The 123,923-nt window shown below is 43.4% G+C and overlaps 3 protein-coding genes across 3 annotated transcripts; 1 reads left to right on the forward strand and 2 right to left on the reverse strand.

Moving 5' to 3' along the window:
• Positions 1 to 1,508: 1,508 nt before the first annotated feature.
• On the reverse strand, positions 1,509 to 77,204 carry b3glcta (beta 3-glucosyltransferase a). Its single transcript, XM_061217008.1, has 15 exons — positions 76,856 to 77,204; positions 62,719 to 62,765; positions 50,303 to 50,342; positions 37,584 to 37,693; positions 27,772 to 27,848; positions 24,995 to 25,106; positions 20,921 to 21,057; positions 20,766 to 20,829; positions 18,783 to 18,914; positions 16,516 to 16,585; positions 11,790 to 11,903; positions 4,975 to 5,074; positions 3,401 to 3,520; positions 3,090 to 3,234; positions 1,509 to 2,183 (listed from the first exon to the last, which is right to left on the reverse strand). The coding sequence occupies exons 1-15, from the start codon at positions 76,917 to 76,919 to the stop codon at positions 2,016 to 2,018; spliced, it is 1,500 nt and encodes a 499-aa protein (XP_061072992.1). The 5' UTR covers positions 76,920 to 77,204; the 3' UTR covers positions 1,509 to 2,015.
• A 421-nt stretch (positions 77,205 to 77,625) lies between these two features.
• hsph1 (heat shock 105/110 protein 1) lies at positions 77,626 to 86,906 on the forward strand. Its single transcript, XM_061217005.1, has 18 exons — positions 77,626 to 78,184; positions 78,985 to 79,042; positions 79,208 to 79,348; positions 80,265 to 80,387; positions 80,644 to 80,743; positions 80,849 to 80,982; positions 81,062 to 81,306; positions 81,634 to 81,862; positions 82,176 to 82,282; positions 82,472 to 82,605; positions 82,736 to 82,944; positions 83,053 to 83,157; positions 83,277 to 83,423; positions 83,772 to 83,897; positions 84,255 to 84,362; positions 84,934 to 85,053; positions 85,512 to 85,673; positions 86,134 to 86,906. The coding sequence occupies exons 1-18, from the start codon at positions 78,078 to 78,080 to the stop codon at positions 86,314 to 86,316; spliced, it is 2,538 nt and encodes an 845-aa protein (XP_061072989.1). The 5' UTR covers positions 77,626 to 78,077; the 3' UTR covers positions 86,317 to 86,906.
• Positions 86,907 to 87,168: 262 nt separating this feature from the next.
• wdr95 (WD40 repeat domain 95) lies at positions 87,169 to 112,517 on the reverse strand. The gene is made up of 30 exons (XM_061217011.1): positions 112,382 to 112,517; positions 110,255 to 110,528; positions 101,995 to 102,048; positions 101,638 to 101,721; positions 101,003 to 101,068; positions 100,099 to 100,329; positions 99,806 to 99,891; positions 99,025 to 99,117; positions 98,403 to 98,448; positions 98,254 to 98,300; positions 97,449 to 97,566; positions 97,046 to 97,115; positions 96,359 to 96,602; positions 95,641 to 95,746; positions 94,404 to 94,555; positions 93,292 to 93,394; positions 92,951 to 93,057; positions 92,756 to 92,835; positions 92,525 to 92,579; positions 92,360 to 92,405; positions 91,378 to 91,437; positions 90,939 to 91,101; positions 90,323 to 90,421; positions 90,101 to 90,159; positions 89,542 to 89,680; positions 89,393 to 89,432; positions 89,199 to 89,287; positions 88,124 to 88,302; positions 87,922 to 88,031; positions 87,169 to 87,798 (listed from the first exon to the last, which is right to left on the reverse strand). Exons 1-30 carry the CDS (start codon positions 112,447 to 112,449, stop codon positions 87,612 to 87,614), a joined length of 3,255 nt encoding a protein of 1,084 aa, XP_061072995.1. The 5' UTR covers positions 112,450 to 112,517; the 3' UTR covers positions 87,169 to 87,611.
• Between the last annotated feature and the right edge of the window lie 11,406 nt (positions 112,518 to 123,923).

Consider the following 123,923-nt stretch of genomic DNA (forward strand, 5'->3'; position numbering starts at 1 on the left):
TGTAATGAATTCCTATTTTTGATACGAGGCTATAAAACAGGCCATATTTCCTGCTTTCCGGGTTTCTATGAAACAAATGTACCATGAGTAGAGGGACTGTGACTGACAACTGCACCGTCGAATATTTCCACATCTGCTCAGACGAGCTTTAATGAGTCCTGCATTACCATCCTGTTCAGTTCAGTGGCTTTATGGGTATTTCTCATCTGACCCAGAAAGAGGCCATAACCCAAGACTTTCCAAAATAACCACTCTTCTTAGCGCTCTGTATGACTGGATGGATTCTAAGACGGAGGCGGCTCATGGTGCAGTGGATAGGACTGTCACCCGCTGGGTTTGAATCCCGACCAGGGCCTTTCTGTGTGGAGATTGCATTCCCTGGTTATGGGTATGTACTCTGCACTTTGATGTACGTCGCTCTGGATAAGAGCGCCTGCCAAATGTCAATAATGAAAATGGAATGCATTCCCTCCCCATGTCTGTGTGGGTTTCCTCCCACAGTCAAAAGACATGTAGGGAGACTAATTGGAGACTAAATTGACTGTAGATATGAGTGTGTGCGTGCATCCAGTGATGGATTGGCAGCCCCTGTCCCTGGTATACTCCTGCCTCTCACCCCAATGCATGCTGGGTGAAACCCCCTATGACCCTAGCCAGGAATAAGTGGGTTGGATAATGGATGGATCCAGAGTATAGGGCTGTTCTGCTGCCCCTTCCTTAAGATGTAGGGTCACACATTACTGATACGAGTGGAATGAGGCTTTCAGGGCTGGTCTCTTGGAAGTCTAGGGACTGAATCTGGGCCAGTACTGCTATTCATCCTCCCTGACCTCATGGAGTGTGTGAATTTACAGTGCGCGTTAATATTCAGCCCACGTCCACTGGAGACATAGCAGGGGAGTAAGGCTACCAGGTCACGTGACCTCGTTGCTAATGGTGCTTCAGCGCTCTGAATAAAGGCGTATGATAGCTGGGCGCAGCTCCTTCAGGAAGTCATCGTGGGAAAGGACAGGGAAGCGGTGATTACCTTGTGCTCCACGCAGTTTTGAGTGGACTTCAGCTGCAGGATAATTGAAACGTGAGGTTCTACCCTGCTCTCTCGCAACTCTCCTCCTTTTTAACTTTTTTTTGGGCTGAGGTTTTGGGTTTATGAAATGACTTTCTGTATGTCGTTTATTTTTCCAGAGAGAGAATTCTACAGGGGGAAAAATATGAAATCAGAAATCCAGCAGACTACCAACTTCTGATTTAAATAAATGTAATCCCCTGGTTATTTGCGACACTCCCTAGAACTCCCTGAAAAAGTGTCTGGAGCTCAATTGCACATTCTAATTAAAATACTGTGTAAATCTTACTGAAGATTGAATTAATCTTATTGAATGTTATTGAATCTTATAAATGATAACATACACATATTTCCCAATTACAATGAGGGCAACACCTCCCTTTCCTTTCCTTTACCGAATCAGAAATGGAAGAAAGAAGGCAAGTCAATTTCTACAGCAGTACTTTTTATATCAAAATAGATCACGTTGTACAGCATTCATTGCACTGTAGAAATGCTTCATTAACAAAAAAAACTTCTAATCCTTTATAAGGAATTGCATACATTATTATATAAATATCACATGATAAAAGAACCATGTTCTTTTAAACACACAGATAACTCAAGTTCAGTCTCGTTTGATAAAAAGGCCTCGTACACAGTCATGGACAGAGGGTAGCATGCACCTCCAGTGTAAAAGGCTGTGCAAGATTCACACTCATGAAAACATTTACTCCAGCCAAGCGTAAATACTGACAACAGTTCTGCTCGCCCATGACTACAAAATCAGTACACCTGAACAGTCATGTTAACGAAGATGCGCACACACATACTCTCTCTCTCACACACACACAAACTCTCTCTTTCTCTCAAGGCAAAACGCTTGACACATTACACAAACAGCACGTTTCGCGCGTATCACATCACACCTTAGGCAATGCAGGCCAGTCCGAGCGCTCCAGCTCAGTGACTATAACTCCTCTCTGGCGTTTCTGTGCGGCCTGTCGGAGTCCGTGTCCTCCGTGTCGTCCACCAGCCACTTGTTGAAGACGGCGATCGGGTCGATGTTCCAGTGTTTGTGGAAGGAGATGGGAATCTGATGAGCCAGGAAATCCGGGGAATAATCCTCTGGCCTTGCCTGGCAGGTGGGGTGGGGGGGATAACAGTCACAAAAACATGCTTTTAGCTGAAACGGTGCTATTTAACGGGACTGTGAGCTCTGAGCACAAAAGCCACATGTGAGGCTCAAATGGACCCAACAGCAGGCACAAGAGAAAAAAAAAAAAAAAAAAAAAAAAAGAAATGTGAAAATGAGATAAGTGAATGAATAAATATAAATGCAGTATAAATAATAGACTATGATAGCCCATGAATGATCAAAAACAGAACAAACTTCTCTTGGCTGCTTACTGAGTGGGAGTGTAGCATCTGGTACTATGTAGAGGGCATTCCTTCTGTGAAAAGCAGGGAGGGGTCTTGTGAGCTGAGGTTATATTTTAGGCAACAGAGGCTGACACTGTAGGACACTGTGAACACTGGGTGATACACAGTGATGGTAGGACAGGGTTATGCTACCTGGAAGAGCACACAGTAGCATATCCCTGGGGGAGGGGGGAGGGGGAAGGTTTTGTGCCGTAGAGCCCTGTCCTTTTGCAAATAAAGGCTGTTTTATTTTAGAACAGGGGGCCTCAATGGAAAAGGGTATGCTACCTGTAAGTGGAAAATGTTAATTTTGTCTGGCCAAAAAAAGGGGGGAAGGGGTGTCATGGGGGGAGGAGGAGGCACTCTGTGGCTTTTACAGTATATTTCTCTCACACTCAAAAGTGCTCATGCAGTGATGAGAGCTCATGGCAACCATTTTGCGCCAGAAATCTCACCACACATCAGCTGAGGTAAAGAGGGAGAGAACAACTTGGTGGAAAATATGGCGTTTCCTAAAATTACCAGCTGCCTTGTGGAAAAAGAGGATGTGTCCTGGCCAAGAAAAGGGGTTATATCACCTGTCGGAAATGGGAGAGTCGCCCGGTAGAAACGAATCCGTTACCTGGTGGAAAAGGGGGCTGTGGGTGACCGGGAGCCCCAGGGCGTTGAGACACATCCCCAGGACCATGTCGTCAGGGGCGTCGTTACTGTAACATTTACAGCCACTTCCCAGCAGCCTTTGCACCGCGGCTCTGCTGAACAGCATCCTGGGGGAACGCAGAGGGGAACACCGCTTAGGCCAGAGTGCGTTCCTCATGAATATCAGAGTATCGCTTCACGTCGGTCCGACTAACATTGGAAAAAAAAAAACTGAGGACAAATTAAAAATAAACAAACTGGTGTTAGGAGAAGAAATGCGCCAGTGAAACTTGCCCTCCTCCACCCGTGATGTAGCTGTAGCCACCTTGGCCCAGGCCATAGCCGTATCTCTCACCCAGGCATAGTGGCTCACCGGGCCTGTAACAGCCCAACAGGGCCTGCAGTCTGGGAAGGCTGGGGGGGGGGGGGGGGTGGAGAAAGAGGGGTGAGGACGGGGGTGGAGAGAGAGGGGGAGAAGGAGAGGGTTGGGAGGGAGGGGGAGAACGACAGACGCAGACAGAGACCGTTACAACCACGCCATTCTCACATTCACTTCTTTGCTAATGATGGTTTTTGCTGCCAGCATACTGCTTTACAAACTTGGTCCTGGGGGGGTCCCCTGTGCATGCTGGTTTTTGTTCCAACTGTAACAGCAATCCCAAATAAACAATTCTAACAAGCTGTTAATTCTTCCTAATTATGTTTTCATGTTTTGAGGGATTGTTTTTACCCCCTCAGGTGTCATTACGTCAGGGATTTGCAGCTGCACTTGGAACAAAATCCAGCACACACACACAGCGGCCCCCCAGGACCGAATGTGAGAACCACAGCGCCAGGTCATTAGACCATGAGAACACTCTGTCAGACCTGTTTCAGAGCAATACACTGCAAAATGGCTATTTTAAGTCTTTTAGTCCTGGGATGAGACTTTCTTATCAATCAAATTTTAAGTTACCGTTCGCTTGACACGTTTTTCTTATCTCATTGAAACACCGTGAAATAATGTCTCACCTCATTGGCAATATTTTTGATTTGCAAAATAAGAAATATGATTTTAAGTGCAAATATACAGTAAGATTAAAATACTTGTCCAGATTGGCTTTGGTTTTTTCGGTGTTGTAAGTTTGGGACCTTTCATTATCTGTTGTTATAAACAATGTTGTACTACAATTACAGATGATAAAAATAATGATACTACATCACCATGAAGCTAAGGTTAATACATTAATTCCTGGGAAGAGACATTACTATCCCCATTGTGGAATGCCGTTATGCATTAATTCTACTAAAATGCATAAATAAATAACTGAGTGAATAAATAAGATTAATAACTGACAATAAAACCGTGACATACAGGCAGTAATACAAACAAATGACATTGGACAACCGCAAAGAAACAAAAAAACATAGAAAATATGTAACAAGCAGTGAAAAGCACATAAAACTAGCAAGGCCTGGAAATCAGTGGACACACAGAACAGCCTTATTTTTACCGAGAGATGAGCCGAAAGAGAGGCTGACATTCTGCATCTGTTGTTCTTTTTTGCACTGTTGGGACATGAAAGTGCCTCCATGTTCTCCCAACTCCCCGAAGAGAGGATTATCAACATCTGCCAGTATATTTCCCCAGTCATTTTCCTGCAGCGCTGTGAGACCAATCCGCTGTCCCCCCATTGATTTCGCAGCTTGTTGTTGCCGATTTTCCCCGCTAGTATTTTTGCTACCCAGCAGTATTGTCAGTCTTGCCTTTGGAAACTAACAAGTGAAGTCCCCGGGGCTTTTATTAATAAAATAATAAAATGGTGGCCTCATGTTGATGGATCTTTATTGTGAAACAGTAGATTATTTAAGCTTACGCAGGGCATTACCTGATCAGAGTGTCATCATCTACAATCAGCAGCCATTCTGTATGAGCCACTGCGTCGCTCAAAAACCTCTCCAGGATGGCAAAGGTTTTCCCACAATGCCCTGCAAAACAAAACAAAACAAATCAACAAAACAAACGATTTACTTCCACCAGCATTAAATGTTGCCCATAAAGCCTGTTGTGTAGACAGACCTGGGAATCCAGAGCAAAGACTTATAAATGTCAGGTCAAAGAAAATGTTTAAACGCTCTCTTTAAAGTTTAAACACTCCGCAGCAGATAGCAGCCCACAGGTGATGTTTCAGCAGAGACGAGACCCGGGGCAGCATTGTTTTACTGGATCCACCCTGTGCCAGGACCCTTATTGACTCAACAGGAACTGAGCTGCCAATCGTCCCCCGCACGGGTGCCCTGACCCCGCAGTTCATTACCAGCCGGACCCCGCCCACTCACCACCACTCGTCCGATACGATCTGCAGCAGTGCGATTTTTGATCGTTCCCAAAGCGCAGTTAAACATCCCCGCGGCCGGCTGATTTATTACCGTCCTTTATTTATTTATATTCAACCATTACAGGTCAGGAAATCCTTAGGACCAATTAATGCTTTCCGTCTCCGCTCCCCGCAAAATGCACTGCAGGAAATGAGAAATCAATAGCGCTATTCTGCCTCGGGGATGAGACCTGCGGCAGGAAGGCTCCGCCGGGAGCCGCGCAAAACAAACTCCACCCGGGCTGGCACGCTAACAAAGACATCCAGCCGGAGGGAAGAGAGGACACGGCAGGGTGGCAGACAAACAGTCTGTGGCCAAAAAAGAAAAATGGCAAACAAAAGCGAGTAATGGGAGAGACCGACCCTCTTTCTGAAAGGCTGGGCACAGAAGGGGGGGGGGTGGGGGGGTGATGAGCTGCCAGGAAGAGGAGAGAGCCACACAATGGAGACGGTGAGATATGACGGCCCTTCACTGCGAGAGCCAGAGGGTGTGAGGGAGGGCGGGTGGGTGAGCCCTCCACTGAGAGAGCCAGAGGGGGTGAGAGAGGGCGGGTGGGTGAGCCCTCCACTGAGAGAGCCAGAGGGGGTGAGGGAGGGCGGGTGGGTGAGCCCTCCACTGAGAGAGCCAGAGGGGGTGAGAGAGGGCGGGTGGGTGAGCCCTCCACTGAGAGAGCCAGAGGGGGTGAGAGAGGGCGGGTGGGTGAGCCCTCCACTGAGAGAGCCAGAGGGGGTGAGGGAGGGCGGGTGGGTGAGCCCTCCACTGAGAGAGCCAGAGGGGGTGAGAGAGGGCAGGTGGGTGAGCCCTCCACTGAGAGAGCCAGAGGGGGTGAGAGAGGGCAGGTGGGTGAGCCCTCCACTGAGAGAGCCAGAGGGGGTGAGAGAGGGCAGGTGGGTGAGCCCTCACTGAGAGAGCCAGAGGGGGTGAGAGAGGGCAGGTGGGTGAGCCCTCACTGAGAGAGCCAGAGGGGGTGAGAGAGGGCGGGTGGGTGAGCCCTCCACTGAGAGAGCCAGAGGGTGTGAGAGACGGCGGGTGGGTGAGCCCTCCACTGAGAGAGCCAGAGGGTGTGAGAGACGGCGGGTGGGTGAGGATTACTGGAGAGGTGAAAAGGCCTCGGAAATGCAAAGCAACGATTCTGCGGGCTCCTGGAACAGCTGCTGGCAGCCAGACCCCAGAGAGCAGCAGCGAGACCGCCAGCCCCCACCGAGACGCGGTTTCACCGAGACGCGGTTCCAGACGGGCGCTGTGCACCACGCTCTCCGGGGACCCCTCTCTGCCGCAGTCAGAAATGCTGATTAGCACGGCTACGTTAGCGGGAGACACGGAGGGATCTCCACGTGGGAACAATTAGGGCCTTCACCCTGTCAAGAGGGCCGAACTCCCCAAGCAGGACCCGCTAATGACCCAGGGGAGTGAGCTAGGCAAGAAGCCGCTGCCAATGCCCTCTCCCACCCCAAGTACATCGCCGGGAGTGACTCAGGCAGTGCCCGCACACACATCCTCAGAGACCCCAAAACCTCAGAGTAACGACCCCCCACACACAGCCTCAGAGACCCCCCACCCCCCCCCATACACTCTACTTTCTTCCTAATTCCAGCAGCTCTTCCGTCTCCAGGTTCTCCACGATGAAGACGGAGAGCCTTGCTCTGAGCAAACGGTTCCCCCCCCGCTCTGAGATACTCGATTCATGCATCAGCCTGTCATTGAGTTATGATGATTACTGCAATTAGCTGCTTTTACCATTGAAAAAGGCTTATGGGCTGATTGTGACTCTTCGCTCAGCCAGTGAGAGCTCTGCGGAGCACAGGTGACTGCCACTCAGGCAGCTGGTAATTACGCTCCTCATTGTGGAGTGCATAGGCATTCAATTAAGCTCCATTTTCTCTCTACCACGCGTTCCCAGGCGATTAAGACCACATTAATGTGGGAGAGGAGCAATCAAGAGCTTCAACACAAAATTATTATGTGTGTGTGTGTGTGTGTGAGTATGAGTGCATTAATTTCTACAAAGTGAAACCAAAATTTATTTAAAAAAATACCCGTTAAAAACTGAGACCACTTTAAGCACATGAATAGTTTGATTGCTAAAATTGTGGAGTACAGAGACAAATCAAGAAAAAAATATGTCTGTCTCAAACATTATGGAGCTCACTCACATATTAAATGACAAACCACCTCACCAGCCAATCAGAATAAAGTTACAAGTACTCTGCACTGCAATTAAGTACATCGTAATTATTCATCTGAAAGGTGCTCACTCATTACAGCCGGGCTCTGAAAACGTTCGTACCTTCTGAAGTGAAATATAACAGGCTAATTATCTGCAGAGGCACAGAAGACTGGATACTGATGAGGGAGTAGGAGCTGGAGCCTCTGACTAATTTCCCCAAATGCAGCAGCTGTAGGCAGGTTGGAAATGCAGTTTCAGTTTCAAACGCAGTTTCCTGACTAAAGGAACCCATTCAATGTCATGAGCTGAGCATTTTCAGCTGAGTAGGTTGAAATGGCAGTTTCAGCTTCAAACGCAGTTTCCTGACTGAAGGAACCCATTCAATGCCATCATGTGACCGGAGCAGGGAGGGATAAGCACTTCAGCATGCACTTATTACACATCACTTTGGATAAACGTGTCTGCTAAATAAATGTAATGTGATGTAATTGATAGGCCGTCTGGGGTGATCCCCGCCTTATCTTATGCAGGTTTTCATTCCAACAAAGCCTTTATTCTTCATGACAGGCACGACCACATGACAAGCACCCACAATTAAGAAAAATCAACAGCTTGTTAAGATTCTGGGATTGCGAACGACGAGAATTAAAACCAGCATACAGAGGATGTTTAGTTTGGCAAGGTAAGCAGTGTTTGGCTAGGTAAGCGGTTTGCTCATACATTTGCGTGTTGTGGTATTACGATTTAAAAATAAAATTAAAAATCTGATGATCAAATAGACCCTGGTCCTTATTTCTGTTGTGCAGGTAGCAGTTGAAATTGTACTTCCCTCCAGGGTCTTTCAGCGCACTTATCCTGGTTATGGGTATACACTTTGCACTTTGTTGTTCATCGCTCAGGATAAGAGCGTCTGCCAAATGCCATTAATGTAATGTAATGTCCCATGAAGTGAGGTTGGGAACGACTGGCCTATTAACATACCCTACTGGGGTTTAAACCTACAAGCACATTACTGTATATACCATCAGAGGTAACATTAAATATGGTGGAGATGATGTTATATTTTGTTCAGTATTGTATATTTGTTAATCTGCATATTTTGTGACTATAAACTCAGAAAGCATAATCTGCTCTGGAGGAATGCACTATGGGTAACAGAGCAAACACCATTCGCCTTATAAGCTCTCCACAGTACCTGGGGTCCGTCAAGATCCCACTTAAAACCAAACCAATTATTCCAAGCACCAAAAGAGGACTCAGGTGCCACATTGTGTCATGGTTGTTTCCAATAAATGCTGCTCCTGCAATGGATTCTCAATTGTAATTGAAGTTAGAAGACTAATGCATCAGGGGACTGCACACTCAAACATGAGCAATAATCAATCAGTCAATGATTGCGAAAGGAAGATGATCAAGCCAATAAAAGAATGACCACAACATTTAAGTCTTAACTGAAATCTTATACAGTGGGCTCCACAATTATTGGCACCTTTAATAAAAATGGAGAAAAAAGGCTGCATATAATAAACAACATGAATAATGATCTATATTTTATGTTCAAACATAACACCTGTATTTTTCAATGCATTTACTCACGTTTCAATGTTTCTTATTTAGTGATTAAATTTTTTCTGAAAACCACTGGTGCCAAAAATGAAATCACTAAATAAGAAACATTGAAACATTTCTTGTAAATAAAATGTATTATAGTTTGATTTCATTATTTGTTTGATTTTATTATTGTACATAAAATCCAACAAAATTGAAATTGAAAAATCTAATTTTACCAGCATGGGAAAAGCCAAAGAACCGTCAATTCAGATGCTAAAGATGACCATAATAGACCATCACAAGTTGGGTAATGGGTACAAAAAAAATACATAAATGGTTATACATACCAGTGAGGCAATAATATAAAGACGTAAAACATGATTGCAAAACGGGCCAGGAAGAGGGTGCAAGTGCATATTATCTCCACAGTCGGAATGGAAGATGGTGAGGCAGGCCATAAGCAACTCAAAGTGCAGTTCAAGAATTGCAGAGATTGGTTGTATCTTGGGGTCACCAAGTCTAAAAGAAACTTTGGTTGATTTAATTCAATAATAAAGTACACAGCTTTACACATGTTGGAAAAAAAAGCTTATTATTTTTTAGTTCACAGCATTTCTTGCGCATATTTATCAAGGGTGCCAATAATTCAGGAGCACACTGTACGTTTGCTTCATAAAAATCACACATTGTTCGGTTAACTGAGGAAAAAGCAAAAACATCTGAACCAATAATATAAATCAAGAGAAACTCCTTATGAAAAGAGAGAGTACAGAGAAAGATTTATGCACATAACAGCCATACTACCAACTACAAAGTTATTACAACACGACTCGAGAGGAAACAAAGGAGAACAATGCATCTCATTTCTGGAGCGGTTATTTACTGCCATGTAAACAGCAGTGTCATGATGTACAGCGACAGTTTGTTTAAATATTTGAGCTTCAGCAGCACGAGAGGCACTCAAGAGGTGATACTGTTATTCATGAGTTATTCATCATTCCCGCAGAGGCAACACAGAAATCGAAAAGAAAACCATTAACCTTTAAGTCCATCTAAAGGTTTTAAGAGAACCTTTAACTTTAACCTGTGTGATGCTTGCAGTGACACGGTGATGGACAGTGATATACCAGGTCATTTCAGCCACACTTCCAGTACTTTCAGTTAGTTGCTGATAACATGGCTTTAGTCAGATGGTCTTGGCTACATTCAGCTGATTGCCTATGTAAAACCATGCACTTATGTACAGTTCTTACTTACGGTACCATAATCCAATGTTGAAAAACCACCTAAGCCAGTCTTTTTTCAGAGTAACAGATTAGATATCTCAGGGATGGATGATAACACACAACTGATCAAATACAGAGGCAATGTTCATGTGCAATCAAGGTGTATATGTGCAATGAAATATGTGACTATAATGTTCTTAACTGAACATTTGAATGCTGAAAACCAGTATTGTTTTAACAACCAGTACTTTTAACTGAAATCAATGAAATGGAAAAAAACAAAAAACTTTAAGTTAAGTTAAGTTGGCAGTACTCTTAGTGAACAATGACTGGACAGGAACCTATTATTGTGAAAATCAGTATGATGGCAATGACAATGAAAAACAATTCATGAATTCCTTTTTATTTTGCCTTAATGGAAACTATTGCCATGCGGGGCACAAACACGGCAAGCAATAGCACCACAAATCATAGGAAACTTTTCGAGACGGGCACAGATTGCATCCTAGTACAAGCCTTCTGTGATTGTGCAGCTGTTTATTTTTATTGACTACAAAGCCTGCATGTACAATGCCCACCTAAATTATTCACACCCCTAAAAAAGGTTATCAAAAACAACTGTATAAAAGAAATATTTTTCAATTAGAATTTGTTTTCACATACACAGAAACAAATGAACACAGAAATCAGTAATATAATAATAAGAAAATAACAGTAAAAAAAATATGCTTGGTTTGGAGACTTGGCATCCCCAAGATGCAAACAAGTTTTTTTGGAAGTTCAGCTCCAGCTCATGACTTTTTCTTTGCTTCCCAAACCACTGTGCCATGGAACCAGGATGCTCAGTGTTCCCTGTACCGAGCACGCTAGTTATCATTGAAACTTCTTCATTAGAAACATGATAGTAGAAAGTGGTATTATTAGTCATTTGTGATTGCTAGGAGTCTATTAAATATATATATATTTTTTTTTTTACTTTGCCTTTCCCACTGGTCATGGTTTTAAATGTAAAAAAAAATGTATATGCTAATGCTACTAATTTTTGTTGGATTTTATTTAAAATAATAATTATGGATGAGACATCTTTTTGAATTATGAGAAAATAATATAAATTAAACATGATTTGATCATAGTGTATAGCTCATTATCTGGATTGTGTAATTGATACAGCCTTCATCAAGGGCATGAATAATTGCATAAGCATGGCACATCTGCAATCCCATCGGCAGGAATAAACCGAGGCTAAGTGCCCCGTTGAAGGGGTACAGTTAAATGGCAGTTAAATGGGAGTGTTCCACTCCGGATTTGAACCCAACGAGGACCCTGGGCCCATATTACTGATCACGGACACTAGCAGAAACTGTTGCGTTTGTGGACTCACCTCTCTCTGTGTTCGGCACTCCCAGGTCAATGGTGGGTATGGAGTGGTCGGTGTGGTCGCTGTAGTACTCCAGCAGAGCTGCGTGTTTCTCCCAAGTTCTCTTCACCACTGGGACTGAAGAAGAAGAAGAAGAAGAAAACGAAGGACGAGTTCAGCTGAAATGGAGACCCGTTGAGACAGCTGGATTGATTTCTTATTTCTGAATTGAATTATGTATGGTGGCCTCCTGCCCAGGCACTACAGATGAATATTAACTCATAGCTACGTATATCTGGCACAATATATTTACTGAGCACTGTCCCAGCCAAATAAACAAAAACTATTAAATACAATTTTTTAATAAAATACAATTTGAAAGAGGCCAAGGTAAGAGGTAAGATAAAGGAAAAAATTGATTTTGATTTTTGATTTTCCTCAAGCGGTGAGGTTGTGACTCTCCTACTGAGAGTCAACATGGCCACCAGCACAACGATTCATTCGGAGCAGGGCTAGAGATTTCTATTCAGTACAGCGTGTTTTCACGGTTCAAACTGCCTTCTCATTCATGAACAAAGAGCGCCTGTATTGTGAAGACGTAAATGGAACAAAAAGTATTACACATTCATATTTGGCAAAAAAAAAACAAGGTACCATATAAACATCTTATGGCTGCTCCGTCAGCTACATAACAGCCTGTGCCTTTCAATCATAACCTCTCCAAGGTGGGCAAAGCCAGGGATGGAAAATTAACACAATCAGATCCAACCGAACTGACATTCAGAATTTCCGGAACGGGCTTCTGAATGTAACCAAAAGCCTCCTCCTGTACATAGGGGTGGGCAGTTGGATCTCAGTCAACAGGCCTAGTCAACCTGCTTTAAATCCATCACCATCGGATTCCTGCCATCAGGGTTTGCCCTGGTGAACGGGGAGTGATTCAGATGTGAATCCCACCCCCACCTGCATGCAGGATGGACAGAGAGACAGACAGGGAGAAGACAGGGAGACTTCAGAGGACAGAAAATGCACACACACACACGCATTGCCATTTATACTTTCAGATAACATCTCCCTGCCAGTGACAGATATGCTGACAGAGACGGAGTCAGAGTACACCATGGAACAAAAACCCTCCAAAACAAAGAAGAGCAACAAAGGAGCAGTCCGCAACCTCAGGTGTCATAACCCGTCTCCAGGGAGACGCCCGTGCACTGGATACAAATACGGCTGCAAAGCCTTCTGCCCTGCTGGCTATTCTGAAGTTAAAACTTCCAAATAAAGTTACGGCAGGTAATCATGGTCATTCCACACAGAGATGCAGTGGGTGTGTGCTCAGGGTTAACAACAGCGACAGACGTCAGGAAAGCCTGCAGCTGCAAACCCGATTCAAATAAAACCGAATAACATGATTATGAGTGACTCAGAATCTCTGAAGAGTTGGGGTGAAAGTAGAAATAGCGTGAAAACAGTAGCAGCAGTCGGTTAAAATAGAAGGCTGCTGATCCAGACAAACAGTTGGCGAAAACATTTCGAAAGCTACCGGTATTTCCATATAATCGTCAATTCATATTATGATAATTTAGCAATCATTATACAGGCCCCAGCCAAGCTTGGCTCTGCATGAGAAAGTTCCCTTTCTTCTCCGTGCCTCCGCACCCCTGCAGCAGGTGAATGGAAAATGGTAAATGGTTGGCATTTATATAGCGCCTTTATCCAAAGCGCTGTACAATTGATGCTTCTCATTCACCCATTCATACACACACTCACACACCAACGGCGATTGGCTGCCATGCAAGACGTCGACCAGCTCGTCAGGAGCATTTGGGGGTTAGGTGTCTTGCTCAGGGACACTTCGACACAGCCCGGGCGGGGGATCGAACTGGCAACCCTCTGACTGCCAGATGACTGCTCTTACGGCCTGAGTCATGTCGCCCTCAGGTAATATCAACAGAGTATTTGAATCCAAAACAATGACGTATTTGACCCAGGTCTGGGCAGTACAGAATCACAGGCTGTCTTCCAACACCCATCTCTTACCACTTGGCATCCCTCTCCACTTCATACGACTTGCCGCTTAATTCATTTACTGTTGAGGCACTGGAAATATACTATTATGTTAATAATAATAAATGCTATTATATGGATTTACATTTAAATGGTGGCTCTACGTTACCTTACTGAGATAACCTATATTAGTTGCATATTGATGTTGCATGAACACAGTTTCTGGTCTGGAAGTGTTCTTAGCTGGCTCACATTACTCAGACGAATGCACTTCATATTCTCCCGCACTGAAAATCACCCCGGAGAAGTCAGCTAAATGAATATAATGTAATGAATATATTAACGATAACATTTCTCAGAGGGACCGTTAAGTATTTGATCTGACTTTAACCTGCCGGCCAGACGCTCGTAATGTAATCATTTAATACGATTCAGTAAATCCCTAAGTAAAAGAAGAAGGTAAAGAAAGGAGAGAGCACCTTATTGAAATTGACCAATAAATGTAATAAACCAGGAAAGGCCCGTGGCTGCATTTGAATGAAACCTGAATGCACAGAAAGCCCATTGTGCGCACAAAATAAGGAGCAATGTCAGCAGCTTTCTCTTCCAAGAGCTTCTTCAGGGTGTGAAAGGACTAATCACAAACTAAAAATGGGAAGGCCTGTTCATCAGTTTCCGGGTGAACTGCACTCGAGACAAGAATATACCCGCGTGGAGCAGACTTATCTGAGCAGGATTTAATGAGGAGACCCAGCTGAGCGTTAAGAAGCGGCTGAGAAGGTGTTGACTGGGGCAGACTCGTGTGAGCAGTGTTGTTAAGAGCTCAGAGAAAGCGCAAATAGAATTCAGCTAAGGCTCAGTCATCACCCTAACTACACACTGCACATTTAACTTTGACTGAGAGGACTTTTCTGCGTTGCTCCTCTGCTTCGATAAACTTTCGCTGAAGTGAAATATGTGGCCATGCCAGGCGCAAAATTCCCAGCAAAGATGAGGAGATGAGGAGTACGGCGTGGGAAGACTGAAATATGGAGCAGTTTTAGGGTATTATCTACAACCTTCCCGTTTACATACGTCACGCATTTCTCTCATTTATACGTTGTGCATTAAAGGAAGGAAATAACTTGCATTTATGAGCACCTCGACCTCACAGAAACATGTACATCCATTCATTGACATTTTAATTAAGCACATGAAGTGACTTCGCAGTTTCCATTATGTCACCTGTACGTACAGTACACACAAACCACGTACTATCAATTGACACTGACGGAGACACGGCCATTCTTCAAGGACGTCACGGAAGTAGCCCACCGTGGAACGACAAAACCTCCACACCACAAATTCTGCTACAAATCCACAGCACGACTCTTCCGTCTGCTTTTCAGCTTTTCATTTGTCTCAGTTGAAGGCCAGTTGCAAGTGCCTGTCAATCTAAGCACTTTCACCATGAGTGCCAAATATATCTTGTTCTTGTGCGTTTTACACCCCGCCCCACCCCCCTGTTCATAACAGCTCGACACATCTATGTTTGGATATCACACTGTATATCAACGGACTAACTAAATGACTCATTTCATCATGTCCGAAGTACAAAAAGGAAGTTTTTATTGGATCGTGGAATTAAACTACTTCCGTGACAGTGTTGTGCACCGGTGACGGGGAAATTAAATCAACCCTTAAGGACGCAGCACGCAAGCTATATTTCACACGACGGTAATTGACCGTGATAAATGTGTAGCTGACAAAGGATGAGTGGGAGTGATTCAGCTCAAGTTTATGTCCTCTAACGGTTGCATTTCATACCGCCCTGTTCGGATGAAATTGTCGGTTATATCCAAATTGACGTCAATAGCATCACTGTGAGTGACAAATTTAGGCCTTGGGCTGGATATTATGCCTCTCAACTGTCATCCTCTTCAGTCTTCCGCTGGTTGAGCGCAGTGATCCGCGCACCTTCTGAAGGTAGTTTTAAAAGGCAGACAAAAGTCGGAAAAAAGGTATATTTCCCAAGAAAAAGGGCAACCCGAAGTAAGAAAAGGGAAGGACGGAGCACGCTTCCCGTCAAAGTTGTGCTTTTCCAGAGATGACAAGGACTGTGGGAGTCAAAAGAAAGCCAGCCTCTGGGCTGAAATGGTTTCAGTACAGGTGACATTACATTCCCTGTGCCTTATCCAACTCCATTGTTAGAGAAGTACATACAAATGTAGCCTGCTTTCTAAAAGAAAGCAATAATTTTTCAGGAGATTAGATATTTGTTGTAGGTAGGGTAGCAAGCCTGCTAATTAGGTAGCTATTTAGTTTGTGTAGCAACCAATCCGGATTGCCAGCTGGCTATCTAGCCAGCTACCATGATGTTAATAGATTTTGATTTGAATATTGATGCTATTCACATCCATAGCCACTAGGGTAAAAACTAGCATCCTGCATCTTCTAGGGCACAGGTGTCAAACTCCAGTCCTGGAGGGCCGTAGTGTCTGCTGGTTTTTGGTGTGTTCTGGGTTCATTCAAGTCATTGATTGGTTAAAGTATCCACTTGCCTTGTTCTCAAGGCCTTAATTGGCAGCTGATTGAAAGGAAACCACAAAAACCCGCAGACACTGCGGCCCCCTGGGAATTCAGTTTGACACCCCTGTTAAGGGGATGGTTGAGGAAAAAGATAGAAACATGTAATTAAGTTTCTATTTAATTCAGACCTTCACATGCAACACGTGGATGTACACCCCTAACTAAATGCAATCACCTCTCTCTTCGTGGAACTTTTTGCAAGTCTTCACTGCGACAAAGATGTCCTCTTTCTTCACTGGCTCCCCCTTCAGATCAGAAAACAAAATTAATTCAATTTTTTTTTTTTAAGAAATACAATATCCAGGGGGGTAAAACCCATGTAAAACAGTGGCCTGGGCTGCCTGGAAGGGATTTGCACAGGGAGGTTGTGGCAGCATTTCCATTCTCATCCATCAATCTCAGCTGGAAAAAGTAACACAAATATATAAATAAGTAAGAATGAATAGGCCGCCTTGCCTGGTAAGATCAGAATGTACTTTCAGTTGGAGCTCAGGACCTGTCATGCTCAAACCCAGGACTACATGTACCCCACAGCCACTGCTACGGAACCGCCCTTTTGAATAAAGAGGTGGGGGAGGAGAAACTGGCATTTAAACAGGATCGTTTATACCGACTTGTTCTGCCCCCTTCTGGCAGGGAGGAGGAATGGCCGGTTGTGGCAGCGCAGGATAGCGGTGAGGGAATCGGCCCGGTAACTGTCAGCGTGTGGGTTCGCGTCCCACGCTGCTAAGCAGCACGCTTAGCCTGACTCACTTCAGCGAAGCACCCAGCTGTACAAACAGGCTGTGTGTAACCTACGCAAGCCCCTCTGGATAACAGCTTCTGCTAAACGCCTGATAGTAATGCGATGTAATTTAAAAGGCAGATCCCTGGGTCACTCATTCAGAGCTCCGGTAATTCTCTGTTCATTTTGCGACGATAATGGCTTTCGGCGGGGTGTAAATTAGCAGGAGCCGGAGCATGGGGTGTAATGGCTGGTTTGCTAAAGGGGATGATGTAAGCAGAGATTATACTGGAGGGAGGGGGGGGGGGGGGGCGGTTAAGGACAACACAATTAGGCCAGAGGACACGCAGAGTGACTGGCCGTGTCAAAAGTGAAAGGGGGAGAGGGAGGTGTACGAGACTGAGAAAGTGGAAAAGAGAGAAGGATAGAGGGAACGAGAGGCTATGAGGTAGAGGTGGATAGAGTGAGTTGGAGAATTAAAGCGAGATAGAGGGTAAAGGTGAGTGAGGGAGAGGGAGGAGGGACAGACCTAACAGTACATAGCTACGTACTGCACACACTGGGGCAGGTAGGTGCTGAGGGCAGCCGCACAGTGTTGGTAAATGGTAAATGGTAAATGGTAAATGGTTGGCATTTATACAGCGCCTTTATCCAAAGCGCTGTACAATTGATGCTTCTCACTCACCCATTCATACACACACTCACACACCAACGGCGATTGGCTGCCAGGCACCAACCCGCTCATCAGGAGCATTTAGGGGTTAGGTGTCTTGCTCAGGGACACTTTGACACAGCCCGGGCGGGGGATTGAACCGGCAACCCTCCGACTGCCAGACGACTGCTCTTACTGCCTGAGCCATGTCGCCCCCATGTTGGAAAGGGGGGGGGAGAGCAGGATAGAGCTGGAGAGAGAGAGAGAGAGAGAGAGAGAGAGAGAGAGAGAGAGAGAGAGAGAGAGTGAGAGAGAGAGAGAGAGAGAGAGAGAGAGAGAGAGGGGAGACAGGGTCTCTGGTACATACACACTGGGGCAGGTATGTGCTGAGGGTAGTCGCATGGTGTTGGAAAGGGGGAGAGAGAGCAGGAGAGAGCAGGAGAGAGAGAGAGAGAGAGAGAGAGAGAGAGAGAGAGAGAGAGAGAGAGAGAGAGCAGGAGAGAGCAGGAGAGAGCTGGAGAGAGCTGGAGAGAGAGAGAGAGAGAGAGAGAGAGAGAGAGAGAGAGAGAGAGAGGGGAGACAGGGTCTCTGGTACATACACACTGAGGCAGGTAGGCGCTGAGGGTAGTCGCATGGTGTTGGAAAGGGGGAGAGAGAGCTGGAGAGAGAGAGAGAGAGAGAGAGAGAGAGAGAGAGAGAGAGAGAGCAGGAGAGAGCAGGAGAGAGCTGGAGAGAGAGAGAGAGAGAGAGAGAGAGAGAGCAGGAGAGAGAGAGAGAGAGAGAGAGAGAGAGAGAGAGAGGGGAGACAGGGTCTCTGGTACATACACACTGAGGCAGGTAGGTGCTGAGGGTAGTCGCATGGTGTTGGAAAGGGGGAGAGAGAGCTGGAGAGAGAGAGAGAGAGAGAGAGAGAGAGGGGGAGGGGGAGACAGGGTCTCTGGTACATACACACTGAGGCAGGTATGTGCTGAGGGTAGTCGCATGGTGTTGGAAAGGGGGAGAGAGAGCTGGAGAGAGAGAGAGAGAGAGAGAGAGAGAGAGGGGAGACAGGGTCTCTGGTACATACACACTGGGGCAGGTAGGTGCTGAGGGTCGTCGCACACTGCTTGGCCCTGGGAGAGCCCTCCAGCTCAGTGCACAGCTCGGGGGCCGCAGTCAGACGAGGCCCGGCCCCTTCCGCCCAGATGTAGAGCGCGATCTGAAACGCAGGAGGAACACACTTTAATCACTGCCCCTGTCCCGAGAGAACCAGGACCAGTGCATTACTTATGGATCTGTCACAGGTCATGATCATTTAAAACTGCCAAACGACACACACAACAGACACAAGGAACAACAGACACATCTCCAGCACTATTCATTACTACTATTACTATTCATTCACTGTTGGAATATGAGCAGGAACATACATATATGAACAGGACAAATGTGCATATATGTTCTCGATTCTTATATTTCTTGACATGAAAATAAATAATTAAATAAATAAATAAATCTCAGAGACAGGAAAGAGATGGGTCCAGAAAGTTCTGAGTGTCCTTCACAGCACTTGAAGTGAAAAGGAAAATGACAAAAGCATGGAGAATTGGAGATAGAAAGAAAGAGAGGAGACAGAGAGGGAGAGAAAGAGAGAGGGTCATTGAGGAGATGATGAAGAGTTACATGTTCCTCGAAAAATACAGGTTATAGGCAGTGTGAATTCACAAGGATGCAATGTACCTTGCACAATCAAAAAGCCAGTTAAAAATGGGGGAAAAAACCAGAAGACAGTACTGCACATACAGAGCAATAATGAATATAAAACATTGCATTATACAATGATTTCAGTGTACTGCGCACAGGGAATTATAACTGCAATGTGAAATGTATGTCAGTTCAATAGATATGGGCACATTTTTTGAGAATTAGGAAACAAAGTTTTTTTGAAAATGTGCAAAGAAGCAGGAAGGGTGCTCTATTGCACAGATACTTTTAACATTACATTACATTACATTAGTGGCATTTTGCAGACACTCTTATCCAGAGCGACATACAGTTGATTAGACTAAGTGTAGCATGGTTAGCTCAGCTAGTTCGCTAGTAAGCACGGATGGTGCAGTGAAAAGCGAAGGCTGGTAGCAGATTACCTCGACAACACTCCCCGATGACGTTGTTGCCCTTGGCTAGGGGCGAGTTCGTCTTTAGCTCACTGGTAACGCGTTCGTTCAACAAATATTTGGACAAGTGAGAGGCCGGGGTTCAAATCCCACCTCGGACTCAGGCAATTTCTCACCTGTTACATAAGCAGGAGACAATCCTCCCCTGGAGCAATGCAGGGTTAAGGGCCTTGCTCAAGGGCCCAATGGCGGTGCGGATCTTATTGTGGCTACACCGGGATTAGAACCACCGACCCAGTATCCCAGTCATTTACCTTAACCACTATGCTAAAGTACTTGATTTAGCTGCACATTACGACTAACTGTGAATTTTGGATGCTTGCGATAATTCCATGGCCTCCAGCATTCATAATACGATTGTAATATACTACTAAGTGATTATTCTGCATCTGAGTAGGACATTGTGCCCGTTTCAGTGTCAGGTCATTTCAATGTTCAAGTTAAGGGAACCTCCATGGACTTGATACTTGGTTGGATTAAACAACCGCACGTTTAGCAATGAGGATGCAACTGAATTAAACCACAAATACAGACATCCCCAGTAATTAGAAATCTAATTTAGTAAAGCCGATGCAAATTTGGGGAATTTGTAAACACAATTAAACACATAAACAACTCAGCAGAAATGAAAAGAGAATCGAAATCTAGCCTTTAATGTATTTACTCACTGCAATACATTATTTTTTTCATACCATCTTATGCACAGTTTTGCATTTAGATTAAAATATTATATACTCTGTCTGCAAAGAACGTACAATAACTACAACTTTTAGAATACATAATATTTACTGTATCACACACACACACACACACACACACACACACACACTTAATTACCTCCATCCCATTTCAACGCATTTACGCGTACATAAATGTAAATCCACTCCCCTCACCTCGTGCTTCAGGTCGATGGTGAAATCGGATTTAAGTGGCTCGTCTCTCACTTTCTGGGCGAGCCTGGAAACGCGCAGAACGGAGATGTCAGGCGGCGCATTACAGAGCGCGGGGCGATAAAAACAACAGGGGCGGCGGCAGAGCCGGGACGTACCGATTGACGAGCGGCAGGCTCAGGGCCCAGGCGGCGGCGAAATCGGGGTACTTAAAGACCGAGGGGTTGTCGGCGAAGGCGTAGTGGTGAATGATGGTGGACTCCCTGTCATAAAGAGGCCTCCCCAGGAACCACTCCTGAGGACGGAGAACAGATGAATGTTTGATGAGGGCCATTCGGGCCGGTCTTAAAAAAACCCCTGCGTTTGCCGCTACCTGCGGAATGCACAAACACGGAGCCGGCCCCGGGTCTGCAGCGTCCCGAGGATCTTCATCACGAACGGCGTCTCCATCATACGTGTGTTCAGCAGCTTGTCTCGACTTTTTATTTCTTTTTGGCCTTTGCACGTAGTGCAGCATGAAAGAACTAAAGACAGCCAAAAACACTTATCTTATGCCTTATAAAGGTCAACTACATTTTAGCACTGAAACATCGCAAACAAATACAGGTTTTTAGCCAAACTGTGTTCATGCAGAATATTTATTATCCTGGATATATTAAACTTTTATGAAACAGAATTCATGGACTCATCTAGGCTGACAAAATAGTATCTACACTGAAAGGGGCAATTACAAACTCCCTCAAAGGAGGTCAGCAGGGTGGCTAGCCCAGTCAGAAGGAATAGCAAGGACGCTGAGAATGCAATTTTATCTTTGCCAGCAGTGCAATTTCTTTTGTGTTCACAGAAATAAGTACGGTTTAAAATGAAGGCCACACAGACACCCCACAAGATGAATGGCCAAAGTCATAAAATCCTCTGAGAATTTCATGCGAGCCATTTAGGAAATGCACTGCCATTTCGCGGATGCTCACCGACCGCTCTGAAACGATGAATTAACAAAGCCATGCACAGCACAAAGTAATTCATTAATCAGGCCTCCAACACACTTTCGTGGACTTTCACAGCCCGGAACACCCCGTGAGAAAATGTACATTGTCCCTGTTCTATGGAACTACACCAGGGCACTAAAGTCAATTATTTCAGAAGGCCAGATCTGACACCGTTGTGCCTGTTTACGCACATAAGCACTGAAGGGGGGGGTCATAGTGGCAACACTTAGAGGAGCAACGGTGGAATTAGGATTCTGCGCCCGATTTCATTCCTGCGGGTCTCAGAGGACAGTCGAAAGTCATAAAGCACAGAAAAGCCTTTCAGCAGCATCCTGTCTGGACCGCCGAGACCCCGTGGTGTCAGCACCACGGGCTGAGCCTCGGTCTCAGACAACAAACAAAACTGTAGCTATCGACGACCGTGTTATTTAAGTTTCTTTAGCATAAACCCTTTTCTGTGTAGATTCCTGTACACTGTGTATAGTACACTTTATTAGGTTTTTATTAAACATATTTTTTATCCCCACTACTCTCAGCCTGTATCACCTCACAATGCTAATCTGACCCCTCATCTGCACCCCCTTCCTGCGCTCCTCCCATTAAACCTCTCCCACCGCACTGTACCTCAGGCACCCGGCGTCTCAACGGGCCCACATATTTCTGGAGAGCTCTGGCGGAGGAAAAGCCAACGCCCTGAAGCAACGTTTGGGGCACCAGGGCGTGCCTCTGGAGGGCCCCGGCTCCGTGCGAGTGCCCGGGGGGAGGATTAATGAGGTGGGCCGTGGGACGTCGGAAAGGCCCCTTGGGCTCCGGACGGCGAGCGGGCGGGTGTCCGCGCTCCCATTTCTCACGGACGCGGACTCACACGCACAACAGCAGGCCGAGGAAGTGGAACCAAACCTATTTCTTTATTCACTATTCTCAAAAATGTCTCTCCTAAGTGCGCGACAGCAGAACCATCCCCTTCGGTTTCTCTCCGACTCGTGCTAAATAAGAGCTCCTAATGCCCGTGGGATATCTCCACTCTTTGTCGGTTTCTGAACAAATAAAGCCAAGGGACCTACTCAATGAGACATGTGAACACAGAGCCTCCACTTAGGGACAAGAGACTGGAACGCTAGCGCATGTCTGTGAACCATTATCATCCATTAATGTAATAATGAATATACAGTACTGTGCAGAAGTCTTAGGCACCCTAGACTTTATTATATATATGCTTATTTTTGTGTGTGTGTTAGTATAAAATAACACATTTGAGATTTCCAAATATTCATTTTCCAAAAGATTAAATTTTTGTATTTAATTTTAAAAAGTAGCATATTGTTGTAAGCAATTGACTCATTTTTACATAAAAACTTGATCAAGGCTGTCTGAGATCAGAAGCAAGGAGCCAACCAAAGTCTAGGGAAGAACTGTGGCAAGTTCTCCAACATGCTTGGAACAACCTCCCTGCTGATTGTCTTATAGAACGGCAGGACAGCGTTGGCCATCTCAGAGAAGCGATGCAGTTTTAACTTCTTTAAGGGTGGTCACAAAAAATATTGATTTGATTCAGTTTTTAACTATTCTGCCAAATTACTCAAATGTAATGTAAAATCCATCCATCCATCCATTATCTGAACCCGCTTATCCTGATCAGGGTCGCAGGGGGGCTGGAGCCTATCCCAGCATACATTGGGCGAAAGGCAGGAATACACCCTGGACAGGTCGCCAGTCCATCGCAGGGCACACACACCATTCACTCACACACTCATACCTATGGGCAATTTAGACTCTCCAATCAGCCTAACATGCATGTCTTTGGACTGTGGGAGGAAACCGGAGTACCCGGAGGAAACCCACGCAGACACGGGGAGAACATGCAAACTCCACACAGAGAGGCCCCGGCCGACGGGGATTCGAACTCAGGACCTCCTTGCTGTGAGGCGGCAGTGCTACCCACTGCACCATCCGTGCCGCCCTAATGTAAAATGTATAGTATATTTATTTAGGACCTTCCATTGAATTAGTTTTGAAAGAATCTTATCTGTACAGAATGTTAAACAGGTGCCTAAGACTTTTGCATAGTACTGAATATATACACACGCCTCTCGCACATCCACATACACAAACATTCACTTTAACTGGAAAAATACATAGTAGTGATAGCTGATAAATTACCAACAAGCTAACACTAGTGTGGTGCAGTGGGCAGAGAGGCAGGATTACCTCCCCAAGTGGGACACTACTGTTTTATAGAAGGCACTGTACCTGAATTGCCTTATTTTATACCTGACAGTATAACTTGAAAACACAAGCCAAACACCTTGCCTCGGGCAGAAATGTCTGCTAAAGTTTAAATCATTGATAGACGCAATACATCCATACATTATGTAATGTAAAATCAGAGACTTGCAATGTTATCCCAGTTTTGCTATTACTAGTTTGAAGCAGAAACATCGATGAGAAGACTCTAAAATAAAGGTGTAAAAATTGCCAAAGTATTTGTAAAGGGACTGAAAATGGCACCCGATGAACAGTATTTATCCACAGCAGTTTCCTGCAGTTTGCTGGTATGAGTGCGAGTGTTGGGTTTTGTACAATTAATTAGATATGAAAGCCTCTAACAAATAGAAAGAGTCACACACTGTGATCTTCATTGTCATGTGATTGCATCATTCACAGAAGAGTGTCCCAGGCAACAGCGATGCAGTCATTAACAGAATCATCTTTAATAATTCAAGCAAATAAATAAATCCCCAGTGCGGGGAAAGGATCTAATTATCTGTCTACAGTCACACACAGCAAAAGCTCTTGAAAGCCAATTGGCTATTTGAGCATGAGGACTTGCGAGTCAATTCTGTGAGGGGAGCCTGGAGTTACATGGCCTGGGAAAATGGTGGATGACAACTGAATAAAACAACACAAACAACTAACACCTGTCTGCACTGTGTAGCTGAAGACAGGATAGCCATTTTATAAATAACGACGCGCTGGCCATCACCTGTCACAGAGAATGAGACATGACACTATGACAACCTGACAGATTACCTCATTACGTAAGGGAGCAACAGCTCTCAGGGTCAGACCACAGAGCGAATTCACCAGCTCCCATTTCCACCTCATGTACTGGAACCGCTAAGCAGAAAATTGAGTCAAGGAGGTTTTTTTGTTTTGTTGTTTTCTCAGACTTCACACATCAGTGTTTCTCAAACTGCTAATGAGGGGAAGCAGAATTCTAGAAAGAAAAAACAAAAAACTCACTTTCCCTCTGTCAAATCTCTCAAGCATCTGCAGCAGTCTGCCAACCTTCACGTTGGTTTCCTCTTCAAGGAACACCATCCAGGAGGAGTTTTTCCCAAAGCTGGCAGAGAAGCTGGGGATGGGAGAGAGAGAATGAGAGACAGAGAGAGCGACAGAGAGAGAGAGACAGAGAGAAAGAGAGAGACATCGTTGCCAGGTTACCACAGCCCTCCAACACAGTCCGGCTTTGATCGAATCCCCCCAGCTCAACGCCAATGAAAACTAGTTGATGAAGAAATCTGACATCCTTCACAAACTCAGGGGCTAAAATGGTCTCATGATATCTGCACTAATATATTTGGAGACAACACATGTTTGAAGTACTCTCAACAAAGTTTTTATAAATGCATTTGAGATGGAGTGTTGGATTACAGAGACGTTATACAGTACATCTACTGTTGTATAAAATCTATTATACGTCAATGGAACACCTAACACAAGCATATATCTGTGCACAGGTAAGAATTATTGCAATGTCATTCTAACCAAACAAAGCTTAATAAACATCAAACATAGTTAGGGAAATTGTTTATGGCCTTGTTCCACTGATTCATGTTTATTCACAGGACACATGTGTGTAGACATCCAGTACCCATTTGCTGTATGAATGTGTGCGTTGTTTTTGCGATCCCAAAAAGAGGCAGAACATTCAGGATTTGTAAAAGGCATCTTGTTCATATTTTCCAAGAAACGGGGTGGCCTTGCGAAAGGCTGGCCGAGACACAATCACAGAACTAGCATAAAATGGTGTCCAGCCAATGCAATCATATAATGTGTGATTTAATTGTAGCATATGCTGTTTTCGTTCTTTGCACTGCTAATCTCATTAGCATGCCATACTCAGGCTACTTAAGGTTACTGTACCAACCGCAACCGGCATGCTAATCTCATTAGTATGCCATACTCAGGCTACTTAAGGTTACTGTACCAACCGCAACCGGCATGCTAATCTCATTAGCATGCCATACTCAGGCTACTTAAGGTTACTGTACCAACCGCAACCACCCCTGAACCCAGAAACTGGCTCCCTGAAAGAACACACTTTAGTGTCTATTAGAGATTTTTAAACTTACGGCTGGTCTCTTTCTCCATTTACATAATTAATACCTTGCTAAATTGAGAATTTGCGCATACACAGTTTCTTTCAAAATGCACAGTAATTTTCCACTGCCTAGTCCCCTTGGTGTCTTTAAGTGATCATTGAGCTAATCAGTAAAACAATAACATCTTTTTTTCGTTGCTCTAATGACAAATGCACCCGTTTTCTTTTCCTCACTGCAGTGGTGTCAGGATCAGAACTGAATTCTGAATGCCGGTCTTTGATCCATTTCCTCCAACTTATCAAAATGTAATTTTTTGGTCAAAGTTCTGTTTTTGATGTCCAGAGAAAAATCAATGTTAATGTTGTATTCTTTTGTGGAATAGAGGGCTGCACATTCCTGAATACTCAACCTCACCCAGCCAGTGCAGACTAAAATCGGAATTGCACGTATCAAAAGGTAAAGACGTACACATTGAGTGAACGTGGTAAAAATGGTTTCATCTCATCGACAACTTGAATTTGGACCACACTGTCTACATACTACTCAGTATGCATACTGTACGTGTGCGCATGTTCTGTATATGCATGTATGCTTCTTGTGTGAGAAACATTGAATGTGTGCATGTATGCATGTGTGCTTGTGTGCTTGAATGTATACATGACACATGTATGTGTGTGTATGCATGCTTGTGTGTGTATACTTACTAAGGCAGTAAGGGCGTAATAACCCAGTGTTATACAGTAGATGAGACAGTGTTTGCGTACTTCCTAAGGCAGTAAAGTTATAATGCCCCAGTGTTATACAGTAGATGTGGCAGTGTTTGTGTACTTACTAAGGCCGTAAGGTTATAATGCCCCAGTGTTATATAGTAGATACCCCTATCCCTGTCTAACCCCCCCCCAAAAAAAAAATAAATAAATAAATAAATAAAAAAAATAATTGCACTTATGATGACGACTATATGTCTAGACAGCAGTCCAGGTGTATTTTTCTAGTTCTGGATGTGATGCTTTGACTTGTGGTAGAACCTATGCACTTGTAAGTCGCTTTGGATTAAAAGCGTCTGCCAAATGACTAAAATGTAAAAAAATGTAGATGTGGCAGTGTTTGTGTACTTCCTAAGGCAGTAAGGTTATAATGCCCCAGTGTTATACAGTAGATCTGGCAGTGTTTGTGTACTTACTAAGGCCGTAAGGTTATAATGCCCCAGTGTTATACAGTAGATGTGACAGTGTTTGTGTACTTACTAAGGCCGTAAGGTTATAATGCCCCAGTGTTATACAGTAGATGTGGCAGTGTTTATGTACTTACTAAGGCTGTAAGGTTATAATGCCCCAGTGTTATACAGTAGATGTGGCAGTGTTTGTGTACTTACTAAGGCCGTAAGGTTATAATGCCCCAGTGTTATACAGTAGATGTGACAGTGTTTGTGTACTTACTAAGGCCGTAAGGTTATAATGCCCCAGTGTTATACAGTAGATGTGGCAGTGTTTATGTACTTACTAAGGCAGTAAGGTTATAATGCCCCAGTGTTATACAGTAGATGTGGCAGTGTTTTTGTACTTACTAAGGCCGTAAGGTTATAATGCCCCAGTGTTATACAGTAGATGTGGCAGTGTTTGTGTACTTACTAAGGCCGTAAGGTTATAATGCCCCAGTGTTATACAGTAGATGTGGCAGTGTTTATGTACTTACTAAGGCAGTAAGGGGAGAATGCTCCAGTCTCCTTCATTATCCGACAGGCTGTGGAGTAGCAGTACAGCAGGTGGCTTCTGCAAGAGACAAAGGCAAAAAAACACTTTCGTTTCGGAATTAAAGTGAGATATCCCTGGAACAGACTCACACACAAGACACCATTGTCAGCTTCTTTTTTTTTTTTGGTCGATGCAGACTGCTACACAGTCATTAAGACATTTTTCCTAAAAAAAAAATTTGTGATATGACAGCTTTAGCATTGAGAAACAGCAAGTGTGGGGTAATTATTCGGATACATTTATAAAGGCAAATCGTTGAAAACACATGAAGGCGGTGCCGTTATTACAACAACAACAATAAATAAGAAACCTTTGTTTTTTGGCAAGCCATTGTTTTCTAACCCACACCAGGACTGGCAGAGACAGAGAAGACCGCATGTTATTCAGAGCAATCCTTTATTCTGAATTTCTTTTGGCATTTTATACAATATATATGGTATACATATGAACTCCTGAGACCATGAAGGTTGTTGCCATAGAAACAGGCTTTTAAGGAGGAGAAACCAGACCCTTTTATTCAATGACACATAAATGGAAACTGAAATGAAGGCAGATCTGAGGGGGATCTCGGGGACTGGTGGTTATTCACTGCGAGCATTTCATGAATACGGAAAAAGAGATGCTAACCGATTTGCCCAGGAGACTTCCCTGGCTCGGGCACTGCTCATAGCGACTCCAGCACCGCACACGTTGCAGGGCTGAAGAGATGACGGACATTCCCCGCACTGAGGCCAAACAGAGAACGCATCCTTGTCTGACCAGATGGCGCCTAAACACCCCTAAGACAGTTAATGTGCGAAATGGGGCACACGTTTTTATTGGGTGTCCGTGGGGGTCCTCCGGGCAAAGCTCATCACGGTAAGCAGGCGAAAAACAAACAGAATATAATGAGCGCATTGAAGCCGAAGATTCTTTTGGCTCAGAAGTATTTGGCATCAGTGCTCTATCAGAGGCATTGGTTTAAAGAGGGTGCACACAGTGTGGATATGGGCTGGGTAAACATGTCCGCACTGTCCAAGAGTCCCGCAGGTGTCTACATACAGTATGCACTGAGCAAAAACAATGCTACCGCTGAGCTACTGTTTTTAATCTGAGTTCGAGTGAGCCCCAGGTCAATGATAAATTATCAAACTGAAATAATGAAAAAGTTCCAAAGCAGTAAACTCCATCCTGCGCTCGTGTCCTCGTTCCCTGACTTCTTCTTGAGAGCCGGAAAAAAATTCGGTATTTCAAGTGTCATACCGATGAAGAATTACTACTTAAAAAAAATATTTAAGACAGGTGAGTTTCACAAAGCACAGTGAAACTCAAATTTCAGTCTGCAGGAAGAATAGAGCATGTTTACAGGGAAAGGCAGACACATAGATAAAAGGAAGTTAGCCAACGGTTGTGTTGTTCCTCTGGATGGAGCAAAACATGCAGCAGAGGAAGATGCAAAAAAACCGAGAAAAAAAAAAGACAGCACCACACAGGGAGACAAAAGGCAAAAAAATCTAAATAAAACAGCCAACCCAAAAACACTTTAAAGTGTGAGATCACAACTAAAGGGTTTAGAACTTTCTAAAGCTGATGCAAGAATCACGACGACTGAAAGCAATGGAGTTCTAGAACACTAAAATAGAATCCTGAAAAAAAACAAAAACATTCCAAAACACCTACTCTTCAAATGGTTAAGGGCCCACTTAGTATTGGCTTATCAACGGAAATTATGCAGATGGTAATTAAATACCTGGGTGGACTATGGAACTCTTTCCATTGGAAAACAGTCATTGCTGTTGGATGGGTGGAAGAGATGAGAAGATATCACGGTATTTTTTGGAGAAATATTGGTGGGTAGAGATTTTGTACAGAGGTTAACATTCTTTGCAATTTTGATTATAGGAGTACATCTTGTTACAGTTGCAGCATGCAATTGCATTACAGTGGAAAATTCATAAAATCTAAAACAGCTTTGAATACCTTTATGTCACATATTACTCGCTAAACTAATGCACGTGTATGAATGAATCATGGTGTTATAATTATGAACTATGCAAATCAAGCTTATGAGACTGTACCTACAACAAATTAAGTCACTGAGAACAGTATGTATAGACCTGTATTCCGACACACACCCACACAATTGGGGACGTCAAAAGAAAGAAAGTCAGTCAGTAAGAAAGGAAGGAAGCAAATAAATGAGAAAGAGAAAATGAAATGTGTTGTGTACAGCCTACATAAAGAAAAAAGCTGATTAAATATGAGAGAAAGCATCCCTTCCTGCCATGTAGTGAATTCAGGCTGGGGACACAATTCAAGCCTGCCCCCTTACAGGTCCTGGTGGGTTGGGAGAGGGGGTTGGGGGGGGGGGGGGACTGGAGAGCTGATTGCTTGCTGACCCAGAGGGAGATGAGGGTTAGCCAGCACCCAGCTATCTCTGAGACAGGAGAAAGTGTTTTTTAATCCCAGCGCAGCCACTCTGCTCACCAGCAACAGAGATGTGGCGTGCTGCATTCACAGTAAGAAAGAGGATGAAGTGGCTCTCGTAACTGGCAGATGCCAGCCCCTGTCTTACTCACTGGATGACTCTTGGATTCCCTGCACAGCTCCCAGCCCAGCCTGACCGAGATGGAAGACAGACGACATCTTATTACCATCAGCACTGCCGCTAAAAGTTACTGATATTTTTTCCTCGTAGCTCCACATGTTCTGCAAGTTGTCTGAGCATACAACCAGAGCTCTGCTTAGAATACAGGGAACACATTAATTTATTCAGGACTGAATGATGTGCATTAGGAAAACAAAAACAACAACAACTACAAAAACAAAAATATATTTCTGGGAAGGTTGAGAATGAGTTCATGCTATTTTAATGTGACATTTTCAAATGACTTCAAAGGACAATCAACCTTTCTCTGAGGCAAGCAAACAAAATAAAACAATGTACCACAATATGGCACAAAAATATCAATATCCCATCACAAAATTACTCCTTGGGTAAGTAAAATATGAATGTCTCATGCATCAGGTTCTGCTTTCAATTAGCCTTAGTATCAAATGTCTCCGTGTTATTAAATACAAGACATTTCCTTGAACTCAACTAATCTTAAACAGAAACAGTTTGAGTAGAAGTGGAAAGTGCACAAAAGGCTGAAGGCAGTATATAATGTCACAATTTGTACAGCATCCAGTAGCCTTTGCCCCTGGCACACACAGTTATAGCGAGACTAACCGCAATCTGCATAATGCCAGCAAGTGTGCAGCAGAGCGATACTCTTCCTCAGCCTGTGTATGCCTCTTCTCCGCTTCAGCTCGCTAAGGGATTAAATAACTCTAGTTAAGAACAAGGATCATGTACGGTTTTGTTCTGTGGACATCTACAGTGGGGTCCAGAAGTCTGAGACCTCATTGAGAGGGGGGTGGGGTGGGGGGTGGGGGGGGGGGGTCATGTAATCCTGGCAATAAACAGAAAGTTTTAGGTTTTTTAAAAATTATGAACAATTGAAAGCTTTGCAAGAACCTACTTGGTGACAAAAGAAGAGCAAGGAGTGCTGCACAATCCACAACCGCTTGACCTCAACCCCATTGAACATTCATGGGGGCACTTGGAGACTGACAAAAGCCAAGCATTCAGTAACATCACAACATGCTCTTTGGAACATTGTCAAATAATTCTGGGATAACATGGATCATCAGGTTTTTGCACAAATTTGTGGAGTCCAGGCCAGCTCGAGCGCACATTGCCCTTAAAGCTAAAGGGGGACATACCAAATACTAAGAAATTCAACATTTTCAAAGATTCAACTATTCACTCAAATTATTATGCTGATGATATAATTTGTAATGAATAAGTTTGTATTAAATTTGAATTTGAGTGCAAAATATAAGCATTTTCTGTAGTGGTCTCAGACTTTAAAGATTGTAGAAGATAACAAGGTAAAGTTTGTAGAGGATAAAGAATAAAGGTTATGTCGGGTAAAGAAGTGAAGGTTCTGGTGGATAAAGAAGTGAAGGTTCTGGAGGATCAGATACGTATAAGAATGGATCAGATACGTACATAGAACCTACTGAAATCAGAGTTTTTGGAATGTGTACACCCACCACAGCACAGCACAACACAACACAACACAACACACTGTGCTGAGTGAAATCATGGGATACCGAGTTCTTGGGCTACAAGCTGCTGTTAGGATTTCACGTGAAGTGGCAACAAGCATGCCCTCCACACAACATAGAGATACAATGAGGAAAAATCAGACCTGACAACTTAAGAGGTCCTCTTGGCTTTATAATGATCATCAAAGATCATCATCTGAGACTTATACTTATACCAGACTGGCCCGTGCAAATGAACTCAACACAGGCCGATATGTACTTTAAGAGGTACAGGTAAATGCCTCCCCCCACCACCACAATTAATTTCACAATTTGCTTTCCACACTGCTACATCAACCTCTGTGGTTTTTAGACACATTTCTCAGTAGTTTCCTTCATTGTTAACAGTGATAAAGTCTGACTGAATCTGATTAATTGGGTGAATCATTTCAGTTAAGTTACCCACATCTGGCTTGAGTCCTTTACTGCACTGGGAGACTATGAAGCACTCCCACTAGAGGGTATTTAAGTTCTTGAGCTTGAACATACAGTAAGGTGACTGCACAATGCTTTGCATTTAAAAAAAACACTTCTTTGAGAACATGACGCCCCTGGAATACATAGACATGAATGGAGAGCAGGAAACTTTCTCAGGTCAACTTTGTAAAGGGCAACGATTTGAATTCAACATCCTGAACCTCATCTTAAATGCTTATTGATCAGTCTCCCCCTGGAATCTCTGAAATTAATTTTAAGCTTCAGTTGGTTACACGTTTCGTGAGACTGTTAGACTACTGATTTTTCTTCTTTCCCAGAGAACAGACAGAAAAACCCTTTATAGCTAAGGTACATCCAAAGAAAGGAGAGCAAGGCCACAACACTAACAGTCAACCCCAGTGGATTTAAGAGCGGGGCAGGTAATAGGTTTCTCATTACATGGGTGTGTGAACTATGTCCTTCAACAGACCCAGAATTCATCACACAGAAAACGGGTAGCAGGGGACAGCCAACAAAGTCGATAACAGGATGCATTAGATGGAAGAATAAACGGCACGACGAGGAGGAGAGGAGAGGGGATGGGGAGAGAGAAAGAGAGAGACAGCAAGAGACAGAGAGAAAGTGAGAGACAAACAGATAGAGAGAGACAGACAAAGAGAGAGAGGGCAAAGAGAGGTTGGGGGTGTTACGGACCCTCAGTTCACACCTTGCTCCGCAGTCATTACCCCTGATGCACTAGTTAACAGCAGCCAGCCTGAAACAGAGCGACAGCCTCCATGAATCAGAATGCATTCAATGCCCCTTACACTTCTTACTGCTACAGCACTTTTTATGAGGAGGCTTTCCCAAACACATTTTCCAGGAAAATTGCAGAATTTGAAAAATGAGGAATGATGAATACTCCCAATGAAAAAAAAAAAAACCCAGCCGCTGAGGTATATTAAAAAACCACGGAGGCAGCGGTGATGAAAAAAGTGGCGGGTGAAATGAATCCTCTGGCAGAACTGCTTAAAGGACGAGCCGGCTTGGGGCCAGAAGTAAAGGTTGGACTGATTGGGGCGATAATGTGGACACTACGGGTCAAATAATCATAATGGATGGAGGAATATGGCTTGGGTTATTAGACTAGCTGGTTTAAAAAAAAAAAAAAAATAAAGTCCAAAGAAGTGTACTGTATATAAAGAAGGAGCTCAGTAGAGCAGGGTGATACATCCTGGTCTTCAGGTTGAACTAATGGTCCTCACTCCTGGTCCCGGAGAGCCACAGGGTGTGCTGGTTTTTGTCTTCCCTTTAATATGGACAACCAATTAACAGTGAAATTAACTGCTTTAATTGAGTAACAACAAAAGCCAGCACCCCGTGGCTCTCCAGGACCAGGAGTGAGGACCACGGGGTTAAACCATGCAGAGGGCAGGAACCCAACTGAACCACAAAACTACAACTTCAAATACAACTAGAAAACTGACACTGAAATTCATCTTCAACTCAAGCAAATGTTTGAAAGAAGAGAAAATTATGTTTGAGAGAATTTTGACATTCCACTCATTCATCTTTACATATCAAAAAGGCAGTTTTTATTTGAAACAGTGCATCAAAAACGGTAGCAGTCACCACTCATGATAAATCACACAATGATGGAATCACACTATTAAGATGTGGTTAAAGTGCATTCAGATTTTAGGGTATTTTTTTAATACATGTTGGTTTCACTGTACAGAATTTACAGCAGTGTGTATACATGGAAAACAGAAGGGCGGTGTTCAAACCAAAGTAGTGGAACGTAGTTCAAATCAATGGATATATTTACATTTTAAATATTTTTTTCTGTTTTCCTATTCTACAGTAAGACAATGATCCCAAACATATTGGTAAAGCAAGCGAGTTTTTCAAAGCTAAAAATTGTCCATTTTTGAGCATCAATTTTTGAGAACGTTTTACAGGCATGAGCTAATAGCTGCAATACAGGGCTGGAAGAGCATCACCAGAGACGACACCCAGAAACTGGTGATGCTTTGCATGCAAAGGATATGCAACAAAATACTAAACATGACTACATTTACATAGCATTGCTATGTCACTTTAACCATGTTTATAAAAAAAACGTATAGTATAGAGGTAAATAAATAAATAATGGGTCCGTGTCCCCAACATTATGGAGGGGGTGCTGTATATATGTACAGCAATTTCTATGTGAAAGTAACAGGATTTAATCTACATACGAATGTTATGAATGCATTTGCTGAAAAGAGAACATTTTTGGATAATTTCTTGGATTACAACACAAACTGTGTATTTTTTCATTGTGGATCTCGGTGTGCTTGCGGCTAGAGAATGGAATATATTGACAGAGTATTCAGTGTTTTTTAAAGCCTCAGGCTCACAACTCTAAATGCAAACAAACTCCGACCAGTAAAACCACAAGCAGAGCAGTTTTTCCGCCATTGACCTTTGAGTTTATCCACAGAGAGAAAGCCAAAAAAAACAAAAAAAAAACCTGTTCTTCAAAAGAACATAATCTCTGGGAGAAGCAGGTGGGAAGAAGGGATTCCATAGAACAGGGGTGTCAAACTGAAACTTCTGGAGGGCTCCTGGAGGCCAGTGTCTGTAGGTATTGTGGTTTCCTTTCAATCAACGGCCAATTAAGGCAGAACTAGGAGAACAAGGTGGGTGAACACTTCAGCCAATCAATGACTGAAATGAATCACTTCTCCCGAAACACACCAAAACTCAGCAGACACTGCTACTCGCCCAGGAAAGTTGGACACACCTGCCATAGGAGCACATGCATCAACACATTATTGGCCCTGCTGAGGTTAATTGACAGACACGGGTCAGGGGTGACAACAATCTGCAACTGTCAGCTCCTTAGCGCAGAGCCCTTTGAAATCGGACGCGAGGGCGGTTCGCTTTTAAATGGTAAATGGCAGGCATTTATATAGCGCCTTTATCCAAAGCGCTGTACAATTGATGCTTCTCATTCACCCATTCATACACATACTCACACACCAACAGCGATTGGCTGCCATGCAAGGCGCCAGCCAACCAGCTCCTCAGGAGCATTTGGGGGTTGGGTGTCTTGCTCAGGGACACTTCGACACAGCCCGGGCGGGGGATCGAACCGGCAACCCTTCGACTGCCAGACGACTGCTCTTACTGCCTGAGCCATGTCGCCCCTCATGTCGCTTTCATCACACGTCTGGTTCTCGTTCCCACCGATCAGTTCACGGACGGTGCGCGACTCACTCGTCACCGTGTACACGCCGCCATGTTACGAGACGCGGCTCCTCTCCGTCCGTGGCTTTCTGAATCTCCGCCGCAGTAGGCTAATTTACCGCTAATAGGCTGCCTCTGGAGTTCTAACGCACTGAAATAGAACGGTGAATTAATCAGATCCGTGACCTTTGGGGCCAACATTTAGCTTAATCAGGGAAAACGAACCGTTAATGGTCTTTCCTCGTCTTAGGTACCGTAAGATAAATCTGCGCTTCTGTGCCATCTGCTTCTCCTTGCGTGTCTTTTCATCCTCCAGCGCGTCACAAAAGGGTAGAATCTAACCTTATAGCCTGGAGCGCAACCTGTTGCATTCTGTGTTTGGAACGCCATTTGTTATTGGGGTTACATAACTAATCAAAGGGCCGCACCATTCACGGTGTTCTGACGACTTAGCATGCGATTGTGATACGATCAAAAGGTAGAGCAAGGCCGTTCAGTGTAGAGGAGTGTGTGACTTCAGCGCTGCTGAAGTATCTCTCAGAACAAGATCCTTTCTGAATGAAACTCTGAAATGTAAGAGCCACGATACATATACGTAGGTGAAAAGAACAGGCTAGGTAAGACAAGTTAAGCAGTGAGACTAACCATGACCATCCCCAGATAAAGACCATCAGTATTGACAGTCCCGCAAGGTCTTCAACCATGCCCACACAAAATATGCCCTTGGGCTTATTTTCTGGAAAGATTGGTTAAATGTCTTTTCACTCTGCTTATGTTTCCTCTTATTTCAGAGCAATGCTGACATCTTGTGGCAAAGGGCTGCCCTGCACCAGTTTTTTGACGGTGGTCAATGTTGAAGCTGTTGATAGTTATATTTTCCCTCTTGTTTGACTTTCCTAGCAGTAATATATATATATATATATATATATATATATATACACATTAAAAAATCTAATGCATACATAAAACACTTTTGAACCATAAATACTGAGTCAGAAAAATATTGTTATTAAATGGTAAATGGCAGGCATTTATATAGCGCCTTTATCCGAAGCGCTGTACAATTGATGCTTCTCCATTCACCCATTCATCCACACACTCACACACCGACGGCGATTGGCTGCCATGCAAGGCTCGACAGCCAAACCAGCTCGTCAGGAGCATTTAGGGGTTAGGCGTCTTGCTCAGGGACACTTCGACACAGCCCGGGCGGGGGATCGAACCGGCAACCCTCCGACTGCCAGACAACTGCTCTTACTGCCTGAGCCATGTCGCCCCCTTATAAGTCGTATGATTATTGTTATTATAACTGTTATTATAAATAATGATTATACACTTATTTTTAATTCTGGGATATATCTAGTGGAAGCAAGGCACAGACAGTAACGCAGTCTGGGAATCTGACTGAGGGCGTGAGACTCCTAAACCATAGTGGAACACTCGTCTGTGCACTGAAGAATCTACAGACTTGCTTGATGACCTCACAACAAAGGCAAATGGGTTATACCGGGGAAATGCTGTCTGTGTCAGCAGTCAGAGGCCCCGCTCCCAGCTCTCAGAGCCAGTCAGCAAACACAGCAAGGCAGTAAAAAAATAAAAAATGAACACTTGAGCAAGCCTCAGAAATAACAGGCCCAGGAGGAAAGAAATACATATGCAACATTAAAATAAAGTATACACCGCAATCAATTCATTAATTTATTTTTAAATTACTGCATGACATACTTGTCCCAGCAATTTTGCACATCAGTGTTGTGCTTTCCAAAGAAGAAGCACAAAGAAGCAACACCTTGCCATCAGCCCAATTAACACTCCCATCGCAGACTCAAAGTGCGAGGCTTTGAACGTGGAGTCAGAGAGGAAGAGAATAGAAACACAGAGGTTCAGGTGCCCGGGTGTTCTGCGGTGGGATCTGATTTGGGGGGGTATGGCTGTGTCCCACGCCACGCCAGGCAGAGAGCGGGTTACCTGTCTGAGGTCCACAGCCTGCTTCAGCAGCTCGGTCCGGCACTTCTCCGCCCGCTTCACATGGAAGGAGTTCTTCTGACTCTGGATTACAAACACTACCTCATTCAGGCCTGAGAGAGAGGGAGAGAATACAGACACACTGAGAGATACAATGCTTACACATCTGGCACTCTGCCAGGGCAGTGACTTGGATTTAGGAAAACAACTGCAGCCCTTGAAATACATATGGTAATTATGGCAGGAAATTTTTTTAGCATAAAGATTCTTAGGAGAAGAAAACAAGACAGGAAGACAATGAGAGACACACACACGCACGCACGCACGCGCACGCACACACACACACACACACACACACACACACACACACACCACCTCATAACGCCTTGGGTCTGTAATCTAACCCTGTAAATGTGTTAAATACAGTTCTGAAAGACTGTTGTAGAGTGCATGGGAGAGAGGGAGAGATGGAGGAAGAGCAGAAGGACAGTATTTCAGCTGGAAACGCAGGGTGAAAGTCAGCCGTCGGATATGATAAACAGGCCACGCAAGGAACCACTGGAAACTGAAACACCCTCAGCATCCACAGAGACCCCGGATGACACATCCTCCACACAGCCGGCTTTAGCCATTCAAATCTGACACTTAAGGGGAAAGTCAAAGTGACATTCCTCACATATGAATCAGAGGCTCGACGGAAGCAGTGAACCGTAGACTGTAATATCAGAATATCCGTATCTCCCACTCTTCAATTTTGTACTTTTCGCCTTTGTGTTTCCCTTTATTCCTTAAGTGGTAATGGCTCATCATAACTGGATGTCCGTTGGATCACTGTAACACAGAACCGGGTGCCAACGCGGTATATTGCTTAGGGAACTGGGATTGAAATCCCAAGTTTACAGGTTTCATTCCCAAGTGAGGCACTGCTGTCCAAGATACCCCTGACCAAGATACTTCACCTGAAGTGCATCAGCTGTGTGAATGACTGTATGCGGAACGATGCAGGTCCCTCTGGATGAAAGCATGTATTAGAACTGCCATGAACAGCCCCTCCAGCACTGCCCTGGACTCACACTGCTGGCATCACGGCCAGAACACCCGGTTCTGATGGGCCAGGGATGCTGCTTCTGCTGCATACTCCTGCAAAGTAATCAACTGACTGAATTCCTCATCCTACCCCGCCAAGCCGTCCTGGGCCAGTGGCTCAGTGTAGATACAGAATGTGGTACATCACTGCATCGAAAGCCAAAATAATCTGCCTCTTTTTCCAAACTGTTTTTAAGTGTTACATATCGTTTCATTTAGGCAAGCTGTGTCCAGCAGTTCAGGAAGTATATTTACAGGAAAGTTCTGCAGTAAACAGAACACTGTAGGCTACTTGGGGGAAGAAAAAAAAGAAGTCATTGCAAAGTTTGCAACACAAATTAATTTTTAATTACTTTCCTTTGAAAAATATTTATTTTATTATCTTAGTGGCAAAGGAGGTTAAAACCATTACGTGACAATATACCCAACAAAACAACAGAGCTACATATTTAGCGGCTGCAAAAGATAACTATAAATATCAATGAACATCTACACCATGCCGCTGGCTAGCTACACACTGCCGAACAGTCGAACCAGCCATTACTCTGAGATACTCTGAGACTTCCCCCCCTGAATACCATCATTATGGAAACCTACAGCTAAGGACTGGCATGCCCTGTGGACATCTGGAACAGGCCGGCGCAGGTGTAACAGCGCACCGGCCAACAGCCCCAAAATATCGACAGCGGCGACTGAGTTCTAGGCCCACACACCTCGCTCCAGTGGAAGCCCGGCGCTTCTACGACAGTGCAAACAAGGACTCGGAAAAGGAGGAAGTTAATTAGTTATTAAGGGCATCTTCACTTCCTGCGAGCTCCGCGGCACATCTCCTCCTGGCCTAAAAGCACAATCTCGCTCCCGAAGCCGAGGAAGCCATTTAACGGAGCTTCGTCACGTCTCTCGAGCAGCAGGTAATTACAGCCCCTCATTAAAATCCCATAACCTTTAATGTTTCCAGCCGTCTTGTAAAGTTTCACGCCGGATGTACTCTTCATGCAAACGTGAATGACGAAGAAACAATGGAGACAAACAAGGTACAAGGCGCGTAATGTGATCAGACGCTACCGCGGACCGCCTCGGAGAAACCATCATAGCACGACAGCTCGGCTGTACTGTCCGACGGAGAGCCCTACATTAAATATCATCTCATTCATATAAAAGGCAAGCATAGAGATTTCTCTGGGTTTTACAGGGATACTCTAGGATATTTTAATGACCTGTTTAGGCCTTTCCACAAGCAGCAATCATAAAAAGAGCATCACACATCATAAATATTACTGACAAGGATTGTTTTTCGTTCAAACCCCCCCCCCCCCCCTTATTGTGCTGAGGAATTCACTGCAATTTCTCAAAACACAAACAAGTCAGTGTGGCTGATGACAGGCTTGTATGCTTCCTCAGGGAGAGCGAGTGAGAGGAGGCAGAGTGAGAGAAATGAGAGAAGGGGGAGAGAAAAAGAAAGGAGAGGAAAGAGAGAGAAACAAGGTGAGGGACGTAGAGAGAGGGGAGGAGAAAAGACGCTGACACAGACAGGTTTGGGAGCTTCCATTACAGCTATTGAACCCCTGGTGGAGGTCGAGGCGCAACACTGTATCACTGTCATCTCTTTTTCATTTAGCCCTGGCAGCACCGCGTCACGCCCTCTAATCACCCGCCCAAAATATGCTCTTCAGGCCCAGACGGTGAAGAAGATTTACCCTCTAAAACCTGCTTTAGGGCCAGGCGGTGAAGGAGATTCACCCTCTAAAAACCTGCTTTAGGTCCAGAATTTACCCTCTAAAAACCTGCTTTAGGGCCAGACGGTGAAGAAGATTTACCCTCTAAAAACCTGCTTTAGGTCCAGGCGGTGAAGGAGATTCACCCTCTAAAAACTTGCTTTAGGTCCAGACAGTGAAGGAAATCCACTCTCTGAAAACCTGCTTTAGGTCCAGGCGGTGAGGGAGATCTACCCCGTAAAAACCTGCTTTAGGTCCAGGCGGTGAAACAGATCTACCCTCCAAAAACCTGCTTTAGGTCCAGACGGAGAAGGTGGTTTACCCTCTGAAAACCTGCTTTCAGCCCAGATGGGAATGGAGATCACCCTGTAAAAACCTGCTTTCGGCCCAGACGGTGAAGGAGATTTACCCTCTAAATCTCAGCGTGTCCATATCGTGGCTCTGAGATCTGGGCTCAGAGACGGAGAAATCTCTTAGCTCTGCTCTGCTCTGCACCCCAACATCACCTCTAAGTGTCCTACAATGAAATCTGCGTGTGTGTGCATCTGTGTGTGTGTGTGCGCACAAGTGTGTATTTTGGTGTGTGAGAGGGTACTCTGTGTTTGTCTATGTGTGTGTGTGTGTGTGTGTGGGAGTACGTGTGAGTATGTGCGAGCGGTCTGTCTGTGTTTTTGTGCAACTGTGTGTGTGAGTGAGGATGCTGTGTGTGTGTGCGTGAGAGTATTCTGTGTGTATATGTGCTTGTCTGTGCGCATGAGTGTGGTTGTGGGTGTATATGTGAGTGTGTCTGTGTACATGTCAGTTCTGTGAGATGGTTCTTTTGTGTGTATGCCTGGATGTGTTGTGTGTGCCTCTGCGTTAGGGTGTGCGAGAGTGTGTGTGCGTCTGCATCAGTGTGTGTGTCTGTGCGTGCGTGCGCAAAAAAACAGGTACATCTCCCCGGCACCCAGCAGTCACTCAATACTGCAAAGCACAGCAAGAAACAGCAGCCCATGCAGGCATCAGATAAGAGCTGTGCCAGTCTCTCACTGGGCAGATAGTACATCTGTGATGTCAAACCAGAAGAAAGGGGGTGGGCGGGGCATCAGGGAGAAAAAGGAAAAAAAAAAGAAAGAGGAAAACTCATTAAGAGTAAATCCACTGGCTTGGCCCCCGCATTAATAGGTTTCGATTAATCATCAAATGATGAAATGGCACAGGAAGAGGAGATATCCTCCAACATTCCGCCTCAGTCCTGCTATTCTCATATCTCCTCCTCATCCTCTCATCCCCCCCCCCCCTCTCTCTCTCTCTCTCTCTCTCCCATGGTCAGCTTCCCGTAACCCGATTGCCAGGTTCCTAATGCCGGCTTATGCAGACAAAGTAAGCAATCGATAAATCTATTGGATTATATTGCGGACATTTAAATGGTCCCCTCGGTGCCAAAGACGCAGCAAAGCAGTTCTCAATGACAAATAGAAGAGGGTTTCATTGCACTTACTGCATGGCCTCGTGGGCAGCGCATGGGAGAAAGAAAAAAAAGAAAAGAAAAAAAACCCGGTCCGTGATGGAAATTAAAAATGGGAGCCGGCGCGAGGAGGCCGTGACCACGCAGGGACCCCTGCGCCGGACTCCGGCGGGGGAAGCTGTGATTTATTTCGCCGGGAAGGCGGGCGATTACGGGGCGGGAGAGAGCGAAGGTCCTCCGCTCCTTCCTCAGCTCTCTCCTCGCACGCTCGGAGGCGGCAAGAGGAGCGGACAGATAAAGGCGCAGGCACGCGCTCGCCCCAATCGCCCTGGCGCTTCTCATCCCGCGACCGCGCGCATCCGCGGACCCCGAGGGGGCCGCCGTCTCCCCCCTCCCCGTCCCGCGCAGATCAATGACGGGGTGGGGCGGAGAGTGCGCCGTGACTTCCAGATGACTCCCGCGCGCTCAGGTGTCAGCACGCGCGGGGCGGCGTGTCAAAACCAATGTGTTCTGCTGACAGACAGGAGCGCAACGTGAGAACAGGCCTTCTGGGGTTGAAGAAATGCGAAAGGCATTTTGTACGTGCGTGTGTGTGTGTGTGTGTGTGCGTGCACGCGTGCGTCTGTGTGTGTGCGACTGTGTGTGCGTGTCTGTGTATGTGTGTATGTTTGTGTGTATGTCTGTGTGTGTGCACGTCTGGGTGTGTGTGTGACTGTGTGTGTGACTGTGTGTGTGACTGTGTGTGTCTGTGTGTGTGCGTGCACGTGTGCGTCTGTGTGTGCGTGACTGTGTGTGTGTCTGTGTATGTGTGTATGTTTGTGTGTATGTCTGTGTGTGTGCACGTCTGGGTGTGTGTGTCTGTGTGTGTGACTGTGTGTGTGACTGTGTGTGTGACTGTGTGTGTCTGTGTATGTGTGTATGTCTGTGTGTATGTGTGAGTATGTCTGTGTGTGTGCATGTCTGGGCGTGTGTGTCTGTGTGTGTGACTGTGTGTGTGACTGTGTGTGTGACTGTGTGTGTCTGTGTATGTGTCTGTGTCTGTGTGTGTGCGTGCACGTGTGCGTCTGTGTGTGTGCGACTGTGTGTGCGACTGTGTATGTGTGTATGTTTGTGTGTATGTCTGTGTGTGTGCACGTCTGGGTGTGTGTGTCTGTGTGTGTGTGTGTGTCTGTGTATGTGTCTGTGTATGTGTGTATGTGTGAGTATGTCTGTGTGTGTGCATGTCTGGGTGTGTGTGCCTGTGTGTGTGACTGTGTGTGCGACTGTGTGTGCGACTGTGTGTGCGACTGTGTGTGTGTGTGACTGTGTGTGTGTCTGTGTATGTGTGTATGTCTGTGTGTATGTGTGAGTATGTCTGTGTGTGTGCATGTCTGAGGGTGTGTGTCTGTGTATGTGTGTACACGTGTGTGTGTCTGTGTGTGTGTCTGAATCTGTGCGCGTGTGTCTGTGTGCGTGTGTGTGTCTGTGTGCATGTGTGTGTCTGTGTGTGCGTGTGTGTATGTGTGTGTCTGCATGTGCATGTGCGTCTGTGTGTATGTGTGTGTGTGTATGTGTGTGTGTGTGTGTGTGTGTGTGTGTGTGTGTGTGTGTGTGTGGTAACACAGAACTGTTCGGTGGCTGGTAACTTTTGATGACAATGGCTGGCTGGCTGCCTGTCTGTCAAAGAGAAAATCTCTTTACCTCCAGAGCCAGTAGTGCATGATAAGGAAGATACATTATAAAGCCAGGAAATAAAAAATGACATGTACTGGAAATTCATATATATCTTAAAAAGTGATCACTTTTGCATTTTTGTGATTTGCTGTATGCAGTCACATTGGAACCTTAAAATGAAACTTTTTTTTTTTTAGTTTTAAAGCTTTTTTCACATTTTAAATAAAATATATATTCAAGAATTTAAATTGTCAATATTCCATGGTATAGTAATAAAATAAAAGAAATCATTACATAAGTAATTATTTTTCTAAATCAAACGCATGGGTATATGCATGCACACGTGTGTGTGTGTGTGCTCATGTGTGGTTGCGTGAGTGTGTGAGTATTATGTATTTGTGTAGCCAGCAGTAAGGACGTGTGTGTAGGAGAGTCAGTGAGCACACACTCCCTGCAGTAAGGATGTGTGTGTACGAGAGTCAGTGAGCACACACTCCCTGCAGTAAGGATGTGTGTGTAGGAGAGTCAGTGAGCACACACTCCCTGCAGTAAGGATGTGTGTGTAGGAGAGTCAGTGAGCACACACTCCCTGCAGTAAGGATGTGTGTGTAGGAGAGTCAGTGAGCACACACTCCCTGCAGTAAGGATGTGTGTGTAGGAGAGTCAGTGAGCACACACTCCCTGCAGTAAGGATGTGTGTGTAGGAGAGTCAGTGAGCACACACTCCCTGCAGTAAGGACATGTGTGTAGGAGAGTCAGTGAGCACACACTCCCTGCAGTAAGGATGTGTGTGTAGGAGAGTCAGTGAGCACACACTCCCTGCAGTAAGGACATGTGTGTAGGAGAGTCAGTGAGCACACACTCCCTGCAGTAAGGATGTGTGTGTAGGAGAGTCAGTGAGCACACACTCCCTGCAGTAAGGACATGTGTGTAGGAGAGTCAGTGAGCACACACTCCCTGCAGTAAGGATGTGTGTGTAGGAGAGTCAGTGAGCACACACTCCCTGCAGTAAGGACGTGTGTGTAGGAGAGTCAGTGAGCACACACTCCCTGCAGTAAGGATGTGTGTGTAGGAGAGTCAGTGAGCACACACTCCCTGCAGTAAGGATGTGTGTGTAGGAGAGTCAGTGAGCACGCACCCCCTGCAGTAAGGATATGTGTGTAGGAGAGTCAGTGAGCACACACTCCCTGCAGTAAGGATGTGTGTGTAGGAGAGTCAGTGAGCACACACTCCCTGCAGTAAGGACGTGTGTGTAGGAGAGTCAGTGAGCACACACTCCCTGCAGTAAGGATATGTGTGTAGGAGAGTCAGTGAGCACACACTCCCTGCAGCACTGCCGTCTCTCTCTGCAGTGGCAGTGGCCCAGAACATCATTTACCGCTCATTACCGTCTGCTCGAGACATCCCGCCGTCTCTATCGGGACACCAGGGCCCAAACTGCCTACCGTATGGGTGAGAAAATATCAACAACCCCGACGAGACCAAACAACGACGGAGCTCACAGCCCCCGCCCGGCGACACGAGAGACCTCAAAGCACGAGAGGGGGAGAGACAGAGAAAAAGACAACAGGCAACAGTAAACACAAAACCCCAGCCAAAGCGAGAAAGCCAGTTTCTCTCCTTCACCAAATAAAAGACAAAACTTTTGAGACAATCTCATGCCATCACCATTGTTTTGGAGAACAATAGACCGACCTGTCACCGACGTGACAGAGAGTGTACCAGTGCCATAACCATAAGATGAAGGTGTGCATACTTGGCCTGTTGCTGACATGCTCTGTGTAAAATCCGGCAATGTTGCGTTAACGTGCGGAATTGTTCGCCGCAGATTAAACACTTCCCAATGATCCAACTGCAGCTAAATTCCTTTGCCGCGTTTCTAAAGAAAGAAACGAGAGGGGCTCGGAGACATGAAAGGTCACTTCCCCACAAAGTTGTAATGAAGCCAAACTCTGACAGTCGTAAGAGATGAGGCTGAACACCTTCATCACTGTTCCAACAGCATGACGGGGGAAATTTATTCAAGGTAGAAATTCTGCCGGGCTCAAACTTCAACCTGCGAGAGCGAGCTTCAATTAAGGAGAAAAGCAGCCAGCACTGCTGTACTGACGTCCACTTCTGGCTGTGCTGTGCGCAGCAAGCTGTAATTTTAAAAACTGCAATTATTGCCCCCCTCCCTCTGTTCCCCATTCCTCTCATATCCATCCTGATTTTAATTGCACAGCAAATGGATGCATAGAAAGCACTGTGTGTTTAACTTTGAGTGTGGTTCTAAAGGTCAGAGCCATAAATATCTCCCTGTGCGTTAAGAGGGGGGGGGGGAAGAGAAAGTTCTGTCTTCACCTCATTACGATTCTCTCCCGGAAACAAACACGGGAACGGGCCTGGTCTGGGCACCTGGAGTTCAGCGAGGTGCCCCCAGCTGTTTTAATCGCTCTCATTAAACACGCGACAGCCAAGGCCCGCCGAAGATAATGCCAGTAATGACCATGGAATGTTGAAGGCAGTTTTGAAACCATTAGTTTGTATCAATAATTCAAACACCACAGGCAATTTGAGTCTTAAGCCATTCCAGACCCTCATTGCCATGGTAACATTTTCAAACCGAAGCCTCGGTGAAGCATCTCCATCGAGTCGGCATAATTATTTTTGGCCGACGGAGACTCCAGGGGAGCACTTCTAGTCTTGGAACTCAAAGCCCCGGTTTATTGGCACGGCCCCGCAAAGTGCAGTGCTTTTGTGTTCCCAGAATGCACTTGGAAGTCTTGTCTAAATACTTAAAGTACAGCCAATCAAATGTAAAAAGAACATAAATCAAAGAAGCCAAGAGCATGTGAGAACAGAGGTGGAGAGGGGGAACGAACAAAGAGAGGAGAGAGGGAGGGAGGGAGAGAGAGAGAAATAGATTTTTATGCATTTGAATTCTCTCTAAGAAACACAAAGACGAGTGCCCTTGACAAGTGATCCCACACAGCTCTGATAAAGATCCATAGGCAGTCGGCGCACGTTAGCCGATCCTGCGTCTCTACATAGAGTAATGGGAAAGCTCTGGGCATGCTCCCTGGCCTCGGTCAGCACCTCCTCCCCCCATCTCTCAGGAAACACTCACGGATACCTTCAAACGTCTTGGCCCCCGGCCAGATATCGAATCTGATGCAGCTACAAAGTATCGTCCCCAATCCTTAATTATTTTCAAAATGCTCATCTGCCGCATGGATCAGGTGACCCCGGTCACACACGGGACTTCTCGCGGAGTAGCAGACCCCTTTGTTCCCCCCGAAACCGCAGGGCTGCAGCCTTTTGTTTACCTTGACCGGACATCTGCTCCGACTCCGTTCTGGGCTGCTCTCATCCCGTTTATAATAAACTGTTGGTCTGCGTTGCAAGACTAACGCAGCAGTCAATTTGCTCTAAACGATTTGGCAGGAGGGACCCGAAACGCGGTCCATTAGGCTGAAATGTTACAAGGCCACAGAAAAAAATCAGCGGAGAATCAGCTCAGCTCTGGCTTTTAAAAAAAAAAAACGAACAAAGCAGGAAAACAGGGCAAACGGACAGCAGGATACGGCAGTCCTGGGTGGTTCAGGCGAGGAGGAGACGGGCCCTTTTGGGCACAGGCACCTGACTGGACATCATAATCACATGACAGTAAGATGAATCTGTGCACCTGTGCGGTGGGGATTGCAGGGTGAAGGCGGCACAGGCGCGGATGTGGCGGTAAGTCTTCCAGATGGACGGGTATGTAAGAACCGGGCGAGGGGTTTTGGCGCGGCAGGGTGGCAGGGAATAGCCTCTCTCGTGCGACGTGACCTCATTGCACATTCCGCACCTCGAGCGCTCTCTGGAGTTCATCACTCTCCCCTGGCTGCTCTCCGCCGGCTCAATCCCTGTCCAATCTGCCCAAATCCTCCACCTCGCTTACTCATGAAATAAAGAAAAAGAGCAGGGCTCAATTGGCACCTCCAGGTAAAGCACCGGCTCTTCGTTCAGTGGACTTGAGCCCAGCCAGTCCCACTCCACAACTACGGCAGCTCCCGTAGGACAAACAGACGACTGGGATTCGCCTGGTCCTGCAGGGAACTTTAACCCGCCAACGCAACAGCTGCACATCTCAGACTGCAGCGGAGAGCAGCGGTGGACTTCAGCTGTTACAGTCGCATGTGCAAGTCTATGCTCTCCCGCTCGATTTGATGAGGCGTAGCAGTGAGCAAGCTGCTACCTGTAGATCATGGCTGCTCTTCCTGTCGGTTTTCACATCAACCCTAATGTCACACCTGATTCTACTAAATAGCAGCTCTCAGTCTCGAGCTGTTGAATGGAGGTGTGCTTCGTAAGGTTTGGAGTGAAAACCAACATGGCAGTTGATCTCGAGGAACAGGGTTGGGCAGCCCTGAGGAAGAGTAAAGCTGATGCAATGTTAATGAAAGAAGAAGATCGACTCTGATGTGCTGGCCTTACATTTCAAGTATTTTTTTTTTTTTTTTAATTCTCCCTCTCCTCTATCTGTGTATGATAATGTGGACCAGGGGTCCTGCTTGGGCTTTCTGATGTGACAAAGCGGATTACTACGCCAGGTTTCAGTCCGCTCAATCCACTCACCCCCTTATCTTTCAGCACACGCAGTACACTCCGTTAAGGCAAAGCAAGGCTTTCTAAACTGGCTTTGAAGTGTTTCCCTGGACTTTGTTTCCGTGGTGACACACCAGAGCAAACAGCAGGCGGGCTCGTCAGATTGTCATCTCAAGGAGGCTGTCTAAAAAAAAATAATTAAAAAACGAATCAACTGGGTCTCAGGGGACTGAAATCAAACTTGATCATTTCCACTCAGAAAGCAATTTGATTTTGCCTAAAACATTTAAACCTATAATCCGCTTCAGTTGTTTCCAGGGGTTCCAACATTTCAGGTTCACTGAGGAAGGCTTACACTGAGCAATCCCGAAATAAATGAATCAGAAAAAAAATTGTCCCAGCAGGATTATTGTTTCACAGCACAACAGCAGATGTAATGAAAAACCTGAGAAATACCAAAATCCAACATACTGTAAACAGCATGCTGCAATACTTTAGGAAATTACGACCACAACCAAAAGACGCATTATATGTCGTTAAAAGGATGTAGGCGAACGCTTATATATGCGCGGGCATGCACGCGGTGCGCGCGCAGAAAGAGACGTTAATTACCCTCTGAATAAAGGCTCTATCTGCCCGCATCCCAGATCTGTCCTTCACTGCCACAGGAGCGCGTGGAGTGTTTTGTGATGGGAGGAGAACAATAAGTGCCTCGGAGGCAGGGTCTTTCACCGCGTGCGCTACACTTGATGTCGGGACGGCTCTGAAGTGCCGCGCCTGTGATCTGCTCATTCCTATGAGCGTCACGCGATATTAGCCTCCTTTGAATCGCTGCTGTGAAGCAAAATTAGATATGCATCGCACAGGAAACCGTGATCCACATTAATTAGCAGTGACCCAAAACATAGACTTCAGACTTGACTGAAGGTGCGAGCTGAATGGGAGATGGAAAGGTGGGGTACATGTGGCACCAACGCTGTGGTACAAATGCTCATGCACACACCCTGAGCACTGACAGAAAGAGGCACAACGAGGACTCTCACTCTCTCACTCCACTCACTCAATCCACTCACTCACTCCACTCACTCACTCCACTCACTCCACTCACTCACTCACTCACTCACTCACTCACTCACTCACTCACTCCACTCACTCACTCACTCACTCACTCACTCACTCCACTCACTCCACTCACTCCACTCACTCACTCCACTCACTCCACTCACTCACTCACTCACTCACTCACTCACTCACTCACTCACTCCACTCACTCCACTCACTCACTCACTCACTCACTCACTCACTCACTCACTCACTCACTCAATCCACTCACTCAATCCACTCAATCCACTCACTCACTCTCTCCACTCACTCACTCACTCACTCCACTCACTCACTCCACTCACTCACTCACTCCACTCACTCACTCACTCACTCCACTCACTCACTCACTCACTCACTCACTCCACTCACTCACTCACTCACTCACTCACTCACTCCACTCACTCCACTCACTCCACTCACTCACTCACTCACTCCACTCACTCCACTCACTCACTCACTCACTCACTCACTCACTCACTCACTCACTCCACTCACTCCACTCACTCACTCACTCACTCACTCACTCACTCACTCACTCACTCACTCAATCCACTCACTCAATCCACTCAATCCACTCACTCACTCTCTCCACTCACTCACTCACTCACTCCACTCACTCACTCCACTCACTCACTCACTCCACTCACTCACTCACTCACTCCACTCACTCACTCACTCCACTCACTCACTCCACTCACTCACTCACTCACTCACTCACTCAATCCACTCACTCAATCCACTCACTCACTCTCTCCACTCACTCACTCACTCACTCCACTCACTCACTCACTCACTCACTCACTCACTCACTCACTCAATCCACTCACTCTCTCCACTCACTCACTCACTCACTCACTCAATCCACTCACTCAATCCACTCACTCAATCCACTCACTCCACTCACTCAATCCACTCACTCCACTCACTCACTCACTCACTCACTCACCTCACTCCACTCACACACTCACTCACTCACTCACTCACACACTCACTCACACACTCACACACACACTCACTCAATGCTGCTCACTTAGTACAGAAACACCCTCAGACACGGTTCACTTAGTACATACAGTAAACATACAGACACCATTCACTTAGTACAGAAACACCCTCAGACACTGTTCACTTAGGACAGAAACACTCACTGAGAGGTCTTCCCTGACTGTGCTCATCATCCTCCTGGACCTGAAACGAAAGGACAGGAGAATCAGGAGTCTGGCTGCTCATGCTCCACTCAATTTGGCAGACTGTTGAGAATTAGCAAGCGTTCACACTTGAGGAAATGAACTCGTACTTTGAAATCCTCCAGACGCTGGAGATTTTTGTGCTGCATTTGTACAGATCAAAAGACAGTGGCTCAGTATATTCAATCAACATTTGGCCTTAACTTTGACTAAAAATAAGACTTTTTAAAGTTCAGCAATCACTAAAAGTCATCTCACTAAAGGCAGTTTGGGCATCCCATGTATTTCTTCAAATGTAATGTTGAATTTTGACTGAAAACAGGTCAAAAGCCTTGAGGTTATCATGAAGATAGACCTGGCATGACAGTGTAGACCTACAGGTGGTGGGAGTGTTCACATGGACATGGACATTTAAGACAGCAAATTACCGTCCTAGTACTATATGTGCAGATCAGTCCAAACAGCTTTCAGATACGATGACAATTCTCAGGGACCACAGTGATGTGTAAATATATGGGGTCCATTAAAAGAACGTTAATCAAATGCCTGAAAATGACCATCCCAAACAGAAACAAAATGCAACGGTATATCTCCCCACCGCGGTTCCAGATGGTGACACCGTCTCCCCTTCCAATTCTTTAGTTTTCTCAGCTTTTAAAATCTTGCATCCTCCTCTGAACTTCCTGAACAAATAATGTGTGATTTCCCCCATGTTATTGAAAAGGGGGGGGGGGGTCCAGGCTAATTGTCTTATGCTTCCCACGCCCCGGGCATCCCTGCGTTTTCACTCCGAGCACTCGAGCTTATTTACCACACTGTCGCCCGCGTCGCCGTGCCAACGCGCTGGCGAGCTCACAGGAAGCGCGGAGAGAAAGACAAATCAGTCACGTAACCCCAAACTTCACATTTCTTTCACCCCCCCCCAAAGTCTTCACAAGTCTGTCTACAGGGAAAGGGCGAACAAGGCAAAGGAAGACCCAGCTCTGGCATCCTCCGTGCCAGGAGAGACTGACACTGAAAGAGAATAGGGAAGTGAGACCGGGGTTTCTTTTGATTTATGAATACGCCTAGACTGACAATTACTCCAGTCTCCGCTATTTGTAGAGTGCACTTTAAACCAGTGATAAATCCACATCAAAATCATGCACGGCACGCAGCGGAGAGACCGCAGGACTGGGTCCGTGGAGCTGCAGGCCAGGTGGCAGTCAGCAGAGAATCACAGGATCCAGCGCGTTTTATACACGGAGGAGCGGCCACCGAACACAGCACAAACCCGCCTTCAGCTGTCCAGAAGCATCCAATCCTCCAGCACCCTTCATCCACTTCCTCAGCCCTGCTGTTGCCATGGTATCTTTGTTTTTAAGGGATTGGGTACTGCCTCCCTTAACGATTTTTTTTGCAACAAGCATACAAATCGAAAATGTGCAGGTGTGAGCAAACATGGGTCTGTTTGATGAAATAACTACAGCGAAACAGAAAGGAACTCAAGCAATGAAACGGTTCAATTATTTTTTTCGGGTTGGCACAGCAATTGCTTGAAGTGTGCGTGCAGGAAATGTGTTGGTAGTTCATCGTTTGATGAAATTTGTCAAATGTAACCTTTAATTATACAGGGTATATACAGGTTGAGAACACATGCTCATTTACAATACTGCCCTATTAATCCCCCCCCCGCAGACACGGAGCGAACATGCAAACTCCACACAGAAACGCCTGTCGGGATTCAAACCCAAGCACCTTGTTGCTGTGAGGCAGCCCACTTAGTCGCCAAAAAGAGCCTGGCCCATTCTCTTTCTCTGCCCGGTTTCTCATTGAAATGAGACAGGTTAAATTCTCATCTGGACGATGTGAGGCTAATGAAATGCACAGATAAGGATAAGGTCAGACGGGCTCAGTTTCATTCTGAGCGTGAGCACCGGACTCTGGTTTAAAGGCAGCTCCCCGTCACAGAGCAGGAGCCAGGTCCCGTGAGGACAACGCGAACATTCTGGGGTCTGTGCTCGGGGTTTATATGCAGTAGAGACACATCTGCTGGCACCTGCAGTAATGCTGCACTGGAGAGGGCACGTTTATGAGTGCACATTCAAGACAAACCCTTTCCTGGGAGGAAGAGAAGAGGTTTGCCAAGAGAGGGATTCCTCAGGCCTCCCCCCTCCCCTCGCCAACCGTGCATCTGCTGGCCAGGAGAGGTGACAAACTGGGTGGCCACTGTCTCCGACCGTTTGTTTTGTTTTATATCTCAGCCTCATAACGGCTGCCTTCACCTTCACTGGCACAACTCCGGTCCTCATGTTCACAAGCACCAATAACAGACTCTCTTAAAGCTCTCTCTGCTGCGCTAAGGAAGTGAACACAAATATTATGGTGCTCTGAAATGGGAGGACTATGTATAAAAAGTGCTGCAATTTCTACATGGGGAATAAAAATGCCATTTAATAAAAGCTGGAAATCTATCTGCACTTTAACCCAAATGTAAAATTTGTAATCAAACAATTCATAAAGCATTTTTGTACACCTACAAAAATGAGTAGACTGGAGATGGAGACTGGTGCTGAATGCAGTGTCAGGCCGGCTGCTTCTTTTTTAATGCATTTAGAGCTAGTAATCATTACTAGAGCCAGGAGAATGTGTGCCTGGCTCACCTGCACCAGTGCTAGAGATAAGAGACAGTGCAAGACCAGCCCCAGGCCTTTTCCCATTTCAGAGGAGAGGCACAGTATAAAAGGCCTGAGTACACCACCATACACCCTCTGAATCAGTTCCTCCTCCAACTGATCAAATACGACAACGCTCAAGTTATTACGAGAAAAATATATATTAAGAGAAATGTAATATGCCAAATATTCAAACAAGGCTAATCTGAGTGTATTGATGTTGACACTGTATTGGCTTACTGCAGTTTTTCTGAGGTCCAGATAAGAATGTACTCAGGAAATTGCCAGCCATTAATCAGGTTTAAAGCAGAGTAGTGCCACTGCATTCTTGGACAAATACAGTGCCCCCCATAATGTTTGCCACAAAGACCCATTATGTCTTCATTTGCCTCTGATTTGCCTCTACTTTCCATAAAATTAGCATGTGGTTAAAGTGCACATTCTCAGATCTTTATCTTTTTATTCATTTTTGTTTCACCATGTAGAAATGACTGTTTGTGGTGTTTATACATAGTGCCCCCCGAATTTTAGAGCACCATAATACTGGGCACATGGCTTCACAGGTGTGTGTAATTGCTCAGGTGTGAGAGCTATCAGCACCTAGTCTCTCCTCTCGTCTTTCGATCGCCTTTGGAAACTACCATCGCTGTCCATCAACATGAGGACATCGGCACATGACGTTATGCCAACGGAAGTCAAAGAAGCCATTATGAGATTGAGAAACAAGAATAAAACGGATTTGTGGAGTACAGAGGCAAATAAATACATGATGCGTCTTTGTTCCTAACATTATGGAGGGCACTGCATATAATGAATTTGTTTTGAGCCTGAGCTTTATGGATTTACTGACATTTTTTATTCAAAGTTGATGGGAAAAGAAAGGAAGGTGGTCCAAAATTCAAGCGGAATATAAAGCAGACAGCAATTAGGCTATTAGTATGCCAGAATGCATTATCAGGACGAATGCCATAACTTCTGTCATATATTAAAATATTCAGTTCCACATTACATTTTTTTTGTAATCCACACCGATTACAAGTCTTGGACATTTTTATCTGTTTTATTTGAGAACACACTTTATGTTCCTGTAGCATTCTTCAGTGTCAGATTGGATATTGTTATTATGGTAATTTATCACAAAAAAACCCCCAACGAATAAGCCGAAATAGAATTTTGTAATCGCTTAGCCCAGGCTGAATGTTAAACAAAGAACACTGATGCTTACACAGAAGGCGGCCGATTTCCTATCTGTTACGGAACACGCACCGAACAACCTTCAGAGATCCGTACAGAAAATAGCCAAAGCCATTTTATTGTTATTACTCTTAGAGATAGGGAAGAGCAGGAAGGCGGGAGCCGGAGGTGTGCATCATCTCCTGTGGCCCGGATGCCTCCGGAGCGGATGAGAAATGGTGAATTATTGCTCCACCGTGGAGCGAATCAAGGTGAGACTCGCCGAGTCATTCCACGACTGCCTCCAACTGAATGGACTGCAACACCAGTGCAGAGCCTGTGTGTGTGTGTGTGTGTGTGTGTTTCATGCATACATGTGCACAAGGGCCACCTCTGTCCATCCTGGCCTCCCTCCCCGATGGGACAGCCACTGACAACAAGGCACAATGGGGTTATATTACGGCAGCATCGCACGGTTGCACCTATCTGAGGGAAAGCGCTCTACACGCAAACAATTCTGCCGATGCCAATCTACGCCCCTGGCATTTTCAAAAGGTAATTGAAGATAAGTGGGTTCTGGATTCCCGGACAGCTATCAGCACAAACTGTTTGACAGCACAATTTAAAAGCCTCGGTAAGACGAGGGCCTTTTCATTTCGAACCGCTCAGAGGAAACTCTGCTTTACTGCAAGAATTGCAAATAGCACTAAAAGCGCGCACAATTACAAGAAAAAAAAAAGTCATAGCCAAGTCTCAATGGGCATTGAATTTAATGGACCATTCAACTGCGAATTTCATTATGTAATGTCAAAACAATCAGGGCATTCATAAAAATAGCAGCCAGTCCGGTATGTGATGTGGACTGTTTATGTGGAGGTGTTGTTTTTCTTAATTGCAACTGAAATGCACAGAATTGCATTTGAATTTGAGGAAGGAAAAAGACTGCATCACAGTGCAAATTCAGAATCAAATCAAAGAGCAGCAATGAGGAACGATCCAATTAAAAATGTGCTGAATTTCAACCACATACACTTTTGCAAACTAATTTTCCTGATGCAACAGGAACACAACTAAATACAAAGCACCTTCTCCCACCAGTAGTCAGTATCACGCTCTGTGCCCTTTTCCTTTATTCTGATCATCTCTTTTCCTTGTGTTATGTATTTCATACTTCTTCTTTTTGTTTCTTTTCTGTCTGCCTGCTCTGTATTCTGACTCCCTTTGTGTACCCCAACTTCTGGTATTTGGATTTGCCTTCTGTTCTGTCTTGGATTGCCTGCTACCAAACATTTCCAGGACATTTGGATTTTGACTCTTGGATTGTGTTTGGTGCCTTTGCCTGTTTGGACCACCTACCTGTGTTTGGACTTTATATTATTGTCATATATTGTTATCACGACTATGAACTTGTTTATCTCTACTGAACCCGTTTGCCTGCTCTTGACCCCTGCCTGCCTTATCTTCCTGTCCTGGAATTGATTCATTGATTCCAAATTTACTAATTCGGAATACGACTGTTGCCACCGCAGTGCAGTACAGAAGTTCAACTTTTAAACTTTAACTTCATAACATAAAGTCAGTAACCAATTCAGAAGCACCTATTCCAGGCTACAACTAGCAAGGTTATCATCCACAACTCCATTTGGCTAAACTGATGAAGTACAATTACAGAAACCACTCTGAGAACATTCCTAGGAAACGATTTCAATGGTCTTGACGGCTGAAAATTTTTTTTTTTTAATGCAATGAGCAGATTGTGGACAGTGTTCAAAGAATTGCTAATGAAATGAAATTGAGTAAAAAACCAGGTGTGCCAATCAAAAATAGTTTCTCCACCCCCACATTATTACCCTTCCAATTCAGACGAGACTATGACTGAACACGGTAGCTCTGCTTGCAAAATCAGAAAATACTCGGAAAGTATTCACCCCCTTGAACCTTTTCATATTTGATCGCGTTTCACCTTAAAATGTAATGCCTTGAAATATTATCCCTCCTTCACCAACAGAATGTATTCAATATGTATACAATGGGGGGGGGGGGGAATCTGCCCCCCTCAGATTCTACACTTTGGGCATTTACAGCTTCTTCTTGGGTCTGTATGAGCTTCACACATTTGGATATTGGATTTTTTCCCCCCTTTCCTCCATGCAAATTTTCTCCAACAGCTAGATTAGGCAGTTTCTAGTTTCTCATATACTCAATCCACCCTGTCTGGGACCAATAATCATTCTTCGCTCAAAGTCACTTATCAAGTCATTTTTTCCCCCATTCTGAAATTTGGTCTGAAAAACAGCTGAACCACTTTACCACATCTACATGCTCTTCTGCATTTAGCTGCTGCCTAATGATTGGCTGATTAAATATTTGCATTAACAGTTGGTGTAAAGGGCTACCTAATAAAGTGATCCCTGAGTGTATATTCACCCTAAATGCTAAATCTGTTGTGGACTGAAACAGGTTCTCCCCAGGGATTTGCCTGTATTTGGGTCCAATCATCTTGTCTTTAATGATGAAAGTCAACCATACAGCATGTTTCTGCAACAAACATGATTGACAGTAGGGATGATGTTGCATGGAAGACACGCAGGTTTTAGTTGTTTGTGTGTGAAACATAGCACTTGCATTCTGGCCAAAGAGCCCAAATTTATTCCCCTCAGAACACATCTTCATCTCAGGTCTCAGGGTTTGTCACATGACTTCAGATAAGCTCCAGACAAGACTCAATGTTGGCCTTTCTCTCAAAGAGACAGCCAAACCTGTGAACTGCTGGAGATATCTGGATAGCGTTTCATCTCAGCCCATGAACAATCATCAGAAAACTACTATTCACATAAGTTGGCTCGTTTCATAGGACTGCCTTACTTTGGTAGTGTCTGGGTTGTGCCAAATGATTTAAATTTTCTTACAATGGACTGAACAGTGCTCCAAGGAAAGTTCAAAGCTTTGCCAATCTTTTTACACCCTTCAAAAGCTATTGGTCTCCCGACAACTGCGTCTTGAAATACCTTGGACAGTTCTTTGGTCTTCATGACAGAGTGAATCGCTTGGGCCCAATTTAAGTTGACACAAAAAGGGTGAATACTGAGCAATTCAGTCATTTTCAGGTTTACTTTTAATACGTTTCGGGAGATTAGATTATTATTTCTACAGGAAAATGGAAAATAAACAAAGATGTCAATCAGATATTTTTAAGTTTGAGGTTGCAACAAGGAAAAATTGATTAGAAATGGGTGGAGGTTTGAAAACTTCCTGAAGGAATTCACCTTTTTTTTTTTTTCTTTAAAAAAAGGCAGTGGGCACAGATGTATTTGAAGGATGACTCAAGCAGGGTGCTTTCATTCTCCCAGCCCCCACCTCCCACACAGAGCTGATCAGGCCCCATCTCCCTGGGCCGTCCCTCCATACTCAGACGATGGGCAGTCTGCACACGATTCCCCGGTAATCTCCTGTGACAGGTGGTTTTAAACGATTCTCCAGAGGAGCCCCGAGATCTCCCAATGCACCTGATAAAAACTGGATCACGTTGAGTCTAAGAAAACGAGTTTTCTTAGGAGCTTTCATAAATCTGCCTGCAAATAAAGCCTGCTTCTCTCACCATCTGCACTGTGAGCTGTTTACAACCAGTACTGCAATTTACAAACCTCTGCGAGTACAAAGACAGATAGAGAGGGAGAGAAGAAGAAAGAGTGATAAAACATCTAAGAAATTGCTTTCCTTTCTAACAGTTTAAATACAGCTCCATAATTATTGGCATCCTTCATAAACATGCACAAAAAGAGCCGTAACCTTTAAAAAAATAAAATAAAAAATAAAATACTGACATAAGCGTTATTTTCCAAAATGCATAAAATAGTGTGCTTCATTAATGATGAAAAAATTTAACATCCTACATTTAAAAAAAGAAAAAAGAAAAAAAGAAAATCCCCAACACAGGTTCCACAATTATTGGCACCCCTGGTTTAATACTTTGTGACAACACACAGCCTATGACACTCATTCCCTATGTTCCAGATGTTCTGCCAAGATTTCCTGGTACTTTGTTGAATTCATTGTGCCATCTCTGTGAGCAGCAATTTGGGGAGGGTTTCAGCTGCATAATAAACATCCGATACTTTCCTTCCTTTCTGACCGGTGTGATCTGAGCATGAATCTGACCAACGACCTTCCAAAACACAGCACTAGCCATCTTATTTACATCCAACGCAGCAAAATAAACAAATAAATAAACAAGTACACCAAAAAAGAATGTTTGTATTCAATTCACAAGCTCCGAAATTTGATTAAATCCATCATAACGGTAAGAAAAACATAATTAGGGGTGTTTATGACACAAATGAAGAGTTTAGCTGCAGAGAGAAGAGAATATAAATTTTTCAGGCAGAGGTGAGGAATGAAGCAGGGCTGCAGTTTGAGGCCAATGCTGGGGTACAACCTCCAGCTCCTGGTACCTCCCGAAACAATCGGGACATTTCTTCCCTGTTCGGTGCAGATCATCTAGCCCTGCCTGTCATTCCCGGAGCAACAGCAGTTACAGGAGTATGGGTCTACTAGAATCGTGCCCTAAAAATATTTAAACTGGCGGACACAGAATCCATACCATTAGTATCTCTTCCCTGTCGGAGATACAAAGGAGGGACAGATCGATAGAGGCTCGATAGAGTGACCAAACCATAGGAACTGGAGAGCAATGAAGCAAATAGTCTAGGTTACTCACATAAGAAGGTATATGTGACTGCTGCAAGAAAGCTAGAGTCAGGGAATCACTTCAAAAGAGTTTATGAATCTTATTTACAACCCATATATCGCTGAACTATTACTATTATTATCATCAAACATTATACAATTCTCCGTAAAAATGTACCTATTCTTTGTTTGTATACTACACTATGGCAACATTTAGAGAATGTTTTCCTTCCAATACATTAACAGAGGGAGAATAAGGTGGATAGAGAGAGAGATAGAGAGAGAAAGAGAGAGAGATAGAGATAGAGAGAGAGAGGAAGAGGGAGAGAGGGAGAGAGAGAGAATAAAAGCTGATGGATTCCAACATTAAGTGGCAGAGGACATGCTTGTCTCACATTGTCAACCAAAGTCATCTATGTAACTGCCAGCACAGCAGGATTTAGTCTGCGAGACCTGAAGGCCTGAGAATTGATTCCAGGATCCCTCATACATGCTGACACCAATCACAGGCCGGGCTTAACTGGGGTCTCATTTTACGACGGCGCACCTTCCTGGGGCCACTAAATAAGCATCATCCAATCAGTGCTCCACCCCGGGGCCTCTCCTCACACCTTTGATTGGCCAGCTCCTGCAACATGAAGCACGGGAGACTTCTCCGACCTCTCCCCCTTTAAGCCTCTGTCGCCCGCTGCATTCAGGGCCCGGCTTTCCACTCGACACGTCAAAATAGAATTATTTTCCCATATGAATGCCTCTAATGGATGTCCTCTAACGAATATTTTTAGAGGGCGTGTGCATAAAATGAAGATCGATCCAAAAAATGCAAACGAGCGTCTTAAAAATGCACTTCTCCAGGGGGGTTATGCATGATTGATCACCAATTTATCAATACCTCTCATAAAAATGACATGGCAACAATGCACGCCGTTTCAGCCGGGGAACAGTATCGATTCGTTATCTCCATGGGTAATGAGCACAGAACTGCCAAACAAGTCAACAGGCAAGAGCTAGCACATACAAGATAAGATTACATTATTGCACTTTCATCTAGGAACAGCAAGAAATATTCTGTCTTATGCTGCACTATACCTTCTGGTAATTGAAACATGTAACATAAAAATCCATTTCACTTGTAAAAATGCCATTAGATGCATCCAATGGCATTTGTGACTATTGTTGTCAGTTAGATTAGACAATTAGAACAAGGAAATATAAATATCATTTGAAATACAAATATCACTTTATTTTTTTAAAATATTTTTCCTGTACATGCCACTTTTAGTGTGATGGCCTAGATTCATACTGTTAAGTCATTACAGTATCTTAGAGCAGAAAAATGGCAGAATTTCTTTTGTACATACATAAATAAAATACATTGTATTTATTTCAAATTCTATCAAAGTTTGATCCATCAACTGTTACTCTGTGGGAAGCCTTCCTGCTATATTCATTAAACATTTAGAGGAATCTCCTGACATGATTATTTTTAGTAGTACGCATCACAGTTGAATGAATTACATGAATATTGCATGCAAAATATAGAAGTCTGATCTAATATCTTTGAAACGACAAATGTCACAGAAATATATCATGCATTAAGCTGCCATGAAAGTAAATCACTGAAAAAAGACTAAAACATGGAACACTCACTCTAAGTGGAAAGGCCTGTGCATGTTTTATGAACGTGATTAAATTGACAGATGTTTTATTTGATTTCGCACACGTCTCTGCTGCTCCCTGTGAATGTTTCATGATGGTCGTATTCCCTGCTTCCGTGTTCAATGTTCAGGAGCCGAACCCTTAATAGAATCGATCGTCAACTTTCTAATCTTCATTTCCGTCAGAGAACCTTTTCAACTGCAGGATGATTCCTTTGACAGGACAGAGTCACAAGCGACTAGCTTCACTGGGTGCAACAGATCAAACGACAAAGCAACAGTGTAATAAATAAATAAATAAATAAATAAACAAACAAACAGAGAGAGAGAGGGAACACAGAAAAATGGCAATAGATCCTGGCATGTGGCTTCGGCCAATTGATGATTTCATTCAGTTGATTGCTCCGGCAGGGTTTGCAGCCTTCCCATCAAAACTTGGGTAAATATAGGATGTGATTTGCCTTTGAATACTATTGATTCAAACAGCAGCAGGATCTTATTACAGATCCTGGTTGGGTCGACACAACCTGAAAGCCCTGCTGAGCCACAGTGGCTTCTATCCCTGGGTAATTTGTCCATGTAAAAGTTATTACAGGGAGAGCTGGTCTCCCTGCAGAGTACATCTGTGGTGGAAAGCAGCGAGCTTTCAAACGGCTGCCAATAATAATGCAATTCTGAGGGACAATCTCAACAGAAACTTTCTAAAGGAGGCGGGGAGGATCAGTGAGAGGGAAGCGCTATTCCTTTCCACGTCTGCGTTGTTTTTCGCTAACCAAAGCGTCCTCGTTTTCTGACTGTGCGGGGGGAAAGGAGGTTAGAAGCAGGGAAGAAACTGCAACTCCCAACTTGTAAAACAAGGCAAAGTTTCTGGAGTGATGTAAGAATGCTCTGTGAAGCAGAAATTGGCGAATCAAAGCTCGAGGTTCCCGAATGCAAATGCAGGGGTGGCGGAGGGTAGCGTGCCTGGCATTCCGAAAGCACCTGGCGCCTGATGTCTACTTGAGTCATCAATTTGAGGCGATGAAACACAGAGTGAAAAGGGGCCCGGAAAACTTTCTTTTCAAACGCGTCGGTTGCCGACACGGATGTGACTGTGCGCCGGTAATCATAATGTAAGGTGTTCAGAATCAGCGAGCAGGGGTTTTTCCACTCGGTCACGTCGGTCGAGTTCGCCGCGCCGGAAACATCTGAAACCAAACGGGCTAATGAAAGGTGGAGAGACGGGGTGACGGAAAAGCAAGGAAGATAAAAGGAAGAGATGAACTGAATACACTGGCGGTGTGATGTCACGTTCCCCTAGCAACAATCCCTTGGATACTAACCAAAGGTTTAATGAAAAAGATTAGGAACAAGGATGGAGCCCATTAAAAATACAAAAAACTGCGCTGTTATCGTGTTGCTTTTAGTGCTTCCATAATTAAGGATGCTGTGCTTATTACAATGTTTATTTTCATTTAAAATGTTCTAAATTAGGCAATATACTTTACTGAACAATTTTCCATTAGTCTCAGGAAATTCTCACAGATTCCTGAGAATAAAAAAAACAGATGCATGCATTTAGTTCCAGAATCACCATTACAGGATATTTGCAAGCATTAATTTCTTGCGCGTGCGGACGTCTCCATAATAAGAATTAAATCAGTCTTCTGTTTTTTTATCCATTCAATCGTGTTTATCCTGTTTACATATTCAGGACTATTGCCAAACCACAGTTGTACAGCACTGTTTAGCTTGTGGTGGCTACCCAGGACCAGGCTCAACAGAAACACATGGAAGGTTCCAGATTACTGCACTTCAGTTGATACTGTAATAAAGGGGAGATGAGCTTGGGTAATGCTGTGCGTTCATGGGTGTGGATTCTTAGTAAGAACCAAGTACATCCACTGATGTTTATCCAAACTGAAACCCTTCATTCTAAGACGGCCAACTGCCATCTCACAGCAAAAACGAAAGGGTCAGTGAATCTGTGCAGGACTGACTCAGGACTGAAATTTCACTTTGCCACCTGACGAAGGCCACTGATCCACCAAGCGAAACAAACAAATCTCCATTCAGACCAAGATGTTCAGAACACCAAATCCAGATGAGGCTTTGAGAAGCCAGCCACAAGAACGAGGACACGCGGGAATCAACCCAAATCTCCCGCAGTTCCCAGAGGAGCAGCTCCACCTCTAAGCAGCAAACATTTTAATGAAGAAGTTCTTACCGGTGAGCCGGCTCCTTTCAAATCGCCGACAGCAACGCCGATTAGTACTGCAAATAAATCAAACGGTGAAAAGGCAATGTTAGTAATGAGAAACAAAAAGCAGAGGCAAATAACACAAACGTTGCCAAACCTTGCAACGTGTCAACGACATACAAACAGATGTATAAACAGAAAATAAACAGATATTATGTGCGTTCAGAAAGACAGGAGCAATTCCTGGTACAAAGTATGTGCAAATCAAAGAGTCACATGTGCTTGAAAGATTAAATGCCACTGGGAACTAATGTTCCGGAAAAAATGTTCTGCAGAGAGGGGGCTTAAAGTTGCCATTGGGTATTCCGCTCTTCAATACCTTTCACTGTATTGGATTTTTCAGGCACTCTGAACCAGGCGTCTCTGAGCGTTTGTAATGAGAACACAGAGGGCTTCTCTCTACTTATATTGCCATTGATTCACAAGGTATGTGCGGCAGAGGTGTGTGGGGGGGCAGTGTTCCATCGGAGGATGCTACAGTAAGTCAATAAGCAGTTTTTAAATTGAATCTCAGTGTGACTCAGCCACTCGGCGCACAGTATGACAGATGCAGCGCTAAGTGTCGGCGGCTTCAAAACGCCATACCGACTGAAGTCGTATCCGTAACTGCTAAAACTGAGGACCAAGGGTTCAAATGTCCCTTTTAGCTTTTCCAAAGTAGGAAACGGTGACTAACGAAGCAGTAATAATCCAAAAGGGTTCCCGAACTTTTGCACAGGGCCCTTTTCATTTTTCTAAATTATAAAAAATTTAAATAAAAAGCAATCTTGCTTTAAACTTTCTAGAAAGGTCTCATGTTTAACTCTTTCAAGTCCCGAGCTTTCAATCCTGTACAGATTCATTGTAACAAACATTTAAACCAAGCCCAAATTTTTGCACCCCGTGGTAGGACCAGGCAGACAGTCATTCGACGTGCCGAAGCACACTCCACAGTCACAGCAGCTACTGTTATAAAACCACACATTTTTTCTCTTAAAATGCCAACACCAGAGATCGCGGGAAAGCCACCGCATTGGCATTGTCCAGCAGGATGTTATTGCTAACACCCAGGATGTGTCTAGTGCATAGCAGACTGAACAGACTCCCTAAGGATGAAAATCATTAAACAAAGGAGCCCCGTGAAAGAAGATGAAAGGAACTGGCAAATCCAACTGAGCAGCTTAAAGAGCAAGGATAGATGAGGGGGTGGGAATGGGATGAGGGAGATACAGAATCAAAGTCATTAAAGCGTGTTTTTGAGGGGACAGAGCGAGAGAGAGAGAGAGAGAGAGAGAGAGAGAGAGAGAGTGAGAGAGTGAGAGAGTGAGAGAGTGAGAGAGAGAGAGCTGAGGGTTAAGCAAAAGGGAATATTATGCATCCTGTGGTCCAGTACGTTCCGTTTACTGCACGTCTGCACCTGTGAAACTGCTCGCCCGGGCCAAATATACCCAGGCCTTTACTGGGATGTCAAAGCAATATGAAAAATAAAATAAATACTTAATATAATTTTTTTTCAATTCCAAACAATACAAACAATATCTATGGATAATTGGTCCAGTCGCTGGTTATGAAATACATCTCTGAAAAAGGTCACTCCTCTTTTACTACAAGTGTAAAATGGGTCAATTTGACCCACACCGCACATAAGGGTTAAGAGGGACATAAATCATGGCAGGCCAGCCAGTCCTCGGTGGCTCAGATATGGATGGTATTATGCATTTTTCAGTGGCCGGACAGATAGGCATTTTCCACAGCGTCTTCTCCGCCAGCAGACACAAAAGACACAAAAACTACGATTACGCAAATAATTATTCATACCCGTTAGCGGAGAAATCTATACCAAATGTTTGCAGGTTGTATGTGCTATAGGTAAACAAGGGGGAAGACATCTATAAGAGTTGATGATAATTACTTGATGTTGAGCCAATTTCCATGTATTTATTTATTGAAACGCACAGCTAAAAAAATCCTGAAAAGACATGAAAAGCTTCCAAACCTGTTATAAAGACCTTTATCGGATAGCTTACATACTGTACAGTAGATGTTCACTGATAACAGCAGCAAAGGAGACAACCGGTATTTTTTTGTCCAACGGACACCTCTAGTGGTTTTGCAAATCATGAGATGTCAGGAACAAGAGGAATACATTTCACCGGGAACTTTTCAATACAACAGACCGCTATGTGGAGCCGAATAACAAGGAGCTCTCGGGCCTATGAGAAAGGACTGCAGGACTACAAGCGTAGACTGGGAGAGAAGAGCAGGATAATGGGCTCCCAGGTGACTGTGAGCAAAGGTGCTAGGCCCAGCCCGATTGCCTTGACATGGCCGGTCGAAGCTGGCCCACATGATTACATCAGCAGCCAGCTACGACTTGAATTAGGAGTGGAACACAATGGTTTTCGTACTTCCCGGTGAGCTTACTGCTCGAGTTAGCTGTGGGTTTATGTTACATAAACGGAGCCTGGGTCGCTCAGTAGGAGGATACCAGCAACCACGTCTTCAATAAGAGACAGCTCTGTAGGCAATGGTTCCAAACTTCCTGGAGATCTATTGTCCCATCCTGTAGGTTTTCAGTTCAACCCTAATTAGGCCATAATCTGATTGCGCTAATTAGTAGCCCAATGAGATCTCTAGTTGTTGAATGAGATGTTCTTTCTTAAGGTTGGAGGGAAAACCTACAGGATGGTAGATCTCCAGAAACAGGGTTTGGAATCACTGTCATAGGATGAACATTAACTCTCCTGAATACAGTGTGGCTTGTAGTAAGGAAAATGCAATGCGTATAAGCAGGAATGTACAATGAACCCGTTCTAGCAAGCAGTACTATGGCTGCAAAGCAAAATCATGCTCATTGACATTCCCCGTTAATTAGACAGCAACCTTCAAACTGCTTCAGTGTAGGCAATTTCAGCATGAGTCAAGTCCATGTTTAATTAATTAATTAATTAAGATGAAGAATTATTTCAGTTATTCTTACTTAATCCAGGGTCTGAAAATAAATGCTGTTCATCTTGAAATACATCTAGTGTCACCAAAAAGAAATCCAGTGAGCAGCAGATCTGTGGGCAGAAATGCCTTGTTAATGAGAGACGTCAGAGGAGAAAGGCCAGACTGGTTGAAGCTGATAAGAAGGTGAAAGTAACACGCATAACCGTGTATTAGAACAGTGGTATGGGGAAGAGCATCTCTGAACACACAATGCGTCAAACCTCTAAGTGGATCAGCTACAGCAGCAGAAGTCTAAAAGTCTAATAAATGCCTAATAAAGTGCTCACTGAATGTATTTACACCATCCCATGCAATTTAAGGCTACCCCCTTTCATTTTTTTTATTAATTTGATTCAACATGTAATTTAATTCATAGATACAATCGAGAATAGATCTTGCTTGCCAGGATTATATTAATTGCCCTGGGGTGTCAGATATCCAAAATTTATGCACAGCACTTATGTCAATAGTCAGAAAAAGGGAGCAAATTGTATCCTTTAATAAAACCGAGAGCTTTATAATTTTGTTGCTGTAACAGTGATTTACATAAGTGATATGTAGTAGCAGGACAGGGAAATGTTTGTACCTAGCCAACTGTATGTTTACAGTATATGAGCTTACTGTGAGCAAGTTGGAGGGTATGTCTATTCTATTAACTGTCTGTATGGACAGTATGGCCTGGGGCAATTCATTAGTTATGAATAATGTACTATGGTAATATTCTTCAGAAATCATGACAGAAATACCCAATGCTGCAGTACTACTGAATTACAAGGACTGTACTTATTAAATACAGCGATAATGCAATGTTGTGGATATTATAATACTTCTATCTAGAGTATTTACAATATTGTCCTCATTTAAACAAGCTGCTCCCTAAAAGTATCAACTCAAACAACAACTGCATAATACCTTCACACAAACAGGTGAAAAAAACGAAACCTTGAAGAACAGTTGGCGATTGTACACTGCCAGCTGAGTCACTAAATTACAATTGGGCTTCTTCAGAACACAAGGTGAAAGGCAGATGGATTATGCAGAAACAGAGTGATTTCCCAAGCATGGAGACAGACTGCCATTACGTAGAGGGCCCCGAGTCTGCGGTACGCTGGAGAAGATTAAAAATGCAACATTTGGCTTAAAAACAGGCATCCTTCAGGAATACATCCAACTTCGCTCCTTACTCTGCTGCATCTGTCACAAACCTGACATCTTTCATGCGTGTCCCGGGAGGCGGGCTGAGAGAGACATGGAAAAAGTCATTTGTTGATGCTTGTGCACAGCCTGTAGTTTATTTTCACTCATCACAAGCGGGGCGGAGAGAACAGCTTGGCACCAGGCTCTAGAAAACTAGCCCAAAATCAATCAGTATTGTGGGTTTTCTGTGAAAGAAATGTCTTGGACTGAAGCAGACAGAGGGTTGCTTGGATTGGCCATTTTGGTAACTACTGGCAATGCCAGTAAGGCATATAATTTTTTTTTTAAAGGGAATTTCTGACACTGCTGCTTACTGATGCTTGCCTACTCTTTCCTTATGCGTGGTTCCTGACAGAATGCACAGAGGAATTACACCGGGAATGAGCGGGCATTAAATAATCGTGATCCACTGTATATACATGCTGCACTATTCCTTTTCTTTCAGTGGTAGACCAGCGAGGAGGAAGTGGAGCTCTGACTGCAGAGCTTGGGGAGCGACAGATTGGGATCATGGACTGGAGGGGGTGGGGGGGGGGGTTTGGGGGAGATTGTGATTCTCTCTTGGACCCTATCCAGTGACAGCGCCCCTGACAACCCCCCTCCCCCCTTGTTATGTAATGGGCTGCCTGCAGCGACCATTCGCTATGAAGCTGCTTGAAAACAATTAAGGCAAAACATTGCAGGGGAAGTGAAAAGCATTATTAAGAAATCGTGTTGCTACATACAATGGAAGCTTCTAAAATAACCCAAGGGAATTTTCCTGTTGTTTTATTATTTTGTGTTGACCTTTAGTTAATTCCAAATCATATGGACAGTTTATTACGCACTGCATCCAGAAAAGAGAGCCCACTGAAGAATATGTCTTGCAAAAACCGAAGACAAACAAGAACCAAATTTGGCACAGAGTGGAAACACTTGGCGCAGAATGACTCAATGTTCATTTTTAACCAGAGGCACAATGGAAATGCCGTTCATGGCCTTTACATATAGCTGTAATGTGTATTTACCATTTCCTCAAACACAGTAATGATTGAAACAGTTGTATTTCTGTAATAATTATGAAGGGATATAGAGCTAAATGTCAAACAAACGCTGGTAATTAAAAATGAGTCCCTAGCCTTTTCACAAGGAAAATCACGGGTAAATTAGCAGAGACATTAATGATTCATTTTTAATTATACTTTATAAAATTCAAGGGCATTGGAGAGAGCTCTGTTTCCAGGCATTGTGATAGAATATTGTTTATTTTCCCATCATCTTGAGATCTACCTTGACCCTTCTCAACAGAAGAGTCCTTAACAATAGTTTTTCGAAGTGCTGATATGGATTGTTCTTTTTTATTTTTTTTTACAAGCTTACATGGCTGAACTTCTAACTCCAGCACCAAAAGGATACCGAGAGCAGACCTTTTAAGACAAAAGGTTCTTTCACTGTCTCTCGGGTTCTGCCCATTAAATGCTCACATTCAGGACTACAATAAAAGCCTTATCAATACAATGTTCCTCAAGGTCTGAGCACTAATGAGACATTTTGGCTTTTAAAGCCCCGCTCACCCCCCGCCCACAACCCCCCTGCCGTTTGTCCGAAACCACATGAGGGGCGCTTCATATTTCACCTGCGACGGGAACCATTTCAGATATCCTGACTTGGCATACAGCCGCCCTGAGTGGCACCCGCCAATAAACCCTGAGCATCTGCAAAGGCTGCTGGGTAACCGCTCAGATTAAATCCGTCTCTCCTTAAAGAGGCGCTTCTCCCCCCCACCCTTTCAACTCAACAAATTACTTAATTGAATACACTCTCATATAATTCTTCAGACATATTAAGTTGGCAGATGTAATGTCTCCTTGACCACGGGAAAAGGATTTCTACTCTGGCTTATGGGCATTTGGCTACCACGGTACCAGGGCAGCACAGTACTCTAACTCCGTTGGGAGAGATATACTGGCTGTGATGTGCAGGGAGATTCTGATATTCAGCTCAAGTTTCTGTCCATATTATTATTAGATCTTAATTTCACAGAATATGTAAAATGATGTACTCTGTCCCATTTAACATGGCTTGTTATGTTCTATCTGAAGAGGGCAGGCTGAGTAACCGTGTGAGTCAGACACTAATATATCACAGGCCGGGGGGGCAATCTTCAACTCCCACAGGCTGGGGGCCTATCAACTCCCACAGACCGGGGGCCAATCTTCAACTCCTACAGGCCTGAAGCAAAAAGCAGAAAGAGAGTATGCAGCTGGACACTGGGAAACTAACTTTTACTTTTCTACCTAATGAGGCGGCTGTCCGTGATATTGACAAACACACAGTTCCACAGCCTCTCTTAAGAGGGCAAATTGAGCTCTTTTTTTTTTTTTTTGTACGGGGTTGACTGTCGGCAGAAGTACTCTTTCTGCAGAAATAAAGTGCTTTATAATTGGACCAAGTGTGATGTGTTCTCCTGACTGGATTGCCTCCGTCTATTACAAGACAAGATTGTTTTTTCTCTCCTTTTCAACCCTACACATGCATGCATAGGATGTTTTCCCAAATACCCCCCTCGGCCCCTCAAAGTCTCATCAGATTAAAATGCAAAGAGACTCCCATCGCAAAACCCTTGACAACAAAAAAAAATAAAAAAATAAAAATAAAAAAAATAAATACAAAAAATAAAAAAATAAAATAATAAAAACACCTGTTCTACCAGACCTGGCTCTTTGAGAAACTACAGTAATGAAAATAGACATGAAGCTTAGACATGGTAACAGACGAAGAGCAAAATGTGCCAGCAGGCAGCGTGCAGGAGAATGACAGAGTCAGGCACCTGTTCTGTATTCTTCTCCCTTCACCGAATCTGAATTTTAAAAGATTTCAGAGACGAAAAATTTTAGATAACAAGCCCGTCTGGACGGGGGGTTTCATCCTGACACACGGAAGCAGGGACCCCGGGCGTGTGCAACATGAAGTCAGATAGCGCGTGTGATGGCACCGCAGGCAGAGTTAAGGTCCTGTTTCTAACCAACAGCAGGACAGTCATTTGTATTTCAGCTGCAGGTCTGCTGCTACAGAGAGCTGGCACAGCCCCTACGCTCTGCCCTGCAGTGGGGGCTTCAAATCCCGTATGTCCACCCAGGCTGGAGCATTAAGACTCATTTATTTCACACCTAATAAAACTGGAAGGTGTGAGGGGGGAGGGGGGGGGGGGGGGGGGGGAGAAGACAGTAATCTGGGACAAGCACAGGACTGATCTGTGCTCAAACGCTGATCTGTGTGACTCACACAGTTTCCTTCTGGGATTTTGTAGGATAGAAAGCTTTTGTAGGATAAATTCAAATGGGGGGGCGGGGGGCGGGGGGCGGGAGGAGAGAACTAAACAGGCAGTCCCAATGAGGTTGAATGTGCCCGGTTAGTGAGTACCCTGCGTTCACATGCGGCGTGGTGCCTCCTCAGGAGATCCGTCTCCAGGATTCCTCCGCGCACAAAGCACGGCTGACTTCCCCGTGGCTCAGTCCCAGGCAAATCCCAGCGCTGCTTCCGACTGATAAGCAGGCGTGAGCCGAGAGGTTTTCCCACTGCCAGAGGGATTTGTACACCGTCGCCGGGAACGACGCACAGACGCACCCCGCGAACGCGGCACCACTACAGCAGCGGTGCCGGAAGAACGTTTCATTTATTCATTTTCGTACATTTTACACTTTAAATTAGCCCCTCCTCCCCTACCCCCCGAGGAATTTACACAATTATTTATCACATGATGAGGACAAGTGACATTCGCTATTAAAGAGAGGCTTCAATTTAAACCCAGCGTTCATTTTTCGATCCTGTGTGAATATCAGTGGGTGCTCTCTCCTGGAGATTGTTGGCCATTTGGGGCAATGGAAGGGGAAAGATATCTGCTACAGCAGGGATTTTACAGCAACATCTTCACTCACACGGACACGGCACACTTTTGAGGCACTCCCTCCTCTGCTAATTATAAATAATAAGGAGGGAGCCGCAAGTGTGACACTCTCACAAAACACAGAGTGGAGTGTGACTGCGAATGCCTCTCAGGACAAAATGAGACTGAAGCAAATTTGTACAGCTTTTAGAAAACCTAGTCAAGTGTTGTTGCAGTGAAAGTAGGTCAATGTCACCAGCAATTAATACAAAAGCTAATACCAGGCGAAAGAATGCAATTTAAGCCAGGTTCTCCATCTAATGCTGAAGCAGGCATCAGATCTTGTTCTTGATTAAAAAGACAGGAGCTTCTCACCTACAATGGATTTTTTATTTTTTTTGTCTGTCTGTTGCACTGACAAGGGGCTACTCCACAGAGGCTTGGTAAGTGGCAAATTGATTGAAGGTTTTGTCCTGTGTAAATGCTATTCATTTCTTTAATCACTTTAACTTGTATCTTCACTGTCCCGGTCACAAAGGTGTCTTTTTCACATAAAATAAAACACAGAAATCTGGAACATTGTATTCACAAATATGCTACAAATAGATATGAATAATTATGATGACATTTTTCCATTGTACACATTTGTATTAACATTCTTTTCTGTTTCCTTGGATACTATGCACCTTAGAGGAGCCTTAATCAGGGGTTGTGCCTTTTAATTGGACTGTGAGAAGGAACCATTAAAGTAGCTTTTGTGACAAGTACTGACATATCAATGATATCCTTTCCGGAACTGACAGTAATAAGAAAAATATAGGCTTAAGTACTTTTTGCCAGGTTCCTGCTCTATTTGTGGACGTTTTTCCACCTGTTTTTCTCACCTAATCTCATTTTTATTTCAATACATTTTAAGTTGCGGAGTATGACAGCAGCTATTTAGTTTCAAATGGTTATGATATTGATGCATGTTAGTTAAATCATGATGTATTCATACGATATTAATAGCGGAAGCGCTGTGCTGAATTCACAAGCACCTTCACACAAACTGAGAAAAATCTCAGATCTCCATAATACACTGTTGAAATATTCAATAAACGCATGATATTTCACAAAATTTGCACCATGGAGTCATGTTTTCAACACATGAGGTGTAGGCTAGGTATGTCCAGACCACAGCTTGCCACCATTTTCCCCCAGAGGAAAACCTGAGAACATTTTTTCTAAAGGTAATGGCCATCTTTTCTTTAGAGTACAAAATGGAGCATGAGTGACAGTACAGAACATTTTTTCTTTCAAAATAGATTACAGCTCTTTCCTATTCCAATCAATGCAGTGGCAGTGTGGCAGAGTGGTGAATGAGGCTAATGTAAAAGCCAAAGTGTGCAGGTTCAAGTGATGTTGAACTTTTTGCTCTGAATTGTTCAGCACCCATGCCCAAAACACACTATGGGGAATCAATTATATTCACTATACTTATATAACACTTTTATATGACTAAGGATTTGTTTATAGAAAGATTTTTATAATAATAATTTATTTCACAAAATTAACATTGTTAAAGTATATATTTTTTATTCCCAGCCCCCCTCGCAAGGATACTACGGATTCACCTTTAGTGGTTTTTTAAGATGGATTTTGTGGGGAGGGGGGCGGGTGGCTGTTTGACCATTCCTCCAAGCAGACTGTGAAGACTCTTCCGTCTGAGCATGTGGATTGCTCTCATGACTTCAAAACCACACATTTCCAATCAGTTCATGTATTTTTGGAATCGCTGATATCCAGAAAGACACAGTTTTGCCCAAAATATCTTTGTGTCCTTGCAGCAGTTCATGTTTTCATTGACCTTAGCAAGGTCTTAGAATCAGGTTGCATTAGAAGAACGGTGCTTATAGCATGTAAAACACACTAACGCTGAAATATGGTTGTTATGGGGTGGTTAGTGTCTGGGAGTCCTGAGGCAGGGTGGAATCACACACTCAAGTGAGAATAAAGACATTCTGACCAAACCTGGTTTCCATCTCCCGCCTCCCGGCCTAGTCTATACATGAAGGATCGCAGGGTCTTCAGCTTCACGACAGATCCAGACACGTTATTCCCCGCTGTTGCAATAACAGTCTGGTTTAAAACTTGTAAAACTTGCATTGAACTAAGTTCCGCCCGGAACAGCTGGTCCAGTTTGAGGACCTTGGTGTGAAATATCGGCCGCAGTCCGGCTTCTTCAATCTCTTTTAAAAATGTTTTAAAACTTCAATCAAACTCCCAAGCCTCATTTTACTGAGCCTACAGAGATTAGACGTAAGTAACTGTGTGCATAAAGGTTTTCGGTGACATTAATCCTAATGGCAAGGTAGATAGCCTTCTTTTGAGATGGATAAGTGCTATGAGGATTTCCACTTGCCTTTGGAAAAGCCATTGGCAACAGCAAGATAACACTCGGCAGCTAAAACGTAAAGTCCTGAACATAGGACGCAATGTGCAATGAAAGGAGTTTGATGATAACCTGCAACATCTAAATACATTGCATGTTGCTCATGGTAGGTACTGATTTATTTTTCAGATGACTATGAGGAATACCATTAACTTTAAAATGACTAACATAAACAAATGCATCCAAAAATGAATGCTCTTCTGAGAAGCCTTATCTAATTTATTATTTCCATTAAAAAACACTTTCTTCCAGAAAATAACCTGTAACCCGTTTAAGCAGTACAAAAATATTATTTTTTTCATATTCAAATAAAAAAAAAAAACAGTTTTCACCTCAGATTACTGTGACCACACTGGACATGAGCATGAAATCACATAAAATGGCTATTTAATGTTTGAGCTCGTGCCTCTTGTTTTGAAGAAATTAACATTACCCCTCTCTCCCCCGTATATGAACAAATTATTTTATAAAAATGTATTCACAGGCGTGGTTTAGTTCCAGCAGACTTGGCGAAGGGTTACTCTACCATTCCATCTGTGTTCAGTTATTGCAAGTTTAACATGAGCCATGCTGCTTATACACTGAAACTGAAGCTATGGTTATATCTGACTATGAAACAGCAGTTTCAGCAATGGTGCTGTATTGTACTTATCTGAACCTGAATTTACAGACAAGCAAAGTGGCAAATTGGAGGCTGAGAGGTAAAAGAGAACATCTACTGTTAATATTTGAGGACAGCTGGCCACAATTTTTTGTCAATCTGGGTTGTCTCAACATAGTCGGTGAAAGTCTTGTGTGACAATCAAACAAGAATGAACCATGAACAATGAATCGCCATTATTCCGCATTTTTCACATTAACTGCCAAACAAGCACTGCTGTGTTGCACCGTCTGTATGATTTACTAATAACAAGGGGCCAATTACTTAAGCCAATTTTTCGAAATGAAGGTGAAATCGCCCAAAATGCTTTTGTTGGAGAGGGAGGGATAATGCCAACTGATTGGGGGCCAGGTTTAGCGATCCAGGTTGCCAGTACAGCAGGGAAGCCCTGTATAGTACATCATACTGTCACAATGGTAAATATAAACACTATATTCTGTGCTATTGCTGTTTTGGCTTGTTACTTGCCCATTTTGTCAATTAACAGTGTTTTGACAATATTTGAAAATCACTGGCAGTTTGGAGACAATTCAGGAGTGGTATCTGGAGAGCATGAGATAGCTGGAGTAAAGGCAAACACGATTTTACCACACATCGTAGTCACAGACTGGTTCCCTTTGTTAGTGATTTATTTGCACTTAAATGTGCTGCATTCATGGTACATTTTTTATGGGCTGGAATTGTAAATAGAGATCTGGTCCAAATGAAATGTGACCAGCCCTCTCTAGCAGTCACAATGCAATTGTTTTAAGTTGAATCATGGTGCACTTGCATCAATGTCAGACGGTGACAAACCAAACTGAATTTCAATTTGAAGCAGTCCAATGACCCAAGGTGGTAAGTCTCTCCCCGTAAGACTAGTCTGTGGCCTGGAACTAGTCTTGACGCTCATCCCATGTCACAGAGCACATTATTTTTAATGTGGTATAACGCTTGCTTATTGTTACTGTTTAAGCCCAGTGTCATTTACACAGATAATGAGATTACCCACCACACCACACCGTCTTCTGCATCGTGCAGAATACACACTGCAATTAAGTTGAGGAGTCGAAGACGAGGTAAAGGATGAACTGAATGATTAGAAGACATTACAGTCTGAGGGGACACAGCGGGTGAGGCATAAAATGGAAGCAACTTAGAGTAGCCTAACAAAAGTCATCTTCTGCATACCATTGTAAAGCTCTGTACATGTAATTTCCACAGGCTGAAAGGACAGATTTTCTCATACATAAGAAAGCAGACTGACACGAGTCCTATACCAAGCTCTTTGGAAAGCCTGCTGTCACAGCTAAATCCTACTTTATTGCCATACAATGAATATTTTAAGTTCAGCGGTCGGTTGGATGACTATATTGTCTGTTTACTCAGACTCAGAATTAGCTCCTTGCTTTCATATTTAATGGGACACATGTTTGACGCTCTGTTTGCCTTCCAATAGCCCTCCAAAAAAAAAGCCAATTAGCAATACAGGATAAAACCAGCCATTGCTTTTTATGTTCTAGATAGAAATAAAACACCATATTCTTTTTACCATAGAGGAAAATGGGAAATGTTACCATTACCCATGCATAATTGTTCAAATAACAGGATTGTGAAGTCCTTCTAAAGTACAGTGAAAAAAAATTTTGTTTGTTTTTTTATATAACATTTAAATAATTTAAGGGATATGAAGGCTCAAATGTGTGAGGAAATACTTGCATATGACAACCACATTGCCTTGAAGACCAGGAGGCGCAGAACTGACATTTTCTTTTTTACTTGAGATTATATTTATAAAGATAGCAATTAAAGATCCCAGTGGAGATAATAGGGTAGAACTGCAAAAAAGATTTTCTGCCTTAAAGCCATATTCTGGTGCCGTTTTATTGGGATGTAAAGATAAACTGCATGCACCCATGCCCGAGAATGATAAATTCAAGGGACACAGCAAGCTGGCAAGGTAGTAAGCCAGATCTTCAGTACATTACTTCAACAGATATGAAAGAGAATCAATTAAATTGGAAAACACATTTCCCTCAAGCAGTCCATGTGCCTATGCGTGTAAAAAAATATCCAACCCATTAATTACTCAGGTTTGCTTGCATCATTCACACAACACCTTGACATTTATGGACGCGATAACTTTAATATGTATGCAAAGCAACAAATCAGTTAAAGTATGTGGCTAAAACTGATTCATACTCACAGGTGTCGTTTTAATAAAGGCATTGTGTAACAAATGAAAAGTTATTTCGCCCTCATTATTAAACAAACGTTGTCTAATTTTGCTACAGGTTTGGCAAAATAACATGGGCTATTGGTGTGGAATTATCGGAAATATTAAACGCAATGAGAAAATTTCAGAAGCTATTCATTTCAGAAACTATACAACAGAGCCGAGGACGCTTAACAACCACCTTGCACCTCTTGCGCCAGCAAACCAAATGTAGCCTACTAGACGTTTCCCCAAAAAATGTTCATGATTGACACACCGCAGCCCCTTTCCCCAAGCCACACACTCGTAGTTGTCGCCGCCAGTCCAGCGGAGACATTTTTGGTGGAAGCTATAGTCTACTAGGAAAACTCGCCAGCAACTAGGCTACTTTCTCCTTTTAAACGTTTTCCGCTGCATGCGAGTTGGCACGAAGTAGTTCAGCAAACTTCTTATTAAAATACATAGCTGTTGAACTCGTTTAAAACTTTGATGAAGCTTGCGCACTTCATTGATTTAGCTAAAGAAAAATACTAGTCTATGGTACAAACTCTATGCTACGGTCTCATTTTCAAACGCAATCAACCGACTAAGTCGGTTTCGACTACATTATATTGCTTTTAACATCGCATCTCTGCTTTTGAGACTTTCTTTGCTTTCTCTTCTGTCAAGAAAGTATTAAACTACACCCGCTGATCTGTCATCACATTGTAATTTACATAATTTTGAGTTGGCACTCAAACAAGCATTACAGACTATCGAGAAAATGGTAACTGAATCATCACTTACAGCATGACGTGAAAATGACCAAAGACGCCACTTTGTTTCCAAGATAAGAGTAAATAAGCAGCATTGCAGGATCTTGCAACACAAGTAGCGCGCTGAATCGCCAGCTTCCGAAGAGATTGTGTCGGCAGTGTTTTGCGGAATGTTTTCACGAACCCACCGACTCCAACTGAGTACTGAATGTGGCTATCTCCATTTTGCCAGAAATGGTACATGCGCGCACTCATGTGGTGAAACAGGGTAAAATCTTTCATCAAGACTGGAGCAAGTTGGCTAGCAAATTGTAGCGTTGCTGAAAACGGACAGCAATGGCTAACGAATTAACAACACTGTACTTAGTTAGCATTACCCAGTTCACATTCAGATTATCTAAAAAAAAATAAAAAAATAAAAAAATAGCCTCCGCCAACTAAAGGTTGCTAACTAGCAAGTCGTGTGTCGTTGTGTCTGGAGCTTTTACAAGTTATTTAGCAATGTATGTGTGCTAGTCTAGCTAGATGCATTTGAACCCGCATGTTTCCAATGCGAACGGAGAAGCAAATATAGCTGTGTTATTTTAAATGGAAAACAGTGCGTCGCTCACAAAAACAAAACAACTTGCTAAAGTGACTTCCGCGCTATTTTTCTCGGCTCAAGTGGAGTTTGGTATTTGGGCTGCTAGCTTGCCAGCTAGCATAGCAACACGAAATTGCAGCATTGTCGGCGGATTGGTTAACGCATATAACCTCCACGACACACCCACAGCCGTCTTCCGCCATGACTCAGTTCCAGTCCATTTTCCAATGTCAGTATAAACAAAAAACAAACAACAAATCACCTGCAAAAGGTTTAGTCAATACCAGCTACATGATTCACATACATTACAAAGAGATATGCATTGAATGTGCGCCGACTAGCTCCAAGTTCGATGCACCGTTGCCTGTCATTCTGTTGCCGAAGCAACAACGGAGACAGCCAGACTCCCTCCTTCACCCTGCCCAGAAAGATCTGGAAAGTGGAAGATAATTCATCGCGCACTTCCAGCTTGCAATTGCTGTAAAGAGGGAGAACTTTCTGGAAAGTTTGCAAACTATATATAGGCTAGCTAACTTAGACAGCTAGTTCGCCACCCTGGTTGTCAACAACCTGGAAAAACGAAGGTGTAACGTTTTAACGCTAGGCATACAAGATTTGCTCGTCGCTCTCTGGTTCACAGTGACAGTTGAATGGGAAGCATACTCTGAACATGTCAGTTGTAGGATTTGATGTCGGATTTCAGAACTGCTATATTGCTGTCGCCAGAGGAGGAGGAATTGAAACGGTGACAAATGAATTCACAGACAGATGCACACCGTAAGTAACCTAGCTAGCTAGCTATAACTAGCCGTAGTGTTGATGTTTTCATTATTTATTTATATTATTTTTATTATTTAGTTCACAGATAAATAATTCGAATAATTTAACACGATTTATCAATTCAGTTGTTCAACATGAGTGGATGGCAAATGCCATACCAAATAGGATACATAGAAGATGGCTAAGGTTGTGTTAGCTAGCCTTGATATAATTTGGTTATCTGGAATCCGTGGTTACACAATGGATGCAAGATCTCTTAGCTAATTGCCAATAAGCGTACATAGTTACTGACTGACGGTAACAATAATGCTAATAGGAAGTTCTGTGCAATCTAGCTAACATTAGTTGGCTAATTTAATTGCATTGCATTGTTAACATTACGTCCTTGCCCAATTGAGGATGGAGCTAGCTAGCTAATTGCTTTTATGGACAGCAAGCTTATGTTGGTAACATATTAGGAAAATTAGTTCTAACGTTTATTTAAGTGAACATAAATAAACAACCTGATGAAATAAGATGCATCCACGTTACGTTAACGTTATGATGTTAACGTTGAATAACAAAAGCATGTAGCCTACATAAGTTACTTTTGAGAACAGACGTTTTTGTAATTAATTCTATTAGCTATTAGAGATGATGGAAACGTGTTTGGCTTTGTGCCAACATTAATTATATGCGTTTGACGAACGGTTTCCTTCTAGGTTTTGATAGGTTCCAGGTCAGCTGACCCCTTTTTACTATCTTTATATTTTTACAAATATCATTGATTGTTCTTCATTTTATATTATTTTATACAGAGCTGTTGTGTCATTTGGGCAAAAAAACAGAACCATTGGCAATGCTGCAAAAAATCAGGTAAGCATGTGAACTCCATGTTGCGTGGTTTCAACATAAAAATAGTTTCAGAAATAGAGTTTAAATTTGGACTATTTTGACAGGCTTAAATTGTACATTTAGCAAAATTAGGATCTTAATTTTCAGTTAAACCATTCTTCACTAATTTCTGTGGTCATTTTGTAGCTCATATCCCATGCCAAGAACACGGTGTTCAACTTCAAGAGGTTACATGGCAGATCATTCCAAGATCCTGTGGTTCAAAGTGAGAGGGCCAACCTGCCATATGACCTGGGACCCACAGAGGATGACTGTGTTGGAGCCAAGGTAGGAAACGTTGGCTTTTGGCCAAACTGACTCACTATTCACCAATCCCAAATCCCTATCTAGTGAATGTCTTTATAGTGCGTTAATGAATGTTAATTAATGTTAATGTCAACTATAAGACATTAGGGCCTAATGTCTTATAGTTGACGTTAATGTTAATGATTAGGCTGTAGTGTTTTAGCTAGCTAACAAACAGTGCCACTTACTGGACGAACAAGGATTATTGAATAATGAATACAGTATATTTGGTTATATTAGGGTAGTTGTACTTTATTATAATGCTCAATGGAAATGTATTTTTCCTCAACGTGGCAAAACCCAGAAGAGCTCCTGGACTGCGCTATCGTCGGTCACAGCATAAAATGAGAATGAAAAAATATTTCAGTATAATAAAGTTATGGAAAATGCTGGTCGCAAAGCATTGTGGTTTGTATTGACCTTTCTAGTAACCACGGTTGTTCACTAGATTTTATGTTGCATTGTGGGATATTTCTAGTGCCCTCAAAATATGATGACACTAGAACAAGATGGCTGACGGCCAATGTAGTTTACTATTTAGTGAATAGTGAATCATTTCGGACACAGCCCCTGTGTTTAATGACAGATCTTTCTAGCACACTGAGAGTCAACATTCAGGAAGGGCTACAACAAAAGTTTTGAAGTTTGTGTGTGTCTCTATAAGTGTTCATTTTTTATTTGGTAGCATTCAGCTATTAATGCAGAATATACTCAGTGGGGACATTGCCATTTGAATAAATGAGAATGGGCACCTTTTCAATGTGGCTGATGGTAATGTAGCTAAACTTGTCATGCAAAAATACTTTTATCTAATGGTTAAACAGTAAATGAAGACATTTATTCTAACGTTTATTATAACAAGTTTTATGACTACTTTTCCTGTCTCCTATGTGTTCAGGTGCTGTACATGGATGAAGAGCACCTTTTTAGCACAGAGCAAGTCACTGCCATGCTTCTGACCAAGATGAAGGAGATTGCTGAAGCACATCTTCAGAAGAAAGTGCACGACTGTGTCATCTCTGTAAGTGTGGATCTTCAGAAAACCTACATGGGGCACTAAAGTTCAGACGATCTAATCAGTGGAAAAAGTGGGTGCAGTTGATCAGCTTTACTGCTCATGTGCCAAGAAATTTGGCAGCCTGTATATGGCTGGGCGAGATTATATTTTTCTATTTTGTTTGAAATTTTAAAACAGAATCTGGAATTCAACTTTGTGTTTGGCTGCTGCTGCGTTTCTTTCTTCTTCTTTTGCTATACCTATGTTCTTTCATGTATAGATTCCGTCATTCTTCACTGATGCAGAAAGGAGGTCTGTGTTGGCGGCTGCCCAGATTGCTGGCCTGAACTGCCTCAGGCTAATGAACGAAACTACAGCAGGTATGAAGTAATGAGATGACAAGCTTATTTCTTATACAGTTCTGCCTTTGTTTCCTGCAGAAACAAACATTATTATATTTCTTGCTTTTTCCCCCACCCATTTAGTCGCCTTGAATTATGGAATATACAAACAGGACCTCCCACCCCAAGAGGAGAAGCCAAAGACTGTGGTTTTTGTTGATATGGGCCACTCTGCATTTCAAGTGTCTGCCTGTGCATTCAGCAAGGGAAAAGTAAAGGTGAGCGAATGCCCAATAATCATTCCGCATTGGGACGTGTCAGAATTAGTCTTGAATTTATGCTCCCTGTCTGCCACAGATGCTAGCCACAGCCTTTGATCCTTACTTGGGCGGTAGGGACTTTGATCAGAGAGTGGTGGATTACTTCTGCGCCGACTTCAAGTCGAGGTACAGGCTGGACGTGAAATCTCGCGCGCGAGCCCTCCTGCGTCTCCGGCAGGAGTGCGAGAAGCTGAAGAAGCTGATGAGCAGCAACTCCACCGACATCCCCCTCAACATCGAGTGCTTCATGGACGACAAGGACGTGTCCGGGAAGATGAATAGGTGGGCGTGGCTCGCGGCTGCCGTGAACATTAATTGAAGCTCCTCACCCGTATCTACGTGATTTTTAGCATTGCACTGCTGCCACACGATTGGCTGATTTAGATAATCGCATGAATAAGTGGGTGTACAGGTGTTCCTAATGAAGTGCTCAGTGAGTGTACGGGTAGACCTGGGTCGAAGTATGTAATTGTTTTGCATTCAAATGCTTTGCTGTGCTCGACACCCGACAAGCTCAGTAACGCGTTGAAAAGTATCCGAATCCAAAACAATGACTGATTAGACCAAGGTCTGGGTACAGGCTCTGGCTGACCCCCAGCTCGTCCGCAGGGCCCAGTTTGAAGAGCTGTGCGTGGACCTGATCGAGCGGGTGTCGGTCCCCCTGGTGGCAGTGATGGAGCAGGCTCTGCTGCAGCCCCAGGACATTAGCGCTGTGGAGATTGTGGGCGGTGCGACCCGAATCCCTGCCGTCAAATCACAGATCTCCAAGTTCTTTGGGAAGGAGGTCAGCACCACGCTGAATGCAGATGAAGCTGTAGCCAGAGGCTGTGCTCTGCAGGTATTGTATGCTCACAAAAAACACGTTTTGTAGTTATTCTTGTCATGGTTAAAAGGTTGAAAAAAACCCCCCAAAAAAACCCAATACAGATTTTTTATATATTTGGCTAAGTTGCGTCATGTTTTACTTGAGATCGTATTAATGTAGTTGTGTTGTGCTTTTGTATTGTATAGAATTTCATGCTGTAATCTCTGCTTGCTCCTCCCTTGGCCAGGGCTCCCTTGTGAAAGAGAACCATCTCAACGGGACTCACCTGGTTAAATAAAGGAGAAATAAATAAAATAAATGTCGTCCTTTCTTTCACTCTCCACAGTGTGCCATTCTGTCCCCTGCGTTCAAAGTGCGGGAGTTCTCCATTACTGATGTCCTGCCATTCCCGCTGACTCTCGCCTGGAGCACGGAAGCAGATGAAGGAAATGGGTATGATTACCACGGCGACCAGTGCTGTTCCAATGAGTTGGCAGGAAAGGGTTTAGGATCTTTTGGGATTCCTGGGTGCATCTGTTTGTTTTGCTCCATTTCTTATGCCTTATTTGTACACTCCCTGCACAATGAAGATCTTTGCACAGCAGAGAATGCATGTGATTTTTTTTATTTTTTTTCCTGCAGATGCCATGAACTCTTCTGCAAGAATCATGCATTTCCATTCTCCAAAGTCATGACATTCTACCGGAAGAATCCTTTTACACTCGAGGCCTCTTATACAGACCCGACTTCCTTGCCTTACCCACAAGCCAAGATCGGTAAGGGTCACTCAAAACACGACCCGGTGTCGTTTCTCCACTTCTCTTTCTTGTCCCCCACTTCCCCATCAAGTCTCTTCACAGAGAATGTAGTTCATTATTTCTCTCTCTTGTTGAATCCCTCTTCCAGGTGAATTCGCGGTGCAGAAGGTCTCCCCTCAGGAGGACGGTGAGCGCTCCAAGGTGAAGGTGAAAGTGCACGTGGACACGCACGGGGTCCTTGGCGTGTCCTCCGTCACCATGGTGCACAAGCTGAAGGTGGAGGAGAAGGCCGTAGCCACTGAAGACACGCCAGAGGAGACCAACACTCAAACCAGCGTGGACAACCCCGATGCCCAGGTGAGCTGCCTTGCAAATGAGTCCATTCATTAATAAATACATAAATTGCTTAGCCTGTTTGTTTGTTTGAAAATATATTGTCCAATCACCCTGGGACTGTGATTCCAGGACGAGATACAAGATGGTGAGGTCCAAGGCTGGGTTGACACTGGAAAGCAGGCGGCTCCACAGCGCCCCCCTGTGGATGGGGGAGGACAGAACAATCCACTGAGCGTATGTGAGAGGAGTACATCTCTGAACTGTGTGTGTGTGTGTGTGTGTGTGTGTTGTTGTCCTGTCCATAAACAGGATGTAAAGCATCATTTCTTGGTTTGTTGTTTTCCTGTGCACAGGGGAATAATAATGCAGACCTGAATACCCACCATCCACCAGATGCCAAGAAACCCAAGATGAAGGTCATGCACATCAGCCTGCCCGTTGAGGCCAGACTAGTACAGCAGCTGGGAAAGGAACGACTGCACAACTACAGAGAGCTGGAGGTACCGTAGCACAGAACACCACGTGGGCTGCTGTACACGCCACAATCTGCTAATCACCTTAGGCCCTGTTTCACAACGCTGGATTATTGAGTTAACTGGATAACTGCGCTGAGTAAAACCTGGAACCCTCCCAAATATGCAAACATGGACTGAAGCAAAGAGACGTTTCAAGGTATTACTCTGGCACAGTTTTCCTGCTAACTCCCTAATCCCGCTTCGTGACATGCCTTCCTGTCCTCCCCCGCACGCGGGATCTTGTCGTCGCCATCTCTGTATTTATCGACGCGGTACCGTTTTTTGTGTTTGTGGCTGAATGCAGATGGCAGTCATTTCTTGTTTCTGTGACAGGTTAAGATGATCACACAAGACAGGCTGGAGAAGGAGCGGAGCGATGCCAAAAATGAGCTGGAGGAGTATGTTTACTACTTCAGACACCAGCTGGAAGGGCCGTATCAGATGTTCCTGGGTGCAGAGGTACGATTGGCTGTCGCAGATAATATTTACTTCTGAATAGAAAATCATATTTCCAAAGAAACAGTTATGTAACCGGTTTCTCAGATGTAACCGGCATGTCATGATACAGTGCCTGTCAGTACATTGTCCAGTTTGTTTTCTTCCTGTTGGGACTTGTACAGTAACCCATAAATGCTTTTTTTATATGACTTTGTGCTTTTGTTTGCCAGACCGGTTTGTTTGCCTTGTTTTTGTACTGCATATTACTGCTGTATAAAGGGAGTTGACAGATGGGTTCAGATATCAAATATGCTCTTTCTGAAATACAGAACATATTTCTTTCATTACACATAAGTGCCTAATGCTTACATATGTCAGGATCAAGACAAGTTCTCGGAGCTCCTGACCAAGACTGAGAACTGGCTTTATGATGAAGGAGATGACCAGGATAAAGAAGTGTATCTGGACAAGCTGGAACAAATCCAGGTATTTATCCCCATTCAACGACTTTGTGTTACCAGTGTCACTGTAAAAAAACGTCTCCTGTTACTGTTTAAAGTAAACTGCTGCCGCCACTAGCAGCCCTTCCTCACATGCTGGATTGGGGTGCTGGGCCTTGGGATATATTCATATAAACAAATTGGATTGGTCCGCAATCCCGCATTGTGACAATTGCCAATGCTCTGAGGAAGATCCGAGTCGAAACGCGTCAGCATCGTAGTTATCGCTGCGTAATAAATACAGCTGCATATATTTGGGTGGTGGATCTTTTTTGTAGGAGTTGCAAACAAATCTACATGTCGTCTGTTGCCGGTAATTTGAAAATGTGGTTAATTTCAATTGATCCATAGCACTGAATGCTCTCCCCGTCAAGCAGTATCCCAGTTTGTCAAGGTTTTGTCAACATTGGTACTACATTGCAGCAACATTGTGAGAACGTTTTGTAGTATCTGGGATCTGGGCATGGGCACTCCAGCTGACTATGAGGTCTCGTGAACTTCAAGAGCCCTCCGTGCGTAATTAAAAACCCTGCGTTGTTGCCTGGTTTCTGCCGCAGAGGCTGGGCATGCCTGTGCAGGAGAGATACCAGGAGGCCGAATGGAGGCCCAAGTTGTTTGAGGAGCTCAAAGCCAAAATTCAGACGTACGTGATGATCATGGAGGACTACAACAACAAGGTGAGGCCATCGACTGGACAGATCTAGCCTGTCCTATTAATTAGGTAACTGCAGTGCACTTGGGTTGAAGGTGTGTGAAGCATGCTTTTAGATTTGGACAGCCTTTACATTTTGGAACACGCTGATACGGCTGTGTATTCCGGCATTTTACTCTGCTCAACACCAGGTGTTCTTCACCACCTGATTTCACTACTGATTTCACCTCCTCGAATAGGGAAGGAAGCTCATTAGTGAAATCAGGTGGTGTGGCGCATGGTTGGAGCAAATACCTGCAGACACCGTGGCCCGCAGGACCTGATGTTGAGTAGCCCTGCCCAAGGCGATGGCCTATGTGGCATAGTGTGGATCTGAACCCATGACCCGGGTCGCACCACGCCGTGCCGATGCCCTCGTACCCTGCTGCGTGTCCTCCCGGTTGTCCTGTCCGTAAGCGTAAGTCCTCATCTTTCGTTCTCCAGGATGAGAGTTACATGCACATAGACCCAGGGGACATGGAGAAGGTGAGGAGCTGTGTGCAGGACATGCAGGAGTGGGTGACCACCACCAGCTCTGCCCAGGACCGCCTGCGCCCAGACCAGGACCCCGCGGTCCACAGCTCCCAAATCAGGGAGAAGCTACAGGTGAGGGAGGAGCGGGGGAAATGGTGCAGTGCACCCTGGGTAAAGTGGACTGGGGACATGGGGCCTGACTGATGAGGACCATTAGCATGTGCAAAACCTTTAGCATGCACAAACCCAGTAATTATTTGTTTTGCGGTTTTGTGGCAAGTGCTCATGCTAAAGATATGAACCGTACTGTCCTCTAGGGTCCTCTTCACACTTGTTCCTGTGTTTGATCTGCACTTTGTTGTGCATCGCTCTGGATAAGAGCTTCTGCTAAATGCTTTGTAACGGAATATAAAGGTGTACAAACACAAACACACTACAGGCAGCGCTTGATTTGATTTCCAGCGGCTCCTCCCATCGCATTCTATTTAAGGGTAAAGAGGTGAGGCAGTTTGGACGCGGTGTTGCTGCCCAGTGCCGATAGAACAACAAAGACACACGTGCTCATTAATATGAATCTGCTATTTGCTGCTAGGAGCTGAGGAATGTGTGTGAGCTGGTGGTGACCAAGCCCAGGCCGAGAGTGGACTCCCCAGCAGAGGAGTCCGCTCCGACGGGGGGGACGGACCACGGCAAGCAGGCCGAGGAAGTGACTCTGGAGCACGAGACGGGATTACAGAACAATGAAATGTGCGCGTCCTGCATGGAGGACGATTAGAGCCAGAATTGGCTGTGACAATCTGTCGAGTTAAAAGAAGCAAAAATTACACAATGTCATTTATACCAAGCACACTATATTCTGCACCAGTGCCGTCACTTTGGCCCTGACACGGATCTGTATGTCCTGTGTGTCACAGCAAGAAAGCCACATTGTTTTGTTTTTTTTGGTTTTTTGTTCATCAGTGGACTTTAATGTTGGTTTGTTTCCTGTTCTTCTTGATTTTTCTTAGTGTATTTATTCCGGGTTATGGGTTCATGTATTATTATTTTTATATTTTTCTGTTAATTAATGGGTTTTTCTTTCTTTGTATGTATGTATGTATATTCAGGTTCAGACATCTTCTGTGTTTTTACATGATTTTTGCTGATGCTGTGTCTGAACAATTTGCCAATGGAAAAAAATTGTGAGCAGTAAAGTTTGTCTTGCTTGCTATTTCAGGGAAGGTTAAACCAGAGGACACAATTCACTAGAAAGTAAGAATAAGAATCATAAGAATTTAAATGTTGACTTTAAATGTATTTGCTACTGTACACAAGTGAATAGTTAGCTGTGAATAAAATTATACCAGGGTGAAGTGCTGAATGCAATACGTAATCCTACATTCTTGTTGCACAATTCAATGTGGAAATATACCCTGAAACATAAACTGAAATGTTTTGAACAATTCCCATATGCACTATGGAGAACACTGTAATTCTCTGTAGTTTTTGAGCCTAGTTGGAAAGGTTGCAAATGCAGTTGAAAGAGGCTAGCAGAAGCACTAGCAGAGGTGTCTGAATCATTTCTGGTATTTCACAGTGCAAATGCATGAGGTGCAAGGCACGTGTATGGACAAATGTGTGTACCGATTCAAAGTTTTTGAGTGTCTTGAACACAGAATGTTTATTTCCCTGTTTTCCCAATTTACTCTCATTCTGTACTCTTGTGTGGTAATGTATTACTGCTAATAGTTTTTTGTAATTTTTTTATTCATTGAATCCTTACTTTGTGAAATGCTTTGGCTGAGCTTAATTCACTAAAGCTTGAAGAAAAAAAAAAAGAAAAGAAGTCAGTCTTCTCTTTGTACCGGCATCAGAATAGGGCCTTTATGTTGTTGGTTAGTTTGGACTGTAGGTTTTGCAGCCAAAGAACTTTCATGTTGCCCAGAAGCAATATTGTTCAAATATTCTTTTTTTGCATTTTTCCACCAAATGCTCTTACTCGACAATCCTGTCCTGGGCAGATGCAAGAAGGCTATGGTTCAGCCTACCAACAACTACAGAGATTTCCCGGATGTTGACAGCATTGTGCTGTCATGATCCAGCAGGCCCCTTCACTGATAGGCTGGAGGAGAAAGCATCCATTACGGCCAGGGAGAGATCGGGCTTCTTGCACATGTTTGATGTATCGTCAATGTCAAAGCACTGCAGCGTGTGGTAGGCCTTGGGGCCACCATGGTTCGGAGGCTTGTTGGTGTTCTTGAATATTTCATGATGGAGTCTGGAATGTAAAAAAAAAAAGAAAATGGAGTGACCAATCTGTACTACTAGGTGCCATAAAAAAGGATACAGACTTAAGGTCACAGACTTGAATTTTGTGCCAATATGATGACTCCAAACTCACCGCTTCCCCTGCATTGAAGGGTAGCATAGATTTCTGATCTCCTCCAGGATTTCACCATCACTGTCACTAATTTGCACTGTAGGGGATTTTGGCTTACTTCTTGAGCCAGGCTGCAATTGAATTTTTAATAGATGGAGATGTTAATTTCAGTTTTTGAAGGTCTTCAGTGACAGGTAGGGCAAAGCTCAGAGAAAATACTAACCTGAGCATCTCTGGCCTTTGTTTGGTCCGAGCGGTTAATGTCAGAGATACTGTCGTGCCTGTCGAGAAGGCTGTGTGCTGGCATGCTCAGGGGGTCGATCAGAATCTCATGGGGAATTGTGGGATGCTTCCAGGAGGAAGGTGTGTGGATGCTCCAGCTCTCCTCTTGTCCAAATGTCCCTGTGTTAAGAGAAAGCGCAAGGACAAGGCACGTGGTCTGTTAACCTGAAATTCCATCAACTAACACGACCACCTTTGTTTCAAAACTAATTTCATCCTTTTTTTTTTTTTTGGGAAAATTCCACATAATTCCCAGGCCCGCTAATTCATCACAGTGACCTGAATGATAACTCGGGAACACACAGGCAGGCGCAAGTTTTGCTTGAGGTGTGTTCTTGCAGCCACCGTCTCTTGCAGTCGACTAGCTGAACACAGGCAGGCATTGTCTCAGAGGAGTATACTTACTGTACCGCTGGCAACGGCTGGCAGAAGGTGGCTAACTGATGACAGGAATCGCTTGAGGCAGACATCTCTATCCTCAGGATGACCCTATGGCCCATTATGCCATATCATTACCTGCTACGCTCTGCTCGTGACCCTCTCATTATAACCTATGGTATATTGTAGTTGCAGCAGATCAGTATATGTAGTGTCTTGTAGTGTTACTGTACATGTCCAATTTAGAGTTTATTCTGAGAACGCAATAGCCCAGCAGGTCCCATTGAGCAGAAGCACACAGAGACAGACCACGTGCGATGACGTAACGTGAAAATCTGTTTGGTCAGTTTGTTAGGAGAACGAGTGTCCTTTTCTACCTAGGCCATGAATATGAGTACATAATGACCGTGATGGGCGACATGGCTCAGGCAGTAAAAGCAGTCGTCTGGCAGTTGGAGGGTTGCCGGTTCGATACCCCGCCCGGGCTGTGTCGAAGTGTCCCTGAGGAAGACACCTAACCCCCAAATGCTCCTGACGAGCTGGTTGGGGCCTTGCATGGCAGCCAATCGCCGTCGGTGTGTGAGTGTGTGTATGAATGGGTAAAGGCGCTATATAAATGCCATCCGTTTGCCATTTACCTATGAACTCTCCGTCCGTGCTCCAGAGCCGCACCGTGCAGTCAGTGGACGTGGTCAGCAGCACGAGGCCGTCCTCCACAATCTGCAGACTTTTGACAAACAAACACGGCAGTGGGGAACAGCCGAATCGAAATACATCCTCACTGAATTTGAATCTAGTGAGTTGATGTGCAGGATTTTGGTACTGTGCTTACCTAGTGACGCTACTGATGTGTGCTCGCCAGTAGTTTGTCACTAAACAAACAATGAGACAGATTTACTTCAGACTAAATTGCCTCGTAGCCATATTACCAAAAACAAATTAGAATGGCGTGTTATGTATGGGAACGAGAGGAATTCATACATTTTGGTGCTTCTTTCTCAGGGCCAAGCGCATATGAAGTGATGTCATAAACATAGATGAAACCAGCTTGATCGGATGCGTAGAGATTGCTTTCATCCTGAGTAACAGTCAGCTTGGTGATCTTATATTTTAGTCTAGACTAAAACAGAAATTACCATATTACATCATACGATATGGCATTTTCTTTATCCTGAAATGTCAGCAAACCATCAACAAACTTTCCAGAAAGTGCAAATAACTCAAACTTCCCATACCGCCAAAATAGCTGAGGACCCTAAGCTCAGTTTAATGGTTGTAACACCTCTGAACAACACCCACTGCAGGGACTATTTAACCCACACGTATGTAAATTATATGTACAGTACTTTGGATCTATACAAATATTTACAACAATCTGAAAAGGTGCAAAATTACATAGCTCATAGTTTTGGCAAGGCAATGCGATCACACCATTTTTCATTAAAGTCAAAAATATATATTAGAACTCCTTCACATAACTCAGTTTTAGAACCCCTGTTTTAAATGGGCAAGGATATATTCCCAGTAGTTGAGTACATACCGCTTGAAAGCTAGCCAGGACTTTTCCTCCGTTTAGCACATTCCAGAAATGTACATAGCCTTTGATGTGGGACAGAAGAACAAGGTTGTTTCATGTCGGGCCCAAAACATTAGGCGAATGTGGTATGTTAGGTTATCATCATTAATGCTCTGAGTGAATGTGTTTTTTCTCTGCTGCGAGATTGAGAAGCAGATGTGAAGGCTGGTCGGTGCTGAAACTGACCTTGGGCGCCGGAGGACACGAGCCAGGCGGCTGAGATGAAGCGCACACCCACGGCGCGAGTCTTTAGGAAGTCAAGGCTCAACGCGCTTCTGTCAACATCTAGCAGAACACAGAAGAGGCTCACCGAACGCCAAGCCCGATTCCACGGCAGTCATCAGTGAATACAAGGGGTGAAGTCATTTATAAATAATTTATTTAACAAAAATTACATTTGACATAAATTATTGAATAGTTTTTCAGTGTGATAGAAAGTGAATCTACCTGAATAACTGGATTTACAATTTATTTGATATAAAACAAGAAAAAATGTGGATGAAGATTACATCCTTTTTGCTACATACTGTAATTTATGGTGGGGAAAGGTAAGTAGCGTATATATGCTAATATGAAAACCCACTTTTCTTTGGGGAATTAATGAATGCATTCCGTTTTCACAACCAGGAAGAACAAGTTAAGAATTCTGTATTCTTCTATTCTTTCGTCTATTCTGTCTATCTGTCCTTCATCTGTCCACGAGAAAAAAGTTACGGCAAACATTTAATCCACAAAATGTAGTGTCATTGGCTTTTTTTTTGTTTTGCTATAAAGGCATCGTGATGGTTTTCTGGAGCATTACCCTCCGAGGGGTCACAGTCGTCGAGGACGGGGGTGGTGAAACGACACTGCACGTGTCCTGAGACCAGGTTCCACACTATGATTTCACCGTCGTAGCTGCCGCTGGCCAGGAGAGAGGGTGGGCACTGGGCCACACACAAGATGTCTTCCTTGTGGCCGCACTTCTACAGACACAGCAAATTATAAAAAATGTATTTAAAAAAACAGGATCAGGAGTCCTGCCGTGCGTTTCTTCCGCCCATAAACTCAGCCGGCCAGCTGGCTTCAATAATTTCTTCTACTGAATAATTTACTTTTACTTTCTGAACCTGGACTTTCTACCTGGGGGGAAAAAAATGGTGAAATTCTGTGAAAGGAAATGCACGTTGTGACAGAGGGGCTTCAGAACAGCCCTCCAGGAAGCTCAGTGCGAGTCATTTGGCAGGTATAGAATCTCTCACCAGGTCATCCTGCCAAGGGGGCTGTGGGCCCTGGACATGGTGAGGGTCTTCCGCCGAATCCTTCCAGAGAAATGACATGCAAATAATAGAGTTATAACAAGACATGGTGACTTACTTCCTTTTGTTAATTTAACCTTTGTGACTTGAGAGGAAAGTTTTTTTCCACGAAAAGCTCTGCCTTGAGCCACAATAGCTTTTCTATAATGGGACTTTACAAAAGATTACCATGAGCATCATGTTTGAAATGCTTTATTCAGCACTGTGAGACAGCGTTGACTTTTCATGGTAGTGCTAAGGCACTGACTCACACTGGCCCTCTAATCCTTTTTATTCGCAAGGGGGGTGATGAGACAAGCGTACAAAATCCAAAATGGAGGGACACCTACTCCTCCGGGAAAGTGTGACAAATTGCCTTTAATGGAAAGCCTCATAAACAATGACATAAGCAGAATCCTACTCAGTGCATTTCAAAGTCTAAACAAGAGCTGATAGAAAAATGTTAAAAGGTTTCTGAATGTAATAGTCAATCTGAAAATAAATTTCATAAAAACAACTTTGACTTTCTCATAATTCAAAAGTTCTGAGTGAGATGGTCTACAAATGAGCGCCCGCAGGCAAGGGATCTAGTAACCACGGAAACAGCCAAGGACAGCCAAGGGCAGTTTGCAGGAAAGCTTATCAAGGACAGTTCAATTTTTTTTTTTTTTGTAATATTGTTGTTTTCATTAATTCTTCACTTCAAGATATACTTTCATTGAATATGGGAAGGCCACAAGACCAAGGCAGTTTCATTGAAAAAGGTCTGAATGAAAGAAATGGGAGGAAAACAAGGTGTGTGTGTGTGTGTGTGTGTGTGTGTGTGTATGTGTGTGTGTATGTGTGAGTGTGCACAGTACAGTACAGTACAGTACAGTAAATGATATAGAGCACATCAAATTCATAGAACACACTTGTCTGCAGATTTATTTTACAATAAACTTACAAAGTAAATGTCAATCCTTCTGTTCCAGCCCACTGAGATTATATACCTACCAAAACAAAACACATATACTGCCATGTGTAACATAATAATGACTTGAAGGAAATATGTTCTGAGAAAGATAGGACGTAAGGAAGATTTAACATATTGTTATGAGCTGTAACTCACGTGTTTCTGTTCACATTCAAATAAGTGCAGTCACAGACCTCCGCACTATCGTGGTCTAGGAATAACAAGCAGAGAGAAATATACGCCCTCTGAAACTCCCGAGGAAAATATTATTTAAATGATGCTGAAATATTTTATCTTATGTGTCTACGTCATACCCTCAGGGAGGGTCAACACCTTTGGCTGACTCATTTGGCCAATATTCTGAAATATGAAATAGAAATCCCTTACCTTTTCTGAATATTTTTAGGCACTGGCCATTATTGAAATTCCAGACTTTAAGACAGCCATCTCTGCCACCAGTTATGAGTCTGTTTGAGTAAACAGAGCATAATATGATCATATGAACCATCAGAGTAAGTAACTGTACATTATTACTTATTTTCAAATATTATATTTGTGATAATTCAAAACAATCTGCTGAACCTCCTTCCTTTGGGGTCAAAGGTCAAGCAGGTGATAGCAGAGACTCCATGAGCACCTCCGAACTCAAAGACTTGTTTTCCTGTGTCAAAATCCCAAACTTTCACTACCTGGAACAAATTAAACATGTTACATGTTACTGTTAAACACATAATATGTAATAATGTTCAGAATAATTTGTGGTTGTAGAGCTGATGTTTTTCCAATTATTTTGGAGGCCAACTTTTAAAAATAAATTCAAGTTGGATCAAAAAAAAAATCTAGTTCTCACAGGTCTTCCATGTACGAGTGAAATGTTAATCTGCGATCTCCACGGGATGTGTTAGGATGTGGCTCTCACTCACGGATCCGTCAGAACAGCTGACCACCTGGCGGAATGCTTCACTGTACCCACTGCACAACACTGGCTCCTTGTGAGACATGATCAAGTGACTCTGGGCATGCACTCTGCAAGTGGCAACAAGCAGAAAAAAAAGTCATGAGTGTGAAAGAAATGTAACACGGTGCCAAAGGAGGACAGGACAAAGGAACGAAGATACAAACGAATACATTGAAATACATAACAGGAAGAACAATGATAGAGTTAAGAGGGGCAAAGAGTAGCACAGCATTAAGCTCCTTAAACTAATTATGGACACAGTGAATGGTAATTACACAAAAAAACGCAGTCAGGTTGGCACAGATGGCTCAGACTTGCGGTCTCATTTCAGCTGCCATGCCACTTTATATTCAGTCAATTCACAAAACAAATTAAATGTAAGTTAATGAATTAAAAAAGTTATTTGATGATTTTAGAGTTCATGAACTGAATTTCAATTGATTGTTTCCCCATGTATCTATTGTTTCTTTCTAAAAAGAAAAGAAAAGACTTATTTAACACATTATATGCAGGATTCAAGAAGAAAATAAAACACAAAAGCTAACAGACAAACAAAACAACAGCTAGGACAAAAGGACAGAAATTGCAGTGCCTATGCCAGCATAGAGAACTACGCAACAATGCACGCAGAAATATTCGCTATTAAAAGTGTTCATCACAATGAGCCTCTCTGGTTCACAATTGCTTCACCGGGTAATTGATAAATGGTTCCCACACTATGAAGCATCAATTTCTAGAGACAACTTCCCACACAGAGCAACTCTGATCTTTTCTAAATGTTGAAATTGCTCTCACCCAATGTTAAAAGGTTGGAGGGGAGGCACACTTCCAGTGAAATAAAATAATTATCCCTGCGATGAGAGTGAAAAGGGCAATGCAGTTAGATTGTGCTTGTATGAGGCGGCCTCCTCAAACAGCATGTCAAAGCGGGCTGTGAGAGGATTCGGGTCTGTTGGTCTTTTAAGTGTCTGAATTAAAAATGATTTTGAGAATGGACTGGGCTGAAAATGGAATTGTCTCCATTCTCCAACCCCGTTGACCCTGTTGGGAAAATATGGCAACTGATTGGACACTCACCGCGTCCTGAGAGGGAGAAGAGCCATTGAGTCGGCAGCAACGTAAAGCGCTTTGACGGACGGGGAGTAGAGGCAAGCAGACAGCTCCCCGCGGATCAGGCTGGCTTTGGGATGTGCCGTGAACAAGCAGCACTGATCCTGAATGTCCCAGATCTGAAACCAGAGTAACTTATGACTGTAGGACAGAAGGCCACGGTGGCCTAAACCATTCTAAAGTCGCTAATGAATGTGCAGTGTGCGATCATGCACATTCTTACACACCGGAAATACAACAAACTTTAAAAGCACAACTGGGGACCATTACTGCCATTAGAGACTGTGAAATAGCAACGTATTGCTGTGACTGCCTTTTCTTTGGACCAACAATGGAGTCAATGGATTGGAGTCTGTCCTTGTGCCAGTTCTCACCAGCTACTCTTCCCAGCTCCTGTTCCCAACCCTGAGGTGCCCCAGCCAGGCTGCTGAAATCCTGGCCTCCCTGCCTACGCCTACACTCCTCACCAACCCATTTAGCATGCTGCTACCCTAAATACACCCAAGCCCTGCTACTCCCTACCAGAAACCTGCCCCTTCCAGCCTAAAGTCAATCAGCATGAGCTAGCCGCAATTATCAGAAAGGAAGATCTTTTGCCAAAAGCCTTTGATTAGATAATTACAGATCAGTATAGATGATTATTAGGCATTATTGTTAGGTGCTACTGTACATGTATGCTGGAAGAATAGGAGGGGGATGAAGATGCATTCTGAAAAGTTGGATCTGCACTGGAAGATGATTCTGCACTGGCCAGGTTGCCAGACATGGGTAAATTGGTTTGCAAGGCTCAGTCTTTCCCTCAGTAGTATTCTAAATATGTATCTGTACCATTGGATGATGGTAGGTGGCTTGTCTTTTATCCAGTAAAATAGACTTTTCTACCAAAAGCTTTTCCAGCAGGCAAGGGTCCAGGGTGCCCTCTTTGGCTGGCAAAATGAGCAAGATTCTCCCAGGGTCCCGGCAAATGTTACATTTTAAAATTATGCTCAGCTCTTTTGCAGTGCATAACCAATAGTTTCCAATTATAGATAATTTCCAGAACCATGACACCTGATTCTACTAATTAACAAAGTAGAATCTCATATGTTGCCGCTGGGCTAAAACAAACACCTGCACCCCTTTCTGAATAAGATTGTGCAGCCCTGATATGGGACCACAGATACATATGACATGACACGTGCCCTCGAGGCTATTTGTGTCCCACCTTGATGATGCTGTCCATGGACATTGAGAAGATGCGGCCATCGTCTGAAGAGATGCAGACGTAAAAGATTGGTGCACAGTGGCCAATCAGGAAGCCAGTTGGTTTCCTGTTACGGATCAAAAAATACACCAATAAGAAAGAAGCATAATTAACATTAGATGGAATTCTCAGCAAGGCAAATCAGTGAATTGTCAAATACATAATTGTTTTGGATTCAAATACTTTTCTACGCTCTACTGAGCTTGTCTCGTGTATTGGAACCTATGAAACACTCTCAAAAATGCAACCCCCATCTTCTGGTTCTCTTGGCTAGCTCAGTTGCATCAGACAAGATCAATTGAACATGGAAGTGTTTGAATCCAAAGAAAATATGACCCAGGTCTGCAGTGAATGCTCTATCCAGCCCTAATTCCAACTCTTTTTATTTTCTTAAAATAAGTGTGTTACTTTGATCCAAGTATTTTGATCTGCAGTAGCTTCTTACAGAGAACATAAGTTAGTAGTGTGGAAACTAGGATAGTAGTGACAGAAGGGATTCTGGAATTGAATTCCAACTGAAGCTCTAATGCTGTGGCGTTATGAAATGTGCACATGGCACACAAGGATATCTAGGTAGCAAGAAAAGAAAATACTAAATTGTTTTTGAAAAACAACATGAGATAATCACGACCATGCAGAGAACTGGCAGAGAATGTAGAGGAGGCCACCTCCTCCTCACCCTGGGACATAGGGGTTCCACATGCGGATGAGTCTGTCCATGCCCCCGGTGACCAGGAGGTTGAGCGTCTTGCAGAGGTCGAAGGTCTTCGCCCCCTTGTAGATGGAGAAGACGGTCTGGTCACCTGCTGCCCTCTGCTGGGCACTTCCAACTCCAGCCTGCACTCTCCGGCTCTTCCCCTCTCGACAGAGCTCCCGGATCTCCCGCAGGGTCTGCTCCACGTTCATCGTTGGGCGAATGCAGCCTGGGAAATATCAGTCGCAATCATTTTTCCATCAGTGATAATTTCATTCAAAAATGAATAGGGATAGAATATACACACACACACACACAGACACACAAAAGACACACACACACATCCACAATGCCTAAAAATAGCATCTGCCTGGTGACTCACCAGCTTGTTTTCTCTCTCTCTAATATACTATGATTGAATGACATTCTTATTATATTGGAGGTTCTTGTTTACCTCCACTCACATTACAAATGCTTAGAATTCTAAGCCCCCCCTCTGAATCAATGTTCTGAACTCTGAGGGAGGATGAAAGATTGTGGGCTGAGGGGAAACGCGCAAGTTTTTAACCATGTTCCTTCTTAAGCTTTGTGACAGAATAGGTTTCAGCCCATTTTACTGAACCCACACAAGGCCTCCTGCCGGCAGAGATGACAGTAATCGGACAGCTTTACCTATGACGAGAGCAGAGGCCTCATGGTTTGAGCTGGAGACAACGGCCCGCATGCTCTCAGAATATTTCACCTGATAGAAAAAGATTTGACGATTGGAATTTCATAAGTAAAGACATATTTTATAATGCTTTTACAGCAAAACAAAAAGGAAAAAATACATCATATGTATTACATCATACGTTACTAGAATATGCACAGATAGACACCAACATACAGTGTGTTGAAGCATATGCTCCTGTCCTGCAATTGGCTGCAGATTTTTTTATTAAACCATAGGTGCCCTTTGCGACCACAATCACGCCCACTCCTGGTCTGTGATTGCAAAGGCTAGATGCACACCTGATTTTTGTACTATTTGGGAACCTGCCCCATCACGCCAACATCAATGAAGGGAAAACAACACCTGAGTCACCCAGTCTCCATGAACTTTCCATCGAATACACGTCACGTTCGGAGAGAGGACCGCACTGTCCATCCCTATGCTGGGCATAGTTTCTACCACGGGCAACTTCTTCCACAATCTGAGAAGGAAGCAAGGGGATGGAGGGAAACCATGCGTTTGCATTTAAATCGGTAGAATTGCTTCCCCTCTCAGCTGGTTTCCTTCCAAGATTTCGTCCCGGGGGTTTGCTGCCACTGTTTGAGAATTATTACCTCACATACAGGTTTTTTGGGGGGGCTCAAGCCCAGTCTTGTTTATCACCTGTAAAGCATCTTTGTGACTGCACAAACAAACTGAAATTCAGTTAACCTGTCGTAATGCTGAATATCCCAAATCCTAAAGTGAGTTTGATTTGCTTTCTTTGCCTTTGATAAGTTTCCTTGTTTAACTAGTTTGAATAGTAAGCACCAATATCTGTGTATATATCTGTATAATCAGTATATATAACCACATAAAAAGGATTATTGTATAACAGTTGAGGATTTTTTCTCAGCCCTGTATTGGAATTTGAATAATAAAGTAATACTGCAATTCTGAGCCCTGCTATGCTCATTATAATGTCTGGCTAAGCCAATTATATGCCTTCCACCCGATCTGATATTTTGACATTCAACACAGTTTGTGTTAAATAATTTCAATTTCTGAAGAAGGAACTCCATGAACATAAAAAAAACCTTTTTTTTTTTCCAACAAAAAGAGCTAATTTCGGAATGAGAAACATTTGATTATTTTTCATGGAGGAAATCAAGGAAGATTTTAGTTGTACCTCAGCATCTCCCCAACCAATGTAATTAATATGATGGTCACGCAGCCCTGAAATAGAAAAAGTAGACAATTAATCAAGGGAGCAGCATTTAATCAACTGCTGCTGACAATTAAACTAATCAGAGGCAATCAGCCGGGAGAGAGGTTCACCTGAGCATCTCCATAAAGAATCATGCACTCATCTGGGCCTGTAGAGCTGGAGAGGGGACATAATTGTACAGTTATTCATACCTGGGCTGTCCTTTTCAAGGGCTACCCTTCTAAAGCTTGCAGACGTGTAAGTTCATAATAAATATTTTGGATAGCTAGTACACTGCATGGATTTCAACCGCAGTATTATCAAGACCGCCCTCTGCAACTAAACAAGGATGACCCCATAGCTATCATCTCGTTATCATGTCCAGGGATAAACTGTCTATATTATTAAGATTTCATGTGTGCGTTTGACTAAAAACAAAGCTTAGATGCAGTGCAAATCAGTTAATTCATAAAATGCTAAGACCGCATTTACTTCTTGTGATTTATTTCATTTTTACTTAATAATCATATCAGGTGACATTTCCCGTTTCATTGGTGTATTTCCTGTTTCACTGATATATTCAGTATTGCTCAAAATATGTAAATTAAAAAGGAAGTAAAAATGATATGGGCAAAATCGTAAAAGCAAGGCCATCATGCACTATTAATATATTATGGCTATTTCAATGGAGGGTGCTGGGGGTGAGTCAGCGTTGTCAGGCCAACTGGTCTCCAATGTGTGGTTGACGCTCACCTGTAGTCTAATTTTAGAGGCACTGTCTCCAGACCACTCAGCTGACAGTAGGGCTCCAAAGACAACAGCTCGTAGAACTGGATCTCACGATCACTAAACGGTACACAAGCAACAATTACGTTGTCAGTTGCAAAAACTTTGGTGAGGTTTCGTTTCTTCAAGGGGTGTCCTTTGTTTTTGAAAGTATGTGGCTGGGATTAGCTCTGTTACCAGGTTGTGTCGACTAAAATTCCTCATGTGAGGAGGAGAATGGCAGAGTGGGCTGTAGCATGGGCTTAACAGGTTTAAAAACAAATGGTTTTCACCTCTGACAATCAATAAATACTACCCACTGCCTCTCCCTGCTTGTCAATTATACTTATAACAAGATAAATGTATGCCAGTGGCACACTGCTATGATAGTGGAACTCAACCTTAAGATTCCAGTGCATGTACATCACATTCCAATGCAAACATCTGTATTGCTTGTAAGGAAATTCAGTTGAACGCTACCTCGCAAAGATTGCATTGGAAAGAGTGGTACCAGAAAAACATTTAACGTTTGGCATGCACGATACAATATCTTTACTGGACTGGTAAGAATCTGTCCCTGATCTGCTGCTAAGGTTGATACAGTTACTATTATTATTAGTGGAGTATTACTGGAATGGGGTACTCGATTATTATGGAAATGGAGGAATCTAGTATTATTTGATTGGAGTATTAGAATGAAGTACTTGAGTATTATTGGAATGGAGTACTGAAGTATTATTTCATTGGAGTATTGGAATGGACATATTACCCTGTGGCGATGATCAGCTTGTTGTATTGTGGCATGATGGCAAAATCTGTTGCCCACTTTGGCTTTCTATTCACAGGCCGTTGTTGCTACCAGAAAAATACAAGATAAAATACCTTAAAAGCATCTTTTATAAACCACTAATACCAGAAATGATATTAATCTAGATCTAGGCTATGCATATCCTTGAAATGACAATAGAAAGCAACAACCCCAACAATGACATACTCTATGCATAGCAAAAGCTGTACAGAGACACGGGTTATCTCTGCAAATGCAACGGCTCAGAGACATACGAACACGGCCTTCTCCTTTTTCAGCTGCAGCTCGGAGTTCCAGTAGTAGACCTCCCCCTCCTCGCGGACGGTCACGATGATGTCATCGGCCGTGGCGCGGATGCCCAGGACGGGCTCGCCGTGACAGATGGGCCTGACGCAGGCGGGCAGCACCAGCGCCGCCCGTTTGCCGCGCGAGACCGCCTCGTCTTTCTCCATGTACTCCAGCTGCACGTATGTGCAAAACTCGTCCTGCAGACAGGGGCACACGGTGTCACCTGATGTCTGCAGCAGAGGACGTGCCCCCCCCTCTGTAGCTTCCCGAGAGCTCTACCCCTTGGGAAGCTTTTTCTCGCCACAGTTTGAGGGTTTTTTCCACCCCCCTGGGGAGTCTTTCACTCCATGTACTTGCTATTTGCTGGTTCAGGCCTGGTGTTTCTGTTTGCTCTGTTAAGCGTATTCGAGACAGCCTTTAGGAATACGCTTAACAGAAAGAGCTATATAAATAGAATTGAATTTAATTGATCACCTCAGGGTTCGTGGAGCCAATTTCATTTGCAGTTCAGTCAATAAAACAAAATTAATTGTAATTCAGTTAATAAATTGAAACATGCCAATAATGTTCTACGAGGGTTTTTCAGTTAATTAATTACATTTCAAATTGTTATTGCTGTAGGTCTAATTTAGTCTTGCAATCTGTCTCTGAAAAATACCCCTTTATAATGCTTGCTTGCAACAAAACATATACAGTACCTAATGTCATTAACTATAACTAACAGTAGTCAGTAGCATAATCAGATGCGATGTCCCCTAAACCAGCAAACCAAATTTGGCAATAGAAACAGATGAAAAATTGAAACATGATATTTAAATCAAACATTGAGGGAATAAACCTTTATGAATTGAGATGACAAATTGTTCTCACCCAGACAATCTTGCCATTTCCCGAATAATCAATCTTCATGAATAACTCCTGAATTTGCTCATCGTTCTGTGGCATTCAGAGAACAAGCGTGCGTGAATCGATAGCCAGCAGAGAGAGCTGTTTGAGAAGGTCACGTTTTAAAACAACAGAAAATACAAGCATGTCTGCAAAGTTCACTTTTCACTGACTGAGATTGATACTGAGCTCCGAGATCAGCCAACAAAAGAGTACGTCCCTCAGAACACATCGCACAAACAGTGAGAAAAACACTGGGAAAACAAAACAACACCTTCCTCTGTGTGCCAATCACAGAAATAAGAGGAAAAACTTTCTAGACAGAGGGCATATATATACCCATCAATAAAAAGAAAATTCTGTGCCAAATATTTTTGTTTACTGAGGCATATGCCTTGTGTTTTGTTTCTTTCGTCGGATCCTTTTGAACACCCTGATGTAACTCAAAACCATTCTATGAAAATGTACACCAGCAGCCTTCTAAAGACTACATGTTTTTAGACTTACACCGGGAGACTTATGCCTTGTTCAGCAAGCTGCATGTGAAATTGATCCTTTAAAAACTATTTTTAATCTCCTTTAGTCTAATTGAGCTTTTTACGGCCTTGTCCAATACGTACAATATCATGTAATTGCAAGCACTTCCTGACAATCAGCCTGAAATTCTTCATGTCCAATGCTTGCATGCCTCCACTTTCAAATTCCTGGAACAGAGAAACAAACACAAGTTGCCAAGTTTGTTAATTGCCAAACGAGAACAGCACTTGTTAGATGGATCCAATTTTAAAGATTTTTTTAATTATGTAGGATTTTATTAGGTCATTTCTATACGTATGCACCATATGTGGGCTCATATCACAACACAACATCTATTGCAAGGATGGAAACAAAAAAGTGACACATAACAAAATATAGTCATTTATCTACTCTTCCAAACACACATGAACTGATCTGATCCATATAACTTAATCAATCACCTCAAAGGCTTGTTTCAGTCTTTCCAGGTCTTGAAGAGATACATTCTGGTCAATCTATTACAAAGATAAAGACAGCAGAGTTACATAACAGAATGAAGAACATAAAAATATGATAACAGTGACAATAATTTTGAATTTAAATGATATATTTTTTTCTTATCTCTTGTACAGTGGGCTGGAGAATTAATGACATCCTAAATAAAAATGGAGAAAAAAGGCTGCATTTAATAAACAACTGCAAATTTGGTTTGCCATATGCCAGGATGAGGATGCAAGTGCATATTAGCCCCACTCATGGTAAGGAAGACGGTGAGGGAGTCCATAAGTAACCAAAGGATCACAGTTTCACAACTGCAGAGATTGGTTGTGTCTTAGGGTCACCAAGTCAAAAAAGAAAAGAAAAAGAAATGGCACCACCATACTGGCAAACTTGGAAGGGTGGCACAAAGACAGCCCTTGCTGAGAGCAATAAACAAAACCAAGCATCTTGAGTTTGCCAAACCTTGTTGGAATTATGACTGGAAGAGAGTGCTATTGTCAGATGAGACCAAAATCGAATGTTTTGGCCATACACACCAACATCATATTTGGTGGCAAAATGGAATGTATAAAAGGAGAAGCACCTCATATCTACTGTCAAATATGACGGTGAGTAATTGATTCTTTGGATAGGTTTTGCTGCCAGTGGTCCAGGGGCACTATTTCAATGGCACAATGAATTCAACAAAGTACCAGGAAATCTTGGCAGAAAATCTGCTTGCCTCTGCTAGGAAGCTGAGTCTTGGACGTAGTTAAGATTGTTCAGCAGCACGATGCTCATAAGCATACATCAAAATCCACACAGAAATGGTGAAGTAAAAATACCAACCAACCATGTTCTGCAATAGCAATCTCAGTCTCCAGACTTAAACCCCATGAAAAACCAGTGGTCTGAACTGAAGAGTCTGAAAGGTTCTGCGTGGAGGAGTGGTCAGAAATCCCTCCACATGTGTTCTCTAACCATATCACACATTAGAGGAAAAGACTAATGGCTGTGGTGCCATGGATGGTGCAGCGGTTAGCACTGCCGCCTCACAGCAAGGAGGTCCTGGGTTCGCGTGGGTTTCCTCTGGGTACTGCGGTTTCCTCCCACAGTCCAAAGACATGCAGGTTAGGCTGAGTCTAAATTGCCCGTGGGTATGAGTGTGTGAGTGAATGAATGGTGTGTGTGCCCTGCGATGGACTGGCGACCTGTCCAGGGTGTATTCCTGCCTTTCGCCCAATGTATGCTGGGATAGGCTCCAGCCCCCCTGCGACCCTGTTCAGGATAAGCGGGTTAGGATAATGAATGAATGAATGAATGACTCATGGCTGTCATCTTTGCCAGGTGGTTTAATGCACAAAGTATTAAACCAGGGGTACCAATAACTGTGAAACCTGATTTTTGGAGAAATATTATTTTTTATGTGAAAAATGTCATGTAAAGCACACTACTTTACACATGTCGGGAAAAAATCTCATGTCAATATTATGACTTATATTATTATAATATATTTAGTTTACAGCACTTTTTGTGCATATTTATCAAGGGTGCCAATAATTCCAGAGCCCACTGTATGTATTCAAACTAAATTAGTTACTCAACTAATCCAAACATATCCAAGATTGAAAATTCAAATTGCATGTGATATTCACAGTCTGATAATTAATTTACATATAAGTACTATACACTCAGTGGGGACATTATTAGATAGACCTGTACAGCAGTTTGTTAATGCAAATATTTAATCAGCCAATCATATGGCAGCAACTAAATACATACAAGCATGCAGACATGGTCAAGAGGTTCAGCTGTTGCTGGTAGACCAAATGTCAGAATGGGGAAGAAATATGATCCAAGTGAATTTGACCGTGGAATGATAATTGGTACCAGACAGGGTGGTTTGTGTATCTCAGAAACTGCTGATCTCCTGGGATTTTTATGTACAAGTGTCTAGAGTTTGCAGAGAATGGTTCGAAAGACAAAAAAATCCAGTGAGCAACAGTTCTGTGGGAAAAAGGCCTTGTTAATGAGAGAGGTCAGAGAAAAAGGGCCAGACTAGTCAAAGCTGACAGGAAGGAGACAGTAACAAAAATAACCACACATTACAACAGCGGTATGCAGAAGAGCATCTCTGAACACACAACGTGTCAAAACCTCTAAGTGGATAGGCTACAGCAGCAGAAGACCAATCTTCTGCAAAAAAATAGGTCTATTAAATACCAAATAAAGTGCTCACTGAGTGTATATTCATAGCTTCCCCAGTTTTTTCATTGTCCATGATGGTAGACACACATGATTTCAAATAGTAGAAAATACTGCAAATTGGCAGAACTCATGCAGAATTCAACTTACCAGCCAGTTTATAAATTCTGAGCGCTTTAAAAAGGCAAGGAGAGCAATTTAGGAGAATAGATCTTAAGAAGCACAGATGAAAGGCACAGCACCTCATTCATTTAAAATAATTTTTTAATAAGTGCTGGACTCAGGAATGGTCTTCATCAATTATTATACATATTCTGAGGACAGTTGAGATTCGGAAGCAACTGAGAGGGCTCTTAGCCTCACACACACGCATGTGCGCATGCACACACACACACATACACTGGTGCACAAACACACACACTCTCACTCAAACATGCATGCACGCCAGCATACTGTATACCCAGACACAGACACAAACACTCATGCACATACAAACACACGTGCGCAGACACACATACACACACACACACACACACACACACACACACACACAAGCGGTCAGTGTGATCTCTCCAATCCTCTCTTTGTACCAGCACTTCTCTACCTTAAAAATGAATGAAATCTCTTACATTTTACATTGCTTCCCAGCTACACGGCTATTTCACCAGATGGCTCCTGTCTGATGTGCCATTGATAAACAACAATAATAAACAGCTGTGCTCCTTTGAGAGAATGTGCCATTAGATCTATCACTCCTCCCAATGTAATGGATAAAGGAACCAGAGCTGGCTGCTGGCCATAAACATGTTCTACGTTAAGGGCCACAAGCATCCATTGGCCACACAATACTTATCCGTAGGCCACCCAATACTTCATATACATCTGATTATATTACATTACATTAATGGCATTTGGCAATATCCAGAGCGACGTACAGTTTACTAGGCTAAGCAGGAGACAATCCTCCCCTGGAGCAATGCAGGGTTAAGGGCCCAATGGCTGTTATTGTGGCGAGTCGGGGTTCCCCCCCCGCATGTGTGTGTGTGTGCGCGTTTGCGTGTGTGTGTGCATGTGTTTGTGTGTGTATGTGTGTTCATGTGTGTGTGTATGTGTGTGTGTTCATGTATGTGTGTGTGCATGTGTTTGTGTGTGTATGTGTGTGTGTTCATGTATGTGTGTGTGTGCGCTTTGAGTGTGTGTGTATGTGTGTTCATGTGTCTGTGTATGTGTGTGTGTGTGTGTTCATGTGTGTGTGTATGTGTGTGTGCATGTGTTTGTGTGTGTATGTGTGTGTGTTCATGTGTGTGTATGTGTGTGTGTGCGCTTTGAGTGTGTGTGCATGCGTTTGTGTGTGTATTTGTGTTCATGTGTGTGTGTATTTGTGTGTGTTCATGTGTGTGTGTATGTGTGTGTGCATGTGTTTGTGTGTGTGTTCATGTGTGTGTGTGTATGTGTGTGTGTGCGCTTTGAGTGTGTGTGTGTATGTGTGTTCATGTGTCTGTGTATGTGTGTGTGTGTGTGTCTGTCTGTCTGTCTGTCTGTCTCAATAGGGGTGGCCGAGCAAACCCCACCCTGGCGTCTCTCATAATATTCAGATTCCAGATATTTTGGAGATTGTCCTGCCCCTGCTTCAACAAGATAAAGTAGGTCTTTCTTTCTTTCTTTTTTTGAGTTGGTACTTGGCAAGTCCTGCACCTGGGTCTGACGTTCAACATTTTCATCCCTGGCATTTTGGAATATTTTCTTCTGTCTTTTCGTATTTCAGCACTGACTTTGGTTTCCTTGGGACTAATTTTGGGAGGAAACAAGCTGTGGTTCAGTATTTTGTGACTGTTACTGACATTATTATCAAGGCAGAAATTATCAAAGACAGCATTACGAAATATGACACAACACCCTGAAAACCTGAAAGTAGTTTCCTTGACAAACATACAGAAGGAGAAGTAACATATTCCAAAGCAAATATAAGATGTTTTATCTAAATGGTAAATGGACTGCAATCCAAAGCGCTATATAATGAATGCCTCTCACTCACCCAATCACACACATACTCACACACACACACACACACACACCTGCGGCGACTGGCTGCCATGCAAGGCAGGATCAGCTATGGGGGTCAGGGACACTTAGCACAGGGACACTTCGACACACCCAGGGCGGGGTATCAAACCGGCAACCTTCCATCAGTAAGACGGCTGCTCTTACCTCTCAAGCTAATGCCACCCCAAAAAATAAACGATGCATAAAGCTTGTTTACAATAAATAAAGCCTGTTTACAAATAGGATATTTTCAATGAAAATGCCAAAGACAAAAATAGCATGCCTGATTCCTTTTAAACAACCCGGGTTTATGCTGGGCTTACTATTTTTTTATTTTTTTACCATGGCAAAACAAATCCTGCCAAAATCCTCAAACATTAATTTCCTGTGACCCATCTTAACTGTGTCTGTGTCTGCAGGCAGATCCAGTCCTCTACCATATTCTCAAAATCTTCAGCTAACTCGCCTGCACATTTCCAGGACCCAATTCCCATAGCTAATTTTAAAAGCGCATATCTATCACTAACTCTCGCGCGGTTACGCTACACCCTACATTCGGGAGACGATCCTGATCTTCCTCTGTGCCGATGAGACTGGCGCGCTTGTTGACCTGGTGCGCTCCTCTATTCATTCCCCTTATTATTATTTCAGTCAGCCCCACGATGTCACTGATGCTGCAGGAGAATCACCAAGAGGCTTTGAAAAGGCTGGACAGGACTTTGATGTGGAGTGTCTGATAGGCGTATGAGTCGAGTGCACCGTAAATCCTTGGTCAGGTCAAGTGCATAAAATGGGGTTTTAATACCACCCCCCCCCCACCCTCGGCTTGGCTTGGTGTCCCTGTCTGAAAGCACATTTTTGGTAATAATAAGATACTTGACATTTGGGCTAAGGACACACAATCTTTTCCCATATGTATTAGATTTCAGAGATAATACCATTATGCCGTTCTGGATAATGAGTCTGGAGTCTTGTGAAAATTGTTTTACTGAACCGATCAGGCAAGGGGCCAGCATCTCATCCCCAAAAGGTGAATTAATGCAAATGGCCTTGATAACTGTACATTTTGTAATGTATGTATGTGTGTTCATATTCATAAACATAGCACTGCCTCACAGTAAGAAGAATCCCTATTTTAATCCCAGCTAGGACCTTTATGTTTGCAAAGCCTGTGTCTGCGTGGATTTCCTCCAGGTACTCTGGTTTCCTCCAGCAGTCCGAAGGCCCATTGCTTTGAGTGTGTGAGTGAATGGTGTGTGTGCCCTGCGATAGATTGGCGCCCTGTACAGTGTGCATTCCTGCCTCTCGCCCAATGCATGCTGGGATAGGCTCCAGCCCCCCTGCAACCATAACCAGGAATAAGCTGGTTTGATAATACTGTATATGAACGGATGGATTTGCTATATTCCTAAATACATAAAGTATTTATTGTGGGGGGGGGGTAATTATACATGATTACTTCCCAGTGACAGACTCAGAATGTAAGATGCATTACCTTCTGTCAGTCTCATTCTACCAGTTTATACATTCTGAGTGCTTAAAAAAAGCAAGGAGAGCAATTAAGGAGAACAGATCTTAAGAAGCGCACAGATGAAAAGCACAGCTCATCGTACATTTAGAAAGATTTTATATAAATGCAGGACTCAGGAACGGTCTTATATGAATAACCCGGGAGGGGGGTAATTATACATGATTACTCCATAGTGACACACTCAGAATGTAATCAATAAAGATGCACTACCTTCTCTAATCCAGACATGAAATTAAATGGAAGAAATACCACAGATTCCCATTTTAAAATGATCACAGCATGAGATCTGGTCTGATGACATATAATTCATGCAACCTGGCATTAATAATTAGTGTCAAGTTCTCATTGTAGGAAAACTTAAAATTAGAGGGCTGTCTTCCTTTCTGACAAATAATTGCCAAACAATAGAAAGGCAGCGGCTATAACTATAAGGTATATTGTTGACATTTTCAGGAATGTATTCTCTAAGAAGATCATAAAGAAAGACTGACAACAAACCAAATAGAAACAACCGCCTTTCTAACCATTGCTCCTAAGCAACCATCTGGAACAAACTATCTTTCAGCTTTTTTAAAAGGGATCTCCAGAAGCAGTAGCTTGTGAGCTTCAAGCAAAAAATATCACTGCATCTGATAACCAGCATAAGCCAATTCTTTTTGCACTATAAGCAAGTGTGATAAAGATTGTTCATTAGACACCAATGTAGCTTTTACTGAAGAGTTGGTTCGATGTGGAAAACATATCTCTGATCACTTGGTCATATCATGAATTATTTAGTCTGCCTAATCTCTTAATTTTAGAAAAATGTTATGTGAACTTGCTACGTGAATAAACTCTTAATACAACTCTCAGCACCAACACGCGGCTTTGCACAACAGTTCATTTAATGTTCAAAATGCACCAAAACTACAAGAACTCTGAAAACATGTCTCAAAATAAATTAATTCACCAAAACACCAGCACTAGTTTTCTTCCAACAAGAACACATTGTCAATCATAGCACAATGAGCTAAAAAAAAACCCACTAACATACTGGCATGACAGTAGATGCACTTTTTTTTATCAATCAATGAAATAGTATGCAGTAATTCTGTGCTCTCTAGTTTCACTTTTCCTTTTGTAATTGGTTAAAGTATTCCTTTACTCTTTGATTCATAGTGGAGCAATGTTTTTTTTGTTGTTTTTTTCACTTTCCACTACAAAGCAGAATGGCCTCTGCAATAGAATCGTCACTGCATGTAATGTACCACAGTATGTGACCATAGAAATGTTGCAGCAAACATGGAAAATTACACTGAAAGAAACACTGGAACTGACAGGTACAGTAATGCTGGTTTTCATGTACGCGGTGTACTTGATTTGGCCACATGTTCTCATCAACAATATATGTCCTCTCTTGCTCTACGCTGGGGAAAGAACCTCTGTGCATGCCTGATCCATCCCTGGTAATCATGGTTGGCATTTAAAAAAATGGTTGGCATTTAGATAGCGCCTTTATCCAAAGCGCTGTACAATTGATGCTTCTCATTCACCAATTCATACGCACACTCACACACCAACGCTGATTGGCTGCCATGCAAGGCACCGACCAGCTCGTCAGGAGCATTCGAGGGTTAGGTGTCTTGCTCAGGGACACTTCGACACAGCCCGGGCGGGGGATCGAACCGGCAACCCTGACGACTGCTCTTACTGCCTGAGCCATGCCGCCCCCATCATCCGCTCATACCCCCAAGCATCCGGCATCCAGCCTCTATGCCATTTCTCTTCCTCTTTCACCCACTTTTTTATTTCTCCCTGGGTCCATCTTGAATAAAATGATTCCAAAGATGAAAGTTTTCCCTCAACACCTCGGCAGGTCTCCAGCTGAATCAGGTGTGATTTTACTCTTCAATAACCAATTCACAATCAGAAACACAATTTGCATCAACTTCAATCAGCACTTTGTTTCTATAACTATTATGAAAACTTTTTGGGGGTTTGAAATCATTTCAATATTTATGGCTAAGCAAATTGCTATCCAGTTGAAACAGTGTATCTGTTTTGAAATAGTGTGTGCAAACATAGTTAAAAGAAATCAGCTACCTATTACCTATTGGAACTTTATGTTGCTTTTTTAAATAGGGTGTTGGACTGCTGTATTATCAGTTGCTGTTTGTTTGTGTGTTTGTTTGTGTATATGTAGCTCCCTGGACCTCGTGAAGGTTTGGTATGAAGTGGATTTCACGACATGAAAACTCCCAGTAAATTTTACGGAGTTCTGACATTAACCATGTCATGACTAATGCACTGACACATCGGCGTGGAAGTAAGCCACCAGTATCCATGGAGCGGCCTAGTTCCAGTTTCGCTCCAATGTGTGGGCACATCCCTCGTGTGTGTCCTAACCCTGACTCTCGTCATTCTGTGTGCAGAGCCGTTAACGCTAATGAGCCCCACGTCGTCCGAACGCGAGCAGCGGTTACCCTCAGCTTGCCGAGGCCGCGGGAACGCTCGGCGCTCCGCAGGCGTCCTTCGCTGAAGGCGAAGCCCACTCCGAGCGCGACGGTGTGCCGCCGATGTCCCTGCTTCAGCAGCTCCCTCTCCAGCCATTCGGGCCGCGGCTCGGCGCCTTCCGGGTCCTCTTGCAGTTCCACCACCCGGCCACGGGAGGGCGGCGTTCTCACAGCCCGTGTCTCTGGGGTCTTCTCCCTGGTCTGTTCGGCATTCCTGGTAGCACATCCCAGCTGTACTAGGATGCTATGGGACAATCAAGCATTACCATGTTGCAGCTCTGTACGTACATCCAAACATTAGCTTTTCTGCTGTACATGTTAGGTATTTTGGACTTTTCTGTGTGATCTCATGACATTTGTGTAAGCACTTTGTTTTTTTTTTGTTTTTTTTAAACACTTGTGTTTAGTTTGGGTGAAATTGACCTGTTTTAAACTTTTAGTAAAATAAAATTTTTGACTGACTAAACCAGTGTAGATTTGGTTCTTGCTTAGTGTTCATATTTGCTGTTCATCATCTGTACTTTTCTATTCCTTTTGCTGGTTTCTTTGACTATAATAAGATAAAGATAAGATAAGACTACTTTATATATTTGAGATTGTCGGTTCAAAACAATACACACCAAGAATCTACTACATAAAACCTTGTTCGATTTAAATTCAGTGACACAATTATCACATATAAACATGACTTATGCCCTGCATGCCTTCATCACAGTGGATATTTTTAATAATATAAATCACACCTTTATCCCAAATTAATTACACTTTTATTGTTTTAATTAGCAGAGGTAAATAACAACGGAAAGTACCCTGTACATTCGTTGTTTGTATTTCTTGGAATTGAGATAAAAATAATATATTTTATTTTAGTATTGCATTAAAATCCCAATAATGTCCTGGGTACAGTATATTTCACCCCATGCTTTCACAGGTTCACAGGTCCTATTGCATAAACAGGAGACAAGGGTAAAAGCATGCCGATATTCTATTCCGCTTTTAAGAGGTCACCATCATTTTGTAATGTTACAACCATGAGGAATCAATCATTGCCATCCAAGCCTTAATAATATATGCCCTTGACCCAGCACGTTTTTAGGCTAATTGGTTAGACGATCTTCCATAGTGACCAGGCATCCCAGCTTATATTTCCCATGCACCCAGCTAATTACTATGGGAGGGTCCCCTTGACAGCCGGGCTCACATTGCTAAAGGGGCTCGTGGGATTGCACCCCCTTCTTCTGCTCTCATACATATTCATCTAATTTAATATGCAGCCTCTAATCTGCCACATACATATACCAGACAGTAGATGGGGGACCAAAAGAGGCTGCGTTTTTCATTTAAAAAATAAAAAAAAAAGTGCATAAATAAAGCAGAGAACAGGAGAGTGGCTGGCGAGCATGTACCCACAGTGGGGGTTTGCAGAACTTGACTGGCACTTCAGGGCTGGTTACAGAATGCTGGGCCCATTTAAATATTGATTACCAAGGACTCAGATGGCATGGAGGTCTGGGTAGGCGCTTCAGAATTTTAAATGTGGGCCTAAATTGGTTCCACAAGGCTGGCATTTAATAGCCTTCCAGTGAAACGTACTGTATACAGGCATGCTTTGTTCATTAGCCTCTCCAGCAAGGCGCCACAGGGCACCACCTCCACACACCCCTGACAACGGTAAACAGTCCCTGGACAACAGCGATTGCTGTCCTGACGAGGTGAAAACACTGCAAAGCAAGCTAACCTCCCAAAGAGCTACAATTAAAAACAACAACAAAACAATAACTCTAGTGCAACCATAGTAACCAAATTATGGCATTTGCGTGAAGTACCTCCTTGCAAAAAATAATATTCAAAGAGTAATTCACCTCCAGACAGACAAAGCAGCCAGACAGAAAAAGTTTTATGAACCAACCAAAATGAATGAGTCACAAGGAAGGGGCTCAGACAAATCAAATGTCAAATGACAATGCCAAAATAAGCTGACACCCTTCCTCAGAATGAATATTTCCAACTGCAAAACTATTTCTGGTTCCTTCTCATAATGACTTGATAACTCTAGGTACTGCATGAAAAGTGACATGAAAGAAGAAAAAAAGGTACCTGGAGGTATTTTGAGTTTCAAGCTTGGCACCAGCAGAGGTGGGGCGAACTTTGTTCCCCAGTGGCATCTCTGAAAGGTGTTCTGCCCTCCACACCAGGACCAGCTCTGGATCCCCTCTCTGCGCAATGCCACTGTTTGCCCTGTGTTGTTATCACATGCTGAGTGAGCGTTGCCAGCCTGCCTCTCAGGCTGACCAGCCCACCTCACAGACACTTTCCGCAAACACTGCATGTCCAGGTCTCGTGTTACCTGCTACTCCGTCACGCTGCGTGGAGAGGAAGGGCGCACAGTAAAATGCTCAACGTTGAACCAACCGTCAGGGTAAATATTATATAAATAAATAAATAACATAAGGTAATGGCGAGAACAGGCCATTCACCTTGCCAATGCTTGCCTTTTACTGCACCTAAGTGTACATACTGCCTAGTTTGCCTAAAAGCTAAATAGAATCTAACAACGTATCAAGCCTGGTCTTGAAAACCCCCAGCGGCTCTGCCTTCACGGCAGTACACATTGTCCCTATTGGACTCATATGTCTTGTATTAGAGTTGAACACTGGATGTTTTATTGTGTGGAATGTGAATGTTTTTGAACAAGCCCTTGATTCTCCAGTTTTTTGCGTGAGCAGGAAGCACTATAGTATAGTGATTGTGAAACATTTATAATCAGATGGTAGTGGGTTCAAACTAGGGTTGCAGTTGCGAGATACTTCCATTTATAGAACTACTTTGTGTATCCAAATGCAACGAACTAACAACAAAGTGCTATTTTCATGCAAAGTGCCACAAAGTGCCAATTTATACTAACACACTATTTGCTGTACATTAGAATCTTGGCTTACTCATTATTTTTTAGTTTTGACTCCAGCCTAAATTTGCTGGGCTGTAATCAGCGTTTTGAATATTACCATTTGAAACAATTATTTGTAGTTATACATTGTTTTTAGCGTCGCACTTTCACATATTTGTTTCTGCCTCCACTTTACAACTTAAATTACATGCATACAGCTAAAGTCAGAATTAGGCTAAAATGTGTGGCTAATTCAGTTTGCCGCTGTTGTTGTGATGGATAGGTTTAAAATACTGTGGTAGCCCATAGACAATAAATACATTCCATTTCAAGAATGTATTTGCAATGTATTCTGCTAAATGCTCAATGGTCTTCGTGTACAATACATTTTTTGAGCATGTTAAGACTTTCTAATTAAAATTCAACGAAGAAAGCAAATCTATTGTAATAGATAAGCATCCTTTTATGAATAGTTACCATTGATGGCGCTGTTCCATCCTAAACATAACATAAGTTTTTTCTGTAAAGTCAGTACTAATTATTGAAATCCTAACATTAACCCCTTAAGTCTGGGCCGATGAGGCTTTTTTTTTTTTTGCACCTTTTTCACAGTGCAATTTTCCATCACTATGGTAACAGGATATACCATTTGAAAGAATTACAACTCATGTTTTTATCTGTATAAGCTATTTTAAGATGCCATTGCTTTAGCAACAACAGTTCCTTATTTCGAGAGACTAGGATTATGCCTGTAGTCAAAATGATTCAAGAATAGTAATATTTCATTTTTGGTATATCATTTTCAAACTTCTGTCAAGAAAAGGGGTTAAAATAACAATAATGAATACCACTGATCATACAATTGCTCTGAACCACATATTTCGAAGTTTAAACTTTAATATTTCATATATTTGTCTAAACATTTTTCTTCTGTATTCTGACAGTAAGCCTACAAAGCCTTTCAATGGTACTTAGATATGTATGAATATATTCAATTATATTCATGAAATACATACATCTTATACATTTCTAACATTTGCAATACATGAATTCTTGAATCAATACATAATTTTTAAATGTATGTATTTTCAGAGTGGTAAATAGCGCTACTTTTCCAAGACGTATTTATTTTTCCATTTGGCCATTTCTACAGACACCGCCCATCTTAATCGCGGGGCAGAAGTTACATTTTGTTTTTTCACTTTACAGTGTCAAATTACAGCTGAACACATGACCTAAAATATGTCAGAGCACTACCAGCCAAAGTACTACGACGATTTCAGAATCACGTGAGGCAGAAGTTAAATTTGGAAGGGAGGAAAAACCGCCAAAACTTTAACTTTCTGAACTTTCTGAGATGGTAATACGAAGAAAGTGATCATGAAGACGGAGAAAACTGAGAAAAGAGTCACGCCTGACAATAACGAATATAATTTCCAAATGGACAATGCTGGGCCAAGTTCATGTTTACTTAAACAGAAAAGGTGGCGCGTTGAACCTCCCGTTGCATACCTTGGCAGTCTGGCTGATGATTTACGGTATGCTCCTATGGCATCTGGGAAGGCATTTTCCAGGCTTTAAAGCATTGGCCTACGTCATTATTGATTCGGGCTACACCTCCGACACACCCACCCACACCCAGCAAACACCTCAAAGCTTGTGGCGAACCGTTGCATACCGTTGTAAGGAAACATGTCGTTCACCTGGAAACCGGAGCAAAACGTGAAAGTGCCACACATATCGAAAACTTTCTGTGCCAGCTTCCATCTGCTTGCAGGGTGGAGCTTCACGGGTCGGATTACTGGCCTCCGACTTCGATCTGAAATACCAATTTGATGCTGTCTTCAACTTCTCCCAATGGCTCGGTTTCTGCAATCGGGAACTCATGGTAAGAGTGTATACACATCTTATTTTTCTTCCAGTCATTGTGTTAAAAATGTTATGAATAAATACAGCTTGATCCATCCCCATATTTATTTGATTGATTCTTGTGACGGTGCTGTTCCACAGCTGTATGAAACCAGGCTATATCTGCTTCTGATAAATTTCCATTGTCCAGTGACTTTTGCCCATGGATTTGAAGGCTCCTCACAGAACCCGTATTGAGCTGCAGTCTTGGCTGTTTTAAACGGTGACTTTCCACAAGATGGCACTACTTGGTCAAATGCTTTGAAGTGACTATAAAGCACATTTCTTTAAAACTTTTAAAAATCCCAAAACCACTGGACAGTGTTTATGAGTGATAATAAAATGTAAAAAAGAAAAGAAAAGATTTGTACCTTTTTTGGACTGTAATGTAAAAAGCTTTACACATTGCTTGTGTGTATTACCAGTTACCTGTTTTTCCACTCTCCTTATTTTGGTAAATTTACCTGAATTGCCACAGCAGGTTTGGATTAGTAAAACCCAGAACCCAGACAAAATCTGGAACATGGACGGAAGTAACAAGAACTGTTTCAGGTTTTACTCAGTGCAGTTCTTCAGTAATCCTGCTTTGTGATCCAGGCCCCTTGTAAATATGTTGGATTTCAGTTTGAGTTATACTTATAAATGCATGTAAATCCTTTCTGTGTTGCACTTGTACATTGTGTGGGTTCTAAATTTGTTATACCTGCACATAAGAATGGTTTGCTTAACAACTTGTTGTAACTTGTGATACTACTTCTCTGCATATAGATGACACCACTGCCTGGGCATGGATAACTGTGTTATTGTTTTCTGTGTAATATGGATGTGTGTAGAGAAGAACCTATTTTGGGCAGGAGTTTAAGCCCAAGTCAGAATCCAGGTTTTCCCACTAGGTATAATGGTGTAAAGGGCATAATGCAAAACCATAGCAGAACTTAAGAAAGCATGGGGTTACTTCAGAATACTCTGTGACACATTGAAGCCCTAATGAGTAAATCACCTGGGTCTGGGCCATAGTAATCTTTTTAAAAAGTAACAAAGAATAATCCAAAAGGGTTCTCAATTTTTCTATATCATTTATAAACAGTGAAAAATAAAAAGCAATTTTTTGTTGACCAGCTTTATTATTATTTTGTCCCCAATGGTCCTTTGTAAATGCTCCCTTTACAGCATGTACAATGTGAGAAATAAATAATGTCCACCACAATTATCATCTGAACATTAAGTTTGCGCATTGACAGTTCAGCTAGGAAAGCTACTGTCTTTGGTTTACCTTGTAAAATATAAGGTGCTGAAAATAAAAACTATGCCATCAGCACCTGTCACATGTTGAAATGATTTCTATTGGCATGCGGTAGAAGTGGTCCAAATCTTGGCATTTTGGACCTTTTTGGTACCTACACTACAGATACAGGGACAGATACAAACACTGACAAATTGAGCAACCAATCATCAGATGCATTGCACCATAGTTTACGCTAAAATAAGATAAACGTGTTTCTTGTTGTTAGTGTAGCAGGCTAGTTTGAGAATTTTTAATGGTATTAACTCCATCTAAGCCTATCTTACAAAACAGCTGTGGCGCGTATCAGTGTGGTTAACCCTCCTTTTATTCACAGGTGTTGGGGAAAGCGTCTCGATGCGGACACTGGGCCATTGCTGGTGGGGCGGCCCGTAGCGTAGTGGTTAGGGTAAATGACTGGGACACGCAAGGTCAGTGGTTCTAATCCCGGTGTAGCCACAATAAGATCCGCACAGCCGTTGGGCCCTTGAGCAAGGCCCTTAACCCTGCATTGCTCCAGGGGAGGACTCCTGCTTAGTCTAATCAATTGTATGTCGCTCTGGATAAGAGTAATGTAATGTAATGTAATGTAATGGGTGAAAGGTGGTGATGATTCTAGGGGCAAACAGCTTTGGGGGGGGGGGCACACAGCTGGAGAGATGCCACAAGATGCCACAAAAATCCAGTTTGGAGGGGGGGGGGGAGTAATATTCTCTAAATCTTAAGCACATTTTTAGCTGCTTTGGCTAAAATGTCAAGATTGCAATCGCAATTTAAGAAAGTTAATTGATAATCAACATGAAGTGTGTAACTGATTCATTTGCCAGTGGGGTGATAGAATCCCCATTCTATGCCACGCACACCACTGTGGCTCCAGGAAGCAACACAAGTGTGGAAAAAACTTAACATTTTATTTGAGATGAGACTTTACCCCCCCAGGTGTCTTGACAGTGTGTGTGATGAAATTTTGTGCAATGTAGCAGTGAGTGAATTTCCTTCCACCCTTTGCTAGCTGCCTTACTCTAGGGTACTTCCAGCATTAGCCCCAGTGTACCCCATGCTGTCTTACTCTGTGACTTCATTGCCTGCCAAGCTTCAAGGCAGTGGTTCCCAACCCTGTTCGCAGAGATCTACTGTTCTGCAGGTTTTCACTCACTAATTTAGCACACCTGATTCTACTAATTAGCAGCTCAACAAGATCTCTGGCCACTGAATGAGGTGTGCTTTGTAAGGGTTGTGCTGAAAACCTACAGGACGGTGGACCTCCAGGAACAGCAAAAGCTTTTTTGCTTTCAGACTGCAGATGCTTGAAGGACCAGAGACAATCGTACAAAATTGGATGAGGAAAATCCAGTGGACGGTTGGGCTACACTGCCAAGGTGAGGATGCACATAGTACTCTGTGCTTCGGGCCAAATTAATGGAGGGTCTTGCATCAATGTGGTTTACAATTGCAATTCAGCAATACAAATCAGGCCTCTTTTTTAAGAATTAAATTAAAAGTATTTGGACAGTGGTGCAATTTATGTTCTTTTGACTCTACTCCAGCACATTGGATTTGAAATGAAACAATGAGTGTGGTCAAAGTGCATACTGGCACCTTTAATTTGAGGGTATTTACATCCATATTGGGTGATCTGTGTAGTCAGAGAAAATTGCAGAGAGAATTGCATCCCATTTTATAAATTTCCTCCCCCATTTTAGGGGACCAAAAGGAATTAGACAGTTGGCCTCTCATTTGTTTCTGATTAGTCAGGTATATGGAACTGCTTCCTTAATGCAGGTGTAAGAAAGCTTTCAATCTCAATCTCAATCTCAAGCTTTCGAATCTCTGCTCTCGGAGACTGTTATTGGTGTTACTCAACCCGAGGACTAGAGTTGTGCCAATAACAGTCTAGAAAGCCATTAAGCCATTATGAGGCTGAAAAAACAGTCAGAGACATGGTAGGCCAAGGAAGACCTTTACAGTTGATGGACAAAGATGTTGAAGCAAAACCCCCATACACTTGTCCAGCTGATCAGAAACACTCTTCAGGGGCCAGTTGTGGATGTGTCCATGACTAATGCCCACCAAACAGAACTACAGAGGCTTCAGTGAAAGATGCAAACCACTAGTTAGCCACAAAAACAGGATGGCCAGGTTTCAGCTTGCCAAGAAGTACCTAAAAGAGACTGTCTTGTGGGCAGAGCAAAGTGCGGAGGTTAAAAGGAGCTGCCCAAGAATCAAAGCACCCCCCTCAACATGCCAAAACAATAACATGTTTGGACAGGGAAACCAGTATGGCAGCCACAGGTGCTGGCTCACTGCACTGATAATGTAACAGCTGATAGCAGCAGCAGAATGACTGTACAGGAGCATCTTATCAGCTCAAGCTAAATCAAATGTCTCCAAACTTATTGGACAGTGCTTCATCCCATAAAAAGGCAGTGAACCCAATCATGCACTCTTTCTTCTCCCAACTGTTTGTTTCGGTAAGCCTATTGTTTGGCCTACAGTACTGTGAAAAAGTCTTAGGCACCCTAGGCTTTGTTATATATATATGTTTATTTTAGGCGGCACAGATGGTGCAGTGGGTAGCACTGCCGCCTCACAGCAAGGAGGTCCTGGGTTCGAATCACCGTCAGCCGGGGCCTCTCTGTGCATGAGTTTGCATGTTCTCCCCGTGTTCGCGTGGGTTTCCTCCAGGTACTCCGGTTTCCTCCCACAGTCCAAAGACATGCAGGTTAGGTTGATTGGAGAGTCTAAATTGCCCGTAGGTATGAGTGTGTGAGTGAATGTGTGTGTGTGGTGTATGTGCATGTGCCCTGCGATGGACTGGCGACCTGTCCAGGGTGTATTCCTGCCTTTCGCCCAATGTATGCTGGGATAGGCTCCAGCCCCCCTGCGACCCTGTTCAGGATAAGCGGGTTAGGATAATGAATGAATGAAAGAATGAATGTTTATTTTTTTGTGTGTGTTAGTATAAAAGAACACATTTGAGATTTCCAAATATTAATTTTCCAAAAGATTGAATTTTACAGAGACGTTTTTGTATTTAATTTTAAAAATTAACATATTACTGTAAGAAATTAACTACTTTTTACATAAAAACTTGATCAAGGCTTTCTGAGATCAGAAGCAAGGAGCCATCCAAAGTCTGCAGAAGAACTGTGGCAAGTTCTCCAACATGCTAGGAACAACCTCCCTGCTGATTGTCTTATAGAACTGCAGGACAGCGTTGGCTACCTCAGAGAAGTGATGCAGTTTTAACGCTGAGGGGTGGTCACAAAAAATATTGATTTGATTCAGTTTATTCTGCCAAATTACTTAAATGTAATGTAAGATGTATAGTACATTTATTTAGGACCTTTCATTGTATTATTTTTGAAAGAATCTTATCTGTACAGAATGCTATACAGGCGCCTAAGACTTTTGCACAGTACTGTATGTCTCTGACAAACACCAATAACAGTGGCATAGACAAGATCCTGAAAGCTGTCTGAAAAATGGTCCCCCTAACTATGTATAAAGAAAATGGATGCAAATGGATGCTAAAGAGATCACCAAACATGGATGTATCCTCAAATTAAAAGGTGACAGTCTGCACTGTGACCTCATATTCATTGTCCATCCATCCATCCATCATCACCCGCTTATCCGGAGTCGGGTCGCGGTGGCAGTAGGCAAACCCGGGTATTCCAGCCGTCCCTCTCCCCAGCAACACATTCTAGCTCCTCCTGGGGGATCCCGAGGCGTTCCCTGGCCAGGAGAGATATATAATCTCTCCAGCGGGCTCTGGGTCTCCCTCGGGGGCTCCGCCCAGTTGGACGAGCCCGGAAAACCTCCAAAGGGAGGCGCCCAGGAGGCATCCTGATCAGATGCCTGAACCACCTCAATTGGCTCCTTTCGATGCGAAGGAGCAGCGGCTCTACTCCGAGCTCCCTCCGGATGTCCGAGCTCCTCACCCTATCTCTAAGGCTGAGCCCGGCCACCCTACGGAGGAAGCTCATTTCGGCCGCTTGTATACGCAATCTCTACCCAATGCTCGTGACCATAGGTGAGGTTTGGGACGTAGATCGACCAGTAAATCGAGAGCTTCGCCTTCCGGCTCAGCTCCCTCTTCACCACAACGGTCCGGTGCAACGCCCGCATTACTGCTGACGCTGCACCGATCCGCCTGTCGATCTCACGCTCCCTTCTACCCTCACTCGTGAACAAGACCCCGAGATACTTGAACTCCTTCACTTGGGGCAAAGACTCGTTCCCAACCTGGAGGGAGCAATCCACCGGTTTCTGGCAGAGAACCATGGCCTCGGACTTGGAGGTGCTGACTCTCATCCCGGCCGCTTCACACTCGGCTGCAAACCGCTCCAGTGCGTGCTGAAGGTCACGGTCCGATGAAGCCAGCAGAACCACATCATCCGCAAAAAGCAGAGATGCAATTCTGAGGTCACCAAACCGGACACTCTCCTCACCTCGGCTGCGCCTTGAGATCCTGTCCATGAATACCACAAACAGGACCGGTGACAAGAGGCAACCTTGGCGGAGTCCAACACCCACAGGAAACGTGCTTGACTTTTGTGCCGAGAATGCGGACACAGCTCTCACTTTGGTTATACAGGGACCTGATGGCTCGTAACAACGGCCCTGGTACCCCATACTCCCGCAGTACACCCCACAGGGTTCCCCGGGGGACGCGGTCGAAAGCCTTCTCCAAGTCCACAAAGCCCATGTGGATTGGATGGGCAAACTCCCATGACCCCGCCAGCAACCCTGCCAAGGTAAAGAGCTGGTCCACTGTTCCACGGCCAGGACGGAAGCCACATTGCTCCTCCTGAATCCGAGGTTCGACCGTCGGTCGGAGCCTCCTTTCCAGTACCCTAGAGTAAGCTTTCCCAGGGAGGCTGAGGAGTGTGATACCCCGGTAATTGGAGCACACCCTCCGGTCCCCTTTTCATATTCATTGTTTCATTTCAAATCCAATGTGCTGGAGCACATAGCCAAAAGAACAGAAATTGTTCTGCTGTCCAAATACATACGGACTGCACCATAATTTTGCATCATCTGCATACATTATTAGGTGCATGACGTCACAGGGGAACACAAAGAGAGAAGATTGCTGAACATGGTAGGTGGGGTGAGAACAGCACTGTTTAGAGCCTTTATGTCAATAAAATTATGATTTTAAACATTGTGAATCATAAAATAGGATAACTTGTGTATTTCAGTTTTGATGATATCTGGTGCTTACCCTTTAACCAATGGTGTTCCATTGTATGGTTCCCACCATAAAATCTTTCCAGTAATCTTTCCTTAATTTTTCATTAAGGTATCCATCATTTCCCTCAATGCAAGGACATGAGATTTTTGAAGGTGCACATGCCAGAGCTTGAATATTAGCGAAGCAATGCCCAGGTGGCTTTTGGAATGTGATATGATCCAAAGTTCTAGGTTTGATTTCCAGCTGGAGAACTGCTATTGTACCCTTGCGTTTGGTACTTAATCTGAACTGCATCAGTAAATCGCTTGCTGGTTTTCATGTAAAATTTGTTATTCTGGAAAATGACAAGAATTGTACCGTTGTATGTGGATGCATTTTCTGTCTTTGTGCTTTGTGAAAAGGGAAAGCTGACTTATGTTTCAGGAATTAATTTCATAAACATGATTGTCTTGTTTTATTGGGCTACCCCAGGCCGCAAAATTGGAAGCATTCCTGTTACACAGTGCAAACATAACAATAAACCTTTTTCTGCATTTCTCTCCCCAAGTCTCCTGTTTCTAATTGCTATCCCATTCAGGCTGATGACACTCTATTATGACATTAGTTATGCACTGCAGAAACCAAAAGAATAAGGCTATCAAGGGTTTTTATCTTGTAATAAGAGTTAATCTTATTTTTATGACTGTCACTCAAGTATAAGATATTGCCTTTTTTAATGTTACGTTTTGCTTGAGAAGTCAAACTGTCTCACCTCATTGTAATTACGTTTGTCTGACTCAGAAAAAGCTTAATACAAATAAGACTTTATTGCAAATATAAGTTAAAATTGACTTATTGTTCTGTTTTTGCAGTGTATAGGGCTGTGACCTGATGTTTGGTGACCTGGGTTGTCTGTCTATAAATGTTATGGAATTCAAAACCTTGCAGGGAGAAGACACTTCATATTTGTTTTAAAATGATCAAAGCATCATACTCAGATAACTACTTGACACACTTTTGATATAATGACCAAAGCTACTTAAATGAGCAACTAAGAATTGTGAATGAATTATTTGTTAAGTTAATCAAGCAACATTACCTTATATTTTGGTATTTAGCAGATGTACACAGATTAAATATTACATAAAATAAATGTATCCAGCTGGATAGTTTACGGACACAATACAAGTTAGGTACTGTGATGTACCTTGCTCCAGTAAAGTCTTAGACTAGACCTGCAAGAAAATTCAGTTGACACTGAACAGCATGCGACATATTAATAACAATGCGTCAAGCTAAAAAGACCAGAGATGAATACACAATCAGTGCAGGGCAGGTATATGCACAGTTCCTAAAATAAATACATTTTGTAATCATTGAACTACATGAAAAACAGCTTTAGTAGAGCAGAAAAGCTATTTCCCCTCAAAACCCATTAAAATAAGACTAACATTGATCAATATAATATTTTCCACGAGTAAGCAGTGCCCTTAAGACCAAGAAATACCTCCTCTTGGTTCTTGGAACCAAAGAGTAGCCTCAACAGTTAGGTTTTGGACAAAACGTTTGAGGGGGAACCTGTATAAAGCCAGCCCATCGTAACCATCAACTCACTTGATATAGACCAACATTAATCAGCAGGGCTAGCTTTTCATTGAAAACAGAATATAGTAGAATAGAAATAGAATACAATAGAATAATTGGGAAAAACATTGTCTATGTAATCTTACATACACTACATAATGTAATGCCCTAAAACCAGCAGATATGATACACTGGCCTAGAAATTTAAATAATGTCAAAAGACAAACCAAATCCATGTGGCCTCCTCTTTTGGGATAAATTCAAGGATAAAGTCTTGTTACTCTCTCTGTAACATGCATTCCTAGTGAGACAGAAGCAGTCAAATCATTTGTTAGCAGCATTGCATAATAGCATTGCCTGCAAATCCGGTTTCCCAAACTCTAATGTCACCCTGTTGAGCTGTCACAAGAAATTAACTAGTTTGACAACCATGGGCATATCATGCAATCAAAACCGCCACAAAAAAAAAAAAAAAAAAAACTTTTAGAGTGGAAAATAATGGTGTTTTAAAAATGAAACTGAATGCCATTGCACATATTTCAAAATAATTTTCACTATATTTACATCTGCCAGGACTACAGGATTTTGTCTTGGTAATAAGAAGCTCAGTTGACAATAAAAGCCACTGTACTCTCAGAAAATAAAAGTTGGAAAAGTGCCAAAAAGGCACAAATGTAGTGGTACCCTGTAGGTACATAAACTATACCCCCGGGCCCACTTTTTTGCCTTTTTTTGTGAAAGGTACTTGTTAGTACTCAACTCAACCTGTATTTGTATAGCACCTTTCACACAGAGAGTA

The sequence above is a fragment of the Conger conger genome, chromosome 13 (genome assembly GCF_963514075.1).
Source record: "Conger conger chromosome 13, fConCon1.1, whole genome shotgun sequence".
Classification (NCBI taxonomy): domain Eukaryota; kingdom Metazoa; phylum Chordata; class Actinopteri; order Anguilliformes; family Congridae; genus Conger; species Conger conger.

Coding starts and splice junctions, on each gene's coding strand:
- hsph1 (XM_061217005.1), top strand. CDS start 78,078: ATGTCAGTTGTAGGATTTGATGTCGGATTTCAGAACTGCTATATTGCT. Junction 81,307..81,633: donor GTGTCCGGGAAGATGAATAG/GTGGGCGTGGCT, acceptor GCTCGTCCGCAG/GGCCCAGTTTGAAGAGCTGT. Junction 84,363..84,933: donor ACAAGCTGGAACAAATCCAG/GTATTTATCCCC, acceptor TTTCTGCCGCAG/AGGCTGGGCATGCCTGTGCA.
- b3glcta (XM_061217008.1), bottom strand. CDS start 76,919: ATGCTGCTTATTTACTCTTATCTTGGAAACAAAGTGGCGTCTTTGGTC. Junction 25,107..27,771: donor ATTCTCCCCTTACTGCCTTA/GTAAGTACATAA, acceptor TCCCATCCCCAG/CTTCTCTGCCAGCTTTGGGA. Junction 3,521..4,974: donor GATGATGACACTCTGATCAG/GTAATGCCCTGC, acceptor CCCCCCCCCCAG/CCTTCCCAGACTGCAGGCCC.
- wdr95 (XM_061217011.1), bottom strand. CDS start 112,449: ATGCCACTGGGGAACAAAGTTCGCCCCACCTCTGCTGGTGCCAAGCTT. Junction 98,449..99,024: donor CCTCTAAAATTAGACTACAG/GTGAGCGTCAAC, acceptor TCCCCTCTCCAG/CTCTACAGGCCCAGATGAGT. Junction 89,681..90,100: donor TCCTGGCTAGCTTTCAAGCG/GTATGTACTCAA, acceptor TTTCTGTTTTAG/TCTAGACTAAAATATAAGAT.